Genomic DNA, 143,485 nt, shown 5'->3' with positions numbered 1-143,485 from the left:
AGCCCAGCTTACAGGCCCTGCTCCAAACGTGGCTTCAATGGCAAAACAAAGCATCATAAAACAATAAAATAATAAAATAAAACAATGGCAAAATAAACCAATGAGCTGTGTCTCACTGTTGGAGCCTGGGGTCGTGTGGAGCTGCTCGGAGCCTCTCCCAGTTTGGGACTGAACAATGCTGGAGCCTTGAAAAAGCCAAGCTGAGGCACAGCAAAGAGAGGAAATTGCAGCCATATCACTGCTGGCAGGGCTAAGCAATAGGTGATCCAGATAAGGGGGGGTGGAATAAAATATGATTAAAGCAGTCTTTGCCATTCTGCTTTGATTTAAGAGTACAAAGTGCAAACTATTCATCTTCTGTCTCGAGGCAGTAAATCAGCTGATAAGAGAAGTGCAATGTAAGTGGGGTGCCAGGAGCAGCAGAGCAGCACGTGCCAGGCACTTGCTGCTGGAGAGGAGGGGCACAGGCTGCAGTAACAGTGCCAAAACAATGCACCCAGCCCGGGCAGCACCAGCGTCTGGGCAAGGTCAGGAAAGCACAGAAGGCAAACCCCAAACCACTGAGGGAGGGAGGGAGGGAGGGAGGAAAAGGGGGAGTACCACAAGAGCTCTGGCTCCAAGGCATGCTCCTTGCTCAGTTTTATTTTGATTTGCCAGCATATCACAGAACTGGCAGGGTCTAAGGAGCAGCAGAGGAGCTGCTGAGGGACTCTGGGGTTCTGCAGAAGGGAACAGCAGCAGCTCCTCCCCAGTTCTGGCAGGGTGGCTACAACCAAGGCTGATTTCTACTCACTGCGGGTTTGAAGGTCAGGGGTTGTCCTCCTCAGAGGTAAAATCCATCCCTGCAGGCAGGGTGAGCCCAGGGGGCATCACCAGCAAGGGAAGGACCCAGCCCCATTCCCACCTCTCACTGTGTCAAAATAAGGGAGAAAGGGAAAAAACCCACAAGCAGAGCACTTGTTTGAGTCAGGTGTAGTTCCCAAAAAAGAGCATGAGTAAAACAACTTGAGACTGAAAAAATGCAGAATTCAAACCCTAACCCACACTTCCTTTCGAAGCCTCCACTTTTTCATGTTCAGTTGAACATTATTTTGGTGATAGACAACATAATCACAGTGTTTGCCAAAACTGGTGGGTTTTTACCAAAACCACGTTGTCATTCCCAGCCATGTCCTGGCACAGCCAGGGATTGCCAGGGCTGGCTTCACACTCAGAGCACAACGCACAGTGGGACACAAAAAACCTCTTAAATTTGGCAAACACCCTCCCCAGCCCCAGCCCGACTCTGAGCTCACAGGACACTTCTCTCCTCCTCCTCTGAGAGTGTCTGAGAAAGGGAATTCAGTGGGAAAGTCCAGATGCAGCAGGATACAGCACTGCTGTGCTCCTGCCTAAAAATACTGATTCCATCCAAAGTTCATCCTGCAAACCTTCCCAGCCCACCCGAGGCAGCCCTGGGCTGCTCAGGGCAAGGCTGCACCACAGCCAAGTGCCACAGGTTTCAAATATGCACAGGAGAAGGTCTCTATTTTGAATAAAGTCATTAGGCTGAGGGGAAAATACAATATTGAGCCACTGAGGAGCAGACCAGGGAGCCTCCTGAGGAAGGATCAATGTGTCAGCCAGGAAGGGATGGAGCCACGAACCACAACTGGCATTCTTCAGAGAAACAGCAAAGCAAAATGAGCTAGGAACGAGCTGAATGGGTGAAATGAAGGGGATAATCCTGTATTTTTCACAAAAGCCTACAAGCAGATTAGTTGCCAGCACCAGCTCCGTTCTTGCAGCAGGATGGTTTGGTAATTATTTTGTTCTTCACCCATCTTGTGGGTGAGTAATGATAATGAGAATCCCTGCACTGCCTCACCTCTGCTGCTCAATAACAACACGTTTTACCCTCACATTTCACCTGCAAGACACCAAATCCTCTGTGGGGCTGGGGCTGGTGGGATGAGGCTGCATCCCCAGCAGGGCAGGGGATGGACTTGGGATAATCCCTCGAGGCTGGAATTTCTGGACATGCAAAGCCACCTTAGCACTGGGGATGAAAGGGACACAAAAGTGATTCCCAGTCAAGGATTTTTCCTAAAAGAAGACACAAAAATATCCTTCACTGAGTGAAGCAGCAAAGCTTGGGGGACGTTGCCTTGGGCTCTGCTGCCCAACACGAGAGCCTGGCACTGCCAGGACCAGGCAGAGGAGCAGCCAGGCCTGGCCAAGCCCTGCCCCATCCTCTGGACACAACACATCCCTCCTGCAGTGGCATTTTGCAGCTGAGGCAGATTTTTGCTGAGTTTGCAAGCCTGGGAAGGCCAGCAAACCCTCCTGAGGTTTATAAACCCCGTGTCATTTCCACAGGTCTGTGGGAAAAGTATTTCCTGCTGTTTAACTAATGTCAGCAGTTACAGGGCTGGGAACAGAGAGGAGGGAAGGGACAGAGAGCATAAGCACATCTGAGCCCTCCTGATTTGGCTGAAATCTCCTCTCCTGCTGGAGGGAGCAGTGTCAGGGTGGATGCGAGAGCGGCTGCACTGGAGCTGGGTTTGGAGGCTCCTGCCAAAGCCACTTACCCGGGGAAAACGGATCAGTTCCACCACACTGCCATCCAGGTGGAGCATCCTGGGTCAGCTGGAGCTTCCACCAGGGGCTGGGCATGGGCAGAGTGAGACACAGCAAAGGGGGGATTGACGGGCACGGACAGGGGCAGCCCCTGGGAGAGCCCAGCTCACACTCTGCACATTCAGACACAAGAGCTCCTCTGTGTCACTCTGGTTTCCAGCAGGGCTCAGCCTGCCCCTGTGCCATCTCCAGGGCCATCATGGGGCTCCCTTGCTCAGAGGGGCCCGGACTGAGGCACTCTGTGGTGCAGAGTCTCTTCCTCGGGGCTCCTCTTCCTCGGATTTGCTGCCGATGGTGGGCAGAGCAGCAGGACAGGGATAATCCTGCCCTGCACTCCCCCAGAGCAGCAGGACAGGGACAATCCTGCCCTGCACTCCAGGCTCTGCTCAGGAACACCTCCCGGTCCCTCTGGAGCTCTCCCCAGTGCCCTAATGGGATTGCAGGGCAGGGCAGTTCCAGCTCCCAGCCCCGCTAATCCCAGCCCATCGAGCAGATGCTAAGCCGGGTTTACAGCCCGGGGCTGAGCTGGGTTTGTAGCGCGGTTACAGAGGGAGGCTCGGCCTCGGGAGCTCTGCACAGAGCTGAGGCAGGGGCTGAGCCGGGAGTCAGCTGCTCCAGAAGGAGACCTCGGGAGCTGATTCCGGCTGAGCACCCCACGCTCCGGGACCTGCAAACCCAACCCGAGCCAGGCGCTCACCTGGGCACAGCATCACCTGGGCAGCGAGTGAGCTGAGCATCGCTCTGAGCATCGCTTCCTCCCCGCCTGCCGAGAAGCTCCAGGCTGCTTAACCCCGGCTCATCCCGGGGCTCCCGGCCGGTTCATCGCGGGGCTCCAGGCTGGTTAACCCCGATTCACCCCGGGGCTCCCGGCCGGTTCCCAGCCCAGCCCGACCCGGGGCGGCTGTGGCAGCGCCCGGCAGGAGCTGCGCGGTGCCAGCAGCGCTCCGGCGACCGCAGGGTGACACCTACTGACACCCAGAGCGGCACCGAGCCCTGCCAGCCCTGCCCGCGGCCCCGCCAGCCTTTCCAGAGCGATCCGAGCCCCGGCAGGGCTCAGGAGCCCGAGGCGCGGGGCTGGGGAGGGATCCGGCAGAGCGGGGGACCTGGGGACAGAGCTGCTGCAGCCACGCCAACGCATTATCCTCACCATCACCAGTCTGTGCTTAAGCCAAACCTCTGTTTGTTCTAGTCCCTACTCCAGAAAAGTTTTGCTGACCCAGGAAAAGCACAACAAATAATTTCAAATACTACCAATTTTACTAAGAAATAGTTTTTGCTATGTCAAACCGCCTACAGAAAGCAAGCACAGAAACAAACCCAAATGAAGTTCTGGGTAGCCTCAGTGACCAGATTGTCAGAGCAGATAAAAGGATGTGATTTGTTAATGGAAGGTATTGGTCACCATCGGCTCTGGTGGCCCTGGAAGGAGAGACACAACTTCCGTGACTGTGTTTGGATCAGAAGAGACCTTAAAGATGATTTGTTCCACCCCTGCCATGGCAGGGACACCTCCCACTGTCCCAGGTACTCCCAGCCCTGTCCAGCCTGGCCTTGGGCACTGCCAGGGATCCAGGGCAGCCCCAGCTGCTCTGGGCACCTGTGCCAGGCCTGCCCAGCCTGCCAGGGAAGGACTGATCCCTGATATCCAACCCCAATCCCCCCCATCTCAGTTTGAACCCATAGCCCAGTCCTGTCCCTGCAGTTCTGGTGGAGGTTCCCCCTCTGCTCCCCTTCCCAGCCCCGGGGGGATGAGCCCCTTCCCTCCCTGCAGCTGCCCCTGCCTGCAGCAGCACTGACTGATTGCTTCCTATTTCCCTTATGTTGTGGCTCAACAATTCCAATTCAATACAGTAATAATAATAATAATAAATTTTCGGTATGGGAGCCCAGAATCGGCTGTTAACTCTTTATCCATAACAGAGCCCTGCTCTGGAAGAAAAGCAAACACTGCTACAACAGCCTCCAAAAGAATTGACTGTAATAATTATTTCCCATTGCACGAGAACGTCTTCAGCCGTTCCAGGGGGTTTTGCCGTGATTACCGAAAGCTGCAAACTCTGACACAGAAACACGCGAATTCCCTTTTCCCTTTCCCGAAATAGCACAGGGAAAAAGCCCTCTCTGTTCCCTGCCACCTCCCGAGCAGATGGCGATGCAGCAGCACCTCCCTCCCCCGGCCAGCTGGGAGCCCCGCTCCGGGAGAATTCCTCCGAGAATTCCTCCCCCGCTCCGGGACCGTTCCTGCCCCCGCTCCCCGGCGGGGTGGGAGGTGCGGGAGCCCCCCGGGGATGCCCCCGGCCGCTCCCGGATGGGCTCCTGCACTCCAACACCTCCACTCTCAGCTCAGCCGCAGCTCCAGCAATCCCAGACCCGCCCTGTTTTCCCTTCTCTCCCAGCTCATCTCGATTCCCACTGGGGAATTTCCCCTTCCCTCTTCCCCTCCCTCCCAGCTCTGTCCTTCACGGAAAGGATCAAACCCTTCTGCCCTTTCTCGGCACCACAACCTGCCTGCAGCAAGGCAATGTTATTTTTCAGACAGCGAGCACAACGTTGGAGAACAACCTTTCCAGAACCATCATTGGATTGGCTGTGCCAGGTCTCTGAATGGGGAGAGCAGGAGTGGAACTGGCCCTGCCCTCCCTGCTGGTGACCAGGCTGCTCCCCACGGGGACAACACAGCCTGGGGAACGGGGAGAGGAGAGATCCTGCCCTCCTGGGCTGGAATTCCTGCTGAAAGTGAGCCAAACCCAACCCCAAACGGGCTGAGCAGCAGCTGGGACTGCAGCCATGGGGTCAGGTGAGCACACAGCACCCACCCCAAAATTACCCCGTGCAAAGCAGCACCGTTGGAAACACCCTTGCTCAGCCACACCACGGCAGCAGCAGGTTCAGCAGGGCACAGAACCAGGGCCTGGGCACTCAGCTCCTCCCAAAGCTCAGCCCTGTTCTGCTGGGCCTTGTCCTGTGCTTTTCTGAAACGCTGGCAAAGCAACAGCTGCTGGTTCTGATCGAGACAAGGCCACATGCAAGCACTTCAAAAATATTCTCCATTCTGTAAAGCACAAAGGGGCTCAAACAGATTATATTTATAAACAGACCAGCACCTGCTTTGGGCAATAATTATCCTCTAAATGGAAATTATCCTCAAACATTTGTTGCTACTGTATAAAAGGAGCTCTGCTCTGATCAATAATTAGAAATCAATTACAGAGCTCTGTGTGCCAGTGATGATTGCTCTCGTGATTTGGGCACCTCTTACTCGTATTTGTAAAGGTGTTAATCCATCCTAATAATTCTTAAATCATGTATGAATACAGCAGTGCCCGTGGCATTATTCAACTCCTATTTAAGTCCGAGGAAAGCTGCCTGTTTAAATTATACAGAAGTTAAATTTCTCCTGAAAAGCACTTTGAAGTGATTCTGTGCAAACACACATTTGCCACGAAACCACCTCTATTTTAAAGCAGGTAACCTGGCAATGCTGCTCTGATCCAGGCTCTGGAACCAATTCTGCTTCTGCTCTCCCCAGGATGTGATTTATAATTTTCTGCCTTTCCTATTAATAAACCCAAGGTCTGGGCAGTGCTTTGGCAGGTCTGCAGTGATGGGCACTGCTGGGATGTGTTCACACCTCACCCTCCTGAGGCATAAATCCCATTTCTCTCACCTCCAGCAGCTGCTTCACTCTTCATTTCCCATTAGAGACATTTTAGTGACCCAAGAATCCTGGAGTATTGAGCAGTGCACACTCAATTGTCAAAAATCTGGCAGCTTCCCCACTTTTCCTTGGAAACCAGGCCTGAATTCAGGTTCCTGGGACAGCCCCAGCAGCTCCCTCCACTGAGCCCTGGACAATGTCCTGTTCCCTCATTTTCTGAGACAGAATGGGAATTTCTGTGCTCTATTAGAGAAAATCCAGGGCTTCCTCTCCCAACAGATTCATACATTTCCATTCTTGTATTTTTTTCCTTCCTCTCTAAGAAGACAGCCCTACCAACTGTAATTCTCAGATACTGGAGCTGGAGCCAAACTGGCCCTCAGACTCCAATAAACAACCAAAAAACAGGGTTGGGTTCACTGTTCAGCAACAGAGACAATTTCCTGAGTGGCTCTTTGGGCTCCAAGTACAACCCCAGGCTCCCACAAGGCCAGATTTAAATCCAAACCCAATAAAGGTTCTTCTGCACAACGATCCATCACAAAAGCCTGAACACCACAGCCCCAGGCACATCCAAACTGAGGAGCCCCAGGGGCACGAGAAGAGCCCCAGGATGCAGTTGCAGCTTAGCTGAAAGAGGCTCATCAGGAGAATTGAAATTCACACTGAAAACACAGGGCTCAACTACCAACAGCATTAATTGGAACAATAAAAAACCCTGCATTGTTTCAACCTCTAACTCAAGATTTTAAATAAGGGCCTCAGAAAGGGTTTCATGTCTGTTTAAAGGTCTGGCTTTGTTCAAAGTGGCTTTTCTAACAACAGAACAAAATCAGGGGGGGTTTATTTCCCTTGCCAACCTCAGCACCCACAGAGTTCCATGGACGTGGAGAAAATGGGAGGCAGAAGCTGCCAGGGGAGCAGCTGGGCAGGAGGGCAGGGCAGGTCAGAGGCTGCAGAGTGCAGCCCAGGGGCTCAGCCCAGGGCAGGGAACCCCTCTGTGCTTTTGGAGACCAGGCCTTGCTTTCCCTGGAGCATCCCTTTCTCCAGAATGGAAAAATGAGATTTCCCTTGCCCAGACCTTGCAGCAGGGCCCTGTGGGGCTGGCAGAGAATTAATTCCTCTCTCCCTACTCTGGAGCAAACAACCAAGGACTGAAAATCACCTCACTGAATTACTCAGTGCCATTGCTAATTTGAGGGGTTTGTGTGCTTTTCCTTACTCCAGGTACTGAAATGGAAACGTCTCCCAGGCTCTCCCCTCTCTAAATTACTCCTCAGCCACCTTTGCTTATCTCTATTGTTTCTGAGAAAAACCTGTTCCTTTACAGACATCTGCACTGGTGATAAAGTGTGATTGAAAAGCTTGGCCTGTCAGATAGGGAGCTGTTATCACAGCTTGATTTGGAGCCGTGGAATTACACTGGATAACAGCAGCTCCAAACAACACTCCTCTCCAATGAATTCATGAATGGCCTTGGCCAGATCTGAGGATAAACTCGTGGTGATGGGGAGAGGCTGAGCTGATGGATCAGCCCATCATCCACGAGCCCTGGATATGCTTATGTTGCACTGGGAATTCCATGGAGCAGAAGTCCCTCTACACTAATTAAATGTCATAGATAAACTTCTTCAATTTTTAAATAATTTATCCTTCTTTCCATTCAGCTCAAAGCCCCGGGGAGCAGAAGGGATGGGACTGGAAGCACATTCCGACTGGGAACTGCCTGTGGCAGGGCAGCAAGCCCTCCAGACCCTCCTGAGCAGGAGCTCCAGGCCTGCTGCTGCCAGGGCTGTCCCTGCAGCACGGCCAGGAGCCTGCTCACACCTCTGCCGTGGGGGGAAGGACAAGCCACAGTGCCCCGTGCCCTCAGCAGGCACTGGGCACTCTCAGCCCCACTGCCCAAGCCCAGTGCCCACCCTGAGCTGCTCAGGGCACAGCTGGGGACAGGCAAGCACCCCTGAGGCTGAAGGAGTTCACAAATCCAGGAACCCCCAAAGAGGGATTTTATACTCACAGAGGGAAAAATGCCCCCCAACCCCTTTTTCCATCAAGCCTTGGCACTGCAGCTGTGCCAGCTGCCCCAGCAGTGCCCTGCCAGGGTGCTGTGAGGACAGCTCTGGTGCCACACACACGTTAGGGAATTACTGCCTTAATGAGATGCTCAGACACAACATTAATGGGATCTGACATCCCATGGAGAAAAACAGCAAAGCTCCAGAATTTTAAAGAGGGAGCCTTGAGCAAACTCGAGACTGCCATGAAAGCCTGGCTGCCTTCACCTCCAGGACTCTGAGCTGGGATGGTCTGGGACAAATCTGTGCCCATGCAGGAGATGGGAGGTCTGCCAGGAGGTCACCCAGGCCACCTCCTCTGTGCCCCAACAGCAAACAAACCATCTCAGGATGCAACAGAGATCTTCCACAGCCTCTCTGCTCAACCACAAATGAACTCACAGCACTGGAAATCATGAGCTCACAGTCTCTGTGAAGTCTTCCTTTGGCCCTAAATAAAATTGATCACCACAAAAATATTTATATCATTAAATAATGACAGGAGAGCGTTCACATTCCCAGACAAGAGATTGAGTTCACACGAGTGGCCACAGCTGGCTGAACAAAATAACCTGCAGTTGGTGGGGAATTAATAACCCCATTACCCAGGTGAATCAGCTTCTCTGAGCTGGAGCACAAACACCCTCCTGGTTTGGCTCTGCAGAGCAGGGCACGGGCTCTCCCTGAGGTGGGCATCAAACAGCTCACAGACTGGGAATGACATCCAGAGCATTCCCACCCCTGGAGCAGGCTTCCATGGATAACTGGGCTCAGGAAGGCTGAGTGCTGCCCTGTCCTTGCAGGGCTGCCTGGCATGGCCGTGCCAGCCTGGCACTGCCAGGGACCAGGCAAGCTCTTGGTGGCTGCAGCTGCACCTCCTCCTGGGGGTCACACTGCTCAGCACAACAGAAATAAAAACACTGCTCAGCCCTGGTCTGGGACTGAGAAAACCAAAGAATCCCAGAGTGGTTTGGGTTGGAGAGACCTCCAATCCCAGCCAGGACCAGCCCTGCCATGGCAGGGACAGCTCCCACTGTGCCAGGCTGCTCCAGCCCTTCCAGCCCGGCCTGGGACACCTCCAGGGATCCAGGACAGCCCCAGGAGTTTCCACAAACACTCCAGTCCCTGTTCCAGGCAGCAGCAAAGTCCCTGCTGGAGATGAGGGTGGGACCCTCGTGCTCCAGAGGCTCCTGAGTGAGGGCTTGGAGCCACAGCACAAGGGGCACACTGAGCACAGGGACTGCAGCCAAAGGAGAGGGGCCACGGGGGGTCACAAAGGAAGATAAAGCCATCCCTTCTCCTATTGCCCCACAGAGAGCCACCAAAACACTGTGAAAACACACCCAGAAATGTGGCCATGAAACTCTGGTCACTGCAGCCTGCAGACAGCAGCAGGGCAGTGAGGAGAGGGAAGGAGCAGCCAGGCTGCTCTGCTGCTGCCCAGAGCCTGGAAATACTTCAGCAGATCTTCAGTGCACTGAAAGTTTCCCAGGACCCTAACGAGCTCCTGTAGGAGCAGCCACAGCCACCAGTGAGGTGTTTAACAGCCTCCCCAGGAGCTGGACTTATGGAACAAACCTCAGGCTGACTTCAGCAAGTGTTCTCCTGCTCTTTCCTTCTCCCAGTGCCAATGTAAAAACCTCCCTCTCAGAGAACAGACACTTCCACCTACAGAAAGGTCATTGAACAATCTAAGAAGTAAAAAGGAGTAAGCTCTTTGAAGTGGCTCCATCTCTGCCTTATGTAAGCCTCCTACAAACACTCTGCACCTCTGAGCAGCTCCTGCAGCCACGCTGCCAGGGCCTGGCTCCAGGGGCAGCTCCACACGGATGGAGGGGCTGAAGGACCAAGGCCTGACATGTTTTATGAGTTAATTTGCTGTTATTTAGGGCCCTGCACAGCAGCACTAAATCTTCACATCCTTTTTTACTGCTTTAAGTAATGCTTTAACTTCTTGGTAGCCACACAAGCCGGTGTTAATCCTTCTCTCTTTATTTGTCCAAGCCCCTGGGGAGCTGCAGAGCACAGGCTCTGCCAGAGGACAGCAATCCAATCTCAGTTATGGAGCTCCACTTTTTCAAGGCACTTTTCCCAATCAAGAACAGATGAGAGAACAGGAAATAAGGGGGGGGCGGGGAAATTCCAAACCCCCAATCCATGAAGTGCTCCCCCTTTGGAGGTGGCTGCTTTATTTCAGAGCCAGATGAACACTTCTCTACCTGAGGCACCCAGCTGAGGGACAGGACAGGGGTCCCCTGCATTTCCCCTGATTCTGCTCTGCTTTATACCAGGTCATTTCCTCCCAGCATTTCTGGAGTTTTCTATGGAATCCATCCATTCAGAGGGACCTGGATTGGTGCAGGAGGAGCAGGGGGAAGGAAAGGTGCCACAGCAGGAGTGAGGCTGTGTGATCAGGGCAGCACCAAAGGCTGGAGCTGCACAGGTGAGCTGGCCACTGAGGTGTAGGTGATACAAACCAAGGCAGCACTGGGTGAGTCACAGGAAATCTCCCCAGGTGTGATCTTGCTAAATCCATGAGCACTACAAACACCTCAGGCCTTGAACCCAGCTGTTTGAAGTCCCAGGTTGGAAATGTTTCCTTATCCAGGGAATGTTGGATAAATCAGTTATTCCACCAAGCACACCAAGTGCCATCCTGTGGGTGGTGCTCAGGAGAGCTTTCTGCCCATCTCTTAACAAATATCCAGGATGATGTTCAAATCTTTTTCATTTTCAGTCCAGACTTCAGCAGTTTAACTCAAAAGTTCACCCTGAAGCCCCCCAGCTCACAGGGCACAAGAATCCCAGGCAGGCTGGCCTTGGTTCCACTGGACATCCTCCACAAGAACCTTTTTGTTTTCCTTTTCTAATTTATCAGCAGCAGTTCTTACGCTTGACTAAACTTAATGGAACAATTCCATTGTTCTGCTGCTGGCCATGAAAGTGGATTACTGCTGTTCAGTGGCACCAGCCTCCCAGGAAAATGCACCTTGATGGAATTCTGCTTTTATCCAAGAACCCAAAGGCTCCTGCAGCCAGGCAGCACACCCAGCACGGAGCCTGAGTTTTATACTGAAATTATTGTGAAATGCTGGGGAAATGTCTCCTACTGCACAGGGACAGCAACGGACCAGGGAGGCAGAACAGGCTCCTTTTCATCACCTGCTCCTTGACTGGAGATGCAAATTCTGTCCAACACAATTCTCCTTTTCTTGACTGAGTGAACATGGTTTTTATCAGGTCAATAAAGACCTGGAGAGCAGAGCTCAGCCTGTGCTGCATAAACATTTAAATGAATAAATACACGGCATGGGTTTATCAGAATTCAGGGGAAGTTGAAGTTCAGAATTTGAGCTGGACTCCCAGGCAGCACCTAGCAATAAAACCAGCAACACCAAGCCCCAGGGAGCCCAGGGAGCCCAGAGCTGAGTCTGGAAAAGCCCTCTGAGCTCACTGAGCCCAACCAGCCCCAGCCCTGTCCCCACGTGCCACACACAGACAGGGACTGCACGTCAGCCTGGGCAGCTGGGCCAGGGCTTGCCAAGGTTTTCCATGAAGAAATGATTCCTCATGTCCAACCTCCACTTCCCTGGCAGTGTTTGAGGCACTCAGAGCAGAGCCCAGTTCCCAGCTGGCAGCCCTGAGGAGCCAGGACACAGCCAGGGCCACCAGAGCAGCCCCTGGGCACCTTCCAGCCCCAGCCCAGCCCCAGCTCGGGGGTTCCAGGGGCTGCAGGGATCAGCCAGGCCACGGGAGCCACGGTGGTGTTTGAAACAGGACAGGGAGGTGCAAACAAACCGGGCTGAAGTGCTGCCTGGCTGACAAAAACGTGTCAGGACGTGCTGCTCAGCAAAGCAGGCTGCTCAGGGAGGTGAGTTATTAACTCAGCCTGCTCTGGTTCCTGTCACAAGGGGCCAGCACAGAAATAGACACCTGGAGACTGCAGAGGGATCCCAGAGGTTCCCAGAACAGCTTGGAAGGCTTTAACCTTTCACCAGTGGATGCTGCTTCTGACTCAGAGCACTCAGTCCCTGGGGAGAAAAAACACCCCTTTTTTTCAAGCTTTAGCCAGAGAATATTAAATCGAATATTTTTTAAATCCACATTAATTACAGGCCAAAAATAACCATATAAAAATATCTCATAAAGAAGGTGAAACTGTTCTGAGGTAGAGCACATGTGATGAACCAGTGCCTCTAATTAGTTCTAAATTAAAATCTGCAGTAAACTGCCATGAATTATTTAAATTTATCTGGAAAGATAGCCAATTTTTAGGGGGAAAAAAGTTATTTTACTCTGCATTTACTGTGCTCTCTTTTCTCAGCAACAAAGCTGTCTGATCAAAGGATTTCTCCCTGGCTTGCCTCTTGCACAGTGCCCCAGCATTTCTCAGCTGAGAGCACTGAGCACACAGCAGCACACACTGCTGAGCTCCAGGAGACACTGCTGAATAATTCACTTTGGGAAGAGAGCTCAGATTCCAGCCTGGAATGAAACCAGAGCCATGACGTGCTGCTACGTGGGCAAACTCAGGCCTGGCACAGAATTTATTCAATTCTGGGGATGAGCAAAGCCCAGGGTAGAGAGTCATGGGTTGGGCTGGGCTGGAAGGACCTTAAATCTCATCCCATCCCACCCCAGCCATGGCAGGGACCCCTTCCACTGCCCCCGGGTGCTCAGAGCTCATCCAAGCTAAAATTCCATCAGCCACAGGAGGGAAAGTGGTCAGTGAACTCCCAAAAAATCCTGCCAACACAAAGGCTTAAAAAAGCCCCATGAGCTTGGATGTCACCTCCAACAGCCATGGGGGGACACTGACCATGACAATCCCTGTGCTGATGCCCCAGGGCCACCTCCACAGCCTGGATGGGGCCTGCAGGTCACAGGAGAAAGAATAAAAACTCTCCTAGGGGACACAGAGTGCCAGCTGGAGACCAGATTCCCTGCCACAACCTCATTCCCTGGGAATTCCCTCAAGGACTCTGTGCCCAGCAGAGCAGGAGTGGAATTTTGTGTGAGGAGTGGCAGCCCTGCCCGAGGCAGGTGAGGACAGCACCATTAACACAATGCCCAGCTCAGTCTGTTAAACCCCTCACTCCTGGGAGCTGTCCTCTCAGAGGCTGAGTGTGTCCTGAGGAAAGCCCAGTGTCCCCAGAGCCCCTGCCCTGCCTGTCACCAGGAGCTGCTGCTGGCAGCTGGCAGGGCTGGGATCCCAGAGCCAGAGTGGGCCAGGAACAAACCCTCTCATCAGCCCCAGTGAGCAGGCACTAGTGCCAGGCACACAGCAGCTCTGGTGAGCACCAACCTGGCTTCTTGGGGAGGAAACTGAATTGGAGTCTTGCTTCCAAAAGTGCTAAAAAGGGCTTGGTTTGGGCCACGTTAAAGCTGTAGGTAAGAGCCAGGTGAATGGGACCCCAAGCAGTTCCTGGGAATTCTGAAGCACACCTGCAGCTTGGCCCTGGGGCCAAACTGTGCAAAGTGTGCAGGAAAATCTATTCCATGAGCACTGTGGATGGACCCTGCTGAATTCCATCTCCTGAGTGATCCACTCATGGAGAAATGGCCAAACTTCACCCAGAAAATTAAATTAAAACTCAATACTCTTTACTCAGTGGGCTGAGACCCCTTTGCTCCCCCTGCCTTTTTTTGCACCTCCTTTTCTTTCAGCTGGCCTGACCCCAGGGTTTCAACCCCTCATTTCCAGTCCCACAGCTTGGCAGAGGGAAGGACACAGAAACGTTTCCTGCAGATGAACCATGCACAAGGGAAACACACACAGAACCTCTTCTAAAAATAGCTACTGAAGCAAAAATCACAGCTTATTTACCTGCCCATCACAGCCCCCACCAGCAGGCAATTAAGCCATTAGGGCAGAAAATCACAGATAATTTCCCCAAATTCCAGCACAGCTCCGTGAAAGGTTTTGGAGCATCTGCCCTGAGAGCCCCAGGAGAGCCCTGGTCCCATGCCAGGCCCTCCACTGCAATCAGGGCTGAACATTATCTCCATCCCAGAGGAGGTAATTGCACATGGGAACAGGATCTGAACTGGAAACAGGGCACAGCACAGCCGGGCAGCTCAGCCTGGGCTGGGCACTGACATTTTCCCAAGGAAATTGCCAGTTCATCCCTGCTCACCTTTCCAGTCCAGCTCCCAGGCTGTGCCACCCCCGAGGAAATGGCTCCTTCCCTTCCCATCTTGGAACACCAGAACTCCTCCAAGGTATTTATGGAATCCTAAGGGTCACCCACCAGTCAAATGTTCAAATATTCCTCATTACAGGGGGCTCTGACCTTTGCTGTCAGTTTGCCATTTCTGTACTTAAATAAATCCAAACATTTCCTAATCACTCTTTCCAACAGGAATTTCATGATTAGTTGGATAATTCCTTTAAAATATGCAATTACTCTTTCCTAATGTATTCATTACTCTCTCAACACAGTATTCTTGAACCATTACCATTTCCCATTGAGAACATATTTCTGTATTCATTTCCATAAGACAGTTTTAAAAACTAGATTAATATACTCTCTACTTCCTATATTAAAAAAATCCTTTTTGATTAAATCTGAGTTAATTTGCAATTAATATCTCATTTGATGGGTTTAGGTTTTTTCTTTCCCCTCCTTGAAATTATCCTTACACGGTAGAAATCTTTCATCACTTCATTCAAATTCCATCTTCAAGCCTTGAAATCTTGAATTGTGAACAGTTCATAATATCTATTAGCTCATAATAATCACCTAAGTAGATATCTTATAAAATCATTTCAAACAGCAGAGGAATGGAAAAGCCTGGTAGTCAAAACAGTTGAGAAATTTTAAAAAAATCATCAATAAAAGCTGCTGAGCAATTAGCAACTCTTGGAATTTACCTGTTTTGCTAATCTAAAAACAAAAGGGTCCCTGAGGTCACAGACAGCCTGGAAGCTTCTTTGCCTACCTCCCACCTTTGCAGTGCCCAGGACACAGCAGAAGGGAAGCGAGCTCTCTGGAAGGGCAGGGCTGGAGCTGTGAGCTGGGCACTCACCCAGGCAGAAAGCACCACGCTGTTCCTGGGTGGATTTCCTTCTGCGATGGCAACCCAGGAGTGAAATCCAATTATTCCTCCAAACCTGCAGCTTCCCAGCGTGCAGTGAGCCCCCCAAACTGGGATTCACCAATCTCACTCCTGGAGGACTGCCATCAAGCAGAACTTCATGAAACCAGTGCTTCCAGGGCACCATGGACTCTTTGGGTTGGGAATCAGGTCCAGATGGAATCCAGTCTTTGATGTGACACTGCCGAGGCACCCAGCCTGCAGATCCCCCCAGAATGGGCACGCTGTGCAGAACCACTCCCAAAAGCAGCACAGCTCCCACCCAGCAGTGCTTTGCTCCAGTGCCCTCAGGATCACAGCTGCCAGCACTGTCCCTGGAGCAGGGGAGGTCCCTGAGCTCCAACATCCCACAGGGAAACCCACCAGAGCTGCCCCCAGCCGGTCAGGGCTCAGTGCCCAGCCCAGAAGAGAATCTGTAAAGCTCCTGCAAAGCCCCAGAGTGCCAGACCCTGCACAAACAGCAGCCCAGCCCCACCCCAGAGCCCTCTGGGCCATTCCCAAGCACATCCCACTGAGACACCCTCAACAGGCTGTGAGAGGAGCCACAGGCACTGCCAGCACGTCACTGGGCAATAAAAATCAACATTCATCTAGGAATCTCTGAGACAAGTAGTGCTGGAAATGCTGTCCTGGAATTTGGGGATAAATATCCAGGCTTTTGCTCATCACTCCCAGCTCCTGCTGGACAGGGCTCTCAGCTGCCTCAGTGCTACTGCAATAACATCAGGGTTGCAATGGTGAGGCTGTAAATTACTGCCAGTGTTTTCCACACATCAAAACTCATTTTTATTGCTGGAAAATTATGAATAGCACTCAAAGCTCTGCCTGTTTGGGAGTTCCTGTGCTGGCTCTAGAATAAAACCTCTGCCCTGGGTAAATGGCACATTTGGGTGCTGGGAGCCTGCTGGCACACCTGAGAGTCTGCTGGGCTGGAACTTTTACTGGGTGCAGAAGGAAGCCCAGAGGATGCTGGAGCAGGAGACAGAGTTTGTGATCAGCCTGTGCACATCTGTCATCAGCCTGGCTCAATTCCTTTGGTATTTCCAGTGTCATTTGGTCACTTGAAGCTCCAGATCTACAAGAGCATGGCCCTGCCTGGGCTCTGCAGCTCCTCTGACAGACCTGTCCAGGCAGCCCACGGCCCTGACCGCTCCTCTCCTGAGGATGCCAAGCACATCATCCTCTGTGCCTCAGCTCAGCTCCCTCTGCCTGCCCCAGGAACCCACACACAGCCCTGGCAGCTGCAGAGGTGGGACAGGAAATGCAACAAGCCAGGAAAACTCCACACACACCTCAAACACTCCTGGCTGCACCTCCAGGGCCCCTCTCGGAGCAGAGTGAAAATATCTGAATTTGGGTGACCCCCACTCACTGCTCACCCGGCCAGCACCGAGGGGGAGGGAGGCAGGAGCCAGCTCTCTGCCCCAGAACATTCCAGAGACAGGGAATAACCCACCCCGGGTTACTGAGGGGTGCGTGGGGGCTGCAGGGCTGTGCCCACGTCACCCCTGTCACCCCTGCAGGGCCACAGGCTCCTGACGGGGACATTTCATCCCTGAGAAGTGGAAATGGCATTTTCTGAAAGCTCCACAATCTGCCAGGGCTCTGGCCACGGACCACAGGGTGCACTGAGATTTGCAGGGATGTTTTCTGGCCATCCAAAGTGATCATTTTAGTCAAGCATCACATAACTCATGGAGGATTTACAGCTGGCACCACTGGGGAAACATTTCTCCACTGCCTCCTTTTCTTAAAATACAAGATGTCTGATCCAAAATTGGGGGGGAAATTATGTCCTTTGCCACCTTCAGTTTTTTATGGGCAAGCTTTGATTTAGGAAAATCCCTTCACAAGTAACAGCTCTGTTTTTCACAGCAGGGCACTTGGAAGCAACAATGTTCTGCAATACAGAAAATATATCAAGGAATTTTCATAATGCACAATAAATTGATTTGGATTTTTCAGAGTGGTCAGATTTACACCCTTCTGACGACACAATGCCTGGAGAAAATCTATATTATTGCCCTTTTTAGTAACCCCATTACATCACTCCTGCTCAGCAGCAGCAGAGTGTCTGCACAAGGACGTGCCAGACCCCAGGATTTATTGGCAGAGAGGAGGCAGAGGAGCACAGAGTGAGCTGCTAGCTTTGTGTAATGTCTAATTGAAAACTCCACCACTGCCCTGGAATTTGGGAGATTTATCGTGCACAGAGTCAGAAAAGTTATGGACAAAGTGTTCATAAAGCAGGAGGGGGAGAAATGTCCCCAGGTGGGGAATCCAAAGGGCAGCAGTGGCTGCAGAGACCCAGGGAGCTCAGCACCTCCCCAGATGGCACAGGATGCTCACCTCCACAACAACGAAGTTCTTGTTTATTACTTTAAAGCTAATACAAATTATGTTTAATCCCAAGTGAGTCACATCCATCTTCAATCAGAATTCAAGATACTTCCAAAAATAAGAGCTCATCTTTCTTTGGGGAAGTCTCCTGACTCCATTTAAACCTCCACATTTGCCATGGGCTCGACTCAAATTTCTCAGTTTTAGAAGGAAACAAAGCCTTGATTTCTTTATTTTTTTTATAATTCCAGTGCCATATTCTGCCCTCCAGCAAGTCAAGGCAGGCTCTCCATGACCCCTGTGCTCCTTCCAACACCATTTCCTACTCTTAGGAATATTTAGGTATTTTTCTTAACAACACATTTCTTTCAGAAGTTCTGCAACTAAGTGAAAACAGACAAAACTGAGTGGTCTGGAAATTCCTCAAGATACAGTGATTTTTGAGGATTGAATGTTTTGAGCAGTTTCCAGTTGGATAAAATAATGAACACAGAGACGGCTCCCCTCAAAACAGATTCCATCCATAGCTGAAGGTACTGGAGAAATGAATAAATGAAGAGGGGGAAAAGCTTTTAAATAAATCCTGGGGAATTCAGAGTTCCCCAAATCATCTTCTCAGTGGTCTGAAGGAAAACCCCTGAGCTCCACCCTGCAGCTTTCCAGACCCACAGCTCCCTGTCCCTGAGCCAAATCTCACATTTACCACAGGCTGAGCCCGCAATGACCACAGGTCCTGGAGCCAAATTGCCCAAATGTCAGTGCCCCTGTCAATCTGGGCAGCCCCAGCAGAGCAGGGAACCTTCCAGAGCTCTGCTCAGTCATGCACTGAACAAGAACATCTGCCCAAAGCGAGCCAGCATCTGGAAAACAAACCTGGCTGCACAAACTGGGCTGTGGGAGCAAGGGAGGGCAAAGATCCATCCAGCAGAAAGCCAAGGCTCAGAGTGGACCTGGCTTTTATCCAAAGGAGCTGAAATCCCCATGAAAGGGGACAGAAAATGTTAATTCTTCCAGTAAAACATAACTGTCTCTCAAGTCTGCAAAAGACAGCTGTGACTTGTGCCACAATCTGGAGTGTCAGTGACAGGAATTACAACTCCAGCAGTTATACACTCATTTTTAATCATCAAAAAGAGATTTCAGTCATCTCCTCACAAGTCCCACTGCTGTTAACTTGTCCCATCACAGCCTGACTGTTTTCAGTGGCTTCTCAATTATTTCTGCTCCTCTTCCCAAGCTGCAAATCTGCATTCTGCAGGGTGTGCCAGCTCAGTATCTGCCCTGAACACAAATATTCTCGGCTTCATGGGAGTTCCCTGAGCCCTCAGAGCCCCCACAAGTACAAAACTGTCTGTGCAGGTGCTGCTCAGGTTGAATGTACTTGTGGGGTGGGGTATTTATTTAATCATCCAGCTGGAGAACTGCTCAAAGCATCCAATCCTCAAAGCCTGCAGGAGCCCTGGGCTGGTCAGGAGCCACCCCAGACACCCCACGTTTAAAACCAGCTTTGGAATCCCTTTGGGCCAGACTGACACAATCAATAAATGTGGGGATGGGCCTGGCTGATTGGAAATGGAATAATGACATGAAATTAAATGAAATAGAATTAAATGCAAACTCATTCAGGATGGAAAGTGTTGGAGGATTGGGCTCCTGTGGGAGGTGCCAAACGCCCTTCATGGCTTTCCTTTAAGGGCTTTCCTTCAGCCACCTTGGTTTGGGCAGAGATTTAAACTTCTCCTGGCTGCCATCCCCATCACTGAGGTGTTTTACAGGCCTTGACTTTTCTCTGCCCGTTTTTCTAAGCCAGTGAGAGGCTTCCCCACAGAGCCACACTGTCCTGTATGGCCTGAGCCATAAATCTCCATTATTGAGACACTGAAACTCAACTACAACACCTTCCAGGGAGGGAAAAACCCCCCATGGCCCCTGACAGAAAGGATGGCTGGCAGAGCATGATTTAAGGTAACGAGCACAATTAAGAGCCACAATTAGACAACAGAATATTAAAGGAGAACCATTAGCACGTAGCAAATAAAGGCATGGCTGCAGCAGAGCTGATGCTCCTGAGTCACAGGCTGGGGGACTCCTTCCAAGTCTGTCACAGAGAAGAACCTGGGCACAGTCCCTCGGGGGGGCAGCACCTTGGCAAAGGCAGCGTGGGCAGGTTCCACCTCTCTCAGGAGGGACCTTGTCACATTCCAGTTCTCTGAAAAATCCCCTTGCCCAGGATTTTCTCCTGGGAAGCTGAGAAGCCTCAGAGAAAAAGGGAAAACAAATTCTTATCTCATTTGCTTCTCCTGTGCTGTGCTCACCTGTGGAATGTGTTTGGAGATTGTTTCATTGGATTCTGCTGTGAATTATTTTGACTCATTGGCTAATCAGGGCCAAGCTGTGTTGGACTCTGGAGAGAGTCAGGAGTTTCATTATTATCTTTTTAGCCCTCTGTCTGTATCCTTTCTGCATTCTTTAGTACAATTTAGTACAGCATTCTTTAATAGAATACAGTGTCATAAAATAATAAATCAGCCTTCAAGACCTTGGAGTCAGATCCATCATTCCTGCCTTCCTTCCACCCCACAAATCCAACAGGAGCTGGTGGCACTGAGAGCCCAGGGTGACTGAGCCAACAAACAGAGAAATGCAAGATGTGCTCAGCCCTGGAGAGCTCTGGGCTGGAGGGAGGAGACACAAAACGTGTTGGGCACAGCCCTGGGTGCAGCCCTGGAGCCTGAGCCAGGCTTAGCTGATCCTTGGGCTGGAGCAGAGCAGGGTCTGGCCCAGGTGGGAACAGGAGAGCACGGAGGAGGAAATAACCCTGTTCTGAGGGCCTTGAGGAAGGTGCTGGTTTGCTCCTTTCCCACAGCTCTTTGGGTGCTGCAAGAGCTCTTCTCTCTGGCATTTCCCCTTCCCAGCCTCACCAAGGCCAGGAGCTCCTGCAGAGCCCACAGAGCCACCCTAAACACAGCAAACCTTCCCCCAGGCCAGCCCCAGGGAGATTCTCCTGAATCCCAGGGGAACCTCCCTCTCCCAGCCCAGGAATCCACCCCAGCCCAGCACAGAGTGACTCAGTTTCCCTGCTGGGCGTGGGGACACAGCCCTGCCTGCAGTGAGAGATGCAGCTCCTGGGAGGCAACAACAGGAATTCCTGCTAAACACCAGAGCTCAGAAGTGAAAGAGCAGCAAACCAAGCGTGCTTTAGGTAGAATTTGCAATTAAAGAGTTCAATCCTATCACACATCATCTCTCCAACAGGACAACACAAAGAGCTCAGCTCTCAGTCTCCTGTGTAATTTGGTACACCTTTGCTCAAGACAGATGAATTTCAGTGTATACAAGGATTGCATGGATGATCAAGGGCTGGGAACAGAGGTGGGGATTCAAACAAAACTGCTCATTTAGCCTGGGAAATTAGCTGGGTTTGGTGGCAGTAAATAAATAGGGAAGAGGGAAGCAACAGTTCTACTGTAGGACAGATTTACACACAGGAAAAATGAACTGCCTGAGAACCAAGGTGGGCAAATCAAGGTTTGAACAATGACAGAAATTAAGTTCTGGAGTCAACTTCCAGTCCAGGGGGAGGAAGGGGGTGAAGAGGTTCTGTGGTCAGGCTCCCTCTGCCACCCCCTTGCTCCACTCCTGCACTGTTGCTGGCTGCACCCACAGCCTCTCTGCACACCTGGAGGACCATTATTATTATTATTATTATTATTGCCTATTAATGCCTGCCCTTGAATTCCCTGTGCAGGGACAGACCCAAAAGCCCAGCCCAGCCCAGGCAGGTGAAATGCCAGACCCAGGGAACCCCCTCCTGACTCAAAGGCTCTGATAAATTGTGTCACCCCTGGAAAAGCCCCAGCCCTACAGGCAGGAGCAGGGGATGCTCTCACTGTGGGTGCAGCCCAACAAATTCTGATCCTGCTACAGCAGCCCTGGCCAGGAGCCCTGCCCTCCTCAGAACCAACCTTTCTACTCTGGGTTAATTAAAATAAAAATCACTGTGACAAGGCTCTGAGTCAGCCAGGGCACAGAGATAAAACTTTATAGAAAGACATCAAAGACATTGCTGCCTCTTCTGTTAAGGCAGCAAACCACCACAACAGAGCTCTCCAAAGAGAAAAAATGCATTCTACAAGGATAAAATAGATGGAAAACACACAAACAAACCTACCTGCTTGTGATCTTCGCTCTGCTCCCACCTCCTGCTCCTCCCAGCAGCCCCCGAGGTCCAGCACAGCCTTTTTGTGCCCTGGGGGTGTTGGTCAGAGCCCCCAAAGAGCAGCTGAGCAGCCCAGCCCCACCCTCAGGCCCTGGTTTGGCTCCCACAGCTGCAGAACAAAGGTGCTCAAGGCAGGAGAGCTGCAGGTGAGTGCTGGGAGGGCAGCAGAGCAGTCAGCTCTGTCTCAGGTGGAGCACCCACAGGGACAGGGGGCCCTGCAGAACTCCTGTGCTCACAGACACAAACAGAATAACGTTTTCTTTACAAAAGAGCCAAAAAACAGAAACAGCTGTGCTGGAAAAGTCATAAAGGGAGCAGAGCTGAACCTTAAAAATGAGAAACCTTCCCCTATGATTGTGGGATGAGTGAAGGATCTTGGCAGGCCTCAGCAGAGAAGTTTCCCAGCCCAGCTGTGCCAGGCAGGACTCGATGTCCCTCAGCCACCCCATAAAACCTCTCCAGCCCCAGAGCCACAGGCTGGAAGTGCCTCTGCTGCTGCTTTGTGAAAGCCAGCAAACACTGCCTGAGACTGGATTCAGGTGTGATAAAGCAGAGATGCAAACCAGAAATTTGTGTGGCTTCATATTAACCAAGCTGGGCATAAACCCTGAGAGTTTTCTTACCTGGCCACATAAAACCCCACAGAGTTCACATTTATCTGTGCTTCCTATGAGATATTTGCTTTACTGCCTTGCCCGCCTTTCCTGCTCCAGCTGCAGCATTCCATGGATTAATTACAGCTGAAATTTTTGTTTGTAACTGACTTTTCCAAAGCCCCACAGAAATTCCCCCTGCACAACAGAAAGATTCTGGGGTTCACTGGGTTGTTCTGCATTGCAGGAATGGAAATTCAAAGGTTCAGGACAATCCTGCACACCTCCTTTGGAGCTGCTGGGGGGTTCACCTGGAGCTCTGACAGGTATTTCCACAGAAATGCTGTGGTGGGAACTGAGCCTCAATTCCCAGGTGGTCCTGGCTCATCTGCAGCACTCCCAGAGATCTCTCAATTGACACCTTGAAAAATGATGATGATCTGCTACAGCCTGCCTTAATTAATTGAAGTGTGCAGCCCCCTCCTCCCCCCTGAACACCTGATGTGCAGAGTCAGTAACTGGGTAATTACAGTGGGAGAGCAGGGACACCGAGGCAGAGGGCAGGAAAACACAAGAGAGAGATTTTTGTTTCAAAATTCCCTCATCCATAGCAGAGAGCCCTGGGTAGATGGAACACCCAAACCCCATTTTTGCTGTGTCCAGCAAACAAGGTTTAAATAGAATTTTTCTATACAAGAGAGCAATATTCTGCAGGGTCACTTCAGTGGCTCCCCAGTGCCAGAGGGCAGGGCTGGGTGGGACATTGCAATTAGGAATTGTTCCCTGGGAGGGTGGGGAGGGGCTGGGATGGAATTCCCAGAGCAGCTGTGGTGCCCCTGGGTCCCTGGCAGTGCCCAGGGCCAGGCTGGACACTGGGGCTGGAGCACCTGGGACAGTGGGAGGTGTCCCTGCCACGGCAGGGGTGGCACTGGGTGGGCTCTGAGGTCCCCAACCCATTCCATGGTTCTGTGACAGCAGGGCTCTCTGTGGAGCTCCAGTGATATTTTCCCTCTTCTCCCCAGACAGGCTGAACTGGGATTGCAAATCATGCTGAGAAACCCCAAATTCTGGGGCTATCCCAGCAGATCCCTCATCACTGCCAGGGATCCAGGACTTTGTGTCCCCCTGAAGCCTTCCTGACAGTCCCAATTCCCCTCCCAGGATGCAAAGGCTTGGGATGGCACCCAGAACAGCCTGGAGACACGGAGGGCACCCACCCTGCTCTCCCTGAGGCTCCGAGCCTGCAGCCAGGCTGTGCAGGACAGGTGAGGCTGTGCAGGCACAGGTGAGGCTGTCCATGGTGCTGTGCAGGACAGGTGAGGCTGTGCAGGACAGGTGAGGCTGTCCATGGTGCTGTGCAGGCCAGGGTGAGGCTGTTCAGACCCAGGTAAGGCTGTTCAGGCCCAGGTGAGGCTGTGCAGGCCCAGGTGAGGCTGTTCAGGCACAGGTGAGGCTGTCCATGGTGCTGTTCAGGCCCAGGTGAGGCTGTGCAGGCCCAGGTGAGGCTGTGCAGGCCCAGGTGAGGCTGTCCATGGTGCTGTGCAGGCCCAGGTGAGGCTGTTCAGGCCCAGGTGAGGCTGTCCATGATGCTGTGCAGGCCCAGGTGAGGCTGTGCAGGCCCAGGTGAGGCTGTCCATGGTGCTGTGCAGGCCCAGGTGAGGCTGTGCAGGCCCAGGTGAGGCTGTTCAGGCCCAGGTGAGGCTGTGCAGGCCCAGGTGAGGCTGTTCAGGCCCAGGTGAGGCTGTGCAGGCCCAGGTGAGGCTGTCCATGGTGCTGTGCAGGCCCAGGTGAGGCTGTGCAGGCCCAGGTGAGGCTGTGCAGGAGCAGAGCTCCACACTCCCGCAGTGATTTATTAGGGCCAGCCCAAGCCCTTGGAGACAAAGGAGGTGACTGATTGCTGTGCCCAAAGCCCTCGGGCTCCCTTGGTCACCACAGCCCGTGCCGGGGAGTCGGGCACTGCTCGCAGCTGCTCTGGGCTCAAAGGCAGAGGAACAGATGATTCCTGGCCCAGGAGGTCCCATCCATCCCAAACCTGCTGCTGCAGGAGCAGTCACTGCTGGCTCAGGCTCCAGCAGCTCTCGTGGCTCTCCCTGTGCTTGTAGAACACGAATTACAGCAAAAAAAAAAAAATAAAATCAGCTTTAGAGCCAGGCTCGGTGCTGTGTACAGCTAATTTATCAGTGCTCCTAACACTCACATCACTCCTTGTGCTCTGCTCAGCTCTGGAACATCTTGATATGCCTGCAGTGAATATGAAATCCTGTCTTCTAGATAACCTGCATTTATTTAAATTCCTGTGTCTCTTTTGTCTGGCACCTTTCCCAAACAAACAGATAAAACACCAATGTGTCAGGGAATCAGATCCCAGCAGCAGGATGTGCTCAGGAAATGCCTGCTCTGTGGCTGCCCATCCCAGCAGCCTCCCAGTGCCAGCTGTGTGCATCCCTGCCAGGCTGACAGGAGCAGGCCAGCCCCTCCCAGGGGAGCAGAGCTGCCATCTGAAGGTGCAGCTCTGGCAGAAGCCTCGGGCTGCTGTCACTTGGCAGGGCTGGAGCAGAGGGAAGGGAGAGGCAATCACAGCACGAGAGCCTTTGCTACAGCAAGGGATCCTCTCCCCGCTCCAGGAGCTGCAGAGCTGAGCCTAAAGCCTGGCCTGAGTGAGCCTGAGAGCTGGCACAGCAACCTCCCTGCTCCTGCATGAGGGGGGCTGCCTTGGCCAGCTTAACCCCTGTGCTGCCCGTGGGCAGAGAGCTGGAGAATCCCAATCCAGCACAATCTCATCCCAAACCCATACCAAACTCAGCCCATCCCAATCCCAGCACAATCCCATCCTAAACCCATCCCATCCCCACCCCAATCCTGCCACAATCCTAGCACAATCCCAATCCCATCCATCCCAATTACATCTCCTTCCCATCCCATCCCCAATCCCATCCCAAACTCATCCCATCTCCATCCTGCCACAATCCTAGCACAATCCCAATCCCATCCCAAACTCATCCCAAACCCATCCCATCCCCACCCCAATCCCATCCCATCCATTCCAATTCCATCCCAATCCCATCTCCAATCCCATCCCAAACTCATCCCATCCCCATCCCACCACAATCCTAGCACAATCCCAATCCCATCTGTCCATCCCATCTCCATCCCATCCCCATCCCACCACAATCCTAGCACAATCCCAATCCCATCCCATCCCCAATCCCATTCCCATTCCCATCCCCATCCCAGGGAATGCTGCAGGGCAGCTGCAGGCAGCAGGGGCTGGGCTCTCCCCCAGCAGCCCCAGCCCTGCCCAGCCTCCCCAGGCTGGCCCCAAAACCAAGCCCTGATCCAGCCAGGGGTGTGAAGGTGCACTTCCCTGAGCTGGGCAGGCTCAGTGCCAGGCTGAGCTGGGTGCTGGGCAGGTGAGGGGTGAGCAGAGCCCAGCTCAGCCCATGTTTGTGTGGCAGAGGTTCAGCACAGCCCACCCTGCCCTGGCACAGCAGCACCCAGCTCTGCCCACCCCCTGGGCTCAGCCCATGTTTGTGTGGCAGAGGTTCAGCCCTGCCCTGGCACAGCAGCACCCAGCTCTGCTCACCCCCTGGGCTCAGCCCATGTTTGTGTGGCAGAGGTTCAGCCCACCCTGCCCTGGCACAGCAGCACCCAGCTCTGCCCACCCCCTGGGCTCAGCCTGTGTTTGTGTGCCAGAGGTTCAGCCCTGCCCTGCCCTGGCACAGCAGCACCCAGCTCTGCCCACCCCCTGGGCTCAGCCCATGTTTGTGTGCAGAGGTTCAGCCCACCCTGCCCTGGCACAGCAGCACCCAGCTCTGCCCACCCCCTGGGCTCAGCCTGTGTTTGTGTGCCAGAGGTTCAGCCCTGCCCTGCCCTGCCCTGGCACAGCAGCACCCAGCTCTGCCCACCCCCTGAGCTCAGCCTGTGTTTGTGTGCCAGAGGTTCAGCCCACCCTGCCCTGGCACAGCAGCACCCAGCTCTGCCCACCCCCTGGGCTCAGCCCGTGTTTGTGTGGCAGAGGTTCAGCCCAGCCCTGCCCTGCCCTGCCCTGGCACAGCAGCACCCAGCTCTGCTCACCCCCTGGGCTCAGCCCATGTTTGTGTGGCAGAGGTTCAGCCCACCCTGCCCTGGGCACCCCGGGGCCCCTTCCTGCCTGGCACTCTCCCCTCAGGATCACTGGACATGAGGAGCTTTTTTCCCTGTTTTGGAGAACATCCTTTGCTGCTTGATGAGCTGTGCTCATCACTCTAGAGGCCACAAACAGGGGAGGTGCTGAAATCTGCCAGGATGAAGGAAAGAGGTGCAGAACACAGGGAAATAAGAGCATGTTACATAAGATTAAAGATGAGCAGGGTCCTAAGAAGACAGAGAGGGCCTTTTTACCAAGTGGGGCTGAATTAACAACTAAAGCATGGGAGCACCACAAGGCCTCTGTCCTATTCAGACTAACCAGAATAAATAATATCCTGCTATGGTCATCTCTGAGATGCTGGAAACACATCCCAACACACCATTAACCTCCCATTTTGTCTTTCTCACCAGGGAATAGAATCCCAGACTGGCTTGGGTGGGAAGGACCTCAAAGCCCACCCAGTGCCATCCCTGCCATGGCAGGGACACCTCCCACTGTCCCAGGAGCTCCCAGCCCTGTCCAGCCTGGCCTTGGGCACTGCCAGGGATCCAGGGGCACCACAGCTGCTCTGGGCACCCTGTGCCAGGGCTGCCCACCCTCATGATAAAGATTTTTTCCTAATATCCCATCTAAACCTTCTCTCTGTCAGTCTGAAGCCATTCCCCCTTTGTCTTGTCAAAATTTTTCATCTCTCCAAAGAATTAAAAGAGAGATTTTGATTTTATGCCTGGTGGGCTAGAGGATGTTTAGGCGAGCAGAAGTTGACCAAAGGCGTTCTGAGCAACAGATGCAGAAAACAAAAGTGAAAGAGCATTTGGAATACACTGAACTTTCAGGAAAAGAGTCTGTGGCAGCTTTAAAATGTTACAGAACCACGTGGGAGCACCTGGATCAGCTGCTGGTGGGGTTTGGAACCTCCCCTCAGTGAAGGACTCAAGGGTGGCCCTGCTGTGGAGACTCCTGACGTGCTTTCCTGGTGGCTCATTCCTTTATTTCCAGTGTGAACCCCGTCCTGGGGATCTGGATGACAGGGCAGCAGCAAGTTCACTCTAATAATCTGATTTTCTGCAGCTGTTTTGTACCTGAGGCCCTGAGAAGGGCATTGTGTTGGACTAGGTCACCTTGAGCTGATCAATACTGCTCAGCTGCCAGGCTCCTGGGGAACACTGCACTTGGCTTTCTCAGGCCTTGCTCCCCCTGCCTGCGTGGGCTTTCACTCTCTGCTGCTTTTCAGGAGGACAAGAAGCTCAAAAAGGCAGGCAATGATTTATTTTCATGTTCAATTCAAGCACACCTGGTGCAAAGCCCAGCACACAAAGGGCAGCCTTGGCTCGGAGAGAAGAGCTGACACCAGACTCTGCACTGGTAGGAGCAGAGATTCTGCTACCTTGATTTGCATTTCTCACTTAAAGCTCTTGGTGTAATTTGGTTTTTCCTCCTTGTTAAGCTCCAGCCTGTTTGTTTCTGTTTCTGTTATTCCTGCTGGGCATTGAGCTGGGGGTGGACTCAGCTGCAGGTCCCAGAGTTCCTGCAGGGCTGCAGCAGAGCTGTGGGACAGTGCAGCACACCCTGCCCTGCCAGCTCTCCTCTGTTCTCCTGCCCTGCAGGAAATGCAACTCCCCAGGGCCCTGCTGAGCCCCCGTGTCCTCTGCTCTCCTCAGGGCAGTTTTGGTGCCCTGCACCCCTGCAGCTCCTGCCTGCTCCCTGTCCTGCACTGGCAGCAGCAGGGCTGGCCCCTGGCTCAGGGCTGGAACCAGTGCTGTCCAGGAAAACACAGCCAAACCATTTATAAAACATTACTTGGCAGATTGCTCTGCTCTGCTCTTCCCCTCTTCCCAGCAGGGGGATGAGTAACTTTTTTTTTTTCCTTGCAAAATGTGGTTTATAACAGAATCCCAGGATGGTTTGGGGAGGGAGAGACTTTGAGGCCCATCCAGCCCACCCCAGGCACCTCCCACTGCCATGCACCCCAAATCTCAGTCCAGAGCATCAGAAGGTGCAGGGAGGAGAATTCCCAGCCCTTCCCAAAGCCCTGGGGGCTGACCAGGGCAGGACTTGGCTGCACCCCACAGCTGATCCCTGTGGAGTCCAGCCAAGGCAGCAGCAGGGAGGCAGCTCCTGCTTTGGCTTTTATTCTGATTTTCGCTCACATCGGCAAGAATGATGTTTATTAATGGAACAAATGAAGTAACCCAGTGTTCCCAAGATGTTCAGGACACCCAGGAAAGTGGAGGCACCAGGAGAACTGCTCCCTCCAGCTGAGTCAGGCAGATCACACTCAGCAGGGAGGTGCAAGTTATGCAAGGAGCCTTTTGTAGAACTGGGGAATGTCCTGAGTGGGAAGGGACCCCAGGGATCAGAACCCAACAGCCCAGCAATCCCACCCTGCCCTGAGGCATTGTCCAAGCACTCCTGGGGCTCTGGCAGCTGTGGAGCTGTCACCACCCTCCTGTGCAATCAATGAGAGCTCACTGCCTGGGGGTGCCACTGTCCCTTTGCTTCTGGCCTGGTCTCACCGCCAGACCCCCAGGTACACTGAAATCCCACTTCCCTCCTGCTGCTTGCTGGAAGAGGTGTCAGGAGTGTTTTACTTGGAAACACTCAGAGAGCATCTTGGAAAAGCAGAGAACAGAAGGAAAGGGCTGCTCTTGCCAAGAGGTTTTCCTTTTCCATCCCACTGCAGTGACACCCCCGGCAGGGTCTAAACCCCAGAGTGGTTTGGGTTGGAAGGGAGGAGCAGGGTTTAAACCCCAGAGTGGTTTGGGTTCAAAGGGAGGAGCAGGGTTTAAACCCCAGAGTGGTTTGGGTTGGAAGGGAGCAGGGTTTAAACCCCAGAGTGGTTTGGGTTCAAAGGGAGCAGGGTCTAAAACCCCAGAGTGGTTTGGGCTCAAAGGGAGCAGGGTTTAAACCCCAGAGTGGTTTGGGTTCAAAGGGAGCAGGGTTTAAACCCCAGAGTGGTTTGGGTTCAAAGGGAGCAGGGTTTAAACCCCAGAGTGGTTTGGGTTCAAAGGGAGGAGCAGGGTTTAAACCCCAGACTGGTTTGGGTTCAAAGGGAGGAGCAGGGTTTAAACCCCAGAGTGGTTTGGGTTCAAAGGGAGCTGGGTCTAAACCCCAGAGTGGTTTGGGTTCAAATGGAGCAGGGTTTAAACCCCAGAGTGGTTTGGGTTCAAAGGGAGCTGGGTCTAAACCCCAGAGTGGTTTGGGTTCAAATGGAGCAGGGTTTAAACCCCAGAGTGGTTTGGGTTCAAAGGGAGGAGCAGGGTTTAAACCCCAGAGTGGTTTGGGTTCAAAGGGAGCAGGGTTTAAACCCCAGAATGGTTTGGGTTCTAAGGGAGCAGGGTTTAAACCCCAGAGTGGTTTGGGTTCAAAGGGAGGAGCAGAGTTTAGACCCCAGAGTGGTTTGGGTTCAAAGGGAAGAGCAGGGTTTAGACCCCAGAGTGGTTTGGGTTCAAAGGGAGGAGCAGGGTTTAAACCCCAGAGTGGTTTGGGTTCAAAGGGAGGAGCAGGGTTTAGACCCCAGAGTGGTTTGGGTTGGAAGGGAGGAGCAGAGTTTAGACCCCAGAGTGGTTTGGGTTCAAAGGGAGCAGGGTTTAGACCCCAGAGTGGTTTGGGTTCAAAGGGAGCAGGGTTTAAACCCCAGAAATGTTTGGGTTCAAAGGGAGCAGGGTCTAAACCCCAGAGTGGTTTGGGCTGGAAGAGCCCTTCAATCCCACCTCATTCCAACCCCACAAGCACATTCCCATCTCCCAGAGAGGACTGGAATGGAGAAGTTTCAATCCCTTCTCAAGCAAAACTCTGGCTGAGGTTGCTGCTGTCACATGAGAAGCAGCTTGAACTTTTTCTGCCTCTTAGGCAGAATAATCGGTGCCTTCAAATGGCAAAGGAAACAGAGCCAGGGGGAGAGGGGAAGGGAGGGATGTGGGAGCTGGGGGAACAGCAAGACAGCAATAATTACACACAGCCTGACAGGTGGAGGAGAAAATTCTACACTGCTCAAAAGGTAAAGAATTAAGAGATGATGGAAAGCGGGGAAAAGTGGTAATTTCTTGGAGCTGTTTAAAGAGTTTACCAAGCTCTTACTGGAACTCTGTGTGTCAGAAAGAGATGGAAAACAATCCAGGACAAGAGAGAAATCTAGAATATGCACAGATGTGGAACTCAGGAGAACTGGAGCAGATAAAAGGGAAAAATAAGAGTGTGAAGGGCACTTGAAACAATTTTAGATGTCAAAATTAGCTGGAAATCCTTGAGACTCCAAGGTAAAGGTCCCCACAGCTGGAGATACTCTGGCCCTCACCTGTCAGGGAGGCGGAAGGTACAAAAAATACCTGTGGGAACTTCAACCCAATAGTTCCACTTAAAAATCCAACAGGCACAAACCAATGTTGTTTGTGGGGAAAGGCTGATGTGAAAATGTCCTGAGCTGGCAGAACACAAAGCTGAAAAACCCTTTCCATTCCAAAATAGAAAGAAAGTTAAAATTCACACTTGATTCAGATGGAAGTGCCTTGAAATGCCCAGCAAATGGAACCTGTTGCTTGCAGGAAAAGCAGCAATAAAGAAGCAAAACCACTCACCTCAGTCTGGGCAGGGAGAGTTTCTGACGTGTTTTGCAGGACAGGAAAACAATTTCACTCAGATGCTCCTGAGGGAAAGCAGGAGGAAACTGGATATGCAATTTCTAAAAGCAAGACAAGAACACATGGTGCTGTTACCTCTGGCTGTGAGAGTCAGGAACGAGAGCAGGGCAGATTCAGGGGAGCAGCTCCCAGACTTGCTCCCACTTCTTGTGAGGGACATGGAGGGAGCTCCAGGCAGCCCCTCCTGCCATCCAAAGCTTTTGCTTCAACAGTGAAATGTCAAGGTCCAAAGGAAAGAACGTGAGATGGGGTCAATGAAAAACATCCACAGCGAGTGAGCAGGGAACCCCAGAAGGTTTGGGTTGGGAGGGACCCTAAATCCCACCCAGAGCCACCCCAGGGACACCTCCCACTGCCCCAGGCTGCTCCCAGCTGTCACAGACCCTTTCTGAAAAATCCTTTGCTAGGATCTTTTCTCCTGAGAGGCCTCAGAGGAAAAGAAAAACAATGATTATCTGCTGCTGTGGGATGCAGGAGGTGCAGCTTTGATTGGTCCGTGTGGGTTGTTTTTACTTGATGACCAATGACAGCCACCTGTGTCAAGGCTGTGGCCAGCCACAAGGTTTTATTTTCATTCCTTCTTCTTTCCTTGCTAGCTTTCTGATGAAATCCTTTCTCTTTCTTTGAGTATAGTTTTAATACGTCATTTTCTTTTAAAATAATATATATCCTAAAATAACCAATCAGCCTTCTGAAACGTGGAGTCAAGGTTCTCATCTCTTCCCTCGTGCTGGGACCCCCCTGTGAGCACCAGCACACCCAGCCCCAGTGCCCAGCCTGGCCTTGGGCACTGCCAGGGATCCAGGGGCACCACAGCTGCTCTGGTAACTTTATTTCCCCAGTATTTTATCTAACCCCTCCTTAGTCTGCATTTGTCCCAAGCTGCAGAGGCAGTGCTGAGGGCCCTGACTGCCAGGAGTGAAGTGAATTCCCACAAACATCCATCACAGAGATGGAGCTACCACTGGTATTTTGGGAAAGGGAACTGCTGAATGACTCAGGGGGGAGAGGGGCTATAAAAAGCCATCAAAAAGATTGTGAAAGGATCCCTGGATAGTTTAAAACAAATATTTTAACTCTGCTCTATTTTGAAAGTGTCTTAAAATAATGTGAGAGTGGATATTTTTATGGTGAAAGCAATGGCACATCCTGCTAATCCAAGCTATTTGTATGCAGACAGAATGCCAATTTGTGCATTATGGATTTGGGAATGTCCCTCCAGCTCTGGTTTATTTAACTCCTTCTGTGCTCCCCCAAGAAGACCCAGAACACTTCCACTGTGGGTTGCTCCCAGAGCTCCTCCTGCCCTTCAGCCTGGAGGGATACTCACCATCTCCCAGGGGGGATCCAGAGCATGACCAGCAGCTAGGAACTCCACATCTGCAAAGAACCACTGGGAAAAGCTCTAAATAAACCAGAAAAACTCTGGGAAAACTGGAATTTGGGCAAACACCAATGCAAGGCAATTGCTCAGCAGCTGCAAAAGGAGCAGAGGGGAGCTGGAATGGCAACAGCAAAGAATGGGACAGAATTTCCTCCCAGGGATGGTGTTCCCAGCACAGCAGCTCCTGCTTTCCTCTGTCCCCTGGGAGGAGCAGCCAGGAGATGGCTCCTTCCCCCTGAGCTCAGGGTTCCATGCAGGGAAGGTTTTATTACACTCCCATGGGCTTTCCCAGCTGTTTGAATTTCTGTTTGATATCAAATCTCCTCTTGACTTCCCAGCCCCTGCTCCTCTCTCCTGTTTCTCTCCTGTGTCCATGGAATCTGTGCCAGGCCTGCCACGCTCCAGATGAGAGACAGGAAAGTTCTGTGCTGCTCTCCAGATTTCTGAGGGAGGAGCAGCACTCCTGGCATTACAGGAGGGATCACAGAGATGGTGAAAAGGGGGATGAAATCCAGCTTGGGAGCTGGGTGAAGGAGCCTTGTTTTACCAAGGCAAAAAAAGAAGTGAAGTTGTAGGGAAAGGAAAGTGGATGAGCATTGTGGTCCCTGGAAAATGAGCAGGGTGTGATTGGAACAGATCAGACAAACCAGGAGGGAACAGAAGCTTTAACTGTGTTCAACCTGTCCAGGCTGCCCAGGGCAGTGGTGGGGTCCCCATCCCTGGAGAGCAGCTGGACTCAGGGACCCCAGGGGGCTTGGCCAGGCTGAATGATCCTGGCCACAGGGGATTCTGATTTCTCTCAAGGAGATCCATCCTGGATGGACATAAAGAAGAAACAATTTGAATTCTTCTCTTTTGTCCCCTGGCTGATATGAGGAGATGAGCACCAGTGCCAGAGAAAAATCCCATCCAAGTCAGCCCCTGGGGAAGATCATTCCATCAGGTGGAGCTGATTTTTACACTTGAGTGAATGTTCAGAGGGACCTACCCCTCAGTACTTACCCAACTTGTACTTTATCAGCACAATGCATTCAGCCCTGGCATTAGAATATTGAATAAAACATTCCTAGAAGGAAAAGCTTTGTGCAAACCCCTCCTTTTGCTCTCAGGTACCATCAGGGGTGAATGACAGGGCTGTGTTTGTCTGTTCCAGCCTGAACAGCTGAAACAAAGAGCAATTGAAGGGAAATTCATGGGAAAGTGCCCAATTTGCCCACACATTACTTGAATTCCATGAATGGATCTTCCTCTTGCAGCAGGCACGAGGCAATCAGCCTTACATAAATGCCCTACATCATCCGAGTAGTCACTTTCTGCTCCTCCAAATCCAACAGAATTATTTATAGCCTGCCATGAAATATTCATGGGAAAGTGTCCATTGCCTGAATTTCTGCTAAAGAGTAATTTAACTTGGGTTTTTGCTTTTCTTGCTATCAGAATAATTTAGGTCAGGAAGAACCAACAGTATCATCTGCCTACAAACCCCTGGTGAGGAGCACGACAAAGCTTTTGGGTTTGGAGTAGGTATTCCTTAAAAACCACGGTGAACAGTGGGCCCAGTCCAGCCCAAGTCAATTATCAGCCCAATATTCCCAGCCATCTCAGCCTGCTGCAGCCTCAGAAGCATTTTTAATTGCCACAGCTGATTCTCCCCATATCCAAAGCACTGTTTCAGGCATCAGAGCAGGCACAGCAAATCTGCATTTCCTGGGGCCAGGAAGAAACCAAAGCAGCCCAGCCCCATCCCCTGCCAGGGCCTGCAGCAGAATCCTCTCCTGTTTGGAACTCCTGAAATAACAACTCCAAAGGCACAGGAGCAGCCTGGCTCCTGCTCTGGGGCTCAGCACAGTGAAAATTGGTGCTGTAACCTCAAGGGTTGTTGAACAGGGGCCAAATAATGTCATCATTGTGCTGATATATTTCACATTAGCATTGAATAAATCTCCTGGCTAAATAAATATTCCTTTCCCCCTCCCCTCATCTTCAATATTTTACAGATTTATTTTTTTTACTAATATGCTCATCTTTATGCTCATCTTTACCTGCAGATAATAAATATGCAATAAACCAGAAGATGGGGGGGAACATTAAAGTACAATAAATATAGATGTGTGTGTCAATGAAAGCTGCATGTCCATAGATTTATTTATTTATTTATTTGTGTATGTCTTACAAGGAATTATCATTTCCACAGGCTCTGAACTGCCATTTTCCCTGGAAGGAGTTGAGATTTTATGGCTGGCAGATGTCACAGAAACATCTCCATTGCCACTTGCCAGCAGGAGCTGCTCCCAGCCCTGCCTGCAGGCTCAGTGTGGCCAGGGAGATGGGATCCCACTCAGGGCTGCTACCTTCTCCAAACCCAAAAGCTTTGCCCTGCTCCTCACCAGGGGTTTGTAGGGGTTCTTGCCTGACCTGAACCATTCTGACAGTGAGAAAAGCAAGAACCCATCAAACCCTGGGAGAAACAAGGGATGGAAATGTCCCCGACCCCTTGGTGTCCCCCTGAGAGCCTGGCCTGTCACAGCTGGGCTGAGGTGGCACAGGGCTGCTCCCTCCCTGCTGGGGTTTGCCAGTTCTGCCCCTGGGGACCAGCCCAGCTGTGCCTGCCCAGCCCCAAACCCCCCGGGCAGCCCCAGGGGCACACTGCCCCTCCTTGTCCTGCTGTGCTCACTGCCAGGGCACGGGGTGGGACAGGATCCATCCCCAGCATCCCCCATTCCCTCCTTGTCCTGCTGTGCTCATTGCCAGGGCACAGGGAGGGGACAGAATCCATCCCCCATCCCCCATTCCCTCCTTGTCCTGCTCTGCTCACTGCCAGGGCACAGGGGATGCTCTGGGGGGGACAGGATCCATCCCCCACCCCCATCCCCATCCTGTCCTGCTCTGCTCACTGCCAGGGCACAGGGAGGGGAGAGGATCCATCCCCCATCCCCATTCCCACCCTGTCCTGCTGTGCTCACTGCCAGGGCACAGGGGATGCTCTGGGAGGGGGACAGGATCCATCCCCCATCCCCATTCCCTCCTTGTCCTGCTCTGCTCACTGCCAGGGCACGGGGGATGCTCTGGGGGGGACAGGATCCATCCCCACCCCCAGCACCCCCCACTCCACCCTTCCCACCCAGCCAGGAGCCCCATCCTGGCAGGAACTCTGCTGGCATCCCAACACAGCCCTGGGAAAAGCCCCGTGGGCAGCTCAGCTCCTCCCCTGGAGCAGAGCTGCAAGGAAAGCAAGAGAGCACCCTGATTGTGTATTTCACTTTACAGACACCTTAATATTGTAAAAAAAATCATCTACAACACCCCAACCCACCCTATAAATCACCAAATATTAAAACTTACATGTAAGAATTTTAAGGGAGTTTTCATGTGATAAACTGAAGTATCTAAAGAACTCCTGTATCTAGAAAAACACATGACAAATATAAATATTACACAGCAAGTGTTTAGACAGTCAGACAGAAAAATGCCTTTTCAGAATGGCACTGCCTGTCAGTCTAAATGTCACATTTCTCAATCAAATTAAAACACACCTCTGAATATTTCAACACTAATTTCTAAACTTCCCACAGCACAGTGGTTCCAAGCCATTCCTCCTGTTCCTGCTCTCCTCTTGCTCCTGTCAATTTTGCCAGCCTGCATATTAGATGGGTATTTATAATTAAAAAGCAGCCTTTGCTGCACTGTTAGCCCAGAAAGGTTCTGTACATCATCTGCTACAGGATGTAATGGATAAATAATGGGATATTTCTCCCTCACCTCGGGAAGCTGCTCCCACACGATGGAAAGGGAATCAGAACAACGCACCTGAATGTCAAGGAGGGGAACAAGAGGAATCCAAATTTCCCTGCTCCTGCACAGGGCTGTCATTAGCATTGGAAATAATCCATCTCCCCCCAGATTCCTGCGGATAATGAAAAGGAAGAAGTGTTCTCAGCAAGCAGGTGTTTTTCCCATTGCTACCAAATAATTTAGGGCAGAATGTAATATTTTGACAGCGTGGCTATGTGGGAGTGTGAGCAGCTGTCAGGCAGGAATTCCCCTCCCAGACAAAGCTGTGTGAGAGGAACAATCTGGAAGGACATCAAAGGCTCCCCAGCCCAGGAGGTGGAGCAGAGTTCCAGGATGTGACACACAGCATCACATCCTCGGGACCTGCTTGTTTGTTTTGCCAAACGGGGGGAATTAGCTCTCATCTCCAATTCTGTCTTCTCAGCCCCCACAAAACCAACCCATGGGAAGAGCTGGGGGCTGAAATGGTTTGGCTAACAAGGAACTGGGATGGTGATTTGGGTTTCACTGCCCGTGCAGGCTCCACACGTTGTGAAGGATTTTATGACACCACTGAAATCCCTTTTCTCACAGCTCTGGGCTGCAGCCAGGTATGAGCTGTAAATTTCAGCTCCTGAGTGCAAAGCAAGGTCAGGCCTGCCCAGGTAATGAATATCTTGGCAGAGGTGAGTGAACATTACCAGGAGATCTTGGCTTCAGCAGGGGCAGCCTTTCAGTGGGACCCACTCCCCAGCCCCAGGGGAGCGTGGCACAAATGGCACTGGGAGTGCACCTGGGATTCCCACACCTGGAATTTTACTGTTCCTTGGGCTGGAGGCACTTCAGCATCACACACAGGGCTCCTTCTTGTTGAGACCTGGGCAGGGAATTTCCTCCCAACACCTCTCCCTCCTGCAGGTGGGATAAAGGCACCAATATTCAATATTAACCACCTTTGCCCTGCTGAGGTTTTGCTTTCACACCTGAGCAGGACACACCGTGCCCAGCCCAATGGATCCCAACCTCTGCCTGCCCCCACTCCCAGATTGTCACCTCCTGTCCCCTCAGAGTGCATTGGCAGCAGCCTGGGCTCTCCTGGGGCTGGGACCTCCTCCTCCTCCTCCTCCTCCTCCTCCTCCTCCTCCTCCTCCTCCCAGGAGCTGCCTGAGGAGCCATGGCCTGATTTAACCTGCACCAATTCCCTCAGTGCTGGCAGTAAATATTGGGAATTGCTGGAGAGCACATTCCCGTGGGGAGGAAAAGGAGCCTTTCCATCTGGGCTCAGCCAGAGCTGCCTGGGCTCCTTCCCTCAGGAGAATCTGCCTGCAGATTTAAATAGAAAATAACCCACATTTAAATCCCAGCCTTCCTCTGATTCTCTGCTTTCTTTCTGCCTCTCTCCACCCCCTCTCATAATCATATTTAAACCCTGGAACCCAAAAGAGCTCTCTCCAGCTCCGTGTAAATTCACATTCCTGGGAGTTTTCCTCCCAGTTTGTGACAGTGTGATTTGCTGCACAACATCTAAAGCTCCACCATGTCACTTAATCCTTTTCTATTTCAGCAAAAGCACAAATCACAAGTGGGATTTGGTGGGTTAGGAAAGGACAAATCAAAACTAAAAGGCAACATTCCTCTACCTACTCAGAGAGTTCAGCTCACCTGTGATAAAACCTGCTTTAATCAGCAATTATTCTTTAGCAGAACTTTCACTGTAACAGAGACAAATATGTTAAAAATTCCTCAAAATATGCCACGCTTTTCTGTTCTTCATTTATCATTTTTGGGTGAGGATTGATTGTCTTTACATTGCACAGCCCCATCTGTTCCAACACCGAGTTACCCTTAAACAAAAGGCAGCGTTCAGAACTCGGGGCTGATGGCAAAATTATGAGTGCAGGAAAGCTGGGCCTGCATTCCCAGCTCTCCAGGCTTTCCTCAGAGGACTGCTGCATTTCCTCTGCATCCAGACTTTGCTTTAAATAAAACAAATGTGGTATTTACCTATTGACAAAGCCAAGGGAAGGAATTGTTCCTGCCACCAGCCTGGCTGCTAAAAATAAAGGCAGAGAATTCTAATCTCAAGAGGCAGTTAAAAGAAGCAAGGAAATTCTTCTGCATAACACAACAGCTTTTCCTTTCCCTTTCCAAGTTCCCCTCCACACAGACACTTTCTTTTCCTGGGTTTTTGCAGTAGGAGGGAAAAACCCCCTTTAGATTCCCTGCAATAGCTGAGATTGCAGCAATAAGCCCTGAGCCAGCAAAGCAAAACAAACTAGAGGAAAATCTTTGGAATTCAAGGAGTTTGCCCAAAATAAAATCAGAGAATATCTGAGGTGGAGGGTGCTGCAGAGCTGTGGTGGGAGCAGAGCACTGCCAGAGCCAAGGCTGTTTCCCTGGGAAAAACCCCAGATCAGCTTACCTGGCCTGAGCAGTAATTAAAACATGGGATCTGCATCTCCACAGAAAAACTTCATCAAGCTCAGAAACTCCAGCCCCAGCACTGGGGAAAAATAATAATTTCAGTAATTTATTAAATTAGAGGAGCAAAGATGAGGCTTAAAGGAATAAATTAAAAAAAGGAAGACACAAACCCAGTGTCATGGCAGTATGGGAAAATTATCCATTATGAGGAGCAGGAAAGCAAGGGATAAAAAAATCCAATTATGGACCCACTAAAGGCAGATTCCAGTTTTATGGATTTAAACACAGCAGTTAGCTTGGGAAGATTGGAATCCAATAATCAAAGTTTTCCCTTCCAACCCAGACGAGTGGATGGCTCTGTGACACACGGGGAGCTCGTGTCCTGACACTGGGGCAGGGAACAGACCCCCAGCCCAGGAAAGGGAGGGGGAATGCTTGGCTGTAAGACAATCTAAAATGCTGTCCTTGCAGCCCACTGTCCCCCTGAACAGCCCCCAGAGCAAACACAGCTCTGCTCTGAAGCAAACTGTCTCTGCAAGCCTGGACCAGAGTCAGCTCTGCTCATTCGGGGCTGCTGGCCCAAGGCAGCTCCACCTCTCTGAGCTCCTGCAGAGCTCCCCCACCCCAGCCTCTGGAATGACCCCAGGAAGGGCCAAGGAGCCCCAGGAAGGGCCAGGCAGGGAAGGGGGGATGTGCTGTTTGCAGGCTGGGCCAGGAGCTGTGCTCAGAAACAATCTCTGCAGAAACCCCATCCCCACTCCTGGAGTGCAGCCTGGCCTCTGCCACCCCTCCTGGCTCAGAGATGGCTTTGCAGGAAAGAAGTGGCCCTGCTTGTTAAGCAGCACTTCCTCAGGTGAACACTTCCATTTGAATTTCTATTTAAACTCCATTTCCCAGTGCCCTGGAGGGGCTGAGGGGCCTTCAGGAACTTCCCACTGATCCTGGCTGAGTGATGAGGGAATTATGAGCCAGAGCTATGAGCCCTGTTATGATGCCAGAAGAAAAGTGGTGCCTGCAGCAGCTCCTGTGAAGGATCCAGCATTGCCTGGGACAGAGAATGAAGCACAGCTCCCAGCACAATTCCCTGGAGAGAGCAGCCACTGTCCCAGCCCATTAGGCACTGAAAACATCTGAGGAAGCTTTACACTTTGTGTCCTTCTCCCAGCCGTCAGCTCAGCTTTTTCCCCTCTCTCTCCACTTATAAGAGATAAAATCAAGAGAGTCAGGATCCAAAGGAGACTTAGTGTGGGTGAAAACAACAGCAAAGGCTCTTGTTCCTCTCAGCAGCCCCAGCAGACGCTGCCCGGCGCTGATCCGGGCCACGTGTGCCACAGCAGCTCCTAAAGATTCAGGGAAAGGTGATGAGTCAGTTCCTCTATCTTGATCAAATTCAGCTGGAACTGCAACAGCAGCAAAATGCACTTTTATCTCCAAGAGGGGGAGAGGAATAGAGGGCACAGATTAGACACAAAGGACAGAAGCAGCACATTCCCAAACCCGAGATTCTCATTAAGGCACGAGGAGAGAAAACCAGTGACAAGTGTGCTCTGCTGCCAGGCACAGGATGGAAAAGGTAAAGAAAATGTACATTATGCACAGGACATTATCATTCTTTAGAGCACAAAGTTTGCAGTGTTTCAGTCGAAGAGAAGGAGCCCATTCCTGATGAAAGGCTGAGCCTGCCTCAGCCCCGAGCAGCTGCTGGTGAGCACGCTGCTGACTTCCAGCTGGATAAAACACAATGGAATGCAGGAGAAAAGGGGATTAGACCGTGAAATATAAGTATGACACTATTAAAGAGTATTATGATACTTCACAGCGTAGAAAGAATAAAAAGTGGAGTCACTGGGCTGTGGAAGTTCTCCTTTCCTCAGATAAATTCCGAGCGCGGCGTTACCTGGCAGAGGCAGAGGGAAGCTCCTGCTTCAATAGTTCTCCCAACTGGTCCAGATCCTTCAAACACACTGGGAAGCTCAACACCTCTCACTGAAATTCCTGGAGGCAGAGGGGGGTCTCAGTGCTGGTGGTGGTCCCTCAGCCAGGCTGGGCTTCACCACCCAGGGACCCCAGGGTGATCCCCCTGCACCCACGGGCACCTCTGGAACTGCTGCTGCATCCAGAAACTGGGATGGAATGGAGAGAGATTCCATGGTGTCCAACAGACACCAACAGCTGCTGCATCCAGAAACTGGGATGGAATAGAGAGAGAGTCCATGGAATCCAACAGACACCAACAGCTGCTGCATCCAGAAACTGGGATTAAATGGAGAGAGATTCCATGGTGTCCAACAGACACCAACAGCTGCTGCATCCAGAAACTGGGATTAAATGGAGAGAGATTCCATGGTGTCCAACAGACACCAACAGCTGCTGCATCCAGAAACTGGGATGGAATAGAGAGAGATTCCATGGTGTCCAACAGACACCAAGAGCTGCTGCATCCAGAAACTGGGATTAAATGGAGAGAGATTCCATGGTGTCCAACAGACACCAACAGCTGCTGCATCCAGAAACTGGGATGGAATAGAGGGAGAGTCCATGGAATCCAACAGCTGCTGCATCCAGAAACTGGAATTGAATAGAGGGAGATTCCATGGAATCCAACAGACACCAACAGCTGCTGCATCCAGAAATTGGGATTAAATGGAGAGAGATTCCATGGTGTCCAACAGACACCAACAGCTGCTGCATCCAGAAATTGGGATTAAATGGAGAGAGATTCCATGGAACCCAACAGACACCAACAGCTGCTGCATCCAGAAATTGGGATGGAATAGAGGGAGATTCCATGGTGTCCAACAGACACCAACAGCCCTGGGCAGAGCCCTGAGCTCTGCCCACAGAGTGGGAAATGGGAGCACTGGGCTGGACAAGGAGGACAGACAGCAATACCCCTCCTACCACAGAACCTGAGTCCCACCGTGTGAATCCCACAAACACTCACAAAATCCCCTGGGAAGGAAATCCCAATGCCAGCAGTGCCTGAAGGTGCTGGGGGCCCTGGGAGTGCCCTTGAACGAGGCAGTGACACAACAAAAGCCTTGTTTGGCCTGCAGAGTTTGAAAATGACTCAGTTTGAGTTGAGGGATTTTTTCCCCCTCAGTGCTCATCTCTCCTGTTTAAAGGCACCTCAGGAGACGTTTTCTGAGAAGCTGTGAGTATTTGTTTTACCCACAAGAGTGCTTTGCCATGTGAGAGGAGTGCAGAGCTGCCAACCCACTGCTGGGTGCTGGTGAGGCTGGGCACCCATCACCACACAGCACCTGCTGCACAACAGGCAGCAACAATCTGCCTCTGCTGGGCACAAACACCCTTTTGCTACAGCAATCACCTTCAAGGCAGCCCCACGAGTGGTCCTACAGCTGCCAGGGGGGAGTTCAAGCCCTTTCCCAGGGCAAGAAGGAAAATGTCCTTGGGAAATAAGCAAGGCCATGTATTAAAAAAATAATGGAAATTTAAAAATTTAGATTATAAACCTTACAGAACTAGATAAAAAGTTAAAATATATGTATATTCTATAGATGTTATATCCACCTCCCTGAAAAAAAGTGCCAAAATAAAGAAATAAATAAAATATTTCACTAAAACCTTTTAAAAGGTATTTGAAGCTCCTAGTTAAAACAAAACAAAACAAAACAAACTGGTAGCAGGCAGCAGAGGACTGGAGTAGCTCACACTGAAGGGATCTAAACAAGATAAATAGGAGGCAGAAGGGGATGACACAGCAGCTCATTAGGAATGGTTCACAGAACAATCTTATCACTGAAAACATTTCCCCCCCTCCTTTTAAGAAAGCATTCATTTAATAGGAAAATGAACTCTGAGCCTTGACTAAACCAAGCCCGGGGCCTTTCAGCAGGGATGGAAGGAACTTGTTGGGGGTTTGAGTTCCAATTTATGCCCCAGACAAGCCTGGAAAGAGCAGAAGTTTGATCCAGGTTCAAAATCCATCCTCTCATTCCTTCCCAGGTGGGAGCCGTGGGCAGCTGGTGCACACTGCTGCTGCTGTGGGGAAAGGGAACTGGGGAACACCCAGGGAAATGGGGAGCACCCAGGGAACTGGGGAGCACCCAGGGAAATGGGGAACACCCAGGGAATTGGGGAACACCCAGGGAAATGGGGAACACCCAGGGAAATGGGGAACACCCAGAGAAATGGGGAACACCCAGGGAAATGGGGAGCACCCAGGGAATTGGGGAGCACCCAGGGAAATGGGGAACACCCAGGGAATTGGGGAACACCCAGGGAATTGGGGAACACCCAGGGAAATGGGGAACACCCAGGGAATTGGGGAACACCCAGGGAAATGGGGAACACCCAGGGAATTGGGGAACACCCAGGGAAATGGGGAACACCCAGGGAAATGGGGAGCACCCAGGGAACTGGGGAACATCCCAGGGAAATGGGGAGCACCCAGGGAATTGGGGAGCACCCAGGGAAATGGGGAACATCCCAGGGAAATGGGGAGCACCCAGGGAATTGGGGAGCACCCAGGGAATTGGGGAACACCCAGGGAATTGGGGAGCACCCAGGGAATTGGGGAACATCCCAGGGAAATGGGGAGCACCCAGGGAATTGGGGAGCACCCAGGGAATTGGGGAACACCCAGGGAATTGGGGAGCACCCCAGGGAAAGGGGGAACATCCCAGGGAATTGGGGAGCACCCAGGGAAATGGGGAACATCCCAGGGAAGTGGGGAGCACCCAGGGAATTGGGGAGCACCCAGGGAATTGGGGAACACCCAGGGAAATGGGGAACATCCCAGGGAAATGGGGAGCACCCAGGGAAACGGGAACACCCAGGGAATTGGGGAACATCCAGGGAATTGGGGAGCACCCAGGGAACTGGGGAACACCCAGGGAATTGGGGAGCACCCAGGGAATTGGGGAGCACCCAGGGAAATGGGGAACATCCCAGGGAACTGGGGAGCACCCAGGGAATTGGGGAACACCCAGGGAATTGGGGAACATCCAGGGAAATGGGGAGCACCCAGGGAAATGGGGAACATCCCAGGGAACTGGGGAGCACCCAGGGAATTGGGGAACACCCAGGGAATTGGGGAACATCCAGGGAAATGGGGAACACCCAGGGAATTGGGGAACACCCAGGGAATTGGGGAACACCCAGGGAACTGGGGAACATCCCAGGGGACTGGGGAGCATCCCAGGGAATTGGGGAACACCCAGGGAATTGGGGAGCACCCAGGGAAATGGGGAACATCCAGGGAACTGGGGAACATCCCAGGGAACTGGGGAGCATCCCAGGGAAATGGGGAGCACCCCAGGGAACTGGGGAGCACCCAGGGAAATGGGGAACATCCCAGGGAAAGGGGGAGCACCCAGGGAAATGGGGAGCTGGAGTGAACAGCTTTATTGCTACTGCTGCCATTTCCTACCACAGAGGCACTGGTGGAACTCCAGAGCTGGTTCTGAGCAGGCTGAGCTGGACTCAGAGCTCCTGGGGGGTCCCTTCCATTCACACCCTCTGAAAGGCCTTGATTGGTTTTGTTTGCTCTGAATAAAATGTGGCATTTTGCACTCTGTCATTTTTGGGCACTGAAGCATTTATTTTTTTAACAATCTACCATCTAATTTTTAAGGGGTTTTTTGGAACTGAAATACTTGCACCCACTTGAAATTGAAAATCCAACATTTCATTTTCTTTTTTAAATATGGGCTTTGGCAGGAGCGATGGCAGAGATTCCAGGGGCCTGGAGCTGGGTTTTCATTTAGATAAGCTGCCCGTGGCCAGAGAGGTTATTTACCTTATCCCCACCATCTCTGGGCCTGGGACAGCTCCTCAGGAGCATCAGCAAGTCTGAATCTTGTGCTGCCAGGGCAGGGGGAGCAGGCAGGAATTATCTGCCATGTCAGACCCTTCAAACATGCAGTAATTCCATAACCATTGGGCTCCTCCAGGCATTAATCATCCCAGATAGTGCAGCAGCTCCTGTCTCCCCTGCCACAAACCCAGGAGGAGAGCAGAGCAGGCTGCACCAAGCCCAAGGAATAGCAAATTCAAACTTAAACGTATTCTTCATCTCCCATAAAAGTTATTCATCCCTTCTTAATCCTAAACTGCTTGAACAATAATATTTCCCCAAGCTCCTTCCTCCAGTGGGAGCTGCTAGAGACACAAACACAGCAGCATTTGATCCAGAGCTCATCACAGTGGTAGGAAAGGGCCAAGTGACCCAGGCACTGCCCCTCCTGACACCCAGAGGAGCCAGAATCTCCCTTAGCACCAAAACAAAGCAGGATCCATTTATTGCCCTAATTCTCCATTGAGGACTCCCTTCAGGAGCCCCCCAGCCCTCAAACCTGAGCCCTGTGTCTGCATTGAGGGAAATGCTTCACTGATAATGGCCTTAAAAATGATCCCCTTCTTGTGAACAATGAAAATGAACTCCTGAATGAGGACTGTTTCTCATTCCTGGTGGGGAAACTGAGGAACAAAGCATTTCTGGCCATTCCCTGCAGGCAGAGGGGGGGTGCTGGCACTGCCACGGCAGCTCAGGGCTCCAAATTCATTCCGTGTCCCACAGGCTTTCAGGCTGTTGAGTTTGGGTCTCAGAGCCCAAACATTTCCCAGAATAATTCCAAAGCTGTGCAGCTGCCTGTGTGTGACACCCTCCTGGAGCCTGGAGCCAAACCTCAGCCCCTGCAATCCTCCCCACCCTGCTGCAGATCCTCCATCCTCTGCAGGAAACAGGAAAGGGCACAAAGGGGGTGCCCAAAAGCTCAACAACCTGCAAGCTGGGATCTTATAGAATCACAGAATGACAGAATCCCAAACCAGCTTGGGTTGGAAGGACCCTAGAACCCACCCAGTGCCACACCCACGGGCAGGGACACCTTCACTGTCCCAGGTGGCTCCAGGCCCCAGGGTCCAACCTGGCCTTGGACACTGCCAGGGATGGAGGAGCTGGAAGCTTCCACCATTTCCTTTCTGCTACAGCAATTCAGTTCTGCTTGTAAAACCTCTCTGTGTTTTCCAGCCCAAACACAGAACGAGCAATCCCAGCCCAGGAGGAGCTCCCAGAGCCTCTGGCCAGGTGGCCCAGCCAGCAGAGCCCTGCAGCAGCTCATCACAGGGATGGGAAGCTGGCAGGAGGCACAGAACACCTGGAACATCACTGCCAGGAGCCAGGGGAGCAGCAAACACCAGATTTGTGGCAGCAGTGCAGGGACAGCAAGGATTTCACCAGGGAAACCCCCAGGAGCTGGGCTGGGGCTGTGGTCAGAGCTCAGCCCCAGAGGAACCCAGCCCAGCCCTAACCCATCCCTGCCCCAGTGGAGCACCAGCCTGGGGGCTCACACAGCCCGTGGAAGAGCAAAGCAACCCCAGAAACTCCGTTTAAACAAGCTCAGATCTGGCCTGGGTGTGCTGCCAATTTCTCCTTGCACATTCCTGCCTTGTACAAAGGGAAATAAGAGCAAAATCTGGCCCCCAAACTGCCAACAGCTCTCTGAATGCTAATTTAGGCTTTTCAAAGATCCAAAAGCACAGCTCAGGTTTGAAAAACAACCAGAACTGGCTTTAAAATGTCTGCAGCCTCTTTTCTGGATGTTCCCCAGGCAGAGCACAGCTCCTCCCTATGGCCAAGGCTCCATCCCAGAGGAAAATCTGCATTTTACCTGTGCTGAGCCAGGCCTCACACCTGCAGCTCCATCGTGCTGCTCTCCATCCAGAGGCTCCTCAGGTGCCAGCAGAGTTTCCCTGGGAAGCAGTTCCTGGCTCCAGGAGGAGTTTGAAGCACCAGGGGTTTGTCACATCCTGGAGAAGGATTTTTCAGAGTTATCCCAGCATGCTGACAGAGCCCAGACCTCCACTGCCACCTTCCCAGGGCTGCAGTGACCACGGAAAGCCAGTGGCCAGCAGGCTGGAAAGTTTCTTTTACAGACTTCTGATTGTTTTTATTATTATCATGTACAGCTCTTACCCCTTAGCACTTCTCATCAGCAGTTATTTTAATTAAGCTGCCCAATGCCAGGATTTTCATTCAATTCAGTTGTTTCACTGCACCAGTGCCAGCTCATGTTTTTAAAAAATTGATGAGCACCTCTTTGAGATTTGTACACCAGGCAGAAGCTGTGCAGCTGCCTTAGGGTTGTCAGCCCAGACACAAATATTCACATTGTGGCAACAAAAATGCCCAGGAATTCTATTGTACAGCATAGTAACCTGCCTGGCAATTAACCAGCAATTAATTACTTTAAAATACATTCAGCTGACTGTTGAGGTGTTGTGAGGGTCTTTAGGATGAGGTGAGAGATGAGAATTTGACTCCAAGTTCTCAGAAGGTTGATTTAGTATTTTATGTATTTTATATGAAAAGAAATGCTGTACTAAAACTACACTAAAGAAAGAGAAAGGAGCCATCAGCATGAAAAGGAATAAATAATAAAATCCCACGACTGACCAGAGTCCTGACACAGCTGGACTGGGATTGGGCATGAATTAAAAACAATTCACATGCTGGGTAAACAATTCTCCAAACCACATTCCAGGGGAGCAAAACATGGAGAGGCTGAGGCTCCTCATCCTGCCAGGAAAAGAAATCCTAGCAAAGAAAATTTTCAACAAATATCACAGGAACAGCTGAGCACGGTGAGATCAGGCTGATTGTTTATTTGGAATTGAAACTCTTGAAAGAGCCCCTGGCCCAGCTCCCTGTGCTGTGCTCCCACGTGTGCTGCTGCCCTGGCAGGGGCTGTTTCTGCTCTGCAAGGAGGGAGCACTGACTGCAGCACAAATTCTGATACATTTTAGGGCCTCATTTGGGGGCTCTGAACGTGTGCATGGTGCCCATTAACAAATATCTCATATTTCATCATCACAGCCTCCCTCTCCCTGCTTATTCTGCACTTCATTTTCTTCAGGTGGGGACAGAATATTCCATCTCTGGGAGGGAGCAAATGTCCCATCAAGCAAAACAGACTCTTCTGGATGAACTTGTGCTCTCCAGACCAGCTCCTCCACAGATAAATAAACCACAGGGAAATTCAGGTTATCAAGTAATTCTCATGGATATGATAGACTAGAAATGGAAAATATGAAAGGAAAATTATCTCCAAGTATTTCAAAGTGACTGGAGAAATAAACTGGCTTTTTGAAATGATAAGATACACAATAATATTTCTATTTAAATTCTGATTTTTATATTTATTTATTAACAACATGCATTTAAACTTCCATGCCTTCACCTTGTATCCCTTTTTAAAATAATGTCAAAGAGGATTTTCCAAAGAACTTACAAAAAAAAACTTAGAGAGAAGCAGGAAAAAGGGAAAGGTGCTCTCCCACAGGCTCATAGTTCCTTTTTTCAGAGGTTTTCTCTCTGGAGCACCCTGTGATCAAAATAAGAACCACAGTGGCACCTTCCAGACTGCAGAGAAATCATTACACTGACAGATTTGCAGGATCCCATTATCAGGCCTTATCAAATATCTGCATTTATATTGGAAAATAGGAAATTGCTGTTGAAAATGAGGCAGAAAAAGCGGGATGGAAGGCACTTTAGCCGTGCAGAATTCAGGTGAGATCCTAGCAGACACATTTATTTCACTCTTCAGGAGTGCAGACACACAGCTCAGGCTCCTGGTGCATCATGCAGGGGGTGATCAAAGCCTGGCCATGGCAGGACAAGGTTTCCCAGCAGAGGACAAGGTGTTCCTGCCTTTCTGGGCAGCAGGGAGGGAATAAAGGCACATTTTGTCTCACCTGAGCTGGCAGTGGCTCCATCAGTCAATGGCTCTTGCTCCCAGCCAAGGGATCAAAGCTCTGTGCTCTGCCAGATCTCACACCACGCTCAGTACAGCCAGGTTGGGGCAGCCCTCATCCCTCTGGGACTCCCCAGTAAAAGCTCTCCCTTCCTCATTCCTCCCCAATCCCTGCCTCTGCTATCCCATTTGCCCAGGTGATTTCTGGGGGGGTGCACTTGACCCCTCCCAGGTGCTGCTGTTTGAGTCCAGGGCTGTCACTGCCACATCTTCTGAAAAATCCCTTCACCAGGAGTTCTTCTCCTGGCAAGCTGGGAAGCCTCAGAGAAAAATGAAAACAACAATTTCCTGATTGCTTCTCCTGTGTCTGGCTGCTTTGGAATGTGTTTGGAGATTGTTTACCCACAGGTGCACGTTGGATTGGTTACTTGTGCATTGTTTTGACTTAATGGCCAATCCCAGTCAGGCTGTGTCAGGACTCTGGAAGGAGTCACGAGTTTTTATCATTCATTCTTGTTAAACCTTCTGTAAGTATCCTTTCTCTTTCTTTAATATAGTTTAGTATAGCAATGGAATGGAATGGAATGGAATGGGATGGGATGGGATGGGATGGGATGGGATGGGATGGGATGGGATGGGATGGGATGGGATGGGATGGGATGGGATGGGATGGGATGGGATGGGATGGGATGGGATGGGATGGGATGGGATGGCATAGAATAGAATAGAATAGAATAGAATAGAATAGAATGGCATAGAATGGCATAGAATGGCATAGAATGGCATAGAATGGCATAGAATGGCATAGAATGGCATAGAATGGCATAGAATAGAATGGCATAGAATGGCATAGAATAGAATAGAATGGCATAGAATAGAATAGAATAGAATAGAATAGAATAGAATAGAATAGAATAGAATAGAATAGAATAGAATAGAATAGAATAGAATAGAATAGAATAGTAAATCAGCCTTCTGAGAGCATGGAGTCAGATTCTCATTGCTCCCCTTGTCCTGGGGACCCTCACAAACTCCACCCAGGGGAGCTCTGAGCCATGCAAAGCAGGCTTGTGAAGCCTTTATGAACCAGCACAAATCCAGGGTAGACACCCCATGTCATTCCCAAAGGGAATTTGCATTTTCCACAAGTTTTTTGCTGTGCAGATTCCAGGGTACCACAGGAACCAACTGCAGCTCTGCTTTTGGGATGTTTTAGCCTAAACCCAGTTGATGATGGTACCTGCACTGGTGGTGAGCTCTCCTCCTCCTCTGCCTTCACATCCTGCCCTCGCTGTCCTGGGTGTCCCACGAGTGTCCTGAGGGATCAGTCACCATCACCTGGGCACCTTTCACACAGAGGGAGGTGTCCCTGCCAGGGCAGGCTGGAATGGGACCAGCTTTAAGGTCCCACCCCACTCCACTCCACTCCACTCCATTCCATTCCATTCCATTCCAGCAGCCTTTGGTTCTACAGATTGCAAACACGGTGACAAAAATCAGGAACTATCCCCTTCCAAACCCAAGAGAGATGGAAGAATAACCCCAGCCTCTCCCAATCCCCCCCTGCCCTCCCCAGATCCCCTGCTGGTGCCACAGGAGCAGGAGGAGTCTCCTGAGCCCTGGGCCCCACCTGCAGCTCCTGGGAGGGCAGGGGGAGCTGTAAATCCTCTGCAGGCACTTGGCAGAACCAATCTCCTTTAATCTGCTCTCTTTATGGCACCTCCTTGGGCTGACAGAACTGGGATTTATGGACTGTCAGCAAAGTCCACAAGGCCAATGTCTTCCTCCAGGAGCTCCCTTCCTCCAGCAGCTTCCAGTGGCCAGGGAGGGGTTTAAAGGCAGCATTTCACTCGCTGGAGCCTCAGAGCTGCAGTGCTCCAGCAGCAGCAGCATTCTAAGGCAATAAAAACGTACGTGTGTTGGGCAAATTAATACAAAATTAGGGCACTGCTTTGCTGGAGTGATTTTCCTGCAAGGAAAGTGGAGCATGGCATGGAAAAGTACAGCTGGGAGCTGTGGGGAGGTGCCTGTGCCCCAGTGAGCCCCTGGCAGACCCAGGGACCTGCACCACCCCATTCTTTATCAAATCAGGGGAATTGCCAGGTGCCCTGGGCTCAGCAGCCTCCCCAGGGCAGGGTGAGAGGGGCACTGGCACTGATCAGCCCTGAGCTCCCACACCATGGATTCCCTCCCCTGCTGTCCCCAGGGAAGAGCTGTGTGCTCTTTGTGCTGCAGTTCCATTTAGAGGCTGAAAAGAGAAGAGGCCCTTGAAGATTCAGAGGATAAAAATAATTACCTTTGATTCTGAAAATCAATATCTTTTTTTAACCAATCTGGCAAGACTGTGTCCAAGTAATTAGTTAAGGAAAACATTATTTATGCAAGATTAGTACTTAAATATCTCCAATAAGATATTCATTGGCATAATATTGAGGGGCAGTTGTGAAGAATTAACTGACTTAGCACAAGCAGGTCGAGAAAACAACAACTACTCTGACTCGAAGGGAGTCAACAAGAGAAGAGAAAGATTTTTTACAAGAGCGTGGAGTGACAGGAAAGGGGGAACTGCTTCACAGTGACAGGGGACAGGGACAGATGGGATACTGTTGGAATTGTTCCCTGGCAGGGTGGGCAGCCCTGGCACAGGTGCCCAGAGCAGCTGCCCCTGGATCCCTGGCAGTGCCCAAGGCCAGGCTGGACAGGGCTGGGAGCACCTGGGACAGTGGGAGGTGTCCCTGCCGTGGCAGGGGTGGCACTGGGGGGGATTTAGGGTCCCTTCCAACCCAACCATTCCATGATTCTGTGATTTTACTGACCAAGACCAAGTCACAACCAGACCAAGTGATTGACCCAGGGTCACACAGACCATCTGCAGCAGAGGCAAAACCAGCCCAACATATTCCAGACCAACCCAGGGGTTAACCCCAGCTCATCCTCGCTCTCCCCATCCCTGAGCCATGATTCCAGCACCACAGGACAGAGGCTGGGATTTCAGAGCAGCTCCACTGCGTGTTCAGCACCTCATCCCAAAGGACTCCTCTGCCTCCATCTGAGTAAAGCCATTCACATGCACACCAGCATCTGCACAACTGCTCCCTGGGAGAGAAATCTTCCAAAACATGCCCCCTGCAAGGGGAGAAGCATCTGCCCCCCTCTTTCCTCCTACATGTGTATTTTGCATCTGTAAACCATAAACATATGATAAAAGCACTGCAAGCCCCGGTGGAGCTCGGAGGCAAAACCGATCTGTTTTGCTCTGCCAGTTTGAAAATGGCTTTCTTGATGAAACTCATGAGTCTGCTGGAGACTGAGACACAGATGGATGAGCTGAGCATATGATAAACCTGCTGCATGAGTTTGTAGTTAATTGCCCATCATCTTTTTTGTCTCCCCATAAAACATTTCACGCCCACCTTGCACAGCAAAGGTAACCCGAGTGTCACAAGCCATTTGTCTCCTGAGCCTTCCCTGCTGCACTCCCCGAGCTCTGGGGCTGAGGGAGCCGTGCAGACAAGACAAATCTGCTGAACCCTTCTACAGATGAAGCATGCTGCCTCTTTTATCAAATGATCTCCATTCTCTAATGAGAAGAAACACCTCCCAGAGTCATTTGCATGCTAATATCTTTATTTCTAAAACAATAAGCAGGCTGGGACTCTGTGAGCTGCCAGTCAGCACAGACACTGCATTTCCATGAGCCAGGGGTGGAGAGAGGCCAAGGAACCAGGTCCCCTCCCCCGGGCACAGAGGGGACTTTGGGCTGAGCACAGAGAGGGGTGCAGGTCAAGAATCATTCCCTGGTGGGGAGCCCATCACTGCTGGGCTGTGCAGGGCCAGGAGCTGGACTTGGTGATCCCTGGGAGTTCCTTCTGACTCAGGGTGTTCACAGAATCTCACACTGCTCTGGGGTGGAAGGGACATTAAAAATCCCATCCCACTCCTGCCACGGTAGGGACACCTCCCACTGTCCCAGGCTGCTCCAGCCCCAGTGTCCAGCCTGGCCTTGGGCACTGCCAGGGATCCAGGGGCACCACAGCTGCTCTGGGCACCTGTGCCAGGCCTGCCCACCTTCACAGGGAAGGATTTAATCCCAGCATTTAATCTAAACCTACCACTGAGCTTTAACCCATTCCTCCTTTCCTGTCACTCCACACTTTGTCAGAAGTCCCTCTCCATCTTTCCTGGATTTCTCCACTCTCCCTTGAACCATGTTTTACATCCTGCCCTGCCCTCGGAGCTGCTGCAGGTGCCAGGCAGGGGGGCTGGCACTGCAGGTGCCAGAGCTGCCCACACACCCCTGCATTCCTCTCTTTCTCCTTTAGTTCCACTGGGGACAAAGCAGGAGCAGGTCATTTCAGGGCAGCAGCGAGAAAGACAAAGCACTGCCAAGCACCAGCTCTAAACCTGCCCTCAGAAGCTCTCCTGGTGTTTTGCTGCTCCCTGCCACAGCTCAGGGGCACACACTGTCACTCTGCCGTGGTGCTGGGACTTGTCCTGCCTCCCAACATCCCTGCTCATCTGAGCTGAGTGATTCTGCTGGGCAGCACTCACTGAGCAAAGGGAAAGGGGCAGAAAAGAAACCTTCCTCGCACTGAGTCAGTTCAGAGCAGATGGGAGCCTCTCCTCCAGCAGAGCAGAGTGCCCAGCAGGCCCTCTGGAAAGCCCTAAACCCTCCAGGGCTGGCAGAGCTCCCCAGGACCCTTCTCCTCACCAACGGAGCCTCGTTGGGGAAGGAGCAAAGCCCAATGGGCAGTTAAGGGAAGGAGCCCCAGTGTCCCCAGCCTGCTCCCAGCTCATGGCCCTGAGTGACAGGATTTCCATCCCAGCAGAGAGATGCTCCCTGCTCCCCTCAGGGCACAGACTGGCTTTCCCTGCCCGGAGCAGCAGAGAGCAGAGGAGCTGCCAGCACAGGGCTCCTTGCTCTTGAAAAGCTGCTGGGAACAAGGAGGACTCTGCTGAACACCTAATTTTGGAATTTGCTGAACAGCAGCAGAAATGGCTCAGGGAAGAAGAACGAGCTCTTCCAACATCACCGTGCAGCCTCTGCTGAGGCACTAACCACCACACAGACAACAGAAGTGGGATTTGTCCTACTGGGTCCTGCATTTATGATACTGTTAACCTGGATTTGTTCTCTTGGGTCCTGCATTTATGATATTGTTAACCTGGATTTGTTCTCTTGGGTCCTGCATTTATGATATTGTTAACCTGGATTTGTTCTCTTGGGTCCTGCATTTACAATATTGGTTCTATTTTGTTGTGTTGGCAGCTCTCCAGAGGGACTCCCACAAAGTCTTCACCCTGCTAATGAAGCTGGTGTTTTTTATAGCTGTGCATGCAGACACATTTGGTTGATTTTGGTTATGGGTTTGTGTCCTTACAGCTCCCAGTACATGAAAACTGCCTGTTTGCACTGCCCCATTGGAAATCTCACCTCTTTTTTTTAGCCTAAAACATAGTTTCACTCTATGAAAATATAAGAATATTATACAAAGGTAAATATTGTATTTCTCTAAGAGTATGACTGTTGTAAGCACTTGAGAAGTGATGGAAATTATAAAACCACTCCTGTCCTGATATAAGGCCAAGAATGGAAATAATCTTGTTAGCAAGGAATTAGAAAGCCTCTCCCTCTCTCAGGCTTCTGGAAGTGCTTCAGAGATGCCCATTTCTCCCCATGGGCCTGAGGAGAGCCATTCCACAGGCTCTGTTTTTCTTTCTGACTGCATTAAAACAAACACTCAATGAGGGAGTCTTTCCCCATCTCCTTCAAAAGGCTGCCACCATATGGGGGATTGGTTTTAATACAAGGCTCAGTTTGGGGTTTTGCAGGTGGAGCTTGCTGGAGCCTCAGCTCAGCCTCGGGCCAGGAGGGGAGCAGCACAGGGAATGGTGGCACAGAAACAGCTCTGTGTCCCCAAAGGGCTGGGATTACCTTCCCCTTCACAAACCTGCTCTAGTGCTCCACGTGGCATTGCTTTCATTCCTGTCTCACCCACTGGTGTCACACAGCTCTGAGCACCTGGAACTGCAGCATTCCAGCTCTGCTGGAGGTGAAGGACCAATGTCCCTGACTATTCCCTCATCACCTGCTCATGGAAGGCCCTGCCCATGGCAGGGGTGGAACAAGCCCATCTTTAAGGTCTCTTCCAACCCAACCCATTGTGCCACTCAGTTATGCCATGGAAAAAGGAGCTCACCTGCCCAGCAGGAGTGTGAGGATCCCCTGGATCCAGAGGAGTGGCATTCCCAATCCATGGACAGCCGTGGGTGAGCACTGAAAGCTCTTACTCTGAGAATAAACGTGATCCAAGGTAAAACACATTGTCTTTCTCTGGGAATTAAGACAAAGAAAATGAGGGCAGGTGAAATGAGGGAAGCATAAAGCCTTTTGTTACATTAGAATTTCTCCACCAGATCTGACCCTCTTCCACACTGGAGCACATCAGCTGAAGAACTAACCCCAAAATAGTACTTGACTTTGATAAATAAAATAAATCCCCATCTCTCAGTGGAACAGATTAAGCCAGAGGTTCTTCCTATCAAGCTATAAATGTCATGTGAAGATCAAGTTCCCATCTCACAGAAGTGTTTGTTCAACAAAGCACAGCAGGGCCTTCCCAGGGAGCTTAAACAGAGCAAGAACCTGCAAATAATCCTGCTCTCAAATCTCATTCAGGGCAGTGCCACAACCCTTCCCTGGTCCAGACAACCACAGAGCATGCTGAAGGCCAGAGCTGGAGCTGCCCACCTGATTCAGGTCATTGCCAGGAGTTTTTGCCCTGCAGATCTGTGGTGTGTGAGGGTCCCCAGGACCAGGTGGGAGACGAGAATTTGACTCCATGGTCTCAGAAGGCTGATTTATTGTTTTATGATATTATATTAAAAGAATGCTATACTGAAACTATACTATAGAAGGAGAAAGGAGACATCAGAAGGCTGGAAAGGAATGATCCTGAAAGCTCATGACTGACTCAGAGTCTGACCCAGCTGATGGTGATTGGTCATTAATTAAAAACAATTCCCATGGAACCAATCAAGGCTGCACCTGTTGGTAAACGATCTCCAGACCACATCCCAAGCAATCAGATAATCATTCTTTTCATTCTTTTCTGAGGCCTCTCAGCTTCCCAGGAGAACTCTTGGTGAAGGGGTTTTTCAGACAATATCACAGTAACACAGATCACACCTGTCTGTGCAGGGCAAACCCTGGGGCTCTGGGCACCTCTGGGTTGGCAGAGCGTGGATTTGGAACAAGAATTGCACTGAGCAAAAGTGTCAGTAACCCAGACTTGGCAGTGCCAGACCAGCAGCTCTTTTGCAAAGCAAGAATCCATGAGTTTTTCCACACAGGCACCCCCCTGGATAGGGAGGGATTTATGAGGGAGCACAGCCTTTGGGAATGCAATTCTCTCTTGGCTACCATTCTCCCAAGAGTCACTCCAATGCTCAGAGAGGGATGAGGAACGTGAACAAATACAGGACCTGGCCTCACAGGGAGGAACAAGGGGGCTCACATCACCCCTGGGTCAGCCCTGGAGCTATTCTGGACGCAGAGTGACCACACCAGGATAAAAATGATGGCTTAATCTGAGAAATTCACTCCTTGGGCCATAATGAAGTGAATGGGAAGGTATTTTTCCCTGGCCTTTTCTTGGCCCAGCAAACTGTTTGAAATAAAGTGTCACAGCTCTTCCTGGGGATCCCTCTTGCTCTAAATACATCTTGGAGGAGATATTTCTGGGATTGTAAGGAAAAGCATTTCCTGTCCTCTGTAACTGATGTCTGCTGATCCCCACAGCTGAGAACACGGCCCTGCTCTCCCTCATCTCCTTCCCTGCCACACACAGCTGGATGTTTCAGTCCACAGCAGAACCTGCCTGGCCCTCTCAAACCTCAGGGGGCATCACTGGGATCTTTATTAGATTCCTGTAGTGCCCCTGGATTTTACCAACAATGATATCCCAGCCTGAGGTTCTGCTTGCCTCATAAAGTCAAAGTTTTTTTTCACAGCAGATGTGGAGTTTGTGTGCAGTCCTACTCTGGAATAGAAGACAATAAAAGTAATAAATTCAATGTATTCAGCTCATTTTACCTGGATCTGGCTCCAGCAGTTCCCTTAAAGCCTGGTGCTGTTGGAACACTCTGCTGATGCCTCCACTGCAGCCAGGGGGTAAAAAAGGAGGTGCAGACAAGGAAAAGAGGTGTTTTCCCAGCCCAAGGAACGAGCTGAGTGTGCCCAGCTCCGTGCTGAACTCCAGCAGCTCGGGCACAGAGCTGTAAAACACTCGGGCTGCACAAACTCCTGCCTTGTCCTCACACACAAAGGAGGATTTCACCACGGAGCAGCTGCTGATGCCAAGGAAACTGAGAAGATAAGGAGTGAGAGGAAAAGTTATTACATTTAAAATGTTATCATTAGCACCAAGAGGTTTAAAAGAACCATCATAAATATTGCCTGCCACGTTCCCTTCCCTCTGCCATGGAAGCAGCAAATGTTCCGGCTGCTCCTGGTGGCTGTGGAGCTTAAAGGGGGTTTTATCTCCAGAAGTGTTTATTTCACTCTCCATAAAGTAAAAGGCACCACAGTTTAGAAAGAATGCATTCCCAGCCCTGAGTATTATGGGGAACCCATTATTTTTATTGCTGCTGTGTAAAGGATATTTCATATTTAGGGAAGGGAGCTGTTCCCAGATAAATAAGGAGGCAGGAGCTGCATTACAGCCTTGGTGCAAAATACCCATCCAATTATGAGCCAGGCCATGCAGGAGTACATTGTACCTGCTCCCACAAGTTTTATAGCCCTGAGAACAATCCCTTATTTGCATGTGCAATTACTGCAGTTGCATTTGCAATTACATCAATTGTCCAATTACATCAGCTGTGTTTCCAATGAGCTAAAAGGGGAAAAAAAAAAAATCAAGCACTCATTGCTCTTTGCTGTAATAAAAATGTGATTTGCATTCACAGAAAAAAAAGATTTCTGTTTGCTGGGAGATGAAATTAGACTACCTTGGGGTACTTTGCTTTTCTTGCATGAAGCCTAAGTATTTCTGTGATATTAAAAAAGGTTGGAGCTGTTTGATAACTGGAGACTGCACAGTAATTTCTTCTCTTGGGCCACTGTAATTACTGTGCAGTTTTCCATTGTCATCAGAGAAATTATTTTACATTTAGAATTAATAGGACACAGTCTCGGGGCAGATCCCTTAAAGCTTTCTTTTCCTAATAACTTAGATCATTAGGAGTCACATATATTCCATTTCTCAGAAATGTGCAAATGAAAGAAGGCTGAATTCCAAGCCAGAATTCTCTTTCCAGCATTACCAGCATCTGCCCTTTCTAATAACTCCACAGGTGGTAGGAAATCCCTTAATCTGCTCCTCACCAATTTCCACGTGTGAAATGAGAGCTTCTGAAAGTGCAGCAACAATCAGAAAAATACAGAAATGGAATCCTGGATTTTTTAAGGGTATGGAGCATTTCCAGGATTTTCAGCTCTTACTTTAACAGTTTAGGAATAGAAAGTTTTGCTTATTTTCTTCAGTGCTGCATGAAGGCTGTGATTTTCCCTGTGCTGAGAATTTGGGCATCAGCAGAGAGGAATTTCAGGGAGATGTTCCCAAACCTCTCCCCATCCTCACGTTGAGGTTGTGCAGGGGACAGGGGGAGCTGGGTGCTGCAGGGCCACCCTGGTCCCTGGAAATCCCTTCATTTTGGGCTGCTTTGTGGTTTTGCTAAGCCCATGACCAACTGATGCCCCTCAGCCCTGAGCAGATGGAGGTGACATGTCCAGATGTGGCCAAGCCACCACCCACGTGCCCTCAACCTGGATCTCCATGAAGAATTTCCAGCAGGGGATGCTGGAACCCCTGTGCAGGTCCTGCTCCCACACCTGCAGGGATGAAATCCCTCCAGCCCCACATTAAGTTTAAAGGTGAAAGCAGAAAATAAATCTGTTTTGGTGGATGAATGTTGCACCTGGAGAAAGCAGAGCCTGCTCTCTCCTGAACAAAACAGCAACAAAACCAACCCAGCACCTGATTTGCTTTTCCTCTCCTCAGAAACAGATGGAATAACTCTGGGGAAGGGAAGAGCTGGCTGAGGGTGTCATCTGTGTGTCAGCTAAATTCGGGTTCCTGCTAGATCAGCCTAACCAGGGCAGACAGGCTCTCTCTGCTGCCTCTACACCTCCAGCTAGGGAAATAAGAAAGGTGCTTTGGCACTGCCAGATCCTTCCCAGGCTTTGCCTCTTTCAGGCAAATACACATTAATTAAAAAGGCCTGGAAAACTGACTCTTGCAAACACTAGAAAAACTTCTTTAATTGTCCCTTCAGGTCCAAAATTAAACAAATACCTCTGTCAGTGAGGAACAAAAGTGGAAAGTGTTGAACTGTCAGATGCTCAGTTTTAACCTGGTCAGAGGTGACAGTCTCTGGCTCAGGGGTCTCCTCCTCCTGCACAGTGTTTATCTGGTATTGTTTTAATGCATTTTTACCTTTCATATTTGCTGCTTTCAGCTGTATTTTTCTCTTTCCATTACAGAACAGCACACACTGAAGTTAAACAGAAGGCAGCAGCAAGAACAGGTTTGTGACCAGAGCTCAGCTGTTTCCATCCAAAGCTGTCCCCTCTCCCCTCACCCAGCAGACACCTCAAGCAGCTCTGGTCTAGAGAGCTCCTTCAAACCATGAATTAGACCTTGGGGGGAAGTTTTTCACTGGTGAAAGTGAAAATGTTTTACTTCCTTTGCAATAACTTTCCTTTTACTCTGAAGTCAAAAATGGGGGGATGGAACAACTCCCTTGCACTGTGGAGAAACAAGGAGCTCTTGCTCTCAGCTGAGTTCCAGCCCCATAAGTGGAGTTTGGGAGCACTTTAAGTAATTTTGGCACTCCAGCTGTGTTGGAGAGGTTTCCAGAGAACCCTTTATTAGTGGTGAGTGTCCCTGTGGCCTCCTGAGACACTGAGGATGGTGCTTCACACACCAGCGCTGGCCCTGGCACGTGTGGCTCTCTGGAGATTTCAGGGTGCAGCCTCCTCCTTCCCTGAACAGGAAAAACCCTCAGCACAAAAGAGTTAATGCCAGAACATCTTTTGCTTAGTCTGACAAAGGTTCTGAGGAGCAAAACTCAGTTTTTATACCAGAAAAGAGGGTATATATTGGATTTATTTCTGAGAGCAATCGTTTCTCTTGGTGATAACATCCATTCTTGTCTCCAGTCACATTTTGTTTTCATGTGTAATTTGTGTGTAACTGTATATAGGGCTGAGACTGCAAACCTAAACAGCAAATGCTATAAATAAAGACCTTCACAGAAAAAAGAAATGCAGCAGCAAAGTGCTTTAATTTGTGTTTGCCAGTTCTGGGAACAATTGCTGTGGGATGAATGCCTGGCTCTTTCTGTCAGGGAAATTCTGCTATTAATTCCTCAGCCTGAGAACAATTCTCGACTTTGCAAAGAGCTTTGGGGTATCAAAGCTGGGACAGCAGTTTCACAGCAAGCATCCACAAAGGATGGGCCAGCAGAATTGTTGGGTGTTTGCTTGGAAGATGGAAACCCATCCCAGAGCCAGACCCAGTCATGGCAAACATGGTAAAGATCACCTGAAATTCATTAACATCTGGCTGAACAATATTGTTTTCATTTATTTCCCTTGCCCAACCCTCCTCTCCCCTTTTCCCTTCACATCACCAGCTGCTTGCAGCCCTGCAGTTGGGTCCCACACCAGGCCTGTGTTTGAACCCCTCAGACAAATGGGTTAATTGTGCTTTAACTGGCTCCACAGTGACAGGAGACTGCACAGACAGGAGCTCTAGAAACCACTGAGAGCTCCTGGGACAAAACTAAGGCGGTCCTTATTTTAATGTTAAATTGACTTTATGAGCAGCAATATAGAGGGAAGGTATTGAATTAAATAACAAGGCTTATCTAGACATTAAACACTTGGCTTTGAGTGAATTAACTAGATAAATTTAGACCCAGTGTGGGAGAACTGGCCTGCCACATAAACCCACTGTGCAATTTAGGAAACAACCTGGAAAATCAAGAGTTCAATATTAAATGTACAGACTTGTCCAGCACTGAAGATTTCAACACAAATCATGTGGAACATTTATGACTTGGAGGATTTCTTATTTCTGACTCAGTTTCAGCAGCACTAAACGAAGGACTATTTAGTGATGAATTAAACATTTGTAAAAAGGAAGGAGTTTAAAATGCTATGCATTAAGAACTTAAGTTGACCATTCCCTTTTCTTGCCCTCTGCCTTCTGAGCTCTCTTATTGGAAAACCAGATTTCCATTAATAAAATAAATTTATTTCACTCTGCCTGTGGAGCAAGAAAAAAGCTTTGTGCAACTCCCAGCTGTGGCTTTGAGATATTGCTGCTCCCCAGTTCTTGGCAACTTCTCCCCCTTATTAACATGCCTATTTTTATAATATTTTAATAATATTTTTATGGTGTCTCAGTGTCACAGTGCTCACTGGGTGCCCTGCAGAGGTTTGGTGAGCTCTGTTGCATTTGTAGCTTCTTTTCTCACATTTTTGATCCTCCGAGCTGCTCGAGGTCATCCCTGAGCACAGAGAGCTGAGATTGTTTGCCAAAAATAAATATCAGCAAGAACTGCAGAGACACCCATGGATCTCAGGGGAAAGGGAGGCCTGGTTATTCAGTGTACAGCCCACAGGGGCAAAGGTGGACACACAGCAGCCAACCCACGTCCTTCCCAAACCTTCCCTTCACCAGCTGGCACTGAATAAATTTCCAGGCAAATCCCAGTAAAAATTATGGAAATTGCTTCTCCTACTACAGCACAAGGAGAATGCAAAGCCTGTGTTGTCCCATCCAACTGGTAGTGACAACTTCAGCACCCAAAAATAAGTTGTGAGAAAGGAGGGAAAGGAGGAGCCATCTGAGCTGACTTACGTGAGTGCTTTTTCTGGCTTGGAACAGGAATTATTGCCAGCAAACCCCCACACTCTGACAGCCAAGGCCACGACAACCTGCAAAACAAAGCACAGTGACACAGATTGAAGTTTCCTAAAAATCTCTGAAGGAAAAAATTGTGGCACGTCCACTGGCCCAAATGAAATTTTGCTCCTGTCCTTCGTCCAACAATCAGGTGTTTGTATCACCTCAGGACTCCGAGCACACACGATGAGAGGCAAAGTGCAATAAAACTGATTTCCCATCTTTACCTGGAGCTCTTTGTCATTCTTTTTGCTGGGTTTGAAAGCAGAACTGAGCTGTGTTTGTTCAGCACCACCACCCCGTCACCTTCACTGTCAAATCCAGTCACTCCTGACAGATGTAGGACAGCCACCTCTCCCAGGAATCCTCTCACAAACAGAGAGATCAGAAACACTCAGAGTGGTTCATTTGCCTTTTTTTGGCAGGGCATTGCTGCTTTTCCCCTCCTTTAAATCAGCACTTTGCTCCCCCCAGTCTCTGTGCTTTGACAGCACTGCTTCATTCAGCAAAACCCCCAAGCCCCCCTTGCTTCCCTGGGATCTGCAACTTAACAACACATATGCAAATGAAATTAGTGCTGGCAAAAATAATTATAGCTCCTCATGGGAGGATTAATAACTGAAGCCTGCCCTGCTTAAGCTGGGGTTTAATTCTGTTATAGGCACTAGAAGAAGTTAATTCTGCGTTCAGTGTTGTGTGTGGCAGTTTAGAGGTGTTGAGTGAATGTAGAGGTAATTAAGTGGAGGGGAGGGGGATGTGATACATCCCTGAGTCCTGGACAGAGAAAATCATGGAATCACAGAAAGGCTGGCATTGCAAGGCACCCTAAAGACCATTTAGTTCCAACCCCACTCCATGCTCAGGAAATGTTCCACCAGAACAGGTTAATCAGAGCCCCATCCACTACACCACCAAAAATTTTTTAAAAAACAACAAAAATATAAATACATATATATGCAGACACATATAGATACATATATACACATCCAGATCCATATATAATATATAGATATATAGAGAGATATATAAGAATATATTAAAATCCACTAGTGCTCATTGGCAGGTGGATGAGTGAACAGCCCAGCTCTTTTCCCCTGCATCCACCCCCTGCCATCCATCATCTGAAAGGGAACAGGATTGACTGGTTCCCACCAGGTGTAATGATGCTGTATAAACCGTGCCCTCAGGCTGGGAGTATTTAATAAAAGAACAAGCTCCTTTTTATACAACATTTGTGGGAACAAATCAAATTTAGAGCGGGCTGTAAATCCCTCCCTCGTTACAGCCTGGCTCTGCCCTGGCTGGGGAAGAGGCACAGGAAGGACACCCACAAAAAAGCAGGAATCCAGCAGCAATGCACAGGGGGCTGCCCTCCCGTGCCAGGAATTCTCCTCCTTGGGAAGAGCTGGGTGGGAAAGCCCTTCCATCCTTTCTGCCCCCCTCCATCAGCACCGGGACAGGGAGCAGGGCCCCAGCCCGGCCAGGGGCGCAAATCCCAGCTCAGGTGAGCGGCAGGGAAAGCCCCCAGGAGCAGGGATTTAGCACCTTCCAGGCTGAAATCCCCCGGCTTTATCTGCCTGTTTACAGCCCCGATGAGCTGGATTAGCCGAGTGCAAGCCGTGGCTACAACAGCTGCTTTTCACCTAGGATTAGCATAAAAATCAATCAGCCCCCCTTCTGGAGCCAGCACACTCAGACTGGGAGAGCTCCAATGAAAACAACATCCAGGTGGAAAATATGAGAGTTTGATGGAGCCAAGGAACACACGTCCAGGTTGGACGTGACCTGCTGCAGCCGTGTGCTCGCGTTTGTTTAAAATCCACAATTTAGAGCTTGCTCCAGGACTGAAATGAGGCAAAGCTGATGTTATTTGATTAACTTGTAACTTGATTTTAAATTGTTGCACACATTAAGGTTTCCAGTGTTTCACCAGAGATGGTATTTACCACAACAAGCTGCTTTTTTTGCTGTGATATCTCCTGGAAAAACACACTTCATTAGGGGTTAGGACATCTCATTAAAGCCCACAAAAAGGGTCTCAGAAACATCCTCACAAACACTTTTCAGAGTCATTTCAAATCACTGATTTGGGCTTTTCTTTATGGTCAATGTCCGGCTTGAAATAAAGGAAAGAACATCATCACTAATCCAGTAATAAATGAATTTACTGCTATGTAAAGCAGCCAGGTGGATGATAATTTACAAGAGACATTTATACAAATTCCAGTGTCAGAATACTCCATTCTTATGTGCAGCCAGACAATATGATAGAACTGCCAGCTCTCTAAATGGCTGTGATATTGTCTGGCTGCATTTGTGCTGATTTATTGGAAAGCTGCAGAAATGAGAGAATTTGGTTTGAGGCGGAGGCACAACCTGCAGGTGAAGGTCACCAACCCCCAGCCAACCTGACACTGCTCCCAGACTGTGCTCAGCTCGCCCCTGCAGGTGCTCCCAGGCAGCTCTGAGCTGCCACACTGCCCCAGTGCCTGCTGAGCTGTTCCATCTCACCGCCACACATTCCACCTGCAATTACTCCACAGGAAAAGCCAGGCAAAACCCCTTCCCATAACATCAGAACTTCTCTTTTTCCCCCTTTCAGGTAAATCTAAGTTAATTGGCAACTTGCAGGAGTGTCCTTTTAATATTCTAACACCAGCAGTACCTTGGATCATCACAGAAAAATCCATTTTAGCTTCAAATCCGGCGTGTCCCACAGAATTCCTCATTTGCTGCCACAGATACTGCTGGTAATTCACTGTGGGTGTGTGTCAGGTGTCCAGAGATGTTCCTGTGCTCCCACATGGAGAAGACACTGCAGCATTTACTCAATCCTCAAGCAGGAAAATGGGTTCTGATTTAGTTCTTGCTCAGCTGCTTTGGTTCATGCCCCACATTCAGAAAGTCAGCTTTTCCCCTCAGAATAAGATTTACTGCATTTAGACCAAACAGGATTTCATATTAACCCCCTTTCCTGCCTTTGCTTTTTCTTAACTGATTAAATTTAGCATTTCTACTTCTACCTGTTTCATTTAAACACTTCTTACATGCACTTCTTTCCCAAAACACCCAGAATCATGGACTTACCTCAGTTATTCACATTAACCACCACAAATGGAATTATGTACTAGTTTACAACAAGCACCCTTCAGGATCACATTTTCACCCCAAAAAGCAGTAAAATTGTGATATAACCACATACAGCAGCCTCCAGAGGAAAAAAGAGATTTACTGTGTAATCCTGAATTTAGTAATTCTTTCTTAAACAGTGAAACCTTCAGAAGTGTGGGTGATTCTCCCCAATATTCTCAGTTAAATATTGCTAAAAATTCAGCTTTCAGATACTTCAGTGCAGATCCACCACTCCTGCAGCTGTTCCCTGACCAGACTCTGAGGACAAAAAAACCTTGTGGAAGGGACGAGTGCTGAAGCACATGGGTGGCACAGCTGTGAGCTCATTAAATTTTAAAAGTCATTTGAATCAGACACTAAACTCCTGTCTGCAGCTCATTCCACTCCTTAAGCAGGGCCCCAGAACGATGAGAGGAACTTTGATTCTCACTTTTCTAGGCAGGCTGGCTAATGTAGTGTTTGCAGGGACCCCCATGGCAGGGAGGGATGGTGAGGAGGACTCCATGGATGTCAGAGAGCTAATTAATTACTTTATGATACTATATTATTCTATACTATATTACACCATGCTACATTACATCTAAACTGAATCTGCCCAGCACTCAGCTCTGCACACACTGCCCAGAATCTCGTGACTGTCACCCTCAGTCCTGGCACACACACACACACACCTGGCCCTGACAGGCCAGGGAACCAAACTCCATCACTGTGGGGAAACCATCTCCACATTGCATTCTGCTGGGGCACAAACACAGGCACAGCAAGTGAGATAAGAATATTCTTGGGAAGAATTGTGCCTTGCTTTTCTCTGTGAAGAGAAATGTGGGGCTGCACACCTGGCCCTGACAGGCCAGGGAACCAAACTCCATCACTGTGGGGAAACAATCTCCACATTGCATTCTTCTTTGGCACAGCACAGGCACAGCAAATTGTAAGAATTGTTTTTCCTTTCTCTGAGGTTCAGAGAATGTGAAACCCAGAAATATTCTTGGGAAGAGCTGTGCCTTGCTTTTCTCTGTGCAGAGAAACGTGGCACCAGGCTAAGGAGCAGGGGAGAGGGAAGGGGGTGAGGGTGATTAGCCAGGTGCTAAATGAGTTTGTAGGAGCTCCCTGGGGCTCTCTCTGCTCGGGACCAGCCAGTGCTAACAGCAGCAGCAGCCAGGGGAGGACAAGGCTCAGTCTGGCTGCTGTTCCTGCTTCCCCTCCTGGCCAGGCTGCAGGCAGGGAGGAGCACCCCTCGTGCTGCTCACAGCCAGGGAGGCTCCCAGGTGGAAATGTCCTCGGGATGGTGGAGAGCCCTTCCACATCCATGCTGCCCTCCTGCTCTGGGACATCTCAGACCATGGGGAGGCCAGCAGGGAGCAGGGAGAACTCTTCCCATCCCCACATCTGCCAGCCCATCCTCAGATTTCCTGAGAGCTGCTTCCCAGGGCCAGAGGGCAGGGCTGGCTGGGGTATGGGGCAGGAATTGTTCCCTGGCAGGGTGGGCAGCCCTGGCACAGGTGCCCAGAGCAGCTGGGGCTGCCCCTGGATCCCTGGCAGTGCCCAAGGCCAGGCTGGACATTGGGGCTGGAGCAGCCTGGCACAGTGGGAGGTGTCCCTGCCACGGCAGGGGTGGCACTGGGTGATCCTGAAGGTCCCTTCCAGCCCAATCCAGCCTGGGAAGGTTTCCTCCTTGCTCACAGTGACAGAAATGCCAGTCTCCTCCCCGGGGGTCAGCAGACAGTCACAACTCTCTCTTACTTCCCTCCCTTTGAGTCCAGGCCCTCCCCAGACAGCCCAGAGGCTCTGCCAGGTCACTCTGCCCAGGGGGACAATGCCAAGACCCAAGGGCAAGAGGCCAATCAATGACTTGGCACAGGTTTTCCTCAGAGCCAGCTCCTCCTCCAGGCCAGCAGACTCCTTCCAGAGCTAATTGAGCTGGAGGTGTTTCATTTACTCTGCTTTTAGCTGTGATATAAAACTGCTGCAGATTTTGCCAATATCCATTAATGGGAATAACTCCAGAGCTCACTTTAGTCTCAGATATCCAGATTGATCCCTGGACACAAACCCACCAGCTATCTGACAGCACTTCAGAGCTATTGCTTCTTCCTTTTTCCTCCCCCCACAGTACAAAAAAAGTATGTTTTCCTCACTTTATTTTTAAAGATCAAATGTAAAGGAATCTCAGAGCATTTCATTGTCCACCATCAGTAGCCACTACATTTCATTTACTTATTTATCTCCTCACTGTCAAACAAATGCACCTTCACACTTTCCTGCATTTATAAGGACAAACTTAAAATTATTTCCCTCAGTTTTCCACGTGGCCTTTCTCATGGTTAATTTGTTCAGACTTTCAGACAAAAACACCTGCATTTATCTCCTCTGGCCAGGTGGAAGGCACTTATCCAACTATGCATGAAATAAACAAACATACCCATTGCTGCCTGAGGGAAAATGTTCTTTATAACACAACTTCCAAATTGTTGAAGATGCTTGTAAAAAATACTTTAAAAAAAAACCCAACACAATCATGTGATATTTTTGTAATGTAATGTGACCAGCAGGCCAAAAAGCTGACCTGTGGCAGCATCTGATACTGTTTCTAGTGAAAATGGCCTGAACACAATCCCAGGACCATCGAGGCTGGGGAAGACCTCCAAGACCACGGAGTCCCCATCTTGTCACCAGCCCAGAGCACTGAGTGCCATCTCCTGGAGTCCCCAGCCCTGGGGGTGTCCCATCAGTTTGAGACACACATGCTCCACAAGAGCATCATCCTGAATTCCCTGATTCCCCTGGATAGACACACTTGTCAGAGGAGTTTCACACAGTGCTACAGCAGCACGTCCCTGCCATTCTGCTACTGCACTTCTCCCTGGGACAGGGCTAAAACCCACACTCCACTAGGATTTAATGCTACTATTTAATTGCATTAACTTCAAACCTTAACAAAATAGATTTAATGTGGATGTTGCATGGAACTGCAGCAGGGATATAATTGAGGGCTGTTGCCCAGAGAAGCTTCAGCAGCAGAGGGTTATGGTATTTTTACTGCCTTATTAAAACAGCACAGACAGGAACATTTTCAGGGACATCTTGTCACATAAATAACTGGACCATTACTTTCATACATTGTACACTATATAAAATGGTAATAAACCTTCTAAAACAGCTCTGTGTTATAGAAACATATTTGATATTCCATAAAATATTTGGAAGGTCAGGGGAAGCACCTGGGGACCAGGGATGCTGCTGGAGCCAGGAGAGGACATCACACCTGGGAGCAGCTTTAGTTCATAAAGCAGATGAAAACATGACCCTACAGAGAGCAGGGGCTCAGGGTGGGCTCAGCCCAGAATTCTCAGTCATTATTGAACCAGAACATCATTCCTCACCAGATAACATCTATCACAGAAGATATATGAGCCCCAGACAGGTCCAAAATATGTGGTGTGGTTTTCTGGAGTAGCTAAAGAGTAAAACAATTCAAAGTTTGGGCTGTTTCTTGTTTGACTCAGCATGTGAAAGTCATTGTCCTCACTGTGCTCTCCTGAGGAGGGCCATAAATCAGGTATAAAAGCCCACAGTCAGAGCTCCCTCCCAGTGCTGCTGTAATTTACAGAACCCTTGCAAGGCTGTGTGAGGCACTGGGGTTTGATTTAAGAGCTCCCATAACCTGCTGGAGCCACAGAGAAACTCTGGCTGAACTCAGGCCTGTCTGGAAGAACCCCTTCCAAACTGTCCCAAATCCAGCTGGGGCTTCCAGCACCAGAGCCAGCAAAACCATTTTATTCACCAGAGACTTCTTCTGGGATGTGGATTTGAGATTGGGCAAGCACCAAAACCCCACAGTGCTCCCAGCAGGAGGTACTGGGCACTCATTTGTCACCAAGGGCACCTCCTGAAGGCCAGCACTGCTGTGCCAAGTGCTTGGCAACTGCACAGGGACAGGGCAGAAAAATACAACTCTGAATTATTACTGGAATTCACTGTTTCTATTGGTCTCCCTTAATAAGGGAAGGGAACAGCAAGCAGGAAAATTATAGAATAAATCATAGAATGGTTTGGGTTGGAAGGAACTTCAAAGAGCATCTAATTCCAAGCTCTGCCATGGGCAGGGACATCTTCCACTAGACCAGGCTGCTCCAAGCCCCATCCAGCCCAGCCTAAATATCAGCTAGAATATTGAAACCCCAGACATCACATTATAGATGAAATAGAACATTATTATTCTATGATGTCTGAAACCCCAGACATCACTTACCCCCCAGACTGCAACACTTTGCCAAGGAAATTGTGAAATGACTCACTCCAGCCCAGCACAGGCTGTGGTCACTGGGTACTCACTCACTTTGCCTGTGCAGCAGCAATTCCTGCTCCCACCCCTCTGCAGGAGGATCTGCCCCCATGTGGAATCACCACACACAGAAAGGTTTAGAAAAGCACAAAACCCACAGGTTGGGTTTCTTCCCCCCTTGAAAACTGAAGACTGACACAGCCAACTCCAAGGCAAGAAAGGGGAGGGATTGCTTGATTTAAATTGTCCTGTTCTGTGCCTGTGAAAGAAAAAATATTTATATTCATTAATTAGGCAAAACCAGGAGGACAAGAGGGCTCTCTGCACTGGTTGGTAAAAAGCAGTCTCAGCTGCTGGGGTGTTTCAGCAAAATCATCTCTCAGTGGCTGAAACAGAGCTCAACCTTGAGGAGGAAAAGAACATCAGGACCAAGCCCAAATATTACTCCAAAAAAAAGGAAATTTCTTTCCATTACTTTTGAGCCCATTTCTTCCCCAGCAATCATTTGATGGAGAAATTGCTCATGGCTGATGCCAGTGGATTTAAGCTGCAAGTGCTTGGGGTGTCCAGGGCAGGGCCAGGAGTGGGAACTGGATGATCCCTTTGGGTCCCTTCCAACTCAGGATATTCTGTGATATATAAATCTGATATTTAAATCCCTGAATTGCCCAGCTGGGTGCAGAATTCAGGCATTTCACTCCTGCTTCCCCCAGCCAGGAACCCTCAGTGAAGCTGGAAGAATTCTCATTCTGTAGAGACAAACTCCTCACTCCCACTTTCAGAATGCCTGAATGAATTTTATATTTTCTTTAAAACAATAAACAAATATTGAAAAATCCTTTTCTAACATCCCCTTTTATGGTGCTTACAGCTCTCCATCAGCTCCATGGATCCAGGAGCACACCCAGGGGAGGGCAGGGACAGAATTCCTGCTGCTCTCATGGACTCGCTGACTCACTGGTGGAACTGCTGGAGAAGGTAATAAAAGCCAAACACATAATGGCTGCACTGTAGAGAAAATGTTCAGCAATTAAATTAAAATGGAAGATCTTTATATGTGCCACATTTGCATCTTCTCACCAGGCAACTCAAAAAAAACACATAAAGAAGTAAAGGAAATATTTAAAGTTTACTTTACAAAGTGCTGAGAAAAATGAAGTCTTGCATACACGGTTTTATTTATGAAAGTGGAGAAACTAAATGTATTTTTGGATAGGAATTTTAAAAGTGCTAAAATTAGGCATTTAGGCACTGGAAAAGTGTTCCAGAAGTAACACAGCATACCAAGATTATCTACTTAATGAGGTTCCAAAAATAAATTGAATTCAAATGTTGAAGCTTAGGTAAAGTGCATTAAACACTGGTAAATTAATAACATGTAACATGTAAATTACACATGAGTTCTGCCTTCATAGCAAACATACATGGAAAACTTCACCTCAAATGGCCAAAAATTAAAAGCACCTTGAATATTCATCACATCTTCAGATCACACTGGAAAAACTATTTTTCTGCATTATACTCTCATTATAGTCACTAAAATTAATGCATAACTAGCAGAGAGATAAAATATTAGGAAAAGGGAATCTGTAATGTTGTTAGGAATTGTATTAACTAATTCATCCTGACAAGCAACAATTTCACTCTTAAGTCATAACGATTTCAGTTTGAGCTCCCAAATAGCTTCCTGCCACTCTTTATTTCTCATGAGTTAAGTGCTTTTTTGGCCAAATGCTGACATTCCCTTTCACCCTCTTTTACCTTAAAACCAACCCCCGTGGCTGTCACTCTCTGCCTGTGAAAAAATTTGCTCTCCCTCCTTTTTCTAAGCCCTCTTTAACTCCTGGAAGGGGATTTAAGGTCTTAGGTCTCCCCAGAGCCTTCTATTCCCCAGGCAGTCGCAGCCTCACACCTTTAAATCACACAGGTTTCTGACAGAGAAGAATTGCAGATTTATTTAATGTCCTGCAGAAGGTAAATAAAGAAGGGAACACCTTGCAAACACTGCCTGCACTGGCTGAGTTTGTTTAGCCCCAGATCCAGGATGCTGCAGGTGCCAGGGCTGAGGATTAGCACAGCAAAGGACAAGGACAAAGGGTTTGGGCTGAGTTCTGGGACAAACAAACCCAGCTGAGGCCTCAGGGGGAAAAAATGCAAATGAGCAGCTCTGTGCCTAAATATTTGCTTTCAAAACAAATGCTTGCTCAGATTATTCAGGTAATTCAAATTATCAGGGCACTAGCAGAGGGAATTCCTGGAAACTCTGGCTGTCAACTGAAGGAAACAGAGTGGGACACTCAAAGTGGGTTTAAAAGTTCAGCAAAGCTGTACAAACACTGTGTGAGATACAAAGGCTCACAGGCATTAGAAAAGCTGGGTCTGGCTGTGCTGGGCTGTTGCTCTGCATCCCTGAGCTTTGTGCCACACCAGAAAGTTCTCCCTGAGCTGGCCAGGAGCTGAGGCAGCTGGCTGGCCCTCAGGCCTGGCCTTGGCTAAAGGCAGGTCCAAAGCATCCTCCAAATGGGCTGGCAAATCCTGCTGGGGCTGGGGGAAACAACACCCAGGGGCTGCTGGGGACACTGAGTCCCTCATTCCACCCCAGGTAACTGAGCACCCTCCATGGCTTTCCTGAAAACTTAGTCCTGCCAGCACAGAAAGGCTGGAAAGTAGAAATAATATGTAATATTTACTAAAGGCTGCTAAATGCAGAATTAGTGTCAGGGTAATGAGACTTGCAGAAGATAATGATGTCCCTAGTAGATACACCTGCTGCTAGCTCAGAAATATTCCTGGGTTTTATAGGAATCCACTCAATCCAGTGCACACAGAACCTACAGCAAGACAACAACCAGTCCCCTCCTCTTTTGTGCTTAAACAAGGAAAAGTCACCAACTTGCACTGAGACAGAGAAGACTACAAAATCTAAATTCTTGCCATCAGCTCCAGGCCATTCCACTTTGTCCTGTCACTGCAGCACCTTGTGACAGGGCACACTACACTCACACACACAAATATCTATATCACAAAAGTGTCTTTTTCATAATACAGAAATCCCCAACTGCCCAGAAACCAGCTCATAAAATGGGGACATTATTCATTTGTAATATCTTGGAATTTCACTTGATTAAAACACTGCTCTCCTCCCTGTGGAGCTGCTCAGAAATGTGGCTGGGCATTGGACACCCCAGCCCTGAGCCCTGCTGTCCCCTCGGGAAGGGCTTTGGACATTTTATTGCTCAGACTTCTGCAATTGCAGAGCTCTGTGACCCAGCTCAGCCCCCAGCCTTCCCAGGAGTGTTTGCTCAGGGAAAGGAGGGGACAGGATTACAGGGCAGGGTGCAAGGCCTGAGCCCTTCAATCACTCCTTCCAGGGACTGCTGAGGAGTTCCTGAGCTGCTCCTTGGGATGAGCAGCAGCTTCCCAGGGGTCACTGAGCACATCTGAGAGAGAGAGAGGCCCAAGAGTTTTGGAACTCAGCCACTGGGTCAGGCTGAATTTACAGCTGCACGTGCTAGTACTGCCCTGCCCAGTGCAACCAGAGTTTGCCTCTGCAGCTCCAGATGGAGTGTGCCTAATGTGAAGGCTGTACATACATTTTTAACAACTGCTGCAATAGTTACATCCTCTTTTTCAAAGGGATTTGTGCAGAAACGTAGGAGAAATTCCACGTGATTCCACAGACACTTGGGCACTTCTGGAGCTCTGCTGTTGTATCATCATTGATCTCAGCCTTCCACTGTGACATAAAACCTGATCTTGGACATGAATAGCTCTGAGAAATAACAGCAGATCTGAGATTGTGCACATTGTATTTAATATTAAATAAAGCTCAACATTTCCCTCTTTCTTCCTCTGCTGCTTTATGGATCCAATAACCTTTATCTGCATTCCAGATGTCGGGAGAAGAGGAACTGCTGTTTGCAAAGCATTTGCAAATGAAAAGCATTACATAAATGTAAGGTAAGCTATTATTGCTACAGTTCCTTGAAGCTGATAATACCATTACACCCCCAGGGATGCTGGGCAGCCTCTCATAACGAAGTATAATTCAGCACAGTGAATAAAGGAATTATGCAGAAGCAACAGTTTCCTCTTCTCCTTGGACTAACTGCACTCCACGTGGCTTTCTCTGTTCTTCTCAGACACCTGTGCTGCTTCCAGTGGGACACTGTGTTCTGGGAAAACAAGCACTCCTGCAAATATTCAAAATGCAAATGAAAAACCTTTGCTGCTTTAGATTATCCTTTGAAACATGGCATCAGAAGGAAAAAAAAAAAAAAAAAGAAAATTATTTTATGGCTTTAAATTGAAAGAGAGTAACTTTAGTTTGCGTTCATTAAATTAATTGTTCCCTGGGAGGGTGGGCAGGCCCTGGCACAGGGTGCCCAGAGCAGCTGGGGCTGCCCCTGGATCCCTGGAAGTGCCCAAGGCCAGGCTGGACAGGGCTGGGAGCACCTGGGACAGTGGAAGGGAATGGATCCTTTAAAGTCCTTCCCACCCAAAGCAGTCTGGGCTTCTGGGATTATTTGTGGTGACATGTACCCAGCCACGAGTGCAGGGCTGACACACACAGAGCCTGCATCAGCCACAGGCACACAGGGATGCTGGTTTTGAAACATAAGTTAATAAGAGGAAATAAATAAGGATCCAAGAGAAATCAAAAACATTGGATTGCAACAAAAGGGCATCAGTCTGATCTAAATATCCTCAAAGCCAAGCAATCAAACTTGGCCAAGCCTTCCAGCTGATTCTGGGAACCACCAGCTGCCTATAAAGAACCAGCCCCTGAGGGCCCATCAGGAACACGAACATTTAATGAGCTGGCTTTGGGCATTCCCAGCATCATCTTCCAGGGATGAGAACTGCAAACTTCTGCTTCCAGATTACTGCTGTCCAAATGGCTTCTCCCCAGAAACTGTCCAAGCTAAGAGTACTTAACAGAAGTTGATGAAAACTCAAGTGCTGCAGATGCTGGCACCTGGCCTGGCCCCAGGCAGGCTGAGGAGAGCCAAGCTGCTGGACACCCTCAGCATCCCAGCTGGAGCCTGGCCCTGCTGGCTGCCCAGCCACCCCTCTGCCTTCCTGTCTTGTCTTCCAAAAGATGCTGCTGTGGGGTGGGATGCTGGGCAAGGGCTCTTCACATCTCTCAGTGACCACCACAGGTCTCACCTTTGCTGAGGAAGAGATCAGACAAACACATGGATGAGGATTCACCTCCATGCACACAGCCCTGCCTCTGCTCTGCTGGGGCAGAGACTTGTGCTGATGCTGAGTTACAGCAGAGCAAACCTCTGAACTCTGCTGATGGACAGAAGAGTGCCAAAGGCAGCACTGGGATGGGCTTTTTCCCTGGGGATGTCACTAGGGTTATTCCAGCTGGCATGAAGGTAGATTGGAGCAGATTGAAGAGGATTGGAGAGGATTCCATCTACTGCTTTCACTCCCTACTCAGAGATGCTCAGGTGCAGCTCGCCTGGAGCAGGCAGGACCTGCCCTCACTTCCCGGGTGCTGGGTTTCCATTTCCAGGTCCCACAGCACAGCCTCCCTGCCCTGCTGAGCCTGCAGCACGTTTGGGCTCATCAAACCCTTTTGCTGCTGATCCTGCAGCACTTTTGGGCTCAGCAAACCCTTTTGCTGCTGATCCTGCAGCACGTTTGGGCCCAGCAGAGCCCTTTGGTGCTGAGCCTGCAGCAGTTTGGGCCCAGCAGGGCCCTTTGGTGCTGAGCCTGCAGCAGTTTGGGCTCATCAAACCCTTTTGCTGCTGATCCTGCAGCAGTTTGGGCCCAGCAGGGCCCTTTGGTGCCCAGCACGGCCCTTTGGGGCCAATCCTGCAGCTGGTTTGGGTTCATCAGACCCCTTTTGGTGCCGATCCTGCAGCACATTTGGGCCCAGCAGAGCCCCTTGGGGCCCAGCAGAGCCCCTTGGGGCCCAGCAGAGCCCCTTGAGGCCCAGCAGAGCCCCTTGGGGGGCCAGCAGAGCCCCTTGGGGGGCCAGCAGAGCCCCTTGGGGGGCCAGCAGAGCCCTTTGGGGGCCAGCAGAGCCCTTTGGGGGCCAGCAGAGCCCCTTGAGGCCCAGCAGAGCCCCTTGGGGGCCAGCAGAGCCCTTTTGGGGGCCAGCAGAGCCCCTTGAGGCCCAGCAGAGCCCCTTGAGGCCCAGCAGAGCCCTTTTGGGGGCCAGCAGAGCCCCTTGAGGCCCAGCAGAGCCCTTTGGGGGCCCAGCAGAGCCCCTTTGGGGGCCAGCAGAGTCCTTTTGGGGGCCAGCAGAGCCCTTTTGGGGGCCAGCAGAGCCCTTTGGGGGCCAGCAGAGCCCTTTGGGGGGCCAGCAGAGCCCTTTGGGGGGCCAGCAGAGCCCTTTGGGGGGCCAGCAGAGCCCTTTGGGGGGCCAGCAGAGCCCTTTGGGGGCCAGCAGAGCCCTTTTGGGGCCCAGCAGAGCCCTTTTGGGGCCCAGCAGAGCCCTCTGGGGGGCCAGCAGAGCCCCTTTGGGGGGCCAGCAGAGCCCTTTGGGGCCCAGCAGAGCCCCTTGAGGCCCAGCAGAGCCCCTTGAGGCCCAGCAGAGCCCCTTTGGGGGCCAGCAGAGCCCTTTGGGGGCCAGCAGAGCCCCTTGAGGCCCAGCAGAGCCCCTTGAGGCCCAGCAGAGCCCCTTGAGGCCCAGCAGAGCCCCTTGAGGCCCAGCAGAGCCCCTTGAGGCCCAGCACCTTTCCCCGGCGAGGCCAGGCCGTGGCAGTTCAGGCCCTCTGCCTCCCACTGTCACTTCCACTGACGCCTTGCATTTGTTCCTCCATAATCCCGAGTGCCTGTCCCCGGCTGCAGGAAGGGATTTTTATATTTAGGAGGTCTCTGCAGAGATTTATGGCTCTGTTCCCTCGCAGGGCTGGGCCAGCCTCGCTGCACACACAGGCCCCGCTCCAAGCGGAGCTGGTGCGGGCAAGGGACGGCGACAAGGGTTTTACAGCATGAGGTGATGCCTCCAGGAGACACAAATTAGAGATTTAGGAGCCTATTTGGGCAGTATTTCAGCCAGGCCATCCCTCTGCCCAGCCTTCCAAGGGACAAGGACACGATTTAGCATCTCTGGCTCCAGACAAGAGGAGCACAAGGACTGAGAGTTCCTTTTCTGAGCATCCTCACTGTGAGGAGAGGCTGAGGTTGATTTGTTTTCCCATTTTCCTCCTACTAACACAACCTAAACTTTGCCTTAAACAAACTGCAGATTTAACTTTGCCCTAAACAAATACTGCAAGGGACAAAAACTTTCCCTCAGTGCCCTGAGGGCTATAAAGGGAAAAAGGAAGCCAAGCATGCCTGTAAATATATTTGTGACAGACACACAGATTTTCTAACAACATGAACTTTTGGATTTTTTAAACAGTGCCAAGCTCAGAGGCAGAAGGTTACACAGGATTAAAAACACCAGTAAATTCTTTTCCTGCCTTAAGGTCATTGAAACTTGTGCCTGTAGATACATTACACAAAGATTTCTGTAGTAAATGCTCTATTGCCTTTGTCTCCAGCTTGTTTTTCCTTTGCCTTTTTAAGTGCATGAAATAATTTTCAAATCATTAGATACAATAAATTCTTCTAGATGTTTACCACTTCCTTGGAGGTCTGCATCCTTATCTTCCTCCACAATTTTCCTTTATCCAATCTCAAATCTAAATTGTAAAAATAATAACCAGGAAACAACATTAAAATCTCATTGTCTTCTCTGCAAAATCCATGATATTCAACTCAGTTCTCTGTGACCACCTGCTGCTGTACATTTTCCCCACAGAGAAATGACTAGAAGTATTTTTATGAGGATTTTTGGTTTCATAAGAGTAGAACTGCAGAGTAGAAGAGCTCTAGGAGGAACTGCCCCCTAAGATCAGCCCAGCTCTGAGCTGTGCCATCGTTGTACCTGCCCTGCTCCCATGGGACACCTGCCTTGCTCCTCCCACAAACACAGGATGGGAATTGTCTCCAAATGGACCATGTGGATATGGTTCCAGGGCAGCTTTCAGCATGACAAACCTCAGAGAAAACAGCCCCAGGATTCAGAGCTCCCTTGTATAAAATAGATTTCTAAAACCTCTGACGTTCCCTTGAGGGAGGAGAAGTTAAACTGGATTTTCAGCCATAGCAGACAGCAGACTCCTGATCTTTTTACCTCAGGGAATAAAACACCATACCAAGGATGGCAGGAAGAAAAACACAAAGGGATTATTTTCCAGCTCACAAAGCCAATCTGAGACCAGGGCAGTGAGCAGCCAAAGGTGTGGCCAGCAGCAGCCCCTGGTGCAGAGCCCAGCTGGGGGATCCCCCAGGCCTGGGCAGCCCAGCGAGCACAGAGCTGTTTCTCTCAGCATTTTGCTCAGCTGAGATTGGGAGCCACAGAAAGGAGGAGCTGCCTTCCTTCCACAGCTCTTTGGTGGGGCAAAGCACTCCCAACCATAAATCACAGCTCTCCAAACCACCCAGGCACACAGAGTGCTGGGCATCCTTTGCACATCTCAGAATGTTCTCCAAAGGAGCACACAAGGACAGAAGGGAAGGGGCTGTGACAAGGAGAAAGACTTCAGATATATTAAAGAATACCTGAAAAAGCCTGAATATGACACCCCTCCACAGCAGTTATTTTGGGGTATGAAAGACTAACTATTATTTAAATTATGAGAAGTTAAAACCAGATGTCACCAGCCCTAGTCTTTACTGAGGTCAGTATCCATTGGCCTCCACACACACCCCTGTGGCTGCAGCAAACAGGAATTTGGGCTATAAAGGAGTGCACTGGGTTTTTTCAACACAGATTTTCCATTTCATGCCCATTCCATTTTCTGTTACAGAATTATTCCCACAACCACAGAGATCTACCGCATCTAAAAGCACAGCATGCAATCAAATTAATTTTTGGATGTGGAGGAAATCAGGGACTCTTCAGTGCAAATTTCAGAGCTGAGCTCAGTTCTGAGGTGCATAATAAGATTCACAGCACTCCTCCAACAACTCAGATCAAACATTTACTGCAGATGCACTGGAGGCCACGAGGAGACCCAACTGCAGCAGCTCCCCATGCACCTGCACTCCCTCCCTCCAACACCTTTCCATCTCACTGCTGCTGGAGAAAAAGGCCTCATTCATTTCAAATATGTTTATCCTACCTTGCTGCAGGCCAGCCCTCTTCAGGATCTCCTTTCTCCTTGTGGCACCCTGGCTGAATTTTGGAGGTGATCTCTCCCAGCTCCCCTCTCTGGATGCCATCCAGGAGCTCTCCTGTGCCAGCCTTACAGATGTCACCTGCCAGGGGAACACGCTGTGCCAGCCCCTCCTGCTGTTTGCAGATGTTCTCTAAGTGCTCACCAGTGATGAGAACCTGGAAAAATCCAGCAGCAACATCTTGGGATAACGGGTGGATGCAGTTTGCAAACTGCCATCCAAGGTGGATAATGGACTTGGCAAAGCACAAGCTGGAAGGGAGCAGAGTCTTCACACAAAGCAGCTTGGAGGCCATTCAACCATCCCAAAAATGCTGGCCCTGGCACCCGACCTCCTCTGCAGCCAGACAACCCCAGGGGAGCAGCACAGGGGCACCTTGAAGGAAAAGTTCACAACTTCAAGTGAGACCAGCTCCAGTTTTTGAGTTTTTAACAAGAGTTCACGTCTCAGTGCAGAGCTGGGATGACACCCAGCACTCAGTGCCCCCAGGGGAAGCAGCTCAGCCTGGCACAGCACCCACCAGGGCTGGGGATCCAGCTCCAGCTGCACTTCACCGAGTGCATCTCCCACTGTGTCAGTCCCACTTACACCATCACGGTCTGATCATCCCAGGAGAAATCCTGCAGCACCTCTGATGCTCTGCTTCAGCTGCAGGTGCCTGCAGGCCTCAAACTGTGATGTGCTAACTCAGAAACATGGAATCACACACTGCCTTGGGTTGAAAGGGACCTCAAATCTCACCCAGTGCCCCCCCTGCCATGGCAGGGACACCTCCCACTGTCCCAGGCTGCTCCAGCCCCAGTGTCCAACCTGGCCTTGGGCACTGCCAGGGATCCAGGGGCAGCCCCAGCTGCTCTGGGCACCTGTGCCAGGGCTGCCCACCCCGCCAGGGAACAATTCCTTCCTAATAGCCCATCTAAATCTACCCTCCTTCAGCTTCAAGCCATTATTTGTTACTTCATAAGAAACCTTTTCTATTTGAACACTCCTTTCCATTCTGCCTCACTGCACGGAGTCAGAGAGCTGTGATCACCCCTGGAACAGCCATTCCTTTGCCTTGCTCTGGCCTCTCATGCAGAGCAATTTTTTATCTCCATTATTTAGTATTTACTGCATCAGATATTGTTTTCCAACACAGAAGGGGAAGAAAACTAGTGAAACAGGAAAGAAAGGAGAAAAGAGAATTCCAGGTCTGGGTTATTACATGCCAAATTTCTACCCAGAATAAATTTTCACAATGGATCACATTGCAAATGCTGACAGACTCTTAATTGGAGCTCCACAGAGCTCACGCACAGCTACAGAGCAACCATTTGGAAATGTCTTGTTTAAAATACATCGAGGTTATTCAAAGCAGATATTGATATTCTCGTGTAGTACGAGATGCCAACAACGCCTCGCAGGCATCTCGGAGCAGCAGAATCCTTTCCAGCAGCAGGTGGGATGAAATGCTGACAAATGGGGTGGAAGCAGCACACAGGAATAAACTCTATAATATCCTATTTGTTTCCCCAGCCTGGCTGCTCGTGTTGTTATTTTTCAGGAGCTGGCAGCTGAGAGCAGCCGGAGCACAGCCCATTCCCGCAGCTCCGTCCCGCGGGAGCTCGGCAGCAATTTGGGCTCGATGTGCTCTCCCCAGGAAAGCACAAAGTGTCCCTGGGGCCATAACTGCTGCTGAACAAAGCTCTGCTCTTCCTCCTGAGCAGCTCTGCAGGGCAGCTTTATTAACAATGGCACCTCTGCCATCCCGAGAGGGACAGGCTGCCAGCTCCCACCCCGCACTGCCCCTCGTGTTGGCTGGCACACCAGGGACAAACAGCTCCTGTCATGCCCAGCCTCACAGGGCAGCAAAATCCCTCCTCCAGGCATGGATTCAGACTCTATCAGGTGTACTTACATCTTCGGAAGAGCCAAGATATAAAATCCTTGCTCAAGCAGAATGAAGTAGCAAAGGAAAAAAAAAAAGAATCTACATCAGGTTTTCAAAGCCTGTAAATTACAAAAAAAAAAAAAAAATAAAAATAGTTATTTTGTTCTACAAATCTTGTTTGGGACCCATGCAGGGAGAACTTAAAGCACCTAAAGAGAATCTCTTGAGGAGAGCAAGCTCTTTGCAGAGCTCTGATTGTGCACAGTTCGGGCTCAGTGGGAGCCTTGCCAGTTCCTTGGCTTGGCCGGATTTTGGCCGGGCACCACGGCAGGTTTGCTCATCGTTTATCATTATGTTGTCTCAGCTCGTGTTGCCTTAGCCATGAAATGAGACAATAAATATTTGCCTCCCTCCCACAGCTGGGGGGAGGTTTAATAAGCTCAGGCCTGCTCGCTGTCTGTGGGAATGCCAAGTGTGGAATTGCCTTGGAGTGGAGGAGCAGCACAGCAGCAAATGCAAAGGTCAGGCAAACTGTGCTCCAAACGACCTCTGAGGGGTTCCCAAATCCACAAATGTTCCATCATGGAAAAGGGGTTTGGGGTTGTCATCCCACACAGCAAACAAAGGTGAATTGACCACAATACACACAGAGGAGTCAAGGGCACCTTTCCCTGAGTGCTAGACATCCTTGAATGGAAGGTAAGCTCTATACTGGGATTTTTTTTTTTAATTCAGAAATCACAGCATCCCAGAATCCCTGAGGCTGGAAAAGCCCTCCCAGCCCATGGAGTCCCAGCTGTGCCCAGTGCCCACCTTGTCCCCAGCCCAGAGCTCCGAGTGCCACCTCCAGCCCTTCCTGGGACACTCCAGGGATGGGCACTCCAAGCCTCCCTGGGCAGTGCCAAAGCCTGAGCACCCTCTCCATGGAGGAATTCCTGCTGCTGTCCAGCCTGAGCCTCCCCTGGCACAGCCTGAAGCCTTTTCCTCTTGCTCCTGGTGGCAGGAATGCTGCTCCCTGCCAACACAGGAAGGTAAAGTCAGACCAGAGTCCTCATAAACAGCATTCTGCTTCTTTAGTAAAATATTTTCCATTTTTTCTCTGAGCTGTCCATCTGAGCCTTCTTGGCACCCCATTTCTGCACTGCAGCACCTCCTCACAAATGCTGTCCATGGAGAGGAACCTGGATTTGCTCAGTCTGAGCTAACACACAGCATTTGTAACAGATCCCCGAGGGAATGTTTCTCCTCCCACATTTGGGGAGGGATGGGGGGGACAGGACACAATGGACATTGAGCATCCTCACTCTTTCTGTACACAGAGCAAAATAAATTAAGCTGAGGAGAAAATGAAGCCTTTTTTGGTGAATTTCCAGGAGGGGGTTATGAATAATGCTCTTTGAATTCCAGGATGAAAAGTGACTGAGCACAAGAATCAGGATTCTTCTGTCAAGCTGATTCTTTCAGGAAAGGAAGCAGAGAACATTCATCCTCTCTGTGCTGGATGCACTGCAAGCCTCATCTTTAGGGAAAACATGGGTTCATTTTCACCTTGCTAGAGAAATATTAAAGAGAAAAAAACCCTCAGTGTCCTCTGTAGTCCTCCTCAAAACCCAGGGGCTGCCACAGCTCAGGAAATCTGCCAGGTACCCACAGGCTCTGCCCTCCTGGAACCACTTCACTCTGAAGGGCTTCTCCAGCACTTCCACAGCAATTAAATTGAGATTTATGACTCAGATATCCAGAAAAGCTGTTTCACAAGTGATTTAAACTCAGGTTTAAGCACAAGCACTCAGAAGATTCCCAGACCCCTTGCATTTAGGGTGCCACAGTGTCACCCACACAGAACCCAGAATAATGCAGTCACATCCATGTAATGGACTGAGATTCTCAGCTCGTGGGCTGAAGGGTTAAAATGTCCTCAGCCTCTGCTTTACTCAAGCACAGAATTTTACTGCTGCCTCAGAGCAAACATCACTTATCTTGTCTTTCACTATTGCAGTTTTTAAGTCTCACTACAATCATTTGATTACACTACAAGATGTGCATTTAATGCTCAGTATTACCTGTGGGTTTCTGAAACAAAAATTGCATTTTATGCATTTTTACATCTATAAATTGCTGTCTTTTGTTGCTGTGGTAGAAATCCTACTCACTCAGAAGCAGTTTGCCTTTGAGTGGAGCAAGGACAGATTATTCCCCAATGCTGGTGTGCCCTTGCACAGAATTCAGCTCAAAAGTTTCCCAAATATTTGGGGTCAACTTCAGAGAAGTGTTTTCTACTTTGCAGGATAATAAAGTCCTTTGCACTAACAACCATGGGACTAAGTGACAAATACAACTTAATCAAGGAAAAATCTATTTCAAACAGAAGACAAATTGCCTCAGGCCTTGGTAATTATCTCTCCGGGATTAATAATCAACTCTAATTTAATAATTGGCTTAATATTTCCTTTTTCAAGTTTTCAATAATTAACCTGCAGTCTCTCAAAAATAATATTCCCAGGCACTTCAGAGAATCATGTTATTTAATGAAAATAAAGTTAGATAAGCTGTCACTGGATTAAAAATCAAAGGGTAAATTCTGAGCCTCAGAAGACTTTCTCAACCCATAAACGTGCAGGGAACAGGTACCAGGAGTGCTGTCATTGCACGTGTGGGACCAGCAGGAGGAGGTGCTGGAATGCCTAAAGCCAGGCTTTAACAAGGCAGGCTAACCTCCAGGAGGTGCTGGAATGCCTAAAGCCAGGCTTTAACAAGGCAGGTTAACCTCCAGGAGGTGCTGGAATGCCTAAAGCCAGGCTTTAGCAAGGCAGGCTAACCTCCAGGAGGTGCTGGAATGCCTAAAGCCAGGCTTAAGCAAGGCAGGCTAACCTCCAGGAGGTGCTGGAATGCCTAAAGCCAGGCTTTAACAAGGCAGGCTAACCTCCAGGAGGTGCTGGAATGCCTAAAGCCAGGCTTTGAGAGAAGGCAGTTAACCTCCAGGAGGTGCTGGAATGCCTAAAGCCAGGCTTTAACAAGGCAGGTTAACCTCCAGGAGGTGCTGGAATGTCTAAAGCCAGGCTTTAACAAGGCAGGTTAACCTCCAGGAGGTGCTGGAATGGCTAAAGCCAGGCTTTAACAAGGCAGGTTAACCTCCAGGAGGTGCTGGAATGGCTAAAGCCAGGCTTTGAGAGCAAGGCAGGCTAACCTCCAGGAGGTGCTGGAATGGTTAAAGCCAGGCTTTAACAAGGCAGGCTAACCTCCAGGAGGTGCTGGAATGTCTAAAGCCAGGCTTTAACAAGGCAGGTTAACCTCCAGGAGGTGCTGGAATGGTTAAAGCCAGGCTTTAGCAAGGCAGGTTAACCTCCAGGAGGTGCTGGAATGCCTAAAGCCAGGCTTTAACAAGGCAGGTTAACCTCCAGGAGGTGCTGGAATGCCTAAAGCCAGGCTTTGAGAGAAGGCAGGTTAACCTCCAGGAGGTGCTGGAATGCCTAAAGCCAGGCTTTAGCAAGGCAGGTTAACCTCCAGGAGGTGCTGGAATGCCTAAAGCCAGGCTTTAACAAGGCAGGTTAACCTCCAGGAGGTGCTGGAATGCCTAAAGCCAGGCTTAACAAGGCAGGTTAACCTCCAGGAGGTGCTGGAATGTCTAAAGCCAGGCTTTAGCAAGGCAGGTTAACCTCCAGGAGGTGCTGGAATGCCTAAGCCAGGCTTTGAGAGCAGGCAGTTAACCTCCAGGAGGTGCTGGAATGCCTAAAGCCAGGCTTTAACAAGGCAAGCTAACCTCCAGGAGGTGCTGGAATGCCTAAAGCCAGGCTTTAACAAGGCAGGTTAACCTCCAGGAGGTGTTGGAATGCCTAAAGCCAGGCTTTAACAAGGCAGGTTAACCTCCAGGAGGTGCTGGAATGGCTAAAGCCAGGCTTTAGCAAGGCAGGTTAACCTCCAGGAGGTGCTGGAATGGTTAAAGCCAGGCTTTAACAAGGCAGGTTAATCTCCAGGAGGTGCTGGAATGCCTAAAGCCAGGCTTGGAGAGCAGGCAGGTTAACCTCCAGGAGGTGCTGGAATGCCTAAAGCCAGGCTTTGAGAGCAAGGCAGGTTAACCTCCAGGAGGTGCTGGAATGCCCAAAGCCAGGCTTTAACAAGGCAGGTTAACCTCCAGGAGGTGCTGGAATGTCTAAAGCCAGGCTTTAACAAGGCAGGTTAACCTCCAGGAGGTGCTGGAATGTCTAAAGCCAGGCTTTAACAAGGCAGGTTAACCTCCAGGAGGTGCTGGAATGCCTAAAGCCAGGCTTTAAGAGCAGGCAGTTAACCTCCAGGAGGTGCTGGAATGCCTAAAGCCAGGCTTTAAGAGCAGGCAGTTAACCTCCAGGAGGTGCTGGAATGCCTAAAGCCAGGCTTTAGCAAGGCAGGCTAACCTCCAGGAGCAGTGAGGGGAATGTGCAGTCCCACCTCCCAAACCCTGTTCCCACAGAGCACCCACCTGGCACGTCCTGCACGGATCTGGGAGTTTGTTTGCCCTCAGAGCCCACTCAGTGTGCTCTCCTGGCCAGCTAAGGCAGTGCATCATGAAAGGCTGAATGTATAAAATGTTTTCACCCCAGAGCAGTGCAGGGGCTGCCAAAGGTCAGGAGATAATCAGATGACACTGGGAATGTGCTGGCCCTTCTGCAGTGGGGTCTGGCCATTTTAATACATTTGTGGCTGAACTGCTGAAGGTCATCCCTGGATATTTCAGGATTTTTTTTCTTACAGGAACTTCAAGCCACACAGTATCTCCAGCGTGGAACGAGATTTGATAAAGCATTTAAAGATGCTCAGCTCAAGGCACAGCCTGAGCAGAGGCAGTCAGGGCACACCCTCAGCCTGGGGGGCTGATCTACTGCAAGCCCTGGGGGTTCTCCAGCATTTTCCAGAGCTGCCTGATGGCTCCTGACACTTGTGGAGGTGCCCATCTGAAGGGCTTTTCATTCTACAGCTTTGATATCTGCTGGTGTTTACTAGAAAATCTCATTCTGAAAGCAAATCACACTGCAGAACTTCACACAGCTTTTCAGGTGTCACACATGAGCCTTAATTCTGCTGAGAAATGGGTTTTCCTTTCATTCAATCCCAGTCCTGTCCAGCAGCATGACACGAAGTGCTCTGATTTCATGTGGCCCTTTCATTCCCAGAGCAGGGAGAGCTCCCACGCTGCTCTGAGGAGACTGGGATTGGAGCTCAGCATCCCCAGGTGTGGCACAGGCACACAGCAGAGCCAGGGGCTGCTCAGTTCAGCCCACGTGCCTCTCTCACACTGGCATAAAGTAATTGCAAATCTGAAAAGCTGAGGTAGAAATAACAGGCTGAAATAACACCGAGATCTCTGACCAAACTCACCTACAGGACTGAATTATTCCCTCCTTCAGCTTTGTGAAATCAGCCCCAGGGAGGTATTTCATAGCAGAATGGCTGGATCCTGTTAACTTTTTGTCATGGTTTATTTCAGGGAAGCTGGGTCTCAAGTCAGCCTCAATTTGGAACTTAGGCAGTACCTGCAAAGTTAAAATGCACTGGGCAGAGAAAGCCTGTTCATTTATTTTCTAACATCATTATGAATCCAGAAATCAGTTACCACCAATTTTATAAATAGAGAAAAATAATAAAAATAATTTTAAAATCCGTCTCCTAGCCTCTTGGGATTTCCAGGTGTTTCTTAAACCTGTTTTCCTTTCATGATCTTCTTTCACCAAAACACAGCACTTCCTTTGAAGGAAGCAGAGAAAGAGCTGTTCTCACACTGCTCCAGAGTCACCTTCCCCCTTCATTTTGCCTGTTTACTCCTTTATTACTCTCTCACTCAAAGCTTCCTACTTTATTATTACCTGTTTTTAAACAGAGCTAATCCAGAGCTGGGAAATCAGATTCAGCTGATGTGGGGGCAGCTGCACCCTTTCCTTAAAAACCACCCCATCCCAGTGACCACCTTACCTGGTCCCACACCAAAACCTCCATCAGTTTTTCCCAGCTCACAAGAACCAAGGAAAAGCAGGATTTCAACCCATTACAAATCCAAAAAACTCGTGGTCCAGCAGTCATTCCTTAATCTGCTTTAAACTCCATTTCCTTTTTGAGCTGTTCCTATCACAGTGCTCCCTTTGCCCAAACAGAGCTGGTATTTCAGGATTCCTCACAGAAATATGTTGCTTTTCCATTTTTTTACCTGTTTATGTTAATTTTCTCCTTCATTTGCAGCCTCTGAAGGGGAAAAGCATGCAGAAAAAAAAGGTGAAAATGTTTTTAAGACCTCTAGCAATCAATAAAGGCAGGGCTCCAGAAGGCAGAGTGTTCCCTCCTGCACTGCCTGCCCTGGAAATATTGATAGTGTTGTGGGAGAGCTTTTTTCCTTCCTGCTGCCTTTTGAAAATCCTGATAATATGAATGTTCCCATTAGCAAGAAATATGTCACATCAAAATTAATGGCATTCAGCCAATAACAATGAGACTCTGGCTGTCACACTAACTCAATTCCAGGGCAGGGAGCAATTCTGCCACGCAGCCCTTAGTCAGAGGCAGAGATGAATGCAGGTGACTCTCCCAGGCTGCAGAGCCTCGAGGAGCGTGCCCCAGATCCCAGGGATGAACTGCAGCCTTCCACAAATCCCTTTGACTCCTGCTGGGCACCGTCCTGACCCCAAACCTGCAGCAGCTCCGGGGCAAGGAGGGAAGTGGGAATGCTGTCACTTCACCTCCTCACTGGTTAGAAAGGGTCAGAACTGCTCTGGGTGTTTGACCACCTTGCTTTACTCAGTTTTAGGTCTTAAAAGCAGACCAGTGTCCTCGACATAATATTGGACTCCTTTTTATTGAAATATTCAGCAGCAAGTTAAACACTTGTTAAGACAACTGAGATAAAAGATTTCTTTGCTTGCTTTTCTTATTCAAAAAGTACTCTCAAAAGATAAAAATGTGTTAACAGCTTAGCTAAACTGCAGCAAGACCAGACTGGAGGTATGTGCCACAGCCTCCAAGACTGACATTAAATCTTTATTCTCCAGAAGGTTATGGACAGATCAATGCTCCGGGGTGATTAAGTGACTAAATCATTTCAGATGAGCAGCAGATGTTTCACTGGCAGGCAGTGGACAAAGGGAATCTGAAATGAGGTTGCAAACTGAGGTGCCCACAATGACACTGGCACAAACCTTAAATATTCCAGATACAACAAGGATGTGACATTGTGACAAATTAGCAATGCCAGCAGCTCCTGTGCTATGAAATTGAGTATTAATGACCATAAAAACACAGCTACCCATGCTCCAGACACTTTAACTGTTTCCTGGCATTCCCAGTGGTATTTTGAGAGGTGCCCAAGCATTTATCCTGATGATGTGATTAGATAAACACTTCTGAAAATTATATTTGGTGCCTTTAAGAACAAGTCTGCTGGAGCTGCTTTGATGAATGCAATAACTTTTAGTTCAATCTAAATCTCCTCCCAGGCTAAATTGCTCCTCACCAGGACTAACCTGGTTTAAATATTACAGTTTAAATTCAGAATTTATACCTGGAAAAAAATCCTTCTGTGCTTAGCAAACAGGTTTTCTCTTCGAGCTCCAACTCTTGTGGCACCCCAGCCTAACTGTGGCCAGAGTTCCCTGCAGACCTCTCATTGCACTGGGAATTGGTGCTGATTTCCTTTAAATTTCCATCAGCAATGGCTGGTATGGGCTGGGCCGTGTCAGAAAAGATCTTTTCTGTTTCACTGCCAGTGACCAGCACTGGTTCCCATTGCCCACCCAGGCAGAACTCACAGGCCAAACAGAGCAGTAAACCCCCGAGGAGGCAGCCTGGCACAGCACACATGGCTAAAATCAGCCTTGGCTGAAGACTCCTGGGGCTCTGGCAGGTTTAAATCAGGAAGCCCTGAATGCCACCTCGGAGGGGATGGAGAGCTGACCCCCAGGCTGACAGCAACCACAACGTGCTCCCACAGGAGCCTGCTCAGGACCCATCCCCTCGCCACGAGCCCTGGAGGATCATGTGATTAATAAGCAACAGAATGAATTAATAACATGAAACCTGAGAGCAACAGCTTCAAAGCAAAGCTCAGAGCATCTCCTCGAGTTCTGTGAGCCTGCCCCCCCAGAGAGCCCCTGCCCAAGGCTCCCAGGGTGTCAGACCCTCCCCAGGAGCAGAGCTGGCTCTGGAGATCAAGCCTTGCCCTGCAGCTCTCCCTTCCCCTCCACGCACCTCAGTGCTGCTGCTGTGTCAGGGAACACGGCTCCACCAAGCCCTGCAAGCCAGGCTGGAAATATGGGGAAAACAAACAGTAAATTGTTATGAGGAGAACACAGAATTAGATGTAAAATTGCTGTGGACTCACTGCACTTTCAAAAACCTATTTGGCTGCTACCACTAGAGAGTGATCTTCCAATATTTCCCTTGCTTTAGAACAAGCACGGTTTGTTTTGCAGTATTTCTGCAGAAAGAAAATTACTCCTGATTATACTCTCTGCAGGAATCTATTTTTGAATCTATTTCTTCTTTTTCCCCCTTGACTCTTTTTTTGAAGTTCAGATATGCTCTTCTCAGGCTGGCAGTAAAATCAGGAACTGATTGGAGCCGTTCTGAACAACAAAATCATCTCAAGCCAAGAGATGATGGGAGAGGTACGAATGTAAACTAAGGAGCCCCTAGTTTTCACCTATACTGCAGCACAAAATGTCCAAAAGAATCAAATGATAATTTAATTTCTTTAATCAGTCAAATATATTTCTTTTTATACCAAGTGCTTGAGGTTTTTTGAGCCAGATTTGTTTCATGAGCCATAAAGAACAACTGTTTGCCATCTGAGAATAAGATTAAAACAACCAGATATTTATTTATTTATTATATTTAACCACGAGTATTCCTTGAGTAATTGTTCACTGTTTAGGATCTGTTTGATTGCTCTTTGACCTCCCACTCAAATATAAATTAATTTCATTCACAGATGTCACTGGCACTGTTAGAACTGAGTGAAGGGATCAGGGCAATGCTTTGGAAGTTGTCATAAATCGTGGAATTATTAAGATTGGAAGAGACCTTTAAGATCATGAGTCCAACCATCTCCAGAACAATGGATTAAGTACTAAAACAATATCAAAGTCATAATATGGAAGAACTAACTGCTGCTGTTGCTTCATGAATATTTGATGGTAATATTAAAATATTATAATCACCTCTTCTAGACCCAGCTCTGCTGAAATGCCAATGAGATCAAGGTGATTAAAGGCACCACAATATTCATTAAGGCTCACATACCAGCACCAATGATTTCTTTGCCATCACAATTACACTGAATTATTAAAATATATATCCCAAATGTTGTACATCAAAGTTTTACCTATGGAGACTTTGCTGGCATGAAAATGCAGATTTTAATGTTGGTTAACAACACAAATAAAGTAAAGACCCCATCAGAGAATGTGATCACTCAAAGCATTTTTTCATTGCCATATTAAAACTTGGAATGAAGTGGCAAAGCAGCTCCACTTACTCTTAAGCACAGCAGCCAAAGTCCTCCATGGAGAGCGAGCAGGAACTGTCCAAAACTGTGTTCAGGGCACCAGCTCCACCCTGAGACAATATCTCCATGTATTTCCATTTGAAATAGCCACAATTTTCAGGCTTATTTTGTGCATGGCCTTGTGGACATCCCCTAGCTTCAAAGAAAAACCAGTTAAATTTACAGGAAAACCCTCATTTATAAACGGATTTTGAACCTTTGGAACCCTCAGCTCTGCAATGCTGTTGGGCAGCTCTGAGTTACACACATTCCTGAAGGAATCTGTTGCTCTGGATAAATATTGGTGTAAGAGGCTGCTCCATTTCCCTGGGTCTGACACAGCCTCAGCTGCAGGTAAATCCTGAGCCCGTGCTGTTCCCACGGTGACTGCTCCAAACTCTCCCAGCTCCTGCACTTCCAGGGGTTTTTGGACAGCTGTGTCTGGATACAGCTCCTGGCTCATGGGGGACACTGGGATCCAGCTCCAGGCCCAGTTCCAACACCAACACCTCCACATTCCCCATTTTCCAAGGACCACGCTTCCTTCTTGAACAGCTGATGAGACAAAGGTGATCCCTGGAGCTGCAGGGAATTACTGGGAAAGGGAAAAATCCCCAAACCAACACCTGTGGGGAGTGGAGCATCCCAGACACTCTGGGCTCGTCCAAAAGGGAAGCAGCAGCAGCAATTGCAGACAGAGAATTCCAGAAGGGCAGCAGGGCAAGGCAGGAGTGCTCCATGGAGGGAAGGGCTCTGCCAGCACAGCCCTGCTCACCTGGGATGGAGCTGCAGCCTCCAAGGAGAGTCCCTGGGAACGGCTTCACATCCCTGTGACTTCACTGTCACTGCATTTCCCCAGGCAGCCAAACCCAGACCTGCTGCCCTGTTTTCTAAGCTCTTCTAAGCCTTCTGATGTTTACAGCTTTGTACTGGAGGTTCTCACACACTTTTCATGTAAATAATGATTGCTCTGCATTCCTTTCTGGAGGAGGAGAGAGTTGATGCACTGTTGGTTTGACCAGTGTGGCTGGAGAGGTGGCAATTTCATCCTCCAATCCACAGTCACTTCTGAAAGTCCATAAATACTGGAGTTGGGAAATAAACTGCCCTCTTTTTACCTTGGACATCTCAGCTGTGTGTGCCGTTCATTCTGTGACACAGCCTGACCCAAGTGAGTGGCTGTGCTGCTCCAGCCAGCCTGGCCAGCTCCTCAGGGCTGGGGCTGCAGTGAGCCCCAGGCTGCCCTGGAGGAGAAGTGTCCCAGGTTGGTCCCGTTTTCACTCGGGGAAATGCTCCAGCTGGGATAAAAGACTCCATCCTCCTGCTGAGCTCTGGGAGCTTTCATGCCTTTGTGTGGTGCAGCTCTTCCTTTGATCTTAAGCATATCTTTTATCCCACAACTGTCCAGAGGAGATGAAAGGAGGAGACAGGAGGTTAATCAGAGCTGTCAGACTTGGTGGCGTTCTGGGAGGGAGTCCTGGGTTGGTGGAGCAGGGAGTGGCAGCAGCTGCTGGGCTTGTGCAGAGCACTGGGTGCTGCCCCCGAGCCAGCCTTGGCTCCAGAAGGGAAACTGGACCTGGAGGGATGGCACCCTGGTTTTTAAAGATTTTTTAAGCCTTCTGATGTTTACATTCTTGTAATGAACTTTCTCACACTTTATGTAAATAACTCATTGTTTTGCAGTCTTTTATGGAGGAGGAGAAATTTGATGGGCTGTTGGTTTGTCCAGTGTCACTGGAGAGGTGGCACTGTCACCCTCCAGCCCACTGTCACTTTGGGAAATCCATAAATGTTGGAGTCAGAAAATAAAAGTCCCTTTTTCACCTTGGAAAAAGCAGTGAGTCTGCTTTGCTTTGTGTCCAGAGGGACAGAGGGACAGCTCAGGACAAGGAGCTGTGTGCTGCAGGAGCTCCACACCCATGGAGCAGGGATGTTCTGGCACTGTGTGTCACAGTGCCACAGCCAGGGGGATTGGGACACCCTCTCCAGGTGTCCCAGGACACCCCAGTGGGTGCTGCTGGAGGGCAGGGATGCATCCAGAGGGATCTGGACAGCCTGGCCTCACTGCCTGCAGCAGAGCTTTGGCTGCTCAGACATAACTCAGCAGAGACAACAGAGATGTCCTGGCCTGTCACACACTGAGGTGCCCCAATTCCACCCATTCCCACTGGGATTACTCTCCCTCCTGCTCTTCTGTGGAAGTGCAAGGTAGAAAAGGTGAAGGCCATTCATAATTCAGAGCTGCAGAAACAAAAACATCCCGAGGGCTGCACAGTCTAGACAGACAACAAACGAAGTTTGGGCTCACCATCTTTTCTCAGGGCTCTCTTTAAGGACTCAAACATCCCACTTTTCCACAGAAATCCTTTTGACCTTAGTTTTGTACAGCTTTAGCTCAGTTCCTGGAGACTTTGCTACAACTGTACCGATCTCAGGAAGGAGACAAGTCCCAGAATTGTGCTGGGATGGGCCTGGAAAATCTTAAATGGAAAAATTCAAGGGGAGAAATGAGGTCAATCTAAGGGGCACCAGGGCTGAACATCCCAAAGGGCCTTGGGTACTTCAGACCCACCAGTATCAGGCTTGAGTAGACAGAAAATCACCCAATTATACCTCTAGATCAGAAAAATCCCAGGCACAGCTAAAAATCACTTTAACCCCCACTGTGGGCACTCAGAACTCCATAGAATTTTAGGCTTTGCTTTTTTAATTGTCTTTAGAGACATCTCCAAAAACCTACACTAAAATGAGCCTTTTACTCCAAGCAAGTTCCCAGAGAATGGGGCATTTCTATGGCTATATCAGCTGCAACTTGTGTTTTAAGGCAAAAATGTTTTCTGAACAAAAATAAAGAGCTTAGTGCAGTACATAAATGGCTGAAATACAGCAGCTATTACAGGAATGGAAAGAGGACTACAATGCCTACATAAATTGATAGCTCCATTTCTCAGTGAGATACACAGGCTGGTAAAATAAACCATGTATTACAGTAATGGCAGAGCAGAGGAGCACCTGGAGAGGTCTCTGTGCGTAACAAATGTATATGAACTCGTCTCTGCCATCTCCCAACACACAATCACTGATTTACTGGGGAGTTTCCAAAGGCATCCTCACAAATGGGAGCTGGTGGGGAAGGCTCTGCCGTTAATTCAGTTTTTATTTGTACCCAACAGCAAAGCAAGGCTGGGGAGGGCTCAGCTCCTCCCTCAAACTCAGGGCTGGCAGCAAACACGGGGTGAGGAGCAGCTCCTGCTTCTCTCACCCAGGTAATCACAGTTATCATGGCCAGCTACCAACAAGGCATCCCCCTGCTGTGCTGTGCCATTAAATGGACATGTTTCACACACCGTGCTCCTCAGGCTCTGCTCCCCTCACAGGGTTTTATTTTTTCGAATGGCATTAGCCAGACAAGATAAAAATGAGATCATTAACACATCAGCCAGTGCTTTCTCTGCAGAAACCACCCAGCTGCACTGACTGGCCTCTGACACAGTCCCTGTTCATTCCTGACTACAAATCCACTTGTGGAGCACTGCATTTGGGAACTGGCAGCATCCCTCACTCGTGCCTTGGCAGACAAAGGTCAGCAGCCAGCCTGGCAGCAGAGATCAGGAGCTCTCTGCCCCTTGCTTTTGTCACAGCACTGCTCAGCAGCTTCAGCTGGGACCAGGGCCCTGCCTCAGCTCCCACTTGCAGCCCAAAGCAGCTGCATTTCTGCTGCAAATGATCCACTGCAGATGCTGTACAGCACAAACAGGAGTGTGAGGGGACTGGGGGCATGGCTGCAAGGGTCAGCCCCCAATGCTGCATGGCCAGAGCCCTTGGGCAGGACTGGAAGGGACCAGGAGCTGTGCAAGGAGCCAGGACTGCCCATCTGATGCTGCCTGGGGCAGCCCAGCTCCAGCAGCCCCCGAGCTGGGCAGGGCTCTGGCACCATTCTGGAGGGGGCTCAGCAGGAGTGACCCCCCAGCCCTGCAGCTCCCCCCTCCCAAACCCTGCTACAGCACCCCCAGGACTGTCCATGGCAGGGAAACAGGACCAGCCCTGCATGGTGAGGACACATCCAGGTCTGTCCCCAAGCCAGAGCTCACCCACAGCAGTGTTGGACTCACCCTGGGCTGGGCTGCAGGACCAAAGCTGTGCCTCTGAACTCTGCCCATCCTGCAGGATCCAGCTCAGTTTAACTGTCCCCAGGTCCCCCAGGGTTTGGCAGGAACAAGGCTGGCTCTCCTTTCATCCAAGCTGATTCACCCTGCAAAAATGCAGGGAGAATTGCAAATAAACAAGGCACAGGGTGTTCCAGCTTGCAGGAGTACACAGAAAGGTGAATTCATGGGGTTTTCCTTTTGCTCTGCTAAAAATGAATGTGAGAACCATAAACTGCTCTATTTGAATACAATTTCTTCTTTAATTTTAAATGTTGTTTTCTCCCTACCCCCAAGAGCCTGCTGTTCTACAGGATATTGCTCTGGCTCAAAACCATCTCTGTAAAAATGCTCTGCAGTGCTTGGCAGTGAGGAGCAGAGCTCCAGAGCAGAAAGGCAGCAGCAAAGAGGCTTTGCTGGTTCTGGCACCTCTACCAGCTCCCTCGGGCAGACCTGCTCACATCAGCTGCTCACTTGTGTCCCCAGGGGTCACCCAGTGCCCAGCACACCCCTCAGCACAGCTTCACCCCAGCTCTGCCCTCTCTCACCTGTGCCAGGACAAGGAGCTGGCCTGGCTGAAGGAAAGCTGAATTCCTTCAGGGCCCCAGGCACAAACTGGGCTAAATAACCACACACAGTCCTTGGGTTTTGTCCTTTTCTTCAGTCAGTTTTGTGCTGCTCAGGATGTTCCAATGAGTCAGAAGTGGCTGAAAGCACAGGAAAATGAAGCTGGAGCCTGCCACGAGAGCAGAGTGCCAAATCTCTGCCTGTCAGGAGGCAGTGGTGGGCTGGGAGCCATCCCTGCCCAGCTCCAGCAGCCCTGCACACCTGCAGGCTCAGCACAAGGGGTCACCTGGGACAAGGCTCTGTCCTGCTGCCCCTTCTCCCCAGGAAAGGTGGGAAGGGACAGCAGGGGGGCAGAACCACCTCCCTCCATCTGTGCATGTATAAAAAATGAAGATATTTCTAGACATCTGATTTTGAATCGATCATGAAGCCATTTAGATATTTGTATTTATCCCATGGAGATGCCATAGGACACACATTTTAACCTCAGCTCTCAGTTGTTCCATGCCCTCCTTCCACATCCTGACCCTGCAGGAACCTGGCAGAGGCAAAGCTCAGCTCCAAACCCAGCATCTCACAAACCCCACACTTCATCTTCTGGACCAGGTGCTCCTAAACCTGCAGGAAAGGAGGGAAGGAAAAAAAAACTGACCCAAGGGGGCACTTCAGACAGTGACAAGGAAGCCCAAATTCCATAATCATTTGTTTCCAAGACAAAAACTGAAGTAGGAGAAAAAGAAAGCAGCAAATGGGCTTCTTAAAATATAAACTTCTTAAAATAAAATATAATCCTGTCAACTGTTGTCTCACTGTGAGCTCAAGTGCTATGCTAAAGCTGCAAGGTGTATTAAGAGTTGAAGAACCATAAAGTGGACCATAACTCTCAGTAATTTATGGCTGCCTGACAGTTTCCTTCTCCTGAGCCATTTACTTGATGTATACCTGACGTCACCTCCAGTGCACATTGAGAGAGAAATACAATGGCAGGGGATGAACAAGTTTGCTTGGGAGACTTTCCAAAGTTGGCCTGGCAAACACACCTGGCTGAGGAGCTTTCTCACTCCTCCCCATCCACACATGGCCCTTCCCACACACAGAGCCTGGGCCAGCATGCAAATTCTGAACCTCCCCTCCTTTCACCCTCTCCAACGTACATTCCAAATATATGTTTGTTTGTTTCCCAGCCAGGGAAAGATCCAAGAGATTTTCACCAGGCTTCTCTCTGAAAGGTGATAAAAACAGATTAACAGGTGCTGGGAATGGGAGCCTGGTCCCCACCCAGGGCCCACTGCCTCAGTCCAGCAGAGCACTCCAGCACACTGACAACTTCCAGCACACAAATCATGTCACTGTAAGCAGTGCTAAAAAGCAATTTATAAGATCGAGGCTAGAATAGCCACAGCCTTTCCTTCTGAAACCTCAAAAATACAAGGGAGCCTATTAAAGCAGCTTCCTAATAGAACATCTCCCTGAAGAGCTGATCCTGACCCTTTCCCTTCTGCACAGCAAATGTTTATGGAAATCCTCAACAATTAGTCCTGGCAAGGAGCAAAACCTCACTCACATCACCCTAACAGAGAAAAAACCTCACTCACATCACCCTAACAGAGATACAACCTCACTCACATCACCCTAACAGAGATACAACCTCACTCACATCACCCTAACAGAGAAAAAACCTCACTCACATCACCCTACAGAGAAAAAACCTCACTCACATCACCCTAACAGAGATACAACCTCACTCACGTGACCCTAACAGAGATACAACCTCACTCACATCACCCTAACAGAGATAAAACCTCACTCACATCACCCCACAGAGATAAAACCTCACTCACATCACCCTAACAGAGAAAAAACCTCACTCACATCACCCTACAGAGATACAACCTCACTCACATCACCCTAACAGAGCAAAAACCTCACTCACATCACCCTAACAGAGCAAAAACCTCACTCACATCACCCTAACAGAGCAAAAACCTCACTCACATCACCCTATAGAGATAAAACCTCACTCACATCACCCTAACAGAGAAAAAACCTCACTCACATCACCCTACAGAGATAAAACCTCACTCACATCACCCTAACAGAGATACAACCTCACTCACGTGACCCTAACAGAGATAAAACCTCACTCACATCACCCCAACAGAGATACAACCTCACTCACATCACCCCAACAGAGATACAACCTCACTCACATCACCCTATAGAGATAAAACCTCACTCACATCACCCTAACAGAGATAAAAACCTCACTCACATCACCCTATAGAGATAAAACCTCACTCACATCACCCTAACAGAGACACAACCTCACTCACATCACCCTAACAGAGACAAAACCTCACTCACATCACCCTAACAGAGACAAAATCTCACTCACATCACCCTAACAGAGATAAAACCTCACTCACATCACCCCACAGAGATAAAACCTCACTCACATCACCCCCCAGAGATAAAACCTCACTCACATCACCCTAACAGAGATAAAACCTCACTCACATCACCCTAACAGAGACAAAACCTCACTCACATCACCCTAACAGAGACAAAACCTCACTCACATCACCCCACAGAGACAAAGCCCTCGTGGTAACGAGCTGCTGCTCAGCACTCCTGCAATGCTCTGCCCTGGCATCACCCTGGCCCAGGCTGCTCAGCTCCCAGCTGCAGCCCAGAGAGGAGGTTGGGTTCCTCCAGGCAGCATTCCTGCTCTGCAGCACCCTGGGAAGGGTCCATCCATAAACCAGCCCCTGTCCAGCCAGGAGCAATGACAAAGGCAATTCCTAACGCTGCCACTGCAAAATCCTTGTCACCAAGAGCACAGTAGCCCATTATTAGCTTGTCAGGAATCTCTGATTTAAAGGCCATAAAAGCTGTATTTTTCCTGGATTTTGCTATCCCTAGGAGTTTCTGGCCTGTAGGATGAAATTGCTTCAGAAGGAGAACTCTCCAGCCCTAGCTGCTGCTCCTGGCACGGGGCTGCAGGGCTGTGCAGGCACAGGGTGAGGGACAGCAGGAGTGCAGGGCTCCCTGATGGAACAGGAGCAGCCTGGTGGCACTGGGCCAGCCCAGGGACAGGAGCAAGGCACAGCCACACACCCTGAGGGACAGCACCTGCCTGGTACCAGATTTGGGGACATTTAGGGGAAAAACAAGCAGCTCACCTCAAATCAGTGCGGGGCTTTACTCCTTCCTGTAGAAAATTACTGATGGAGGGAGAACTGGAAAAGGTTTGGAATCACAGAATGTGCAGAGCTGGAAGGGACCCACAGGGATCATCCAGTCCCACCCCTGGCCCTGCAGAGACCCCCAACAACCCCAACTGTCCAAAGATCCTGGAGCTCTGGCAGCCTCAGGGCTGTTCCCATTCTCTGGGCAGTGCCAGCACCCTCTAAATTCCACCTCAGGAACGTGGCTCAGAAAATTGTAATCTCTGAAGGTCCAGAGACCCAAAGAGGAGCTGAAATGTTTCATTTCAAAGCACCTCTCACTCAGTCCCTCCTCCTGCCTGCACCCTCCCTCTGGCACAGGACAATGTGTTCCAAGAAGCCCCTTAAGGCAGACAGATTTGCTATAAATTCTGAAAATGAGGGTAAAAGTGCCTGTCCCTTGTCATGGGCAGTTTTTCCCACGGAGCTGTTTGCAGCAGATTTTGCAATACTGTTTTCCCATAACGTGGAGGCATCTGCATCCTGTTCTCACTTGCAAATCCAACAGCAGAACTCTCATTTTCCATGTGGCAAGAGAACGACTGCCCAGCTTCTCTTCCAGGAGAGCAGAGATGTCTGGGAGGGAAAGAATCTCCCCAATTTGGACAGAGCTGCTTCCACCAGGGAAGAAAAGGGTTATTTCCCTTCTGTCAAAACAACCTGTCCTGAAATGTGCTTCAATTTTCTCACAAAATGGACCAGAAGGGAATGAAAAAACCATATCAGAAAGACTGCTGGAAAGAGAAAATGTTCTCACTGAAGAATGATAATATAAGGCAGAAACACTGGGAACTGTTTCAGGGAAAGGAGAGGCCTTGGAGTTGCCTGGTGCAGGTACAACCTTGGAGAAATTTGAATTATAGGACAGAAGGTTAAAGCTCACCCAGTGCCACCCCAGCCATGGCAGAGACACCTCCCACTGTCCCAGGTGTCTCCAAGTCCCAGTGTCCAGCCTGGCCTTGGGCACTGCCAGGCATCCAGGGCAGCCCCAGCTGCTCTGGGCACCTGTGCCAGGGCCTCACATGACATCAAACACTTGGAGCAGATCAGGAACCCCTCTGAACCCAAGGTTCCTTGGAGGAAACCACCAAAATCATCACTGGAACCACGACTGCTCAATGGGGAGAAACCTTCCTTGCTCCTGCCTGCTGGGCAGTGCTGGCCCAGCTGGGCTCCTGTGGGTGACAGCCTTGGGGTGTCCCTCAGTGGCCCCCAACAAATCCCAGCTGTGCTGCAATCCCGAGGGCTCCACGCTGAGACTTCCCATCAGCAAGGTCACAGCCTCCTGTGACATCCAAAGCACCAGGGAGGAGCCCCAGGGTCTCCAGGAGCTCTCCAGCCTTGCAGGAGGAGCTGTGACCCAGGGAGCTCACAGAAGAGTCAGAAAAGGTGTGAAAAATCCTCCCGGGTACAAACGTGTTCTGTTTGTGTTTTCTGTTGGGTTTTTTTAAAAATTCATGAGGTCTTGAGCACTGCACAGATCCAGCGAGTGCTGAGCTATTAAAAACAACACAGAACATTAAAAAGTACATGGGTTTTTTCCCCTCCATAAAAAAACAGTGCAGTCAAGTGGAAAAAAACTGGGAGAAGATCTCCTGCCTTGTCAAGTTCCTGCAGAGCATGAGGCACCCCTGCTCCTTTCCCCCCTCCATGGCCTTGTTCCCTCTGCAGGCTGGCTCTGCCATGGCCCTGGACCCTGCCCTTGGGCTGGGTGCCCTGGGAGAGGCTGGAGTTTGTCCCACAGAACACCCAGAGACTGGAACGAGGCACTGAGACAAACAGATTTCAAACCCCATTAAGCTGTGAGTCAGCAGAGACAAATCCAAGTATTGAAGAAGCATTTCTGGTTGGGAGGGCAGGGTGCTGGCATCCAGGGCTGGGCAGGAGGGGATACCTCCCCTGGAGCTCTGCTGATGTGGAAACTCAAGAGTTCCTCCAAGTGCTTGGAGTTACTGAGAGAATTCCCAGCAGAAGGCAGAAGAGTGGGGAATTTTCACAAATGTAAATAGGAACTCACCACGTTGGGACACTGTTTGATTTGCCAGCTGTCCATCAGCATGCTGCTGGAAGCAGAGGGGCTCTGGGAGCAGCCCCCACACCCTGCCCCCTCTCCCCCGTGCCCAGCTGGGCACAGCCTGGTAATGCAGTGAGAAACAATTCCCAGAGGTGGAATGCAAGGGGCTCCTTCTGCCTGAGGCAGCAGCAGCTCCTGCCCAGCCCATCTCAGCTGGAGTTTGCACATCCTATGGGCAGGACAGTCCCACAGCTCTCTATGTGTGTGCTGAATATTTCCCTGAGAGCAATCCGCCAGAAATAAATAAATAAAGCTAAACAAAGTCAACAGCAGCTCACTGAGCAAAACAAGGAGAGCAGAGTGGAACAGCTGAACAGCACTGCTGCAATGCACTCTGCTGGAGGAGAGCAGAAATCCTGCAGACAAGGAGGGCGACGCCAGGGGAGCAGCCCCCCAGCCCTGCTGGCTGGAGCAAAGCTCTGCCACCCCTCAGCTCCAAGGGCTGCCTTCCTAAAGCCCTGCCCTGAGCCCTGAACCAGCTCAGCCAGCACAGACAGGGCCAGGAGCTGATCAAACACTTCCCTGCCACCGTGGTGTTGTCTGAAAAATCCCTTGGCCAGGAGCTCTCCTCCTGGGAAGCTGAGAGGCCTCAGAAAAGAATGAAAACAATAATTATCTGATTGCTTGGGATGTGGTCTGGAGATCATTTACCAACAGGTGCAGCCTTGATTGGTTCCATGGGAATTGTTTTTAATTAATGACCAATCACCATCAGCTAGGTTGGACCCTGAGTCAGTCAGGAGCTTTCATTATTCATTCTTGTTCAGCCTTCTGATGTCTCCTCTTTCTTTAGTATAGTTTTAGTATAAAATTTCTTCTAATATCATATAATACCACAAAATAATAAATCAGCCTTCTGAGACCATGGAGTCAAATTCTCATCTCTCACCTCAAACCCCACACCTCCTGAGTGATAAAAACCAGCAAAGAGGTGCAAGAGTACAGAAAAGCCTCAGCCCCTCCACATTTCAGCGTCCCCCTCTCCCAGGAGCCTTCAGAGCCCGGTGCAGCTCTGCCCAACAGGACCAGGGACAGCTCCCGGGGCTCGGGGCGCTTCTGGGCCCTTCCACGCTCTCAGCACCTCTCTGGGATGGAAGGAGCAGCTCCCAGCTCCCAGCAGTGGCTCGGACCGTGCCTCCCAGGGAATTGCATCCCCAGAAATCACCAGGACCCCAGGCAGGGTTTTCTCCTGGCCTGCAGCAGAGAAACCTCTGGCTGAGTTTGCAGGGAAAGCGGGACAGCAGCCACAGCCCAGAACTGCTGCTGGAAAAGGGGATGATGATCATGACCAAAGCACTGGAACAGCCATTAATAAATAATAGTGATGATAATGGGGGAATAATAACTTATTAACAGCCAGGAATAAAGAAAATTTCCATGCTCTAGGGTGCTACTCAATATGAGGAGCCACTCCAGACATCAGCTCATTACCAAATTGTCTCAGTTGCTCCCTGAAATGATTTGGAGGACGTGGTTTGGGTTTGAAAGCGCTGCACTCTGGGTGATGACAATCCCAGACCTCAGCTGTGGCTCCAGGAGAAACGAGCAGGTTTAAAATAAAAGAGCAAAAAGCGTTCAGGGGCTGTCACAGCAAGGAATGAACCCAACACTGGGGATTTTTGGAGGGGTCCCCCACTGCACATGGCCATGGCACCACACCCTTCCACTCCACAGAGGGGACAGCTCTGAAGGACATCTGAATACACCGTAAATAAGCTGTAACTTGGGAATAAATGCAAGAAATGCCTCAAAACCCCACAAATAAGGAGCTCTATTTCTTGAATAAATTGCTCCCTGAGCATTATAGCTAATAAGTATTTTGCCAAATTTCAGAATTTTCAATCTGCTCATTAAAAAAATACATTTTTACCTGAAATATCCACACTATATTACTTTGACACTCACCCACTATAAAATTCACCCTTCTGGTGACTGGGCGGGCTTATTTGCTGCTTAATAAAGAGCATTTATATTTGTCACTATTTTTCTTCTAAATATTAAATCACAGACTGATTTTGTTAAATATACAGTGTGATGAAAAATTATATGTGATACTTAATCAGATCAAAATAAATTCAACCTAGCACTGACATCTCCACGAGACAGAAGCGTTTTTATTTTTATTTTCCAGTTCGTTTGAGCTCTATTTATGTCTGTGGAGTAAATACCAGTAAAATTAGGCACTATTTATAATTTCAAATTATAGCTGTGCATATACAGCAGGATAATATTTGTGTTCCCAACAGCTGCTGGGAAGGAGGGGAAAACTGGAAGGATGAGGTTTGCTCTGCCCTTTTTTCCATGGAAAACAACCCCACTGCCCCAGATCCTATGGAATGCGTCATTCTGCAGGAATAAAAACCAAATTAATCTAAAATCTCCATTCATCCAGATTCCCAGATGGGAACTTTTTCTTCCAACCCTGGCTCGGGTTGCCCTGAACCCATCACTGGAGTTACTCCCAACTGGAACTGAGCTTTAGGAGGGGTTTTCAGGCAAGTGCTCCCCAAAGTAATCCCCTCTGGGCACTGGGAAAGATTGAAGGAACTAATCTGGCTCTCCCCTCTGGAGCTCCAAATGTATATCTATTAACAGGACATCATAAATCATCTAAGCCTGGCACAGCCAGAGACAGGAATGAGTTGGACAGCAAGGATTAAATAAAGTTTAATAAAAAAAGTATTATGAAGCAGTGATAAATGGGAACCAATACTTACTGTGCAATTCTGCCATATTTCTTTGACATGAAATATCCCAAAATGTCCAAGTTACTCCCAATATTATCTGGTTTTCAGCTCAGAAAGCATTTCAGGGAGGGCCAGAGACTGGTCCTGGGGATCCCAGTAAATGCTGGTTATGAAATAACTGGGAAGGGCCAGGTCCTGCCTCAGCTTGTCTGGGAATGGCCACAGCAGCCCTGGGAGAAATGGTACTTACAGCAATCAGGGGAAAAGCAGCAGCTGGATCCTCTGGGAATAACCAGCCAGGAAAGGGCAGGGGAGGTGCCTGGGGCAGGGGATGGTCACTCACAGGAGGCTCCAGGTCACCACCCTCCACGGGCACTCCAGGGCTGCTCCTCAGCTCCTCTGCCAAGGCTCTGCTGCCAGGGGGAGCAGAAGGATCTGCTTAAAGCCTTCAACCTGGAATTCAGCAGAGCTGACACTGCTCCATCATCTCCAGTCTAGTGAGGGAAAACACAATTTTAAACACATTAACATTCAAACACAAATGAGTATTTTGGGCTATTCTTGCTCAGATTAAAGGCATTAATTAATTATGTCAAGTGCTGCCAGGAGGTCCCACACACTGAGCTCCCACTGGAGAAGCAGGAGCTGTTATTTTAGAGAGGATGAACAAACAGGAAGCCCAGAGGGGACTGCTGGTGCCACCTCCCAGCTGCACAGCCCCATCGTGCTGGGGCAGCAGTGGAAATGGCCTGGGGCTGCTCCTGCACAGGGAGCAGGCAGGGGGGAACTGAGAGGCACAATCCTTGGAGGAGTGTTTTGTTGGGATGGGTGGGTGGATGGCTCGTGTTTAAAGCTTAACAGAGCTCCGGCAGTTTCACCTCGCCGCCCGCCCAGATGAGGAAGAGCTCATAAATGAGTGAACTCTGAGACAAAAGGAGACCTTTTCCTCCATCCAGGGAGATTGCTGCACCGGGAGTGCAGGAGCCAGGGCTATTTCCTGTTTGTAAGGAGCTATTCCCAGTGACCACTGCTGCATTCCGGAGAAAAATGCCTTCAATTTCCACCACCAGAATGCACCAAGTGATTTGGCCACCTCAGATCCTTCTTTGTTAAACATTCCATTGCTCCTGGCAGAGCAGGGAGAGCCAGGCCTGCTGCTCACTGGAGCCACAGCCCTTGGATCCAGGCACAGGGGAGACCTTTCCCTTGGGAATGACCCAGGGAGGGGGGGGGGGCAGAGCCCCAAGATTTCTGCCCCTGCCCTGATCCCAAGCACAAGGAGAGGGATGCCCTGTGCAGGCTGCCCTGGAGCAGAGGCTGGGCAGAGTCACAGAATAAAGCAGGGATTGATTCCAAGGATCTCCTCCATGGATCCACCTTGGGCAGCACCAGAGCCCAGCCAGGGCTGCACCCAAGATGACCCAAAATGGCCCCAAAATGCACGGCCGGGCACGGGGTCTCTCCCTGGGATCAGCTCTGCTCCATTTGCACCTTGCAGTTCATTGTCCCAGCCCAGCTTTAGCCCAGGCACTCCCACCCTGCTTGTTTTTCTCTCTCCAGCCCACGGGGTTTGTGCTCCTGGGCTGAGATTGGGATCATTTGTCCTTGGTGCCCAGCTGGAGCAGGAATTGTTTTGTCTCCCTGCTCTGTGCACAGAGCTCACCATCCCATAATATGAACCCAGACCCACACACTAAAGCAGCACAGAATGTGAAACATAGAAAAGCCAAACCTGAGGCCCCAAGAGGAGCCCAGTCCCAGTCCCATTCCCAGTCCCAGCCAGCCCACCCCTCCATGCCCAGCCCCAAGGCCCCTGCAGAGCCTGCTGCCCCTTTAAGGGCTGTCAGGCAGCCCAGGCAGGGCTGGGATAATTCAGCTTCCTCTGCTCACAGCAGATTAGACACCGTGGTCAGTGAGTCTGAAAAGAAGAAATGCAGAACTCATTTGCATCAATGCTTTCAATTTGCTCAGAATGTTTTCTCTTTTAATTATTAGCCCAGAGTAAACTACTTATCAATTAATTGCTAGAAAATGGAAGTGAGTGTGTGTTATTGCTTAAATCTCTAATTGGCTAGACTGTTGCTTTCTTGTTAAATGCTAATTAAAGTTTTGAAACAGGCAAACATTACTTAACTTTAAATGGCTTAACGAGATACACCAAGGTATAAACATTTACATTACACATTAGTTTTATTGCAGATCATGGGAAACCCAAAGCAAAGATGACAGGAGTTGATCTTCACTAATAATTACACAATTTATATGAATTTTAATTACATTAAAAAGGTCTTTTTCTTAATCTCATTTGTCAACTATCTGGTAAATATTGCAAATAACACTTATCCCATCAGTGTTTGGATGTTCTTCTCAGAACCACAGAACAGTTTGGGATGGAAGGGACCTGAAAGAGCCTCTGGTTCCAGCCCTCTGCCCTGGTCACCTCATTGCCACCAGGATAAATTGGGATTTACCACCAAGTTTATCACGTCACCATAATCACCTCAGCAAGAATTTCATTTTTGACCTCCATACGCTTTCTAAACCTATAGAACAACTGAAAAATATTCCTGAAAAAACATCAAACTAGATACTGGAGTTAAATTGAGTTTGTGGAGCTCAGCCAAAGTTAAAACTATAGGCAGGAGAAGAGCTGTAGCAGCCCCAAATGTTATTTTTAGTGTGACATTTCAAGCCTCAGACTGAGCTCAGCTACTGGAACCAGAAATGTGAGAGATTAAAGCTCAGCCACTCCCTGAGGCATTGCTCTCTCTGAAAAAGCTTCAGTCAAACAAGGAAAGTCTCACCTTGGGCAGTGCCATCTTCTCAGGGCAGTCTCTGACCAAAGAGGGAGGTGCTGGCACACAGAAATGAGATGCAAACAAAGCAGTTCACAGCCTGCACAAGCACTGGGACTTCTTCTGATGCCTCCAATTTGGAAGTTTAAAATATTTCATTATAGCCCCAGATCTCATGAAATGTATCAAGGGTTCATTGCTCAGTTCAAGCACATCTGCCATCTCCATCTTTATCAGACACTGGGCAGGGCAGGCAGAGATGCTGATTTACTGAGATCCTGGAAATCAAACAGGGAACTGAGGCCTTCACAGAGGGATGAGGGAAGAACACAGCTTCACCTCGAAGCTCTAGGTTTGTATCAAGTGTTTTAAAAACACCATTTAACCCCCCAAAGCTGTGCCCTCAGCACAGCTGCCAGAACCCTCCTCACCTTTGAGGGAGCAGGGTTAGACAGGCCCAGGTGGAAGTGAGGAGCTGTAAAAAAACCCAGCCAGCCACTGAGCACTGCTGAAAATGAGAGAGTCATTGAGAGCCCTAAAGATGGGATTGCTGAGGGCGTCTCAGTCATTAGAAGTGTAAAAGTCCCATTGATTTTCAGTGGAACTCGATCTCCCTGGCAGGTGAAAATCCCATTCTGAATGCCAAATGAAGAGGCCAACGAGGAGCAACTTTTGGCTGAGATCTGAATGCCACAATTCCACCTGGATGTGCCCTGAGTACCGGCAGGGCCAGCCAAGCTCCTGGAGCAATTTCCAGCTGCTCTTTGAAACAGGAGTCCCTGCCAGTGGGTTTATTAACCTGGCAAGGATAACCAGGGAGCTGCTCCAGAGCTGAGCTCCACACCCACTCCCAGACAGTTCACAGAGCAAGCACTGCCTGCTTACAGCCAATTATTGTCACTGCTCAGCACATTCCTCCTGTTCTGAAATCAGCAGAAACAGAAAATTCCTCTTTTTATTTTAGCCCAAACTGTTCTGCAGACTGACTGAGCCATTAACAGGCCCTGCATGCCCCTTCCCTGCCTGGTAATGAGCATTTTCCCAGGTTCAAACCCAAAGTCAGCCCTCAAGGCTGTGTTTTGCAGGGATTCAGGGAGGGCACTGCTCCTCCCCAGGCAGCTGGAGCTCTCACACTCCCTGTGGGGGCACCGGGGAATTCAGCTTCATTTCCAACTTTTCATTAACCTGATACACAGTAACAAATTAAAACTTCAATTACCTGCAAGTCGAAATGGAGACGCTACAGAGACCGAAAAGATACGGAAAAGCACTGAGTCTGCTGAAGTGATAGCACTTTTTTCAGCTCTAATTGATTCCTAATTTCAGGCTGTTGCCATGGCAGCCACACTCTTGCCTGGTCCACGAGCCAACCGTGTCCCTCTGCATGCAGCAGCACCTTTGGATCAGGAGCAGTTTGATGGAACACCACCAGGCAGGGAGGTGGGATCAAATTCAAATGTTGGGCAAAATCACATCCTCCTTTTGAGGCTGTCAGCTTCAGCTGGCTGTGGGAAAGCTGCTCGGGTACAAAGCAAAGGCTGGAGACCTCCAGGAGGTGGGAAGGGTTTGCATGTCCAGGAAAACCAGCCAGTGCATCCACGAGAGGCAGCAGGGACAGAGCTGCTGCAGGCTGAGCTCCAGGAGGGGTTCAAATTCCTCCTCTGGCACAGCTGATCCCTGTTTAAGATCATCACTGTAAAAAAGCCTCTCCACCTTTAAGGTCCTGCAGGGAAAAAGGAGAAAGTTCATGAGAAAGTTGCCTGATAAAATAAGAGAGGGAAAAAACCAAAAGAGATTTAAGAAAGAGCTGCCATCCAGGGATATTAGACTGAGCTTGAGAATAGATTGCATCTGATCCAAGCTCATCCCTCTCCAGGAATTTTAATGAGTCTGAGGCTTGTCTGGCTATTTGGCATCCCTATCTTTCCCTGGCAGAGAGGGGCTGGGGGTCTCAGCCCCTGGCTGGGGAGAGATAAAGGCAAACCCCTGGAAGCCTGGTTAATTAGAGAGCAACCATCCCATGAGACAAACTGCCCTGCTGGAGGGGAGCAAAAAACCTTCTGGAGGCTCTCTGCATCTGCCCCTTGTGCTGGGCAGGGATGAAAAATCCTCTTGGAGGAGAGGACAAGGAGGGGACAAGGAGGGGACAAGGAGAGGACAAGGAGAGGACAAGGAGAGGACAAGGAGAGGACAAGGAGAGGACAAGGAGAGGACAAGGAGAGGACAAGGAGAGGACAAGGAGAGGACAAGGAGAGGTCCCTCCCTTCTCAGAGGGACCTGTCCTGCTGAGGCCACGCTGAGGTCGGGCCCCAGCCTCCAGCCAAGCCCCTTTGTCACCTGCAGGCAGCCCCAGCAAGAGGGAGAGCTGGAAGAGCTCTCAGGAGAGGTTCTGAGGAGAGCAAACGTGAGACAGGAGAGCTCTCACCTGCCTGGAGCCCAGGTGAGCAGGAATCTCTGAGTTCAGCTGGTTAAGAGGCAGCTCGAGGGTAACAGCCTCCTGCAGTACAGTGTACACAAAATAAGCACATTACTCAGTGATTTCTGTTAAAAATGAGCTCCCCAGCACATTCTGGGACCAGCACCCAAATCTCCACCAAGACCCCCCCTGAACACAATTGCCCCAAGGTCTGAGCTGGCAGTGCTTGGTGCCATTGGCACACAAATGTAAAATCTGCCCAGGAAGCAAACCCTTGACTGCAGAACAATTGTTTTTCTCCTCATGGCACAACCAAACACAAAAACCAAGTGTCCCACACAGTTTTTATTTCTAAAGCACAACACAAATAGCTCTGATCACCCCTTAAAAGCTCACAGGAGCACAGATGAGGAAAACAATTGTTTACATCCAGATGTTTTGGGTCACTGTTCTCTCACTGAGGCAAGTACACATAGCTGCTAAAAAGCAGAGCCCACAGTGAATATTCCAGCAAAATATGCTATAAGCAAATGAAATTTTGCTGAATGCTGTTAACAGAAGAATCCTTTCACCCTGCACTCCCTCTTGTAAAAGAATCAATTCCACTGCTTACTTTGCTCTCTCAACCTTCAGTTCCTCCAACACTGCTGATTCCAAAGGAAACATTCCTGCTGTGCCAGGGTGAGAGCTCAAGCTCTGATGTCAGCCTCTGAAATCCATTTGGGATTGCTGGGCATCCTCTGTGCCATCAAGTGCCTGCTGCATCCCTGTCTTCAGCCCAGGGGTCTTTCAGCAATGGGAATGGAACTGTGGGTGGCTGCAGGACACCTCCCATCCCAGCCAGCCCTGGCTGCTCCCTCCAGCTTCCCCCAGATGTGTGGGCTCCACATCACAGCCACCCTCCAGCTCCCTGCATCCAGCCCAGCCCTGGGGACACACAGAGGCCTCAGCTGCTTTCAAACACTGCATTTCCCACCTGTGAAACCCAGGCAGAGAGTGAGAGGTGGGATGCACTGCCAGGACCCCCTGCACCCCTGAGACCCAGCAAAGGGGGCTGCAGGAGGAGAGGGCACCTGGTGGCCCATCCCTGCCTGGGGAGGAGAGATGGCACCTGAAGGGAATTCCCCACCTGCCCAAAGAGCTGAAAAATGGAGCTGGAGTGGATATTGTTCATCTGATTTGATGTCAATGGGCTGTTAAAAACCACCCTGCCACTGGTAAAAACAATATTTCAATATTAACTTTGTTATTGAGATGAAATGTCTGTGGTGTAGCAGCACTGCCCTTACAGCTGTACAGGTGTTGTATTGATGCACTACACACTCTGGCTGAAGGAAAAAAGAGTTGGGATATTTTTAATAAAAACCTCATTTTCCTGTTCATTTTTGTACACAGCAAACAGATTTCACCGTAGGTGGTTGGATCTAATTCATTAGCTCCATCATCACTGATACCACAGAATAATCTCCCCAGCAGCCCAGCTGCCTCCTCACAGCTCTCCTGAAGGTACTTGGAAATCCAATTTCCATGTTGAATATCAATCAGCCAGTTCTGGCTCGGCCAGCAAGGCACAAATGGGATTTTGGACCCTCCCCTGTGCCCCAGGCCAGGGGAGGCAGCAGCAGGGGCTGGGAGGGGACAAATCCCATGGGGCTCCCTCTCCTCTGGGCTGGGACATCCTGGGCTCCCTTGGCCTCCAAAACACAAACCCTGTAAAACAAAACGCTGCAGGACATCCCCCAGCTCTGCAGGGGATTGCTCCTGGTCATGGGATAATCACTGAGGCTGGAAAAGCCCTCCAAGGCCAGGGGAACACGAATTTCCTGGAGTTCAGCTGGTTAAGAGGCAGCTCAGGGGTAACATCCTCCTAAAGTACAGAGTGCTAAACAAACTAAGCACATAAACAGTTATTTCTATTAAAAATGAGCTCCCCAGCAAGTTACCAAGGTCAGTTCCAGCCACCCCAGCAGGGCCCATGTCCCCAGTGCCACATCCAGAGGGATTTTGAAACCCTGCAGGGAATCCTGCAGGACACAGGGATCAGCCTGCTCAGCTCCAGGGAATCCTGCAGGACACAGGGATGAGCTGCTCAGCTCCAGGGAATCCTGCAGGACACAGGGATCAGTGTTCAGCTCCAGGGAATCCTGCAGGACACAGGGATCAGCCTGTCCAGCTCCAGGGAATCCTGCAGGACACAGGGATCAGCCTGTTCACTCCAGGGAATCCTGCAGGACACAGGGATCAGCCTGCTCAGCTCCAGGGAATCCTGCAGGACACAGGGATCAGCCTGCTCAGCTCCAGGGAATCCTGCAGGACACAGGGATCAGGGTTCAGCTCCAGGGAATCCTGCAGGAGAACACAGGGATCAGCCTGTTCACTCCAGGGAATCCTGCAGGACACAGGGATCAGCCTGTTCAGCTCCAGGGAATCCTGCAGGACACAGGGATCAGCCTGCTCAGCTCCAGGGAATCCTGCAGGACACAGGGATCAGCCTGCTCAGCTCCAGGGAATCCTGCAGGACACAGGGATCAGGGTTCAGCTCCAGGGAATCCTGCAGGACACAGGGATCAGCCTGTTCACTCCAGGGAATCCTGCAGGACACAGGGATCAGCCTGCTCAGCTCCAGCCCCCCTGCCTGGCTCCCCTGACTCTCCAGGATCAGGACACAAAGCAGCCCCCAGACCCGAGGATTTGCAGGGGGTGTCACCCAGGCTGCCCCCTCTCCTGGAGGAACACCTCACAGGGCCCCTGGGTCTCTGTCCTTCCTTTTCACCCTTAAATGATTTAGATGGGGGAAAATACCCAACAAAACCACAGCTTTTCCAAGTGTATCCTCAGCCAAAAACATCCCATAACCTTGAGGAGATGAACTTCCCCAGCAGTGATTTCAATGCATATTGCTACAATCAAAAGACAATTTTGTTCCCTGACAGTTATGATATTTCTCAGTGAAAATATGGCCTATCACTGCCATTCCCACTGATTCATAAATCACATTGTTGCATTTTGCAATGCTCTTTCCAAAACATTTCCATGCACTTTGGCTCTACCCTCACTAACCCTTCCAGAAGGGCTTCCACTGCCCCTGGCACCAGCAGGTTGTACAGAGCATCGTGGCAGGAATTCTTTGGCACAGGGTTGTATTTTTAAGGATATTTGGCATTTCAGCTCACATTTCCCACCAGTAAATCCCACCACCCATGGCACTGATCCACTCTGAACACCCTAAACCTTACAAAAAATGGGTCTGAGCAGTAGAAAGGTCATTAAATGACAGCAGGAATTTCATCTCTGGGAAAGGTGGGCCCTGGGGGAAAAGGTGGGCCCTGGCTTTGGGGAGAGGGAACACAGCAGGGACAAGGCTGAGCCTGAGGGACTCAGGAGAGGAGCAAACCAAAGCACATTTTTGGGATGGAGCAGTGGCCTTGGAGCCACATCCCCACAGCTGCTGCACCCCCAGGAAACCTCCTGGCTGATAAAACATCTCTCCCTGCAATTGCTGCAGCTTACAGGCAAGAACCAACACAAGGAGAGAACAACAACATTTCAAATTGAAAAAAAAAATAATTCTCAGGTTCTAAACCAGTTTAGGAAACAGTAAACACATCTCCAGATTTCCAATCCCTTCCAAAAGCAACCAGCTCCCAATGGCAGAGTAGAATTTCTCTGACATCCACAGGGCTGGGTCTGCTGCTCCCAAAGTCTCAGTCCTTTGTTGGAGTCAGGAGTCCTCAGGAATGCTGGACTGTCCTGCTCGTGCCTTTGCTGCTGGTTTGGATGTAACTGATATTAATTAAAACACCTGAATGTAGAGCTGCTGCCACCCCCAGCCCTGCCAGAAACAGCTGGGTACAAACAGCTGGGCAGGGCTGGCCCTGGGGCTCCCATCTGCTCCCACTCTGGGAATCCAAGGGATTGGGCTGCTCTCCAATGGCAGGAGAGCAGAGGAGCAAATATTACAGAGCAAGCCAAGGATACAAGAGCATGGAAAAGAAAATAGTCCCTAAGCAATTTAATACTAAATTAAAAATTGAATCCTAAACCAATTCCCCAGTAATGGACTATTTCTAATTAATTACCCTGTGTGTCTATAAAGGTTTTTGTGGACCTCCCAGGCATGAGCCATTTCACCAGGGCTGTTTGTGAGGGAACTCATTTATCTCAGTGAATGGGGCTCCAAGCACCAGAAACAGGGCTGAGCTTCCCCTCCCAGCCACAGGGGCAGGTAAATGTGCTGGAGGAAGCTGAGGCACAGGAGGGATCAGAGGGGTTTGTGAGCCAGGATTTGGGCTCTCCAGACACACAGGACTCTGGACTCTCAGGATTTACCCTGAATTTATTTACACAGCAGAACTGTGCCTGTCTCTGCAGGGCTGGGATTAAAACCTGCTGTTCAGGAGGGAGAAACTCATCCAAGGCAGCAACACAAGTTTCTAAATTTCAGTTTGACTCCAACTGACAGACAGGAAATGCTGCAGAATCTCACGTGTAACAGTGACCCTGTGCAGTCAGGAGCAGCAGAGATCAAAGAGCAAATAGAATTTGGCAGGAATTATTTGTCCATTCCACCTCTGCAGAAGGGCAGGGATGTAACAAAGCCTAAGGCTCAGCCAAAATCCTGCAGAAAGCACCCCCAGCACCCAGGAGAGCTCAGCCCTGGGCTGTCTGTGGGATAATGTCTGTGCAGCAGAGGGGGAGAGGCTCAGCTGGCAGAGATCCTGGCTGCTTGTTCCCTGATCCCACAGCTCCAGGGGATGGCTCATCCTCACTGGCATCCTGCCACCCTGCTCTGCTAAACTCACCTTGGGCCAGGCTAGGAAATCCACCATCCAGCCCCAGAGAGGGGCACATCCCTCATCAAACTGGGACCATCCCAGAGCTGGGCAGGGGGCAGGGGCTAACCCAGCACTGAGGGGCCCCTCCCGTGCTGCCCATCCCACCCATCCCATTCCCTGCCACCTCCACCTGGAAAGGGCCCCCTTGTCACCACTCCTCACAATGTCTGCCATTCAATTTCTGCTGTAATTCCTCCTGCAGGCCCAGCCCACCCCCTCCCACTTCAGCCAGAATTCCTGGGAGGGCTCAGGCCCATGGAAGCAGCAGGAGCAGTTTGCCCCACTGAGAACTTCCTTGAGAGCAATTTCAAAAATCTAGGAGTTGTTTTGTGAGGCATCTGTTAGGCAGATGTGGCAGGGCTCTTTTCTCTCTCCTAAGGTGCAGATCTTTCAGGAAAACACCAAATCAGAGATGAATTCCCTGATTTCCCTGAAGAGAGAGCAGGTGCTGATCTAACAGCAGAATCCCACTGAGCCAGGAGAATTCCAGCCCTTTCAGGAATGAGCACAGGATAACTGGGAGCACTGGTGGGGAGCACCAGGAAATTCTGTTTCTAAAAGGACAGCTAGAAGGGCTCAGATGTTGTCTCAGTGGGTGAGAGCCCCATCTATCCTGCAGCAAAGCAGATTTGAGGAGCATGAGCAGCACTGAGCTGTACTTGGCAGTAATGGCCAAAGTGAATTTATAACTGCATTGGTGTGCCAGCTCCCTGCATGTCAGTTATCCAGAGCTGAACAATGGGCCCTTGATATCACTGATATTATTGTTGATGTAACTGTTCCTGACCTCTCTCAGCTGCTCCTTCCATGATCCCAGCAGGTCCCTTCCAGCTCAGGATATCCCAGACCCCACAACCCCTGGCTCAGATTGCACCTCCCTGCAGGGCACAAGGCTCAGGTGAGGCAGGTTTGGGGAGAACCAGGGAATTAGAAAGTTCCAAAACAACAGCAGTGATGCTCCTCAGGCTGCTGTAACCCAGCAGGGTTTTATGGACACGTGTCTCAGACAATCCAGGGAGGAATCCATAAAATGCAGAGTTCAGCTTCACTGACACATCACACCAGGCACACAGGGAATAAACAACTCAGAGTAAGCTCCTTTATGATCCTCCAGGCTCTTCCCTTTCTTTACAACCACTTCTTCTCTTCTAAAAGATGTAACTACAGGTTTTGTTTGCAGGTGTTTTTTGCTTCTGAGTGATTTTCCATTCTTTCACTTATTTATAATTAAAAGGTGTGTGAAATGCCAAGAGATTATTTGCTGTTCCACGAGGGATTTAAAGAACCATCACAATAAATCAATGAAAGGTTCCCTATAAAGGGAGGGAGATGGACACTGTCAATATCAAACAGCAGTGAACTGTAAAAATAAGAATTAGGCTGCTGAGCTGTTTGTCAAACATGTGGAAGCACTGACAGGGAAGGCAAGAAATCCTATTTAGAATCACAAATAGCTTAGGTTGGAAGGGAACTCAAAGTCCACCCAGTGCCAGGGCAGGGACACCTCCCACTGTCCCAGGAGCTCCCAGCCCTGTCCAGCCTGGCCCTGGGCACTGCCAAGGATCCAGGGGCACCACAGCTGCTCTGGGCACCTGTGCCAGGGCTGCCCACCCTGCCAGGGAACAATTCCTTTTGTACATCACCTCCATTTCCCCTCTTCAGGTGCTCTCCAGGCACCCTTGGTCTCTCCTGTACCCAAAATCCCAGGAAATTCCTCCCTCCAAAGCAGGCAGGGCCAGAACTCCTGCTCACCCCAGCAGAGCTCCCAGCACGGGATGGGTGCAGTGCTCACACCCTGCCTGCCTTCAGGGCTCACACCCTGTTTGCCTTCAGTGCTCACACCCTGCCTGCCTGCAGCCCTCACCAAACCTCCCAATATCCCAGGAACTGCAGGAAGACAGTCCCTGCCCAGGGGCTCCTCTGGGCCAGCAGGGTTTGGGGGCTTTGGGGCAGCCCCTGGGGCTCCTTCCAGGTACAGCCCTGCCAGAGCAGGGAAATCCAGCACTGGAGCACCAGAGCAGGCTGCAGGAAATGCAGGAGCAGCTCCCTGCAGGCTCCCCTCCCCGGGAGGGGTCCAGTGCTCTGCTCAGGCCAAGGTGAAGCGTTCTGGGGCAGTCCATCCCCCTCGGGGCAGGAGGGACACTGAGGAGCAGAAGCCATGTGCAGACACACTGAATTTCCCATAATTTCCACTGGGATCCAGCCCCTCTGATCCCGTGGTCCCACGAGAGGATAAGTGAGCAGTAGCAGGCCCTGCCTCGGGAGGGTCCTGGGGGCTGTGTTTGTGCAGAGGAGCACATCTCCACTGCCTCAGACAGCTCACAAATCCACTGGGGGGGAGCTCACCGAGCACAGCGCCCAGACACCAAAATCCACTGGGTGAGCACCAGACCCATTCACCAAAGCTCCCCCCCAGCAGGGGCCACAATGAACTCCTTGCCAGCCCCTCCTGGGTGCTCTCCTCATTCCAGTAAAAGGCACTTTCATTCCCTGAGCCAGGGCAGAGGCTCCTTCCCTCAGCCCTGGCACAAGGGCAGCCGGGCCGGAGTGCTGTAACAATTTATGCAAGTGAGCCCATTCATATGCATCCATCCAGTACTTAAATTACCCTCCCTGCCGTCTGCCAGGCGGGTCCAGACTGATGGGGCTCTCCCCAGCCTGTCGGATCTGCTCTCTGAGCAGAGCCTTCCCTCCCTGTCCTGTGCCAGCTCCTGGCATTTATCCCTGCCAGGGCTGGATGCAAACCAGAGCTGAGACCCACGGCGGCTCAGAGGGGTTTGCTGCTGATAGAAAAGGGGTTTTAGGGCCTCCAGCCCCAAATCCTTCTGGGATCTTGGGGATGGCAGATGGCTTTCAGCTGTCCCACAAACACTGAACCAGCCCCTGGCTGCAGTTAAAGCTGGAGCAGGCAAGAGCAGCAGGAAGGCTCTCAGGAGGAGATTCAGCAAGAGATTTTATTCAAGTTTTGTCTTTCCCAAGACCCCTAAGACAAATGTAAATCACTCCACACAAGCTCCCTCTCCCTTCCTCCACACTTGATCCCAGATTATTTTTCTCAGCCCTCGAAGGAACGTGCCACACCTGTTTAAACCTGAACAATTCAGCAACAGCTCTGATGCTTTCCAGAATCTTTCATTTCATTCTTTACTCACAATTAGACTTCACACTAATTCCTGTAGCCCTCAATTATGAGCACAGTTTAACAACATACCTGAAAGAATTTGAGAGACATTTTATCTCCCGATGCAGCCCTGAAAAAAGGCCATAATTGCTTGTCATTCAAAGGAAATTAAAAATCATTTGGGGAACGATGTGAATGGAATTGGCAATTAATCTCAGGGTTTTTTTCCTCTCCAGGAGGAGCCCTGTGCTTTGGAGGGCCCTTCAGCAGCCAGATGAAGGACAACGACTGCTCTGGGTGTGGATTCCACCACACCAAGGGCTCCCGACACGAATTTAGATGTTCAGCCTTACCCTCAGATGCCCTGGACCTAATCATGCTGCAATTCCCCCTCCCCTGCGTGGAAATGAAGCTGTCAGCAGCCTCTGGAAGCCCTGGCAGCCAGTAAAAGGCAGGAGCTCACACGTGTGGCACCCCTCACCCCATCACCTCCCAGCTGCTGGAGTCCTCCCGGAAGCCTCACTGACCATTTCCCTGATGGCACCAGCACAAAATCACAGCCAAATTAATTCATCCTCAAGCAGGTGGGTTTTCAGGCACATCAGGGCATATTCTCATATCATTAAAAAGAAAACCTAATCAAAGGCCCCAGGCTTAGTGCCTGTCTACATTTATTTTTCTCTTTAAGGGTTCAATTGAGAATAAATAATGTATTTTTTTCCTGTAGAACATCTGTCCCTGTAATCCATAACACATTTTCCTATCAGAAGCCACCCAGAAATAATAAGGAAATAGATTTTCACAGGGAAATACTTTTTCTAATTGAAGCTGAAGTGGTTCATTTTTTTAAATAAAAGTGTTCATGTTGTTGGTGATTTTAGTACGAGCTCAGGGTGAAACCAGCCAGAACATCTCGTTGAAAGCCCTTGATAATTACAGAATTAGTGAGATGGCACAACTTTGTCTTTCCATTCTCAGCCCCACCTGCCTGTGCAGCTGCCTCCTTGGCAGGTCTTTAATGACACCCCCAGCCCTTCCCCAGTGTCTGCTCCCAGAGCTCAGTCCTCCCTCCCAAACCAGCCTGGATTTAATATTTCGGGGTTGCCTCATTTTTCAGTGTGTGCCTGAGCCTTATCTGCTGCTGACCGTCCAAACGCTGCTCCCAAGAAAGAATTTTTCATTTCCTTTGGGCTTTTCTCGGCTGTTTGTCGCTATCTGAACGCTCCAAACATTAATTAAACTGACAAGGTAAGGCAGCAAAATTATCTCCACTCTGCACACAGGGGGCTGAGGCAGAGAGTTCAAGTTGAAAGGAAAGCTGGCCATAAACTCCACAAAAATATTGTGGTTGAAACAAACTCCAAAAGGCAGCGTTGCCTTTCCATGGGGGCACGGGAGGAGGACTGGACATGCACAGGTTTCAGGTGAACACACAAAAACCAGCCTGAACACAGAAAATTTCCATTTGGCCTTTGAAGGCTTGGATTCACCCTCTGAGCCTGAAAGCAGAGCTTGGTTCAGAGCAGTCCAAACCATCCCCACAGTGGGTGCTCCATGCTGGGCTGCCCTTGTGAAGGCAGGCTGGAACTGGGGGTGAAGCAGCCCCAAAGAGGCAACACCAAGGGAACAACATGGACCTGCCTAAAGGAAAGGTCTCAGTGCTGCTGAAGAGGCAAACACCACTCCCCCAGTTCAGGTAGTGAGGGATCCATGCAGCCCCAAAAAAACAGCATTAGGGGCTCTAAAGGCAACACCAGGGGCTCTAAAGGAAAGGTTTCAGTAAGAGGCAAACACCACTCCCCCAGTTCAGGTAGTGTGGGATCCTTGCAGCCCCAAAAAAGCAACATTAAGGGCTCTAAAGAAAATATTTCAGTGCTGCTGAAGAGGCAAACACCACTCTTACAGTTCAGGTAGTGAGAGATCCATGCAGCCCCAAAAAAACAGCATTAAGGGCTCTAAAGGAAAGGTCTCAGTGCTGCTGAAGAAGCAAACACCACTCTCCCAGTTCAGGTAAGGAAGGATCCATGCAGCCCCAAAAAAGCTACATTAAGGGCTCTAAAAGCAACATGAGCGGCTCTAAAGGAAAGATTTCAGTGCTGCTGAAGAGGCAAACACCACTCCACCAGTTCAGGCAGTGAGGGATCCTTGCAGCCCCAAAAAAACAGCATTAGGGGCTCTAAAGGCAACACCAGGGGCTCTAAAGGAAAGGTTTCAATAAGAGGCAAACACCACTCCCCCAGTTCAGGTAAGGAGGGATCCATGCAGCCCCAATAAAGTACCATTAAGGGCTCTAAAGGAAAGGTTTCAATGCTGAAGAGGCAAACACCACTCTTACAGTTCAGGTAGTGAGGGATCCTTGCAGCCCCAAAAAAGCAGCATTAAGGCATCTAAAGGCAACATTAAGGGCTCTAAAGGAAAGGTTTCACTGCTGCTGAAGAAGCCAACACCACTCCCCCAGTTCAGGTAAGGAGGGATCCCTCAGCACCTGCTGCAGCCCTGCAGAGCTCCCTGTTTGTGGGGTCAGCACTCCCTTTCCCTGCTAACCATCTCCCTTTCCCTGCTCTCCACCTCCAGAATAAAGCAGTAACAGAATGAAGGGGCTGCCTGAGCCCCCCAGCCCTGGTGCAGCCACCAGGGAGGCAGAGGCAGGCCCTGACTGACCCCAGGGGTACTGGTGAGAATGTCAGTGAGAACTGCAGGTTCTCAGGAGTTGGAGTCTTCACCCAGCATAAGAGCTGCTCCAAGAATGAGCTGGGAAGTGGGGCCCAGCATCCCTCCTGAGGTGGGGCTGCACCTCCTCCCAGCCCTGGGCAGGGTCACACAAACCCCCAGCTCTGGCTGCAGGTGGCATTCTGCTCCTTTGCACCCCCGACAGCCTGCTCACATCCCAATTCACTGAATCTCATCAGAGCCACCCAAACAAGGCCAAAAGGAGGTGTCTAGACAAGGAGCAGATAATTCTGGATGCTCCAGTGGCTGTGCTCTCCTCTTGGCAAGGCAGAGCTTCGTGAGAGTCCCAATGTGCCAGACACAGCCCCAAAAATAATTTCTAGACTTTCAACGCCAATATTTTCAAAAATAAATGACAAATATAAAGACAAAATCATCAAAACACTTGCAGAAAGCAAGGGTTTAAACTGCCAAAGGAATGTCATAACATTTTCTCTGAAAATTATTCATAGCCTTCCAATCAGTTCCAGAATCTTCTGCTTCTTTCCCTCCCTACCAACTGCTATTAAACGTAGCAAGGTACTGCCTGCAAGGCTCTGCCTCTGCTAAATCCCTTCCCAGCATGTCAAGTGTATCAATATTTGAACAGGCAATGGCAAATTCCACAGCCTCACAGATATATTTATTAATTTCAATCATCAGGCCGGGGAGGTGTGAATGAGGGCACTGTCATTTGGGGCTGTAATTAATCATCCTGGACACTTCCCTGTCAGGGCCCATAAATCAAGAAGCAAAGTGTTTCTCCTCCTGAGTGATATGGAAGCAGCATTAAAGGGGTGACAAAAATCTCATGCTGTCAGTGGGTGGGAGATATTTTATCTGCCTTTGACACGGGGCTGTTCCACACGGCTGCCCTCCACCTCAGAATTTATTTTCTGCCTGTAGAGCACACATTTTAAAAATATGAACAGAGCAGAACAACAAGGCTGAAGTACGAAGTTGCCAAATGCCAAGACAGAGGAAAGTTTCTGAAGGAAAGGGAAGAAAAGCCCTGACACATCAATCCAAGGTGTAACAAACACACGTGGGGAATAAGAAGGGACAAATCCCTGCTTGCAGCCTGTGCTGGTGCTCACAGGGCTCCCAGCACGAGGGAAGAGATGAGAACCTTGACTCCACATTTCAGAAGGCTGATTTATTATTTTATGATATATATTATATTATATTAAAAGGAAATTATATATTAAAACTACACTGAAAGAAGAAAAGATTTCATCAGAAGGCTGGCAAGGAAAGAAAAAGGAATGATAATAAAATCTTGTGACTGACCAGAGAGTCTGAGCCAGCTGGACTGGGGTTGGCCATTAATTAAAAACAACCACATGAGACCAATCACAGATGCACCTGGTGCATCCCACAGCAGCAGAGAATCATTGCTTTGATTTTCCTCTGAGGCCTCTCAGCTTCTCAGGAGAAAAAATCCTGGCAAAAGGACTTTTCATAAACTGTGTCTGTGACAGCAGGGCAGTGCAAGGCAATTCCTGGATTGTAGGACAGCTCTGAAGCAGCCCCTGCCCAGCCCCACACCCCACAGCCACGGGGTTGTTGAGGAAAACACACGGAAAATGAGGCTTAAGGCACTGATTCAGATAGGAAGCATTTCATCTCCTTTTCATGAATAAAAACAGGCTGTGAGAAACATCTCTGCTCACGGGACATGTCCGTGGTGGGGAGGCTGCCAGGCTGGTGCTCCTCAGCTCCTGGCAGGGGTCACCACCCTTTCCTGCCATGGCACTGCCTGCTCGCATTTCACACCAGAAATGTGGAATATCAGTGACTGAGCCCTCAAATTTTCACTGCTTCAAGGGATTCTTTTCAAGTGCAGCCATACAGGACCATTTATTACCTTCACTATGTGGATGGAGCTGCTGAAAGCCAGACCTGAACCAGCCAGGCTGGTGAGAAACCTGAGGAATTTGAGGAGATCCAAGCCCAGCACTAACAGCTTGTCTGAAACGCACTCAAACACTCGAGATCCTTTTTAAAAACCTCGTTAGATTCTGGGAATACCAGTCAGCATCATTTTATTTGACATTTCCTCCCTGTCCAGCTCCACCAGGTGCCCCTTGGATCATTCACAGCATCCCCTGGCAGGCATTCTGACACTTCTCACCTCACAAACGACCCGGGGTGCTCTGATCCCGGACAGGAGCTGATGCAGGCTGTTCTGGGGGCTCCTGCTGGTGCCTGAAGCACCTGAGAGGGATCTCAGGCTGCTGCCGTGGGGAACACTGGACACTGAATTTTCTGGAAGGGTCCAGCTGAACAGAGCCCAGCTCTGAGATGATAAAACACAGCCATGCACACAGCTCCCCACCTGGCACTAAACACAGGTCAAGGCTCCCCCCGAGACCTTTCAGCTTTAAATATTGGAGATCTCAGCACTCCAATTCTGCCAGTAACAATTCAACCTGCAACCTCCTACCCCACTTATTCGCAGGCTACAAACTTTACAGCCAAAATCCAACCCAAACCTACCGGTTGCAATCCACCACGGGAAAGGAAATCATCAAATTCCTTATTTAATCACACAATTCTATCAGCAGTCTGCTGAAAAAATAGATGCACAGGGGTGTTACTGCCTGTGCTCTGAGTGCTAAGGTGGAATTCTGCCCACAGGCAGTAACTGTAAACCGGGTCTGAGATAATCCAGCTGTAAAACACTGAGCATAAACCACATGCTTTTAGCCTCTGATGGAAGCATTCTTCTCCAAAGCACAATTTACATTTAAATTGATATTGTAGGGAATCAAATACTCAAAATAAGTGTCAATGTTTTCTTCTTCACCGAGTTGTTTCCTAATTGGATTCAAGTGTTTTGCCTAACCATTTCATAGTCTTATTTTGTTCTGGAAATTAAAAATAAAATCTTTCATTATTCATGATCCCTACCTTCTGGGAAGTGCCTGGGATTGTTTTTGTTAAGAAAATAAGAACAGGCTGTTTCCATTTAACTGCTGAGACCCAGCAAACAGGAGGGAAGCAATTCCTCCTGATGCAGTAACAGCAGAAACATCCACATCCAAAATGCCTCTGCTGGCCTTCCACTCCAGGGCACAGAGCACCTGGGACCCTCCTCCCTGGGAATGTGGTGCTGGAGTCACCCCTGCCTTCCCTGGCTCTGCTCCTCTTCACACCGACCCCAAAATCCCAGGGGAATGGCAAACCCAGACTCTGGGCTCCCCACAGGACAATACAATGCTTCAAAAACAAACCACACAAACAAATGCTGCTTCAGCACTAAAGCAGCAGCTCCTGAAGAGAGTTTGTGGGTGAATCCTGCAGCTTGTGAGGCTGAGGAACATCCTTGACCAGAGTAAATCCAGGAGCAGGAGGTGCCCACCCCACTCTGCAATTCTGGCAGGGTTGGTGGGGAACAGAATCTGCTGCATTCCTCCTCTGCTGCACAGGGACACAGCACAGGTGCTGCCAGGGGCTGTCAGACACAAATAAAACACATTCAGGGGTAAAAGAACCCCACGGAGCAATTCCCTACCAAATTTTGTTGTTGTTCTGGGAGAAGACACCGTGGGAACAAAGTGAAGTGAGAAGGCTCTTTGTGGCTAATGTAGAAACCAATCAAGCACTAAGATGTCTCACAGGAGCCACACCGAGCCCAGGTGGGTGCACTTACCAACTCCGGAGGTAACAAAACCCTTCCCAGCCCCAATTCCTTCAATTCTGTCCCGGGCACAGCAGGAGGAGCCCCAGACACTGCCCTGCAGCCCGGAGCTGCTCCAGGTGTGCTGAACCCTCCCAGGCAGGGCAGGCTCAATCCCAACTCACAAAATCTCCTCTGGCTCCTGGGCAGCTCCTGCAGGAGCCCCTCCTGCAGGAGCCCCCCGGGGGGCTGCAGCTCCTGCCGGGAGCCCCCCGGGGGGCTGCAGCTCCTGCCGGGAGCCCCCCGGGGGGCTGCAGCTCCTGCCGGGAGCCCCCCGGGGGGCTGCAGCTCCTGCCGGGAGCCCCCCGGGGGGCTGCAGCTCCTGCCGGGAGCCCCCCGGGGGGCTGCAGCTCCTGCCAGCCTCCCCTGCCAAGGGCTGCTGCAATTCCCTTGCAGCCGACAGCAGGGACACTTCACTCATCGCCTCTCCCCTGAGCTAAATGTGCCGCTAATTTGTGAAATATCTCACCTGACCCGTCCAACCCAGTGCACACTTCCCTGGCCTTTCTTCCCTTAGCGTGATAACCGATTCAAAACCACTTATTCCACTTCATTAAAATCAAAAGTTGACCTGGAAAACAATAGCTGGGGCTTGAATCGAGTCGAGCCACACATCATCAATGCAGCAGGAAAACAACTGCAAAAATCACAATATTGTTTGTCTCTAATGACCATCACCTTCACAGGGATTTATTTTTTACATAGATCTTTTGCCGCTTTATCTTGGATTTTAAATGCCCATCTCAGCAGCCCAGGGCAGTGCCCCCAAGGGAAGGGAAGATCCCATCCCATCCCTCCCCATGGAGCAGCCCCATCTCCAGGGTCCCAGCTGGGGATGGACAAACGGGGTCAAATTCAGCCCCCCCCAAAAGCAGCCAGACACTGCACAGCCTCACCCAGCCACTCGAGGCCAAAAGCACAAAGTTTGCTTCCCAAAAATTCCAGCTCTCCCAGAGGAAAAGGAAGGATAAAATCACGATTTCTAGAAAAGCCAGCTGACTCAGCCAGCTGCTAAACACAGTTCCTAAATTAAGGAGTGTAAAGGTGAAAGGAGTGAAGAGAATTTACTTTTATTGGCACAAGAAAAACTTTCCCCTTAACCAAAGGGCAACGGCTGGGTGCAGTTCAGGTTTTTAAACACATTCATAAAAACCTTTCATTCAGGAGACATCTATATTTTCAACCCAAATTCACACCTAATAAATTTTCATCAAATTGTTAAAATATCATCAGAAAAGAAGAAAGTTTTAGGACCTCTTTCCCTTTTCCCTCGAGGGTGACCTACACCAGAGCTGCGTGCAGGGGGGCAGAGCAGGCAAACCTCAGGGATTAATATATCATATATTAGATTATAATTATATTAATATATTACATTATAATATTATATAAATGGATTTCAAGGGTACAGCAATTCAATGCTGTTGTTCAGTTTGGGTTAAATAAATTCACCCCTGGCACTTGGGTTGGCTGACACAACCTAAAGGAATTACCATTGGAAGAAGCTGGATGAGGTCCTTGGCTGAAGCAAGCAGCAAACAAGATCCCAGCTGAGGAAAAAACGATGGAGGAGGAAACTGGGAGCCTTAAATTCGCTCTGCCCCCACCCCTGGGAGGGGCCATCCCGTAGGACAGCCAAGGGAATGGGCAGCACCTGGATGTGCCCGGGCTCTGCCAGAGCCGAATCTGTGCCTGTTCCAGAGGCTGCTGCTCCTCCTGCCCTCATTAGCGTTAATGACTCCCTGATTAGCAAGCCCTGGCCCGGGATGCTGCTCCTCAGGATCTCTGCAATTCCAGGGAAGTTCTCCTCCATAAACTCGGTGACAGCTGGGAATGAGAAATCAGACATCCCTTCTCCCTCAGCTTCAAACATGCATTAATTAGAAGCTAATGAAGTTTAGCAAACTTGGGCATTGTGGTTGGAACTTCCAGCCAGAAAACCCTCTGGAGTGAGCCCCAATCCTGCCTCTGCTGGCCTCATCTGTTTGCAGAAAGGAAATCATTCCCTTTGGGGGGCAGCTCCATCCTGAGCCTCAGTAACAAAATCTGACACTTCCAAATTCTCTACTTTTAACCTTGTGGTGGCAAAACTGAGCCTAACCTCAGAGAGAAGTGATGCACCAAATGGGATCTTCTGCATTTTTTCCACAAACACTTTTGCCAATTCTTTCTCCAACCTCATGATGTTTTTCACGTGGGACCTGGCGAGGAAAAAGGGCAGGGATGTGCTCCACTCCTCTCCTGGGGAAAAAGGAGAGAATTTCCCCAGCCTAAAGCTCCACCTGAGATCCAGCCCCACCTGCTGCTCCAGGGACCCTCCTGGACAACCTGTGCCCAGCTGGGTGGGGATTCCAGGGACTGAGGAATTCAGGGGGCACAAATCAAGGTCCTGACCTTAAAGAGATGGAGCAGGCACTTTTTCTTCATGCAGGAATAGCCAATTCTTCATTCCACACAGCTCACATTTGCATGGTTTTCCAAAAGCACCATTTTTCATTCGAGCTGGTTAATAACTTGTTGCTACCCAGTTCATTGGTTAGCAGCTACCAGTGTACGTGGAATTTTTCTTTAAAGATGTTTACATTCTTCTCTCATTGGTACAAAATTATTCTGAAGGATAGCAATTCCTTTCTCAGGGAATCAGAAGGCTGATTCTGACAGGCTGATTCTCACAGATCCTGGTCAGCCCAGCCACCAGCTGGACTCAGCCCAAGTTCCAAGCCTGAGTTGTGATTTTACAGGGCCTTTCTTTGTAAGGTTTTACCCATGTGCAATACTGAGCAATAAAGAGCACAGAGCAGCACCTCTGTTTGTCCCCTCTGGCTGGGACGCCCCAGAGCTGGGGCAGGATTTTCCTCCCCTCTCTGGGTCCATCAGAGCAGGCAATTCCCAGTGACCTGTACTGGGACCACCCCACAGCAGAGAGGGTCCAGGGCTGCTCTGGCTGGCAGCCAGCGTGTCTCACCTGCTCAGGAGCAATGGGGCAATGCCCACACTCTGGGAAATCACCTTTTGCAGCCTTTGAACACACAGGGAACTTGGGGCAGTGCCACATACCCTCAGGATCTGCCCAGAGCAGGGTGGGACACAGTGCACCCAGATTCTGCAGTTCCCCATTTCTGTACTGCTGCATCACTGGTTCTCAACGAGGCAAAGGTGGGAAATGCCCCGGTAGCTCATTAACCTCCTTCTCATCTGGTCTGTCAGAACGGGAGGGAGCTCAGCCCTGCAGAGCTGGGGGTCCCTGCAGAGCTGGGGGTCCCTGCAGAGCTGGGGGTCTCTGTAGAGCTCGGAGTCCCTGCAGAGCTGGGGGTCCCTGCAGAGCTGGGGTCCCTGCAGAGCTGGGGGTCCCTGCAGAGCTCGGGGTCCCTGCAGAGCTGGGGGTCCCTGCAGAGTTTGGTGTCCCTGCAGAGCTGGGGGTCCCTGCAGAGCTGGGGGTCCCTGCAGAGTTTGGTGTCCCTGCAGAGTTTGGGGTCCCTGCAGAGCTGGGGGTCCCTGCAGAGCTCGGGGTCCCTGCAGAGTTTGGTGTCCCTGCAGAGCTCGGGGTCCCTGCAGAGCTGGGGGTCCCTGCAGAGCTCGGGGTCCTGCAGAGCTGGGGGTCCCTGCAGAGCTGGGGGTCCCTGCAGAGCTCGGGGTCCCTGCAGAGTTTGGTGTCCCTGCAGAGCTGGGGGTCCCTGCAGAGCTCGGGGTCCCTGCAGAGTTTGGTGTCCCTGCAGAGCTCGGGGTCCCTGCAGAGCTGGGGGTCCCTGCAGAGCTCGGGGTCCTGCAGAGCTGGGGGTCCCTGCAGAGTTTGGGGTCCCTGCAGAGCTGGGGGTCCCTGCAGAGCTGGGGGTCCCTGCAGAGTTTGGGGTCCCTGCAGAGCTCGGGGTCCCTGCAGAGCTGGGGGTCTCTGCAGAGCTCGGGGTCCCTGCAGAGCTCGGGGTCCCTGCAGAGCTGGGGGTCCCTGCAGAGCTGGGGGTCCCTGCAGAGTTTGGTGTCCCTGCAGAGCTGGGGGTCTCTGCAGAGCTGGGGGTCCCTGCAGAGCTGGGGGTCCCTGCAGAGCTCGGGGTCCCTGCAGAGTTTGGGGTCCCTGCAGAGCTGGGGGTCTCTGCAGAGCTCGGGGTCCCTGCAGAGCTGGGGGTCCCTGCAGAGCTGGGGGTCCTGCAGAGCTGGGGGTCCCTGCAGAGCTGGGGGTCCCTGCAGAGTTTGGTGTCCCTGCAGAGCTGGGGGTCCCTGCAGAGTTTGGGGTCCCTGCAGAGCTGGGGGTCCCTGCAGAGCTCGGGGTCCCTGCAGAGCTGGGGGTCCCTGCAGAGCTCGGGGTCCCTGCAGAGCTGGGGGTCCCTGCCCCTCCTGCTCTGGAGCAGCACACAGGGAGGGCCAGCTCTGAACAGGGAATTCCCAGAGCTGCTCTGACTGATGGGGCTCTGCAGTGACACTGTGTGAGCTCCAATGCCAGCTCTGAACAGGGAATTCCCAGAGCTGCTCTCACTGATACAGTGACACTGTGTGAGCTCCCATGCTCTGAAACAGGGAATTCCCAGAGCTGCTGACATGATGGGGCTCTGCAGTGACACTGTGTGAGCTCCCATGCAGGGCATCCCTGCTTGGAAAACTCCCTTGCAGGACCGAGCAGAACTCTTGAGCTGTCTCTCAGCAACCCAAGCCAGCAGCAGAGCTTGTTGGAATTGTCATGTACTCGTTTGACAAAGAGATGAAATAATTCAAATTAAATAAAGGTTAAAATTAAACTGAAGCTCTGTGCAAACCCCACCTTTCTGGAGGTGTGGAATTCCACTTGCCCTGGAGCAAAATGTTCTGTTTGAGCTGCCTGGAAGTGAAAGGAGTGGCACAAGTGGGTAAAGATTTTCTGTGGTCAGGTGTGATCAGATTTATTTCCCTCAAACTGGAAGCTCAGAACTCCTTACATTATTCCTCGGGGAAGGGTAGAGTCAGAGAGACCTCAGATAACACTAAATTACTCTGCAGTGGTTAAAAGTGTAACAAATGTTATTGTGTGCCAGTTAAAGGAGAGGCCATCATGGTAACAACGGTGCAGCATGCACACATCACAAAGATTTTTATTCAATTGTATTGGAAATTACAGTCACACCTTTCAAACATTGAAGTGACAGATTTCCCTGCCAGCACTGTCTTAGAGACTGTTCAGAAACCCCTACTGTTGTTCATCAACCTGTGCAGAATAATTGGCACTATAATTTTATACCTGTCAGAAATGCAATGTGCAGCAGTGACTAATTGCTATTTTGTGTGCTCAGAAAGGTATAAAATCAATGTAACCACTGTGGGAATCAACAAAGCCTTTTGTGAAGCTGCAGAACACTAAACAGAATTATGTTTACTACCCCCAGTCTTTGGGAGCTCCAGATTTGCTTCTATCACACATCATCCAACAACTCTGAGAGCAATCTTGTAAAGCACTTAAACCACCCTGCCCCTGGTGAGAGACCTGGAAACCTGTCAGGGTCTCCATGAGTTCTTGCTTTGCACGGCTGTGGAAATAATGGAAGCTCTCTGGATCCCCAGTGATTCACTTTTTCCTCTCCTGGCCTTTGTAACTCTGCCTAAATGAATGAACATCAAAAATCTGCAAAGCTTTTTGGGTTTGGAATGAGTGAATACGTGCCAAGGCTTGTGAGATGGAAAAGTCCTGCAAAATGCTCCCTATTTCTTGTGCCTCACATTAGAGAGCTTCACCCATTGCCTGTGCATGAGATAAATGTTATTTTCTTCTTGCTGTGCCCCCTGCTCCCACTGAAACAAACAACAGAACTTCTCCTCCAGAAGCCTTTTCCACGAATGCCACTTTTGCAGGCCCTGGAAAGAACTTAATGAAGCTGGAAGTGCTGCCATCAAATTTCAGAAAACAAAGCCTGTGTCCTGGTTTTACAGCAGGTTTGGGCAGTGCTCTCCTCTTGCAAACAACCTTTCAGTCCCACCAGCGGGGTTATTGGCAGCTGCACTGGATCCTTGCAGATGCAATAAAGGCAGAGGAAAAAAGTTCCAACCCAAATAAAAGGGTTTTAGCAACAGGTGACTGCAGAGGAAGGCAGAGCCAGCACCAGTTTCCTCAGCTGGCAGTAATGGAAGTGCAGAGAAGGAAACAAGCAGAGGCCCTGACGAGCTGATGGCTGAGCAGGAGAAGTGTTATGTACGGTCTGAAATGAGTTTATTTGGTTTGAGATGCAGCTGGGCACTCCTGCTCAGCTTTCTGGTACATCAGAGACCATCATGTGTCCTGCAGGAGCTGGGCTGGAAGGCAGTGACCCGGAGGGTGGGGCCTCCAAAACCCACCAGGGTCACCAAGGGGCCATGTCCCCAAGTGCCAAAACCCACCAGGGTCACCAATCCATGTCCCCAAGTGCCAAAACCCACCAAGGTCACCAAGGGGCCATGTCCCCAAGTGCCAAAACCCACCAGGGTCACCAAGGGGCCATGTCCCCAAGTGCCAAAGATCACCAATCCATGTCCCCAAGTGCCAAAGATCACCAATCCATGTCCCCAAGTGCCAAAACCCACCAAGAACACCAGTCAATGTCCCCAAGTGTCAGAGATCACCAGGTCCATGTCCCCAAGTGCCAAAACCCACCAGGGTCACCAGTCCATGTCCCCAAGTGCCAAAGGTCACCAATCCATGTCCCCAAGTGCCAAAACCCACCAAGGTCACCAGTCCATGTCCCCAAGTCCCAAAAATCACCAGTCCATGTCCCCAAGTGTCACACCCACCAAGGTCACCAAGGGGCCATGTCCCCAAGTGCCAAAACCCACCAAGGTCACCAGTCCCTGTCCTCAAGTGCCAAAGATCACCAGTCCATGTCCTCAAGTGTCAGAGACCTACAGGTCCATGTCCCCAAGTGCCAAAACCCACCAAGGTCACCAATCCATGTCCCCAAGTGCCAAAGATCACCAATCCATATCCCCAAGTGCCAAAACCCACCCGGATCACCAGGTCCATGTCCCCAAGTGCCACACCCACCCAGATCACCAGGTCCATATCCCCAAGTGCCACACCCACCAAGGTCACCAGTCCATGTCCCCAAGTGCCACACCCACGTGGCTTTTAAATCCCTCCAGGGATGGGAACTTGGATGCAAGCCATAAAAGCATGGAGGCCAAATGGCACCAAATAAAATTGCTTTGCCCAGGCCTCCCTGACTGTGGCCCCAGTTTTCAGCAGACACCACGTGTTCCAGCAGGAACCACATCCTTCTGATAAACCCACAGGGATTTGCCTTTGCTTTTGCAATTTTGCCAAAAAAAAAAAAAAAACCAAACAAAAAAACAAAAGCATTTGCTGTTGCATCTTTGCATTTGCTGTCTTAATACATTTAATTAATCCATAACATGACAGAGGCAGCACGAGAACAGACTTCAGGCTTAGCCTTGATAAGCATTAACTCAGTTAGGCTGGGTTTGGCCCAGCAGCCCCCTCCCAGTCCTTCTCCTCCCAGACTGCAGCCCTGGAAATTAATGATGTGTCACTGGACTTGCCCGGTGCTAATGAAGCACTTAGTCAAGCACCAGAAAAGTCAGGTGGAAGAAGCTGCCTCTTCCTGTTTGCAATGAAGCCTTTCCCCCTCTTTGGCTAACAAATCCAATTAGTTGAGAGGAAAAATTTAATTACTCTCGTGCACCATCTTCATATTTGTGATCAAAGAAGTGCCAGTCTGGGAGCTTTGTAGTCCCTGCTCTGCTGGAATGGGAGAGGAGGAGGAGAAACTTGGCTGAATATCAGGATAGATTTAGAATTATTGTTTTCTCCAAGTAAATATCTATATGCATATATTGGGGAAAAAAAGTTTTCTGTCTTCCACTTAAATTAAAAAGTTTCTTTTAGCAGAACAGTGAGAGCAGCCCTGCTGTCATGTCTAAATGAGAGGAACATAATTATCTCTGTCTAATGCACTGTCCCTAAGCCAAACAGGGACAAACCCCTTCCACCTCCTGCTTCTGAAAATAATTCTTGTCTGATGGCAGAAACACAAATGTTCTAAACTCCTCAGCAGCTCTGACAGCCTCACACAGAATTCTGAACTGCAGGTGAGTGGCACTCCAGTGTAGCATGGTTATATCAGAAACTCAGAATTGTCTGAATATGCTCTACTTGCTGCACCTAAAAATACATTTTCCTTTTCTTCAGAATAAAGCCAGGATTGTGCACTCTTTTGTGCCGTTTTCTTAGCAAGCTCTCATTTTAAAAAAGCCCAAGCAATGCTAAACCCTTCAATTTCTTGGCCTGTAATCCTGTGGCAATATTTCCCTTAGAGCTGTTTTCAGTCCTGTCTCCTGAAGAGCCCTGAAATCTGTCAGGGTGTGACACAAACCCTCCAGTGCCCCCAGGAGCTGGCTTGGAGCAGAGGTGAGGATCCATCCTTGACTTCCCTGCCCCTTCCCTGACCTGCAGGGCTGGGCTGGACTCAGCAGCCACCCCAGCTCCTCCCTCCTGAGCCTGGGGGAAGGCTCAGAGAAGCCCCCCCAGATTTCCAGGGCTCAGGAAGTTCCCTTGGAAATGTCAGGCCAGAGTCTCAGGGGTGCTGAGCTCAACTGACCCCCTCAAACCTGTGGGACCCCCCCAGGCTTTCGTGGCCCAGAGCAGGGGATAAATTCAGCTTGGCTGACTTTGATGAGCAGTTTTCAGTCAGTAACGTGGCAGCAAACCTTCCAGCCCGTGCAGAGCTTCCAGGAAGGCAGGGAAAGCCAAAAGGTCGTGGCTGATTATTGATCCTGGGGCTGCCAAGGTGCCTCACATCAGTGAAACCCGTGGCTTTGCTCTCTGGCCGTCAGCAGGAGCTCCCAGCCCCTGGCACAGGAGGGATGGATGGTGAGCAGCCCTGGCAGGAGCTGGGTCACCCCCAGCCAGGTGCCAGGGGGGCTCAGCAGGGTCCTGCAGAGCACAGAGCTCCCACAGCCAGGGTGGCCCGAGCAGCACAGCTGCCAGCCTGGGAACAAAACCCCCACACAGCCCCCAGGGATCCCAGCACAGCCCCCCCTGCCACTCCCAACCCCCACTAGGGTTAAACTCCTCCTGAGCTATTGGGCTGTGCTCCACTGCCCTCGAAATCTACAGTACCTGCTGCTCCCAGGCAGATCATACATCAAATAAATCCCCAGGGCCAGCCCAAACCCCAGCAGCCTCCAAAAGCTCCCTTTCTTTTTGCATCTGTAAGCTGGAAAAAGTTCTGCAGTTCTGGGGACCTTCCCTTGCTGTGCTGTTAGTGATTTCTCTCTTTTTCCCCCAGAATTGATGTTCAGCATCCCTCAAGCCCTCTCTGCAGGAGGAGGAGCAGTTTCCTTTGGCAGAGCAGAACTGAAGTGCAACAGAGGAGAAACTCAGAGTGTCCTCTGCTGAAAGGAAGCCTGAAATCTTATTTGTTTGTTTTCTTCATTGTTTGTGCTGCAGTGGAGAGGACGGGCTGGGATCTGTGGGCTCCTGGTGTCACTGGCAGTGCCAACATCACCCTCTGTGTGTCCTGAGAATGAAAATAAACAGCAAGCAGGGGCTTTCCCCTCCTGGTCTGTGTGAAAGGAACTTTTCCTCACACCATGGACCTTTCAGTGCTAGAAATGAGTTACCAAAGGACCTTTCTGTTCCCAGTGTCACACGGGGATTGACCTCTGGAAAGCTCCTCAGGACTCCCAAGGGCAGTGGGTGCACATCAGCAGCAGAGTTCTGCAGGTTCTGCCCCAGCTCTGCCCAGTTCTGGGCACTAAACTTGGACATGAGCTCTGCTCCTGGCCTGCAGCCTGGCACTGCTGGGCACACCTGAGCTGCCCAGCTCACCTGGCTCTGCCAGCAAAGGCAGCAGAGGTGCCAGGTCCTGGCTCTGCCAGCAAAGGCAGCAGAGGTGCCAGGTCCTGCTGCTTCCCCAGGGCTCAGCACCTGCTCCAGAGCTGTCCCCGTGTCCTGGCCACGCTCTGAGGCAGGAATTGCCCTGTGGGCTCCTCCTGTGGCACCCTCCAGGTGTCATCTCAGTGCTCCATTGCCTTTCCTCATTTCTCTGCACACCCACCCTGCGTGGGTAATTCTCCCCAGCAAAGCCCAGAATAAAGGATCAAAAGTGCCCCCAGAGCTGCTGGATGGGTCTGAGGTCTGAGTGTGTTTCCAGAGCATTTCTCCTCCTCTGGAGCCCCAGAAGCAGAGTGCAGCAGGCAGGAGCTGCAGCTGAGGCAGGGCAGATGAGAGGACAGAGGAAATGCAGACTCTCAGCACCTCCTTGGAGCCAGCAGCAAAAATTACAGAGAGCAATTCTAAATGAGCTTCCATCCCTGCAGTTCCTGGGGGAAGCAAACAGTCCAAATCCATCTGTTTGCTAAAAACACCTCTCCCACCTTAAACAAACACCAGTTAATCCCAACAGCACAACAAACACTGGCTGTTTGCACAGCAGCAGAGGTGAAGCAGTAGGGAAAAAATGGAATTTGTAATATTCTCCTCCATCTCCAGCAGCAAGAGCACAGCAGTGTATTTTTCAAACTGCTTCTTTGTGAATATGCATGAAACACATGTAGTGGTGTGGAACAGGCTCTTCTTTCAATGGGCAACTCATTTTTCACACACAAAAGGGAAAAAAAAAGAGCTTTTTTTTTTTTTTTTTGAGCAGCCACAGAGCCTGCTGCTGGTCTTTTAAACTCAAGCAGAGCACGGAGCCAAACAGGAAACTCTGAAATCCTGAAATTCCGAGAGCTTCAGGAAAGTTCAGAGAATTCCAGAGTGGGCCAGGCTGGAAGGGGGCCCAGGGGTCCCCCAGCCCCAGCTCCCCCAGAGCCCTGGGCTGTGTGCAGGGGCTCTGGATCTCCAGGGAGGAGGCTCCACAGCTCCCTGGGCACCTGGCAGGGCTGGGCACTGCCCAGGGCAGCTCTGCCTCCTGCCCAGCTGGAGCTGCCCCCACCCCCAGCCCCTCCTGTCCATGTGGCTCCCCCAGAGCAGAGCAGAGCCCCAGGAGCAATCCAGAGCTCAGGGTTAGGGCTGATAATCACCAAAAATGCTCAGCTTCAGGAGTGTGGCTGCACTCCTCTTCCAGAACCTTCATCCTCAGAGGCTCACCCCCTCCCACCCCTGCATCTGGGGCAGGCTCTGCTCCCTGGCTCCTGAGGAATGGGAGCCAAAGCAGAGCCTGGGGCAGGAACATCTCCTGTCCCCCTCCCAAACCCTGCTGGGTGCTCAGGAGGTCCCAGGTGAGCTGGTGGAACTGCTGGATGGTGCCATGGGTTTGATTTGTGGGAGCAAACAAACTCCACAGCTTGGTGGAAGTTGTGAAGCTGTGATGTTTATACAGTGCTGGACACATGTGGAGATTGCTCTCCTTAAAAGACATGTGCCCACCTGGGAACCCCAGATCCTTTTTTATCCCCTCTCAAACACATGTGCATGCCATTTCACAATTTCTACTGATTTTGCTGACATTTGCTGCTAATTCTTCTTTATCAGAAAGAATTCCTGGGTCAGGCTGCCCTGCTCTCACAGCAGTCTGTCTGTCTCTCTGTCTGCTTCTCTCTTATTTCTTGATCTGCAGCAGTTTCTCTGAGCCCAGGCTTTTTACAAGAACAGGCAGCCAGACTAAAGAGCTTTGTTTCCAAACTACAGACTTAACTCAAAGATGCACATTCCACCTAAATCAAAATGGATTTCTACTCTGGCAAACTCCTACTCTGTCTCAGGTTCCTGCAGCCTTTTGGTGCTTGTGCCAGGACGTGCAGCTGCCCCAGGGTGTCCCAAAAGCTGCCCTGCAGGAGCTGCCACATGTCCCCAGGACAGGGACAAGGGGAGCTCACTCTGCTCCTCCCTGGAGCAGCAGCAGCAGCAGCAGCAGCTCTGTGCCAGGCTCAGAGCCCTCTCTGTGATTTATAGCAGTCATTACAGCCAGAGCAAACACTGCCTGGGTGCACACACACAGATCCCAGCTCCATCACAGCTCAGTTATCTCCCTTGCCCACAGACTCTCTGGCTTTGCCTTTCCCACTCTCCTCCATTTAGAATTCCACAGATTGCTTCTTCCTTGTCTGCTGTCCCCCTGAACCAAACCTGGGGTTCTCCTCTCTCTTCTTCCCCCTGCTGTAAAATATTGGTTTGGGGGGTTTTTTTGTGAATTAAAATAGAGGTTCACAATAAATTGCAGGTTAGCATCACTCAGAACCTCAGACTGACACCTTTCACCTGTCCCAGTGCTGGACTCCACAAAGCTTCCTCCTTCCCCTGCATTTGGGATTCCAAACCAAACCTAGCCCCAAAGGTCCCAAATCCTCACCCCTGAAGTTTTAATGTCTTTAACTTTGGCTTTTTAAGCCTCAAGCAAATCCTTCAGCTGTGCCACAGACCAGTTCCAACCACCCATAACAAACTGGGTTCCTTCGAGGGTCCTCCCTCCTCATCCTCACCATCATCACCCCTACTACCAGCAGGACAGCTCCCCAAAAGATAAAGGGGGGATTTCTCCTTATCACAGGAATTTCAGAGGGTTAAGAGAACAAACTACTGATTCTCTGAGTGTAGGAGCTGCTTTCCTGAACACTCTTGCATTTTGCCACCTGCCTGAAAGAACACCCAAAAATCAATCAAACAGGGGAGGAGTTTCAGTGACCATGTGTTAAAACCAGGTTTTTAAACCCTTTTCGTTTCAAGCAGGTGATTTAGCAGGAGCTTACACTGCACAAAGGGCCTTTAAATATTTCACTTCCCATTCCTACTTGGGAGTGCCTGGCCCTGATTTTCAGCTGGAGGGATGAGGGCAATGAACGGTGGCTTTCCAGAAATCCCCTCAGAAACTCTGGGAAATTCCTGGCTGGGAACAATTCAACAATGTATTTTATCACATGAGGAGGCATTCCTGAGTTTGGGCTCCATTCATTTAACCAGGAACCAGTGAGAGATGACAAACCCTCCTGGATCACAGGATCCCAGAGAGGTTTGGGTTGGGAGGGACCTTCAGGACACCTGATCCCAAACCCCTGGCACGGGGAAAATCCCACCCTGCAGAAATCAAACCAGCCCAGGGGGATCTGGGGTGACCTCCCAAAAACCAGCTCCTCAAACACCAAAGCACTAAACTACAGCCTTTAGCCAAGCAAACAGAACCTTTTCAAAAGGGAATTTTGACATCGTTATTTAAAGTTAATTATCCGTTCGTTAAGGAAGATGTTCCATCACTTTGTATTTTGTAGGGAACAAATACTCCATGGTGGCTTCTGTTCCTCGGCTGGGGAAGTGACATGTGACAGCTGGAAAGATTAATTTGTGCTCGTGGCACCGCTGCTGGCTGCTCCTCAGGGAGAGGGATGTGGGGGGAAACATCCTGAAACATTCCAGGCAATTAATTAACAACGGAATGCTCGAATCTAATTAAGAGTCCCTCGTTTGTGCTGTGGCTCACAGGAGGAGCAGGAAGGGATCTGCAGTGAGTGGTGCCTCGGGATCCCACTGGGCACTCCTGGGATGTGCAGCCTCCTCCCTGGCCCTGCTGCCCCTGGCCCCGGGCATCGGCGGCAGGACGAGCAGGGAGGAGGTGCAGGAGCATAACCTGAATTCTTGCCGAGCTGGGGTGACAGCCAGGCTGTTTTCAGAGCACAGCCAAGCTTTTGGGGAGTTTTACAGCAGAACTGCTGATTTACAGCAGGATCAGGGGCAGGGATGGAGTTGAGGGATGCACATTCCAGCCAGGCACTGCAGGGATTCAAGGGAACAGGCACCTGCTTTTCCCAGGCTCAGCAAACCCACAAATCCCCGTGCAAAGCCACAGAAAAGCCTTTGCCTGCCTCCTCTGCTTCCCAGAGCCGCTCTGGGACTTCCCATCCCACATTCCTGTCCTGCCTCCCTGGATTATCCCCCTCCCTCTGCTAAACACAGACAGATTGCTGAGAATGGGCCATAAATTTCCAAAAGTGCCTCTTTGCTATCAAAAACCTCTGCCTTAGCACCCAGACAAGCTTTAAACATCTTCCTCAGTAAATCCTGAATCTCATCAGAGCAGCCAGAAGTATTTACTGCCTCTGTTTCCAGGGGCAGCCTCCAACCTCCCAGGTCCTTTCAGCCTCACTCCCTTCTTTCCCAGCCTGGGAATTCCTGGTGTTCATGTCCTGGGGCAGGTGCTCCAGAGGTTCCTCTGCAGTACCAGGGCTGTGGGGCTTCTCTGCAGGGTCATTCCTCAGCCCTGGAGGGCTGGCCCCTGGCAGGAGATTTGCTGCTGCTGGGTGGATGGTGCTTCTGTCATGGAATCATGGAATTCCAGAGTGGTTTGGGTGGGAGTGGACCTTAAAGATCATCCTATCCCATCCATCCCATCCTATCCCATCCCATCCATCCATCCCATTATCCCATTATCCCATCCCACCCCTGCCATGGCAGGGACACCTCCCACTGCCCCAGGTGCTCCAGCCCCAGTGTCCAGCCTGCCCCTGGGCACTGCCAGGGATCCAGGGGCAGCCCCAGCTGCTCTGTTCCAGAGCCACCAACAGGCACAGAGGTCAACCATGGATCTGAGAAAAGCTCCAAGGGAAATATTATCAGAGGAACTTTCTTCTTCAAGGGACAGAAAGTTGATTTAAGCCCTTAAACAGCAATGATGGTGACATGTGAGGTGATATTCCAGTCACCAGGTTTTTCCCAGCAAATAAACTGGAAAAATCAAATTTTTCCAGCAGCAAAAATGCTGCTGAGCTGTGCTCAGATGAGTGCAGGCTCCACGGAAATGCACAAAAAAAGCATCAATTGAGAGCCCGTTGGGGCTGGAGCCGACCTTCAGCCGTGCCTGTCCTGAGCACAGCACACAGCCTGTGCCCCAGAGGGGCTCCCGGGCAGCCTGGCACTGAGGGACACTGCAGCTCCCACCTCCACGCCCTGTGGGCATGGTGAAGGGCACCCCTGGACACCCCCCTTCAACCCTGTGCCCTCTGCAGGCGTGTCTGGGTGCACACCTGAACCACAGAAATTAGGGAAATTAAATTAAAAGTTGCTTTTTCACAGAGGCCACGGTTAGTTAGGAACTGTTCTTTTCACTTCGACAAGAATTACATGGCTTTTAATTGAAATATTCCTGCCTAAGTGGTCGAATGTTAATATTTTAATGATTTTACATCTTTTCCTCCTTCCTCTGCGCTTTTTCAAACCCACATTACCATCCAGTGGGCCTCTCATCTCTCCTATTACTTCTCCCAAACACAAGTTGCTCTGAAAGATCGCCAGTAATTTCCATAAAATATAGAGCTGTTACTTTTCTTTTCTTAAAGGAAGCAGAATAATTGCAAGCTGCAACTACTGGAGCTGAAAATAACTCTCCAGACAGTTGCACATGCAGAATTAGATTAAAATGAGCTCATTCCTTTAAATGACCTGATAATTTGTGAAGGGAAAGAAAAAAACAAACCCTATCAAAGTATTTTCATCAGCAGAGAATGTTACAGCCCTTAAACCAAGGAGGAGGCGCCTCCCTGCATGCAGATGAGGCCAGCATGACCTAGAGAGGCCAAATTAACAGAAACAGAGATTTTTGGAGAATGTGCAAAGAAATAACCATCACTCCCTTCTGGAGCAGGGGCAGATGTGGGACATTGTGGTGGCTTTGGGGTCTCCCACTGTGGGGAGGAAAGATGAATTTGATTCTATGCTCTTAGAAGGTGAATTTATTGTTGTATGTTTTGTATGTTTTGTTTTGTATGTTTTGTTTAACATGTTTTGTATGTTTGTTTAACATGTTTGTTTTACATGTTTTACATGTCTGTTTTACATGTTTTACATATTTTACATGTCTGTTTTACATATTTTACATGTTTGTTTTACATGTTTTACATGTTTTACATGTTTATTTTACGTTTTACATGTTTTACATATTTATTTTACATGTTTTACATATTTATTTTACATGTTTTACATGTTTATTTTACATGTTTCTTTTACATGTTTTACATGTTTTACATGTTTATTTTACATGTTTCTTTTACATGTTTTACATGTTTTACATGTTTATTTTACATGTTTCTTTTACATGTTTTTCATGTTTGTTTTACGTTTGTTTTACATGTTTGTTTTACGTGTTTTTCATGTTTGTTTTACGTTTGTTTTACATGTTTGTTTTACGTGTTTTACATGTTTGTTTTACGTGTTTTACATGTTTGTTTTACGTGTTTTACATGTTTGTTTTACGTGTTTTACATGTTTGTTTTACGTTTGTTTTACGTTTGTTTTACATGTTTTACATGTTTTATGTTTTACATGTTTTACATGTTTTACATGTTTTACATGTTTTACATGTTTTACATGTTTTACATGTTTTACATGTTTGTTTTACGTTTGTTTTACATGTCTGTTTTACATGTTTTTACATGTTTGTTTTACATGTTTTACATGTTTGTTTTACATGTTTTACATGTTTGTTTTACGTTTGTTTTACATGTTTGTTTTACATGTTTGTTTTACATGTTTGTTTTACATGTTTGTTTTACATGTTTGTTTTACATGTTTGTTTTACATGTTTTACACGTTTTACATGTTTGTTTTACACGTTTTACATGTTTGTTTTACATGTTTTACATGTTTTATGTTGTTTTATGTTGTTTTATGTTGTTTTATGTTGTTTTATGTTGTTATATGTTGTTATATGTTGTTATATGTTGTTATATGTTGTTATATGTTTTATATGTTTGATGCGATATTATATCATATCATACCAAAACTATATTAAAGAATAGAGAAAGCATACTTACAGAAGGTTGAACAAGATGCTAATGAAAAACCCGTGATTCCCTCCAGAGTTTCCACATAGCTGGCTTGGGATTGGTCGTTAAGTAAAAACAATTCACATGAAATTAATCAAACCACCTGTTGGGTGAACAATCTCCAAACCACGTTCTAAAGCAGCAAAACACAGGAGAAGCAAATGAGATAATTAGTGTTTTCTTTTTTCTCTGAGGCTTCTCAGGGGAAGAATCCTAAGCAAAGAAAATTGTTCAGAAAATATGATAGCATATTATAAAATATATATTATGAAATATAATAGTAACAGGACATCCTGAGGGACTGGGGGAAGCAATTCCACAGAAAACCCAGACAAATGCTGGAAGGGTCAGTGCTTGAGGATTACCCTCACAGCCAGGTACAACTCCTTGCAACAATAAATTCTGGCTGGTTTGATGGGTAACCTCTAGAACTGTCAGTATTTCTAGAACCCCCTCGAGTGGGCTTTGCAGGTTTATAAATACATCCAATTATCATGGTTTTGATGAGATTTCAATTAAATCTAGCAAAAAACATTCCCAAGTGAATCATCTATTATTCATAACTGAAGATGGATTCAGCCTCCCTATCACAACTTTTCCTCCTCCTCCTTTTTCAGACCCATTGCCTCGACATAAATTAAATCCTTCACGACATGCATCCAGTCAGATTTCCTTTTGGAAAGGCGTATTTTAGAGAAAGCAATTACATTTGGTCATTGATGGATCACCCAGGCTCTCAGGGCCCTCCAGAACAGAAGAGGGGGCCGAGATGGTAATCTGAACAAGTGTTTCACTTGGGTAGTAACTCGGAGGAGGAACCAGAACTCATCATCCCGTGGAATGTCACCCACGGCAGGCACAGCCAGGGCAGCTCTGGGGATGGGCTGGAGGGGTCCCTGCTCCCCGGGGCTGGGAGCAATGGGGACAATTCTGCCGGCAAACCTCGCTGCCCCGGGGCTGGGGGAGCCCAGCAGGACCATCCTCACCTCGGAGCTGAGGGGAAGGAGCAGGAGAAGTCTCTGCCTGAGTTAAACCCCACAAACCCTCACCTTCCTCCTCAGAGCTTTCCCCCTCATTTGCTGGAGCTCTGCACATTGATTTGTGGTTTTGCTGGTCCCTGCCTGCCCTGGCCCTGCTGTTTGACCCTGGGCTCCTCCTGATGAAGATCCCTTCAGGCTCCAGCACCAGCCCAGAGCAACTTAATTAACCCCAGTGCCCCCGGCTGGCTGTGGGATAACGCTCAGCTAAGCCGAGGAAGACAGACAGCTTGAGAGGATTTTTTAAATTATTATCATTACCATTATTATTATTATTAGCATAATTGTTATTACTGTTATCACTCCTAATTAAACAGTGCCTGGCCCTGCAAGGACAGAATCCCTGAGCACTCCTGCAGCCCCTGAGCTTTGTGCAGACAGAGGGGAGCAGAGGCACAGGGAGGCAGAGGAGAGCCCCTTGTGCCCCCAGGTCAGCACTGCGGGGGCTGAGGGGACAGTTCACCCCTCACACGGGGGAACACCTTGCTCTGGACTTCCAGAGCATCCCTGCAGTACAGGAAAAGCACATTGCATGGAGTCAGGGAGTCCTGGAGGCTGGAAAACACCTCCAGGATCATCCTGCCCCGACTTCAGCCATCAGCCTTTGAGCAGCCTAGCACAGCCCCTCTTCCTCTGGCTGCTAAACCCAGCCCAGATTTAAACAGGGGAAGGGGTGCAGGGTCTTCAGTTAACACCTGCACAGGGATGGGATTTATCCTGCAGCTCCATGTGCTGCCCCAGGGAGCTCCAGCACCTGGGACCTGTGTGGGGCAGCCCCACCAAGCACAGCTGGGTTCCAGGGGCTCAGAGATCCCCAGCCCGGCTCAGAGATCCTCCCAGCCCGGCTCAGAGATCCCCCCCCCGGCCCGGCTCAGCGATCCCCCCCGGCCCGGCTCAGCGATCCCCCCCCAGCCCGGCTCAGCGATCCCCCAGCCCGGCTCAGCGATCCCCCAGCCCGGCTCAGCGATCCCCCCCCGGCCCGGCTCAGCGATCCCCCCCCGGCCCGGCTCAGCGATCCCCCCCCGGCCCGGCTCAGCGATCCCCCCCCCCGGCCCGGCTCAGCGATCCCCCCCCCCGGCCCGGCTCAGCGATCCCCCCCCGGCCCGGCTCAGCGATCCCCCCCCGGCCCGGCTCAGCGATCCCCCCCCCCCAGCCCGGCTCAGCGATCCCCCCCCCCCCAGCCCGGCTCAGCGATCCCCCCCCCCCCAGCCCGGCTCAGCGATACCCCCCCCCCCAGCCCGGCTCAGCGATCCCCCCCCCCCCCCCGGCCCGGCTCAGCGATCCCCCCGGCCCGGCCCGGCTCAGCGATCCCCCCAGCCCGGCTCAGAGATCCTCCAGCCCGGCTCAGCGATCCCTCCAGACCGACTCAGCGATCCCCCCCCAGCCCGGCTCAGCGATCCCCCCCCGGCCCGGCTCACAGATCCCCCCCCGCCCGGCTCAGCGATCCCCCCCTCAGCCCGGCTCAGCGATCCCCCAGACCGGCTCAGAGATCCCCCCCCAGCCCGGCTCAGCGATCCTCCAGCCCGGCTCAGCGATCCCTCCAGACCGACTCAGCGATCCCTCCAGACCGACTCAGCGATCCCTCCAGCCCGGCTCAGCGATCCCCCCCGGCCCGGCTCAGAGATCCTCCAGCCCGGCCCAGTTCCATTTTAACACCTGAGAGCAGAGACACGAGGGTGTCATTAACATTAAATCACAAGTCAATTAAAGAAAGGCAGCAGCTATGTGCTTTTTTGATGATCCTAAATCAGAGGCAATGATTCATTCTCAGGCCTCTTAAGTGAGGATGTTTAATGACACGGGGGGAAATGGAGCCTTTTTGTAGCAGGAGAGGAAACTCTGCTGTCTTTAACAGCACTTAGTGAATAATTAACCTGCACCCCTGTCATTACTTAAGAGTATTTGCCATTAACCCGATAGAAAACCATCTGAGGCACGAATAGGAAGAATAACAGCGCAAATGTGCAGCCTAGACCACATTCCTGGGATCACTCCCACGTTTCTGTCTGAGCCTAATAGAGGCTCTGCAGTTTAAATCAGTGAGTACAAACAGAAAACATTTGTTCAGTGCTTATTCCAGCTTTGGTTCTGGAGCTGAGCCTGACCCTCTCCTGCCGTGGCTATAAATCATCCAAAAGCAGGTGGCTTTCCCCTTTGTTGGAGTTCAACTCCTTTGTGCCACACTTGACCAGACATGATTATTTCTTTGTGCTGCCAAGATTGCAACCTTTTCCTGGGCAGGGAGGCAGGAGCTCAGTGAGAATGTCACACTGACAGCTCTGAGAGTGGCCCTGGGAAGCCTCTGCTCAACTCTCAACCCTTCAGCTCTCTGCAGCAAGGTGCCCTCTTCCCTTTCCCACAGAAAAAAGGTGGTTTTAAATGATGGATGGGAGGTCTTGGACTCACCTGCCTGCTACCCACAAGGAGACTCCTCAGCACTGCACTCTCTAATCTCACCTGACTGAGAATCATTGAGGAGCTTTGTGTCCCATTCGTGCTTTGCCTCAGTTTCTCCCAGCTTCAGGCTAAGACCTGTCCTGCAAAACCCTCTGGGAGTCAGACACTGGCAGTGTTTGCAGACTGCAGGCAGTTATTAGCTGGGAGCACACACCTGATTAATGGACACAGAAATTAACAGATCCCACGGGTAATTATCCCTCTCCTTCCAAAGTGATGCCAGACAGAGCTTGTTGGGTGCTGTCTGTGCAGCTGAGTGACCTTCAGTGGGGCTGGCTGAGGTGGCCTGATAATGATTTGATTATTATTTCATGCAAATTAAGAGTTACCTCTCCTAAAAGAGCTGATTTTCAATTTCATCCTTATTTGCACACTGCATGAAACCATGACATTTCCGAGCTCTCCAGAGTCTGTCACCCTGCCTGGCACCGTTAGATGCTGTTACCCAGCTCCTTTTTTCTCCTTAATTTATTTCCCAACTCTTTCTTTGTTCTCACCACAGCTGAATCCCCCAAACACAGCACGTCCTGGGCCAGCAGCTGGGCTGGGCAGGCTCCTGGCCATGGAGCCTGCAGCTCCACAAGAGATCCATCAGCTCCATCCACCCCAGAGCAAACCTTCAGCAGCCAGAGCACTCAAACACATCAACTGCTGCTCTTGGAAAAGCAAACCTTACTTTCTACTCTTTTTTTTATATTTCTTATATATATAAATAATAATAAAAAGGGAGTAAGAGAGAAGCTTGGGGGTCTCTGACAACCCAAAACCTGACTTCTCTGTCCAAGCTCTCCAAATTCCACTTTCTGCTTGGAATAAGTCACATTTTTTTTCTCTAGGTATTTTTTCAGTATTTGCATTTGAACAAGAATCCAAAATAAAGCAAAAGCTTCAAGGTCAACAATCCTTTTATAGAAGCAAAAACCCAAGAGAGAAATTTAAGCAATTATTCTTAGCCAAAGGAGCAGTCAGTTCAGATAAATGTATCAAAGCCTCCAAATTATCAGCAATAAAATCTTATGTCATCTAATAACCACAGTGATGACAATAATTACTGGGACAATGATTTAAAGCTCAGCATTTTTACAGTGCCTAATTTAACAAGTGCAGGTTGCTTATTTGTGCCTTTCCAGACTGAAAAAAGCATTTGTCTGGCTTTGTTTATTGTCTGGGATGAGACTTGGGGAAGACAAAAAGCTTCCAGAAATTACCAAAGCTCCTGCAGAAGGAGGTGCTGATGGAGGCACAGTTTCATAGGCAGAAAGTTTGCAGCTGTCAGTCTGTAGGTACCAAGGAAAGGGAGGAAATCAGAGCAGAGGAGCAGCAGACTGCTGGAAAACAAAGTCAGAATTTAGAAACCATGGGAAATCATGGCTGGAAATCATGGCTGTGCCTGCCAGGCAGCACCATGGCCTGTGCCTGGGAGGCA

The 143,485-nt window shown here is 50.0% G+C and overlaps 1 long non-coding RNA gene across 1 annotated transcript; it reads right to left on the bottom strand.

The window, feature by feature from the left end:
* Positions 1-23,146: 23,146 nt before the first annotated feature.
* LOC132332472 (uncharacterized) lies at positions 23,147-117,362 on the bottom strand. The gene is made up of 27 exons (XR_009487908.1): positions 108,134-117,362; positions 107,530-107,601; positions 106,324-106,827; positions 102,560-102,803; positions 94,303-94,461; positions 93,722-93,861; positions 91,918-92,089; positions 89,601-89,766; positions 88,313-88,367; positions 86,283-86,317; positions 85,460-85,614; positions 80,135-80,226; positions 78,183-78,394; positions 61,584-61,660; positions 56,747-57,018; positions 54,852-54,985; positions 50,282-50,545; positions 49,892-49,997; positions 46,567-46,705; positions 44,325-44,442; positions 41,026-42,934; positions 40,827-40,924; positions 38,168-40,269; positions 36,542-37,417; positions 36,077-36,137; positions 31,288-32,755; positions 23,147-24,671 (listed from the first exon to the last, which is right to left on the bottom strand). It is a non-coding gene; the product is annotated as an uncharacterized LOC132332472 (long non-coding RNA).
* Positions 117,363-143,485: the final 26,123 nt, after the last annotated feature.

Source organism: Haemorhous mexicanus, chromosome 11, assembly GCF_027477595.1.
Source record: "Haemorhous mexicanus isolate bHaeMex1 chromosome 11, bHaeMex1.pri, whole genome shotgun sequence".
In the NCBI taxonomy this organism is placed as follows: Eukaryota; Metazoa; Chordata; class Aves; order Passeriformes; family Fringillidae; genus Haemorhous; species Haemorhous mexicanus.
This window is presented reverse-complemented; position numbering and strand designations above follow the sequence as displayed.